General features: G+C 35.7%; 1 protein-coding gene across 2 annotated transcripts; it reads right to left on the bottom strand.

Moving 5' to 3' along the window:
* Positions 1 to 14,961: 14,961 nt before the first annotated feature.
* Positions 14,962 to 119,846, bottom strand: ALCAM (activated leukocyte cell adhesion molecule). 2 transcript variants are annotated; one of them, XM_081327511.1, is made up of 15 exons: positions 119,429 to 119,846; positions 51,706 to 51,806; positions 49,051 to 49,270; positions 45,010 to 45,074; positions 42,455 to 42,542; positions 39,021 to 39,203; positions 36,820 to 36,947; positions 36,315 to 36,444; positions 31,977 to 32,089; positions 30,705 to 30,840; positions 30,204 to 30,335; positions 27,963 to 28,091; positions 24,087 to 24,125; positions 21,858 to 21,975; positions 14,962 to 15,078 (listed from the first exon to the last, which is right to left on the bottom strand). In XM_081327511.1, the coding sequence occupies exons 1-15, from the start codon at positions 119,535 to 119,537 to the stop codon at positions 14,991 to 14,993; spliced, it is 1,779 nt and encodes a 592-aa protein (XP_081183637.1). In that variant the 5' UTR covers positions 119,538 to 119,846; the 3' UTR covers positions 14,962 to 14,990. The 2 variants fall into 2 exon arrangements, with proteins under 2 accessions (XP_081183637.1, XP_081183638.1); XM_081327512.1 differs by lacking the exon at positions 24,087 to 24,125.
* Between the last annotated feature and the right edge of the window lie 16,090 nt (positions 119,847 to 135,936).

The raw sequence follows: 135,936 nt of genomic DNA, 5'->3' as shown, positions 1-135,936 counted from the left end.
CACTATTCTGATGTTTGTAGGCATAGATTGAATATTTTTCCCAAGGCCTACATGGATACATTGCCAAGTTGGTAGTCTGCAGTATATTTCGTGACTGGTTTTTTTTTTTTTACAGTTGATGGTTGATCCTAAAGGCAGAAGCTATCTACCAATATCTTCACTATCAACTCTAAGCCTGGTTTTACCTGTTGTCCTTATTTTGGTCTTTATTTAATATCAGTCTCATATTCTCACTAAGTTCCATGACTTTCATTATGATTGCTTGCAGATTCTTCTCATTTTCACAATTTACTCATGCTGCTATACAAACAATCCAGATTCTGCCTACAGATAAACTGCCATGTTATAACTGACATGGTTAGGTTTTGTATAGCAGCATGATCCACTAGACCTTGATATGTCGAACTGCCACACATACATAATTTTATATATTATTAATTTTTATGTTACTTCAGATACCATATTTATGTAAATTTTGTATGTGATATTTATGTAGTTTTAGATACTATCCCATATACAGCCTAGACAGATTAATCCTTTTGGTTCTTAGTTATGGGCGCTAGTCAGTTTTTTTAGATGTATTTTAATTTTAAGACAATTTATTTAATGGTTTGTTAAGATAGATTTATAGATACTTATAGATCACTCGTGGACAGACTTTTATATTGGTCTAAGACTGCAATAAACTGGCTGATTTTAAATATCTCATATAACTTGAATAAAGAGGTATACATCCTTATTTACCTCTTTGCACACAGGAGCCAGTCTTTTTCTCATTTGGGTTGCAGTTATCCTGATCTGAATAAAGGTTTTGCAAGAGGACAAGGATTTCTTGTGGGAATTTTTTACTTTAATTTACCCATGAATATGATTACAATTTACAATTTTGTTTTTTACATGCATTTTTAAAAAATAGTTTTACTTTGCTGCTTGTACTTATATAATCCTTTAAATTCAAGCTGCACTAGAGAACTAAATACAATATTTTTTAAAAGCACTTAACTAAAAAGTATATTGTGTCATATCTTTATTCATGTCTTTGTTTTCTGACTATCTGGAACTCCTTTTTCAAGATAGTATACTTAGAAAATATATTTTCACTTGCCTGCAGAATTTATTCAGAAATTTTGATTTCTTACAATTTTCTTCCTTGACTATTTTTCCTTTTTGATGTTTATTTGAATAGTATTATTTGATTTTGCAGGGTATCCCATGGTTTATTAAGTAGTACCAACTTTTTTGAAAAAAAGTTGCTAAGCATTGTCATTCTGCAAGAATTAACACAAGTAGGATGTTCCATTTATTCTAGCTTGTGATGTTTTTCGATGAATGTTACTACAGCTGGTGGAAATAATTCTCTGTTATGTATTAAAAGGCAATTTCTACCCATAGTAAGAATCTTGGAACTGCACCACTATAGTTATCCAAATTTAATGATAAATAGCATAATTTCTCTGTTGTTAAGGTATTATTATTAAAGTTTTAACAATAACTATTACACTAGGTTACATATTTTTTAGAAATAGATTTTTTTATTACAAACCTATGGTATCTTATGCTATACCTGTATTACCATGCACACACTTATGTCTTCCTCTTCTTTGTTCCTTGAGTTTACATCAAAGTGTTTAGCCATCCTTTAGCCACCTTCAAGTTTACTTCTGTTGCTGCTAGCTGTTATTCTAAACTGCTGCTGAAGCTTGGCAGTTTCTCAGCCTGGGCTGAGGTGGGATGAAAGGGAAAGGTGCTTTACCAGCTGCTGATTGATTTTTAATTCCTCAGCACTGCTGGTTGGTGTGGTGAAACTGCTGAGTTCTGCTTTTCCTTCCAGCTTGTCTGCTGCTAAGTTTCATGAAATTGAAGTCAACTCTTCCTTCACCATTGAGTTAATGGTTGCTCCATTCCCTCCTCTTGAAATGCTTCCTTTCTGCAACTTCCTTTCACAAATCTTTCTCCAACCACATCTACACACCCATACTCCTGTGGCTCCAGCATTTCCCTTTTACTATTAGAATTCAGATGTGGGGCAGTGTTCTTCAGGCTTGCCTCGAAACCTTTCTATGCTGCCTTTCTCCCAAGGGAAAAACTCAAAAGAGAAAGAACACATGCTGGCCACTGCAAAGCTTTCCTTCCACAGCTGGCCATTCCAATAGACTTTGAGCTGTACTATTCTGATGAGAGACTCATGCTTATTTCAGTCAACTTTCTGTAGATAAAATCTTCTGATATACAGTATGTCAATGACTTATGTAAAACCTATGTACGTTTTTCATTTATAACGCATACTAAACTAGGGATAATTTACTCAAATAGAAGCGGAATATTCTTGGATAGATTAATAACTTAATAGGAAGTGAACTAGTATTTTTATCACCCGAGTATAAACTTTACTCTTGATCTATCATAAACAATTATCTGAAGAAAAAATAGTTTCTCCCTGGTTAAAATATAAATTTTTAAGCCCTTGCAATGCAGGATACTTATATTCTTAAGGAACTCTTAAGTTTGGAAAATGTGGATAACTAGTGTAATAAGGGAGATGGATTGTAATGTACGTTTGTTTTATAACAAATTAGAGTTATGTGTACATCATACTTAACAATGATAAAATGGCTAGATTTGCTCAGGAAAAAGTAAACCATGGTTTATAATTCGCAATGGCTATGTTCCATCAATAACAAATGCTGACTCTGTAAACAGCTTAGAGAGGGCTGTAAAGCACTGTGAAGCAATATATAAGTCTGAGTGCTATTGCTATTGTTATTATGGCTTAGCTTGAAATGTGAATCATTAGGATGATAGGTGGCTGATTGGAATCAAAGCAGCTGGGGAAAAGGGGCATTCAAAACAATAATTAACAGCCAAGCTTTTAGCCTGGCTCATTTTGGCCACTCCTAAGCCTCAAAATCAAGTTGGATTTACTGTATATTTGGGATTTATACATTATGCACCTGTAACTTGGATGTGGAACTAGTCCAGAACCATAAAAAAGCTAAGTCAGATAGTTAGTTGTGAATAGTTTTAAAGTTGTAGGGATATATTTCCTATTTTTAATGTGAAAAACCTTTAAAAGGTGTTTCTGAAGGGTTTTTTTTTTGAGCCTGCTGGATCAATCTGTCAATATGTGCACTTTATGATCACAGGTTTTTTAAAAAACCACAATAAGTAAATGATTTCACCTGCTCAGTCCCTTGAGCCTCTAGTTCATGGGTGTCAAACTCACCACGTCATGTGATATGTTCTGACGTATCGTGACTCTTTTTGCATTGCCGGCAATGGGGTGGGTGCGGCTTTGATATGATGAAACCGGCCCACGGGCCGGCAGTTTGACACCCCTGTAGTTCTTCTCATAAGTTTCTGAATGTTTTAACAAAAAACAGTATTTTAATCTTCAAGTAACTTATCACACTTTCTCCAGGGTAATGTATTAAGTTGTTAAGGAAAATATTAGCTGTATTTTCTGCATAAAGTAACTGCAGAAGATTCATATTTGCAATTCTGGGAGGATGAAAATTTGGTTCTGAAAGTTCCTTAGCCAGTGAGTTTATGCATAGATTAACAGGAATCTTGAAAAGAAGGCATACCTTCTTAAAAAGAAGGCATACAACTCCCCTACATACAGGAATTAGCTTATATATTCAAGATGGACAGTATTTAATATTTTATTGTTATGTATATATAGGGGTGTGGGTCTATACATATGTTGTATATAGTATGTTTTAGGTGTGTGTCATGTATGTGTTTCACTTTGAGAGTGGGCAACTAAATTTCATTTTTGATGTGTGCCGTTGTGCCTACAGTAAAAGGACAATAAAGATTTGTCTTGTCTTGTCTTGTCTTATCTTAGTAGTAATCCCTGTGGATTACAACACATTCTGGTCCTGGAGTCTTTATATAGATTCTAGATAAGAAACAATAATTTCCACTCAATTCTGAGATTCTTGCATTTTATTCATAGGCCTTGAAATAAAATTAAATGCTGATTTAAAGCCTCATAAAGGGAGGTCTAGATATTTCCCTATACTTTTCCATAAACCACATAAATATGGACCACATAAAATAAGAGCATGATCCAGATTAGACCAAGTGGGCCTAAATTCCACTTGTTTGCAATAAGGATAGTTACCTTTACCAACCATTCTTGCAATTTTCATTCTAAATGGCATGAATAAAGCTTGCTGGTGATGCTGATCAAACTAATAAGTTGGAAATTGGCGGTTAGCCTTATCTTTTTTTTAAGGATTAGAATGATTAAGTCCACTTACAGGTCTGGAGACAAGAGGTTGTCACAGCCAGAGGCCTTATTAATCTTGAGGATGTAAATAAGGTTTATGACTTCAGACACTGGAACTGGTGGCCAGTATGGAATGATCTCATTATTTGAGTGTGGAATCAAAGCTTCCTCTAGGAGAGACTGATATAAAGTTTTAAATAAGCTATCCAGACTCCTGTACTTATCGGAGTTGACCTATGATATAAATTATCATTGACACTCTTAACACTGTGCATCGGAATGGAGTGGAATTTTTCTTTGGGCTTACAGAATGAGAAAACTGCTTTAGGCTGATGGATCATTTTAATCAAAATTAGGCCGATGATAACCCCCCATATTTCAGGTATTCCCAAGGAACAGTACTATTTGATTCTTTCACAAGGTAACTCTAGGACACAGCCTTTCCAGGCTGTACTTCTATAAATTTTATTGATAAAGCAGAAAATGAAATGTTTATGTCAGTTGTCACGATTGAACTCCTTTCCCTCATGAGGAGTAAATATAGAAGGCTTCATATAGTTTGCATGCTTAGGCTATATTGTCTATGCCACCTGTTTTAAATATAATCTCGTACTTCTTAGTTTGCAATTGTTTTCATGTTATTGATCCACTGGAGGAATGAAACTGGCAGCTCAATTTCCTTTCAATATTCCCCAGTGACATAATTAATATTGGTTCTCTCTCTGTGTCTCTTTCTCTCTCTCCCTCCATGCTGCTTTAATGCCATCAGTACTGCCAGATAGTGTATGTTGTTCCACCTGCTTTTCCTCATTCTGTCTCCAATAATTGGTAGCTTTTATCCATGTGCATTTTGCATTTAATGTATCCTCACAATGAGCCTAATTGTCTGTGCCAATCACTTTGTATTTTTAATAGAAAGGCCCAGACTCTCTAATTAACAGCCTTGACCATTAAATTGAAAAAAGCAAAACAAGTTAGCAGTACGTTTAAAACAAGATAAATGATTTGGTGTGGGAAGGAAGGAATGGAACAAGAGGCTTACTCAATAATGGTTTTAAAAATTCTAAATATATTAAGACCAACAGGGAAATACTTTTCAGAATCTTATATATGCAACAAAATGATGGGTAAGTACTTCTCATACAAAGAAGCAAATTTCTTGAATTTTCTTTTCTTCTGAAAGGAAGCTATAATTTTTTTTAAAATATTGATCTGCAGATTCAGTTCAAATGCCTTTCAAGTCATAACTCAAATCAAATTATATAACAGAATTGGATGCAATATATTTTTTTGCACAGGGACTGATTGCAAATCAATTCAGAAATCCAAAATGGATAAATTTTCTGAAATGGTTAAACTGTTGAACTGGATAGATTTCCCTGAACTGATTTTGCAAAAATGAATTTTGCCAGATTCCTATTAAACTAGGAGTTTGCAAATAGATTTCAGAAATGTGGGTTAAAACAAAAGTTGATAAATGAAGGCCACAGTTCAACCCAGCTTAGTTTAGCAGTTTATAATTAAAAATAAAACAAAATAATTGAACACTATAGAACAAGAACATCAATATTAAATAGAATAGAAAAAAATCAGGTAGAATACATGGTTATGCATGTATGTAGATGTGTGTATATCATGCACGTATGCACCCATGTATTAGCATTAATAAGCCAGATGGTACAATATTTTTCATTCAATTATTTATATTCATGATATAATTGTTATCTATGCCAATCTTTATAGTTTGAGCTGCTTTCTTTGCTAGGACCTAAGCAGGACAACTTATTTCCGGAAACCAACTTTCATTTAGAGGACACTTTCTTTGGAAAACATTGTCTCTCGCGTACAAGAAGCCTTATGTAAGAGAAGTCTCAAAAATGTGGTAAAGCCATTTAACTCTTAAGTGAGGCATCAATCCATCTGTTTGGGAAATTGCACAAGAGAAGATACCACACTTTAATTTTTCTGCGGGTGAGGATGCCTTTGAGTCATTCTTGATATTAACCTGACACAACCAATTCCTGCAGTTTTCTTGGCAAGATTTCAGAAATTGTTTGCCATTGCTTTCTTCCTAGGCTGAGAGAGAATGACTGATGCAAAGTGAACTACCTGGCTTCATGCTAAAGACTAGAACAGAAGCCATTTGTACAATTTTGTGTACTCTTTTAAGCTGTCCCTCTTTCTATTATTCCCTCTGCCGCCCAGTCATTGGATACAAAATGGGCGGCAAATAAATGTTATAGATAGATAGATAGATAGATAGATAGATAGATAGATAGATAGATAGATAGATAGATAGATAGATAGATAGATAGATGATAGACAGAATATTTTAGTTCTACTCTGTTCAGACATTCTTGTGCATCTGCACTGATTTCTGTTAGTTTTTTTTTCCTCATTCACAATAAGCTGTGGATTTTTTTTTATTCAGAGTTTGCAACTGTACTTTTATTATGCATTTTAAAGATGTCTCTGGCATTTTGAGCAACTTTTCCCATTAATTTCCTGTGAATTTCTTTGGGCATAGAAACCTACATATTGTAACATTGCTCTAAGTTTAATTAAAAAAAAACTCTTCTGAACTCAATGACGTGCATTCAATTGCAAGTTTCTCATACTTACACTTTATTGATTTAGCTTCCTTATTGCTCAGTATCAAGTTAAGGATAGCTTGTGCCTTTCACCACTCTGAAGGAGAAATTACCATCCTGAGAAGTAAGCATTTGTCTTCCAGCAGATGTCAGCGTAATTAAAGTCGCTCATCACTGCTGCTTCCTGCATCCTGAGTGATTTGCAGTTTCCTTTGGAATATATGACCCACATCTTTTCCTTGGTTGAGTGAATGATAGCAAACACAACCAATAGAATTGTTTTTATTCATATATATATATATATATATATATATATATATATATATATATATATATATATATATATATATATATATATATATATATATATATATATATATATATATATATATATATATATATATATATATATATATATATATATATATATATATATATATATATATATATATATATATATATATATATATATATATATATATATATATATATATATATATATATATTCATCAGTTTTCTGTTACATCTATTACATTCCTATATTAAAAGTTGAAGGTAATTTTATTTCCATACTAAACATTAGTACATATAAAACAAATGACAATGCATTTATTTGCTAGTAGTCCTTATGACTGAAGTGTAATAGTTACCATTATAATATCATTATCACATCTTTCCACTATCTGGGGTCCATTGCACTTTTTGTCACCAATCCCCAAAAGATGCAATTTAATGCCATTCTGATTAAGTTCACCTGAAAAATCTACTGTTCACCTGAAAATATCTTGGGACTTCTAGAAATATTGCTTTTGATTATTATAAATGGGATTCTGCTCTCCTTAAAACAATTCTATGACAAGGATATTTTCCTAGATTTGTGGCAGCAGAATTCTGCTTGAACATAAAAAAGCCTCAGTCAGGTTTTAATTGGTGTGAGAATTAAGGCCCTACCAGGAAGAAGGCTTGATAACAGTGACCGTGCCCTTATCAACAGCAATGTGCCCAATCTGGAGCTCCCTTTGATTATGACTAAGATAAAGCTAGTCAGGGATACAGTATCTAGACTGCTGATGGATAGAACTTATTGTAGTAAGAAGTAGTTGGTACTTGGATATCACCTATAAAGCACCACTCAGTGGCACAGGTACATATTAGCAACTGCCTTTTTCACACTGAATGTTCTCTGAGATTGTCTAAAGAGGGGACCACATACATTCTTGTCCTTTCAAGAGATGAAAATGGGCCATAAGACAATCTTCTTAGTGGTCAATTCTCATGTTTTAAAAAGCATTGTTTTCATTGGCTCACCTGGCTCCTTCTCACTTCTGGACTTCTGAAAGAGTTAGACTAACAAAGTTGGAAGGGACCTTGTAGGTCATGTAGTCCAACCTCCTGCTCAAGCAGCAGACCCTATACCATTTCTGACAAGTGGCTGCCCAGTCTTTTCTTGAAAACCTCGAGTGACATCTTATAAAGGCTGTTCCATTGGTAGATGGTTCTCACTGCCAGAAAAGTTTTCCTTATTTCTAGGTTAAATCTCTCTTTGATCACTTTCCATCCATTGTTCCTTGTCTAGCCTTTGGTGCTTTGAAAAATGGTTCTCAATATGCTTCTTTTTCATGGTCATTAAATTGGTATTGGCTGAAGGTTTGGGATTTGACTGTATGTTATTTGAAAGACTAGAATTTTGGCCTATAAAAACCCTATTTTTGTATTGTGGTTCGTCACACAGTCAGCCAAACGTTCAGACTAGATTTGGTATTTTTATCCACCTATCGAGTCCTTCCCAAGGACTTGGGATAGGCAGATGTTGTTGATGGTTTTATCACAGGATGTAAGCTGTTCCAAGTAAAGCTGCCTTTTGCAATTGACTGATAGTGATTTTGTCAATGCCAATCATGTTCAAGTGATGCTCCAAATGTTTTGGGATTGTACCCAAAGGTGCTTATTATTATTGGAAGTATCTTTGCTTTCGTTTGCCTCAGAAATTCTACTTCTATTTGCAGGTTTTTTTGTGTTTTATTATTTTTTCTTGTACTTTTCTATTCTGTTAATTCCAGTACTGCCTCCACTATCAGACTTTTTTTCCTTTTTATTTTTACAGTTGTTAAATTTGGGGTTTTATGTGGCAGATCCTTGTCTGTTTGAATTCTAATGTTCTAAAGCACATTAACTTCTTGATTTTCTATTACGGTACGTTGTCTATTTTATGGTCCCATCAGTTCTTGCTTTGAAGCAAATAGTATTTCTTGCAGATATTCCAACTCATAATTTGCTAATTTGTTATACCAGTTTTGTAGTCCGCCTGTGCAATCTTCTTGCAGCAGCTAACTAGGTGTTTCACTATTTCTTCAGCTTCTTTGCAGAGATAGCATTTTCTCTTTGGTACTGTATTATCAATTCTGGTTTTACAGTATATGCATTTGTTCTTAAGGTTTGGTCTTATGCAACCAGATTTAGTCCCTCTGTCTCTTTCTTCAACTTTCCTGATATTATTACCTACGGCCTATGGAAAAAATTAGTTGGCCATCAGACTAATATCTTTCCGCACAGGTGTTCCTATGATAGAATTATTTAATCCACTGACTAGTTTCTACATGTTTAGCTATATATATTTAACTTTTTAAGAGCTCTTAGCAGCTATGGCAACTATCATTCTGCCAGCTTTTCAAAACAATCCTTCCTGTCAAATTGGTTTTTTCCTAACTGGTCCAGAGCCAATCCAGTAAAACATTAGCTCCCACAAAATACTGGTAAAATCAATCATATTTAAGGGCAAGGCTTGGGACTGTTGGACAAGCACTCTAGTGACAGGGGATTTATTCAAATTTTCTCTAGAAAAATGTGGAGAAGCTATCCTTCTCTTTGATACCCTTTTCCTTGTTAGTACTTTCCAAATGGAAAAGGCAATATCTTAAAATCCCCAAGACAAAGAAAAGTCATATTAAGTACTGAATAGCCTAAAATCATATCAGGGTGATTGAAATTTAATCAGTAGCTGGGTTAGTAAAGGTTATTTATTTTCTATTGCTTGCAATAGTAAAGTTTCTATTCTTGCCTGTTTTGCAAACAATGCCACACATTTTTTTTAAAAAACTATGAGCAAATAAGAGGAATGTTCCATTAAACTTTTAAAATTGAAAGTTACAGGACTTGTTTTTGTGAAGTACTTAAATAGATTTAAACTTTTCTAGATGGAAAATATTCAACATTTTCTCTTCCAGGGGAATTATGTTTTGCCAAACCTTATCCTTATTCATAATTTTGGAAATAGTGAAATTACTCCTGTAAGACAATTGATATTTCTTGCTAATTTAATGGGAAAAAGAAAGAAAATGACAAGACTAGATGGGAATTAGAATAGTAGAATGTTAATATTTCACACCGAAACAAAGTTCTGGCTTAAATTTAGAATTTTATCCTGCTATATTTATTTTTAATGATTATTAGCCAAAGATGCAACACACATGGAAGTAATTTTGAATTTAAAGAATGGTCTAAAATGAATCACTTTTTCTGTCACTGAAATATTAAATTAACAAGCATTTTCAATAAAATGTGATGTCGTTTCCTTTGATATTGAAATAATAAGCACGCACAAATGGCTGATCCATGTTCATAATCATGAATGTTAATTTTATCTTAATATTATTGGAGAATACCGTTTTGAATAAAGATGCTGGATAAAAAAAATCAAACTGTAAATTTCTTCAGGGATTAATAATGAAAGAGCAGAATAAAAATAAAACAGAACAAATACCTCACAGGTGTTTCATTTGGCACATGTCAAAATACCTTTAAAAAGCTGAAGATTCATGCCACCACAATGTCCGAAAATTTATTTTATACACAAATAATATCTTTGAACTGAAATGTCACACCGGATTGAGAAAACATACTTCATTTTTATTGTCTTTCAGGCATTAATGGCAACAATTAATTTGTACTGTAGATTCCTGTAACATGTTTAGCATGAATTCTGAACAGTAGAGCAGGCACCCCACCCCCCCAAAAAAATAACAGTGGTAAGTAAGTAGACTTTAGAAATGTGAGCGTTTTAGTCCTTTCTCATGGTGACACTGGATGCAGAATTTTAAGCACTTTTTTTCTTTCAGTTTCAAGCATGGTCAAGCAGTCGTGTGAATAATTTTATTTTTTTATTAATAGAGCAAAGAGATTTCCTTTCCTAAATGGGAATACCTTCGTATTTATTTTTATATTTCATATTATCCAAGGCCACTTTAAATCTTTTTTCCCCTTTCCTGTATTTATAACAGTTGATTTTTTTCTTAAAGGTAGTGATGACTTCACATCAGAACAAATTATATATAATCTTTTTTGCATGTGTTCACATTTTATTTTGGAAAACAGGTGCTTAAAAATTTTAGAATCATTGTAAACAAATTCTAAAAAAGGAAAAGGAGAAAAAGAAAAAGATAATCACAGTATTTACATAGATTTCATAAATGGCTTAGCCATACAGAACACAAGACTTTGGTTTTATCCCCCTTTTAACTTTGGTTTAACATTTATCAAGATTTGTTGTTACATTGCCAAATAAAGTCTTACCCAATGCAGAGAGGACTTTTTACAGGATTCTTCTGTAATATTTTTATACACTTATTGAATTTCTAAAACATTTCATGTATTTAATTCATGGCAATACATTATAGGAAGGTTTTATTTAAGATATTAGTCACTACTGCCCAAACATTTAACATTTTACAAATTCACAAAAGTTTTTTCCCCCCTCTCCTATGTGGAAAAATGCATTTCCTAATGTCCATCTCCATTTCTCTCCTAAGCAACTTCCCAATAAGCTAGAGACTCAGCCTTTTCCCCAGAATCATAAATCGGTAAACCAAACCATATGCTTATTCTAATCCTATCTTCTTGCTGATTAAAAAAAAGTTATTATATCCTCCCAAATGCTAGTTTTCTGCTAAAAGAGGAAACATTGCTAAACACTATTTCTCCTGATCTATCCAAATGTTTCTTTTTATGCTAACTTTCTAAAAAAATTCTCAAGCATAAAACAGGTCTACAAAGTTACAGTCTTGAATGTAACTAAAGATACATAGATTTCATTTTATTGTTACAATTTCTGTACTTTTGATAAATTATGTACCAGTTAAAAACACTAAAATCATCTCAAGGTGCAATATCTGTAGTGTTGTTAACAAAAACACACACATACACACAAAAATATATATATTCTATTTTGTGGAAAAATGCAGCTTAAGTATGACCACTTAAAAAAAGAAAGAAAAAACCTCCAATTATTTGTTTCCTTTTTGAAATTTTTTAAAAAAACAAAGGTAATTTTAAGGCAGTGGATAACAAAAAAAAAATCTGAACTAATTTTTAATTCCAGTCATTCATACTATATATCATGTAATTGGAAAAAAAACCACAATTGTTTTTCAGAATGCTATCAATAAAAAGATTTTCCTGTCTAAAAAAGACTTCATAATACACATTGGTATACACAATAACATGAATCTTGAATAATACCTGATTACCCTTTGACAATTATGTACATGTTATTAATAGTTTAGCAGATTTTTATTATATTATAAAGTGGTTAGTTTGATTTTTTCTATTTTTCCCTTACAGATTTTTTAAATATTTTTTTTTCTTACAATGATTTTTGAAAAACAGAAAAAACTTTCATTTTTCCATAAGGCAATTTTATAAATTAAATACTCACTGTGCAAAGTAGATTTACTGATAGCAGTCAGAATTAGAAATGTACCTCTTTAAAGGGTGCAAAAAGATTGAAAATAAAAACATTACACTATACATCAGATTACGAGCAACTCCCAGAACAAAGCCTTACAGTGTATAAAAATAGCTACGTAAAAAATTTACATAAAGGCAAACCAAAAGTAATCTTCAGTGCAGACATTTACAAAAAATAATATATATATATTCAAACTGAACACAATTTTGACCTATTATTACAGCTGTTGCCAAAATTAGTTTTGCTGAAATTTTGTAAGCTTAAGAAAAAGTGGATATATAATTTCTGAAAACTTGAAACAATGATCTGTCTAATACTTGAACCATGAAAAGCTGTCACATCTTCTTACATATCTTAAACATAATCCATGTTCATGCTTCTGTTGGTCTATGTTTATTTTCTAAAAACAGAACAAAGACAGTAAATAAAGATCTGATATAAATGTGGCATAAAGGGCACAGAAGGATATGGTTGAAATTTTATTTTCTAATGTAACTAGCAATTGGTTAAAGAAAATTGCTCCATGACTGTTCATTTCTGTAATACTAGAAAGTTCTTGCTGATATATTGTTTAAATTGAATGGTGTAAGAAAAAGTAGGGAGCAAACATAAGCAACTGAATATTGACAGCGGCATGGAAATTAACAGGAAAAGCAATATACTACATATCAGACCTTGCTTCCAGAAAGTGATGATAGTTTCCAGAAATAGTTTAACACTGCTCCCCAATTACACTGCTTTTAAGAATTTTTGAAAAATTAGTTGAGAACATTCATACTGAACTATCTCAACTTGTACATTGCTTTGTGCTTATAATGCAGATAAACTTTTTTTCTGAAGTTTAGTGAGGGAAACAGAAGACTGTGAGGAATTGTTTTCCAATATTTGAAGCTCTGTCTTTTAGAAGATGAAGCAGAATAATTAAGAACTTCCAGAAGTCAGTACAAGAAAATATAGATTTACGTTACAAGATTGTGATGTGACATCAAGGAAAAAAAATCCCTCATGATCATGTGATCGCAATTCAGGTTCTGGCAACCTGCTCACGTTTATGACTGGTTGTAGCATCCGCAGTCACACGATCACAATTTTCTAGCTTTTTTGCTGATTTCTGGCAAAAAAACATCCATTGGGAAAGTTGGATTCCATTAACAGCTACACGATTGGCTTAACAACCATGTGATGGTGATTAGCTTAATGACTGCTATAAAACTTGTCATTAGAGTGGGTCTGACTCGATTTGCAATGACTTACGATGGAAATTCCTGTCCCAATTGTGGTTGTAAGTCAAGGACGATCTGTATATACCATCAAGTTGGTATCAATTTTTCATAACAACACAGACAGATTTTTCTCCAGGAGGATCTGTTTCCAACCTACTTCTTCAGGAAATCTAATTGACAGCATGATATAAATCCTGATAAACAGGTAAGTTTCCAGGACATTTGGACTCATTCTGTATGTAGATACACTATTTAAGCATAAATACTGGCCAAATAATTGTGCATTTCTAAAACAGGGAGACCTCTTCTCTTCCCTAGTAGAACCATGTAAAATTTTAATTAATATTTTACCTACCTAAAAATTATAAGCCATGTTACACAAGTCACAATGTGAGGGCAGAAAATGTAACTGACTGTGCATCAATGGTGGCATCCAGACTGTAATCCATAAAATCAATAAAACTTTCACAGTGAACCTTGAAGTTTTTATGATCACACGTATGATTTCAGAAATCAACCTTTTCTTTGAAACGGCACAAAATTAAAATATCGGAATGAACCAAATTGTTGATCTAGTCTTTCTCACTGCCTGCATAGATGCTTAATACTTCCTCCTGATGGTATACTTCAGACCTGGAATGAACTGAATCAACCGCTTGCGTGGAGTTCCTGGTCCATTCAGTGAGTATAAATCAAAAGTACTTTTATTGTGACAGCTACAGTAACAAAACCTTGCTAGCCTCTCTTACTTTATTCCCTCTCTTACTTTATTTTCATGTGAAATAGAGACAGGCTTGTCTGAGACATTTTCTCAAATTAGTTTCTTGGCCTGGCTGACACCCTGCTTAACCAACTGTTGCCATGATAGTAACTTTTCCTGCTTTTCTTCAAGGCTTCTCCCTATGCTCTCTACGAGATTGTCCAAGACAGCACTGGTTCAGTTGGCTATAAACTGCAACTTATAGCACATTTTAGAGCATATTTTTTATCCTAAACATTGAAAATACCAGCAAACTATTGCTGCTGAAGGCGCTTTAAATTTTAAATGGCTAAACTTGCATTTCTCTTGATATGAATACATATAAGAAATTCCTTATTCCCTAATTTAACTATTGCAAGGATTAAATTAAATTTAGAGGAGATAATATATTATAAAATTGTTAAACATACCTGGAATGGCAACCAAATAATTTGGTATTTCAAGCTTCCAATTTATGATTGTTTTCTTCTAACTTTTTATTTTCCTCTATATTTCCAAGATCTTTATCTACATGTTTTGAAGCTGATCTGAAATAGAAATAAAAATATTAATGTCTCATCTTGTTATTATTTTATCAAGTTACTGGATAGATGCACATCATTTTGTCTTATGCAACGTAAGATTCCTCTACTACCAACACAGGAATCTGATTTTATTGGCATATGAAAGGCTATAAAATAGTGAATCCTGGAATAATGTATACACAGTAACAATATTCAAATTCCATTTTGCTGTCATTTATAAACATATACATTAACTCTTTTAGCTGGAGGAACTATTAGCAGGATTTGTGTTTCCTTCAAATAATATGCATATTGACACTGAAATACTAAACACACATTTTTATCATTAAAATACTGCATTTATATGGATTGAGATAATACCTGCTTTGCTGAAATCTAAACTGAAGGAAAATTAAAATGATATATCTTTCTAACTGGGTCCTCCTTCTCTGTGAAAAACTGATTTGGCAGGATTTCAATTAATTATGAACAAGTTCTAGAAAATAAAAATAAAACTGTTGCTTATTTCACTCCTAGTGGTTTATAATTTTGATACTGGTTTTTCTCTCAAACATGTTTGATCTCATCCTAATACTTATATTTTCTTTTCTAAAACTACACTTAGGATAAAAATGCAAATTTATTTACTGGGTAGAATTTACTCATGCTATTTTTAGAAAATATATTTTGTAATGTTACACATGCTGTTTTTGCAACTAGTCACGGGAAGGACTGGCCTAATTTGTACAGGCTTCCAGGTATCTCTTGAACCTAATGTTTATAAATGCATATCCACAGAAAACCCCTAGATATTCAAGAGAGGTAATGTCAGCAGTCCGACTAGAGAACCCAACAAAAGGAATGATCAAGGTAATTAAGTCCCAGCAGGCGCCACTTTACTGAGTACAGCATCTCAGAACTGAAGAACCAAAACCAATTCTGAGATTTCCCGTGCAAAAGCTTGCTTAGTTAAACACTGGATTCCCTCTCCCCTCCCACCAGGTGTTTACATTGTCCAATAGTAATATTTCTTTTTGTTTGTTCTCCATCGAACTCCTGCAGCAGTAATCTTGGCAAGGTGCAGGCTCTCGTGGTCCATGAATGGCTTCTGGGCATTCCATTGCCTCCCCCCACTTCCTTTGGCAAAATGATGAAGCTAACAGGCATTGTAGCAAGTCAATCTTGACAGGTAAAGCAAAAGGGAAGCATGACTAATTTAAACCAAGACATTCATTTTTATTTATAAATTCATGTTTCAGTTGGCTGGGGGTTTGGGTAATTCAATACATTTTAAAGCTTTTATTACATAGAGAAAACTTTCACAATCTACTAAGATGAGAGGCATCTATATCAATGTGATCATTGATCACATATCAATATCAATTTTAAACAGTTTGGCTTCAGATATAAATGGCCAAACCCATATAGGTGCTACAAATGAATTCCCTTTGGGGGTCCTATAGCTATCACCTCTTCTAAAGAAAAGATGAGTGAGCTGATGTCTATGCTCAATATGGATTTTGAGCAAAAGGTATCAAGAAAGTTCAAGTGCAAAGTGCAGAGAAACAAGAGTGCAGAAATCCTGTAAAGGCATATTGTTGGAATAGGTTTCTTGGATTAGAAAACTGCTGCAGATATTTTAGAAAAAGAAATTGAACTCATAAATAATATGAAGGCATATAACAGAAACCATGTTATAATACTAATAAAGTTGGAAGGGAAATTGGAAGTCATCTAGTCCAACCCCTGCTCAGGCAAGAAACGCTATACCATTTCAGACAAATGGCTGTCCAGTCTCTTCTTAAAAATTTCCAGTGTTGAAGCATTCACAACTTCTGGAGGCAGTTTGTTCCACTGATTACTTGTTCTGACTGTCAGGAAATTTCTCCTTAGTTCTAAGTTGCTTCGCTCTTTGATTAGTTTCCATCCATGGCTTCTTGTCCTGCCTTCAGGTGCTTTGGAGAATAGATTGACTCCCTCTTCTTTGTGGTGTCCCCTGAGATATTGGAACACTACTATCATGTCACCCCTCACCCTTCTCTTCATTAAACTAGACATACCCAATTCCAGCAGCCGTTCCTTATATATTTTAGCCTCTAGACCTCTAATCATCTTTGTTGCTCTTCTCTGTACTCTTTCCAGAGTCTCAACATCTTTTTTACATCGTGGTGACCAAAACTGGATGTATTCCAAGTGTGGCCTTACCAAGGCATTATAAAGTGGTATTAACACTTCACGTGATCTTGATTCTATCCCTCTGTTAATGCAGCCTAGCACTGTGTTGGCATTTTTGGCAGCTGCAGCACACTGCTGGATCATATTTAAGTGATTGTCCTCTAGGACTCCAAAATCCCTCTCACAGTTACTACTATTGAGCAAAGTACCACCTATATTATACCTGTGCATTTGGTTTTTCTTGCCTAAATGTAGAACCTTACTTTTTTCCCCATTGAATTTCATCTTGTTAGATAGTTATTTATAGTTATAGCTATAAATAATATGTAACATAAAAAATTAGGTCATAGCTATAGGTAAAAAACTTGGTGTGTTTTGGATACCATACCAGTATTTGGATACACACACACACACACACACACACACACACACACACACACAGTAAGTCTCTAATTAGATCCCAGTTATTTTTGTGAAATACTTTTGTTCTTAGTGGAAAATATAGGACATTCTGATGAATAACTATAAATCTAAAATCACCTTTAACAATGCTACATGTTAAAGTCTTGCCAAAGGTGGTGGTGGGGATTATATTAAAACAGAACAGACCCAAAATACACATAGAGTAATAACTTTCTGGCCTGCTTTCATCACAGACGTGATGTGAATAACTGATCAGAAGTGCCTGAGAAGGATGATTGATAAGAATACCAAAATTAATGAGTGGGTTATGCATTAGAGAAGATTTTAAAAATACAAAGTACTTCCACTTCCTGGGCAGCTGTTTCTATTGAATCTTATTTTGCTAAATATGTTGTCACTGTTTTCATCAAAGCAGCAACAATTATTTTATTATGGTATACAATCATGCTCAAAATAGGTTACTTGTAATAATCTTTTAAGTGATTAGGTTTATTCTAAAATGATAGCAACATTCAGTTCCATCATAATCTCTGTTAATTTCAATATCAGCTTTAAATAAACTGATGATAAGCCAATTGGCCCTCTTTATAAATTAATGTGAACTACTGACAACACATTCATATTATTATTGTAGGTAATAAAACAAGTTCAGCACTAGGTATGGAAATCCAGCAAAGAAATAATAAAGGACAATTTTCAGACTGATTTTTTTTGACTGATTATTTTGATACATTTAAAGAAATAAATTTTAAAAATGAAAAAGGAAATAGACTGCATGGATAGCAATAGAAGTAATAGCTAAATAAAAGCAGTGTATGGACTGGTTATCGTGATATAAAAACATAAAATTAATCCTAGGCCTCTGTATGTAGTAAAAGTGCCAAACCAAATTTTTAAGCAAGACAGAAAGCATTTAAAGCATTTAAAGCCTACGTCCTATCTGATAGTGAGATAATAATAACTTCTATACAATGTACCATTAAAATATGCTTGATGTCTTAGTATTGCTTTTCTCATCCTTTTTAAGATATCAGCCAATGAAAATGAACGGAAATGAAAATGTGATATGACATGTTTATTTGTGTGTGTGTGTGTGTGTGTTGTACACTATTACAGTATTAGAACAAATGCAATATGATATGTTTTAAATTATAGTGTTAGTTAATTGTTAATTAAATTTCAAAGGTATTTCAAACTCTCTTTACGTAAAAGAAATACATATAGTCAGGGCTTTTTTTCTCATAGAACGCTCAGAACGGAGTTCCGGCACCTTTTTTGAATGGAACCTTGTAGGGTAGGCAAGACAGGTTGTATGACACGTGTGAGTTCCGGCACCTGTTTCTTTTACAAAAAAAGGACTGCATATAGTTAGTTTTGCCTGAATAGGTGGTAACTCTGAAGAATACCTAAATTTCTAGAACTGCAGCTGTTATATAACTTTTTTTAGCTGGTCTACTTGACTGCTACTGATAGAATAGCAGAAGAAATTAGGAAGGCATTTTAAGAACGGAAAAGGCCACAACACAAGGCTACTTATTTAGTTTAGTTTTGGAAAGCAACTTCATTCACTGTAATTAAACTAATTCAGTCCTTGTTCAAGCAGTTTCCAGAAATAGAATTGAACCCAGAAATGAACAGCTGGTCTTCTCTATAAAGTTGTGCTGTGATTTTGGCCATGGGAATAGCATGTAATCACATAGCACAGGGCTTTCTACACAGCAGACAACTTTCATGTATGCATGAAGGGTTATTAAAAGACCTGAAACTTTGCATTATGAGATTTATATCAGCAGCCTTTTTATGGCTGTTGGTTCCCCAATCTAGTTCTAAGAATCACTATCAGCGGATAGAAATAAAGTCAAAAGCTATCAAGAATATGATTTTCCTGCCTTCTCACTTGACATACAGTGAGTAAGCATGTCAACTCCCACATTTAAAGGAGTCCCAGTTTACTTCAACTCATAAGGAATAACTGTGGAAAGTAACTTCCAGGCTAATGGGTTCTGCAAAGCAAAAGCAAAAACAAACCCCATTCCACTCAACTTTTCCGAGGAAAACTTGATAGGACATGTCCAAAGCCAAGAGATGTCCAAAGCCAAAGGCATAATAAAGTATACAAAAGAGTAACTTTTATTTTGTTTTCTTACTAATAAACGAATCAAGTCTTGTTTATTTCAAGCATACTACCATGTCCCTGAATAGCAAGCAGTTATGCTATTTTAAACATTAATTGAATACTAATTTGCAGTAAATAACACTACTTTTTAAATATCAACATTAAACTGACAAAAAGCTTACTTTACAAATAAGCAAACAGATGGACTATATTTTGAATTTTTAAAGAATCGTGATACAACAGATAGTTAAGAAATCATGCTAATATGTAACGTCAAACCTCAGTTGTATAAAACACTATTTTATATATAAATTAATTTTTGCAAACAAAGGAAAATGCATAAACTACACCAAAGGTCTTTTTTTCATACCTTGAACATTTTAGCATTTCATAAAAGGATGATTTTGTGAGCTACACATAGAACTTCATGTCCTCTGAGCCTCAGTTAAAATGAATTAAGGAATCCACCAACAACACACATTGCAGTTAACTTCAGGCCATGGGGAATATTTACTGATAACTATTACTCTGACAATATGATGCCTTGTTTTGTCTTATTAAAGGTCCAAATGAACTAATTACAGTTACAGCATGTCCACTGCAATTACCTAGGGAGAGACTGTAATTAACATGAGTGAAAAGTAATACCTATGGTGATTATTTCTATCTAACAAGTGCTTCTTAAGACAACACAGTATTTGCTTATTTTTAAACAATTTTGTGGTTAGTTACAACATTCAAACTTATGAATCCTATTAGCTAACCATCTAATAAGTGGCTAGGGAAAGGACTAGTCCCATAATAATATTCTTCTATTTTTAGGTGACAAGTAGATAAGTCCTTGCAATAGTCCCATTCTCAATACACTGAATTGAGCCTACTTTTTTTTCTTTTGTACTCTCATCATAAACGAGGTGGATTAAAAATTACAAAGAGGCAATTTGTTTATAGATTAAGTGAAACGCAGTTTTGGAAAAAAAATGCTGCAGTTTTTGAACTATTTACATAAAGTTGTATGTGCTTACGTGAAGGGCTTTCCTGCTAAATGATCAGGGTCTAATTTCTAGCATTCTGATATTTTTCTGTGGCTAGCTGATATTTTAACTGTGGCTAGCCTCTTCAGAGGCAAAATGATCTGCTCCATAGCATACAGAAATCCTTAACTTACAACTGGTGGTTTTATGTTTTTTCAAAATTATGATGGCTTTGGAATAAGTATTGTGAAATGTCACTTGACCCCCTGTGGTCATGTGACTGTATTACGGTTGCTTGGCAACTGACTCACATTTACAACTGGTTGTAGAAACCCATGATCATGTGGCCAAAAAAAAAGTCAATTCAAAAGATTGGGTTCACTTACCAACTGTGCTATTATTTAATGACATGATTTGCTTATTGACTGCTATAAAAATGTCAGAAAAAATGGATTCAGTCACATGGGTACCTCAACTAATGATCACAATGAGTGGATATTAGGTTGAGGAGAACTTGTCAGCAGCTCTGATCAGTCGTTGATTGGGCTCTTGTGTTTGTGATTAAGTAATCTAGCTTCTGACTGACATACCTGTCTAAAATGCAGTGGATGTGTTAAATCACTGTTGATAAAAGTGGATTTATGTCATCCATAGATGACTGAATAATTATTGGGATTTACTTAATTGATTTGTAAATTATTTTTACAATCTGTATCTATATCTCTATTTCCATCTATCTTTTGTTGGATTTAAAATCACTGCTTCTTCACATGCCAGTGACAACTTCCAGTGAAATGTCATGATATCAGAGAACTGGCCCATAGCCATTTAGCCTAGAATGCTCATCACCTTTTAATTGACACCAGCTGTGAAAGCCTACACCAATATATCTTTTGTGCTGTCTCGTTATTTATTTCTGCACTTGATACATTCATACATTTTTAAAAACCTGCAAACTGCCATAGAATTACTTCGAATAAAGGACAAGAAAAATATTTTAGACAAATAAACACAAAAACATACTTTGCCTATTTTTAAAAAATGCTAGAAAGCAGATCTGATGAGGTAACATATTTTATTTCCATAAAATATTAAGAATGTTAGTGAAGACTCACTTTGATTTCTTCATGCATAGCCAGTAAGCAACACCTGCAACCATTGCTGCTAGAAGAAGACCAACCACGATTCCCACTATCAATTTTGCCTGATCATTAATATTTTCCCTATTATCATCTAAAACAAAAGAAGAAAGGGATGATGGAGTGCTTTGAAGAAATAAAATATGGAACACACACTATAGATTATAACATCCAAAAAGAATTTTTAAATTTAAAAGCTTATTTAAATGCAGCAACAAAAAATACCATTATGAGAGCATACATATTTTACAGTATAAAATTATCTTGGCTGCAATCCTTAAACCATTTGCCGTATCAAAATTTTGCTGTTGTCCTTTTTTCACAAGGATGGCACAGATTTTACAAATGAGATTTTTGCAGTCTGAGAACTGTCTGAAAAAAATCTACCTTTGAAGCATTAGAAATAGGCAGAGCAATCCTATGCCCAATCAAGTTTTGCTAAATGAGATAAGCAATTTATCTCCAACTGTCAGCATGGAAGGAAGGAATACATTTAGTTTAACTATTTTCCTATTGTTTGAAGCCTGGGGGTGGGGGTGAGGTATGGTTCTTTTTTAGCTTAATCCTTCTTGCTTCACTCCTAGCAGAACTTTACAAGTTTCCTCTAAAGCAATAAAGGCAAACCTCTTAGAGACTGAATGCCCCAAAACTGCCTCCTCCGCCCAACTGCTCTGCCAGCCCCGCCCCCTGCCCCTGCCTGCCCCCTGCCTCCATGGCCCACTGCAGCACCATGGCAGCCACACCCTCCGCCTGCGCCCCGCAGCATCATTTGCATGCAACGGGGTGCAAGGGCAGAGTCTTGTCCCCGCTGCTCGGCTGCCATGTCCTCTGCATGGGCCATGCCTGGAGGCAATGCTCCTTCCGGGGGGGGGGGCTGCTGGTGAGGTGGCCATGGTGGGGAAGTAGGGCTGGGGCAATGGCACACGTGCCCAGAGAGGGCTCTGACTGCCGCCTCTGGCACATGTGCCATAGGTTTGCCACCACTGCTCTAAAGGCTTTTTGAGCTTCAGATTTTTTAGTTCTGGGTGGAAAAGAAAAGGAAAAACAGAATCACACAAACTGCCAAATATTTTCTATTTTACATTAAATCTCAATGCAGATTTAGCATTATTGCTTCTCATAGAGGCTTCTTCTGTGCACACACTTTCATTGAGTATAAATGCTGTTGGATACTGTTTAAAAACTGTTCTTGGTTATCTAGTCAATTTGATCAGTTGCCATAAGTGCACCCATCAAATAGATTATTTTTGACAGTGCCAGAACACTTGAGCCATTATACTGGGTGAGAAACTAATATAAATGGTTTCTGTACTTTTTCCTGCAAAATAAAAAAATGGTTCTTTGTTAAGTCTATATAATAAAGTATACAAAGATAGATAGATAGGTAGATAGACAGACAGACAGAGAGACAGACAGACAGACGACAGATAGATAGATAGATAGATAGATAGATAGATAGATAGATAGATAGATAAGGTACTACAGAATTAGGAGATAAATAACGAAAGTAAATGATTTAAGGATTACAGCCTTCTTTGTTAAATATCATATATTAAATACTGTTAAATATTAAATACAGTGGTACCTCTGTACTCATTGTTAATTGGATCTGGGAGGCACAATAAGTACCAGAAATGAGAACCAAACTATTTTTTCTCATATAGAATAATGTAGGGAGTCACAGGCAGTCAACATCAACACATTCTAGCTTGTATGTTGAGTACCAAACAAATGATAACTACCGGGGACAATATTTTCATGTCAAAATGTGTTGAGCATTAAATTTGATGAGTTTCAAAGGAGTACCAGGGTACCACTGTATTACATACTCATTTTAATTCCATATGAAGAGCAGTGTAAATTTGTCAAAAATAGATTTTTTTCTCAAAAAATGCAACTTTTTCTTACTATCCTTGTGTGCTTAGGTTAGCTTTAGATTTAGCCAAATGTTGACTTTTCTGAAATCAGTTAAGACCTTGGACATTATTACTGTTTCTAATGAAAATTGCATGATGGTGTTTGAGTTAAACTTTTATTTTACATAGTGATGTATTAGTACTATTTTGACTGCATAGCAGTAAAACCTAGCATTTAACATTATTTCTATTTAATTTTCCTTTTTAGAACTCTACCCTTAATCCAGAAAAATAAGTATAACAGTTTTGAATTAATAGTATTAAATGTGGAATATTTTTATGTTCTTACCACTTTTTTCTTCTGGTTCATCAGATTCTGGAATACTTACTGAAACAAAGGAACAACAACAAAATAAAGCTGCTGATATCTAAGTCACCTTCAAAATTTCCACCTTTAAAGATATTTAATAATCTATATTTCAGCTGAGCCCAAAATATTCTTAATGCAGCATCAGCCTCAAAACAAAATGATTAATCTTATTTTTAAGGCAGCAATCTTTATTTTGTATCTATAATGCATCATGTGAAAATGCTTTATTCTAAAAAATGACAAGTTTAATCTTGCAAATGCCTAGTCAGAAGAAGTATTTATGTGTTGTTTTGTCCTGCATTCTGACTTTTTGTCACTTTATTACTGTAGACAGAGAGCTGATTAAACTTTAGCACCATTGAATGAATTTAGAAGTCAACCTTTGATCAACTCTTCTGGAGACCCTTACACAGAATGAGAAGAGCCATCAAACAATTTATAGGAATTGCCCTAGATAGCCTCACTGAAAATCCCATAGTATAGACTACAAAACTTAGAATAATATAATTTATACATTTCAGGAATGTGGTAAATGGTACAAAAGTGTTCTATATATAGAAGTAAATCTTTATAGTATAAGCTTATTCTTTGAATGGTTAATATTTTGTCTAACTACATAATTGTCTATTGTTCACGAACTATGCACTTATTTGTTATGTTGGTCTTCACATGTTCTTCTGGAGACAGCACATTAATCATAATTCAAAATTGGAACATAAGAAACAGATAATTCAACAGCATTAATTCCTGTTATAATTTATTCATATGAGTATGCAGTTGTGTGTTAAAGACAACTATTGATTAGTTAGTATGTTATAATTAGTGACAATGATTATAATTCCTCTTGTCATGACCATATTGAGTTCATATATAATGCACGTTCATCCATTAGTTTCTACAAAGTTTACTTTACATACTTATGGCAAGAAATTGTGCACCATTGGTGATTTCTGAAGGAAAAGGACTGGTTAAAAAGAATGACTCAAAGTGTATTGATAATATGAAATTTTCATCTGAGTGCCACTACAGAACCTATTTTAGAACCGCTGCTAAATTGCATATTCAGTAATAACTGATTTTCCATTAGTACTATGCTGACGAGAAGAAAAATGAGAAACTCAAAAAGACTACATGCACTGAATAAGTGTGTTGACTATCATTAATGTCTCTCAACTTCGACAGCACCCTAAATTATATTTAAAAAATGAAAACAGAAGTTTCTCAATGTATTCTATTATAACCATTAATTATGGAGACATAATTTAGTCCAGGTCTGAGGTAGCATTGTTTAATTTAAAATTGGTAACCTGTTTGTTTGTTTATTTATTTATTTATTTATTTATTTATTTATTTATTTATTTATTTATTTATTTATTTTATTTGTATACCGCCCTTCTCCCGAAGGACTCAGGGCGGTGAACAGGGCAATACATATTAAAAAACAAGATACAAAAATTAAAAACGATTAAACAAATGCCCATAAGTTAAAACACATTAATATAGATTAAAACAGATTAATAAAACCCAACCCCATCCCATCAGGCCAGGCCAGCTTGTTCAAAAAGGTAGGTTTTGAGATCGTGCCGGAAGGAGCAGAGGTCAGGCGCCATCCGGAGCTCGACTGGAAGATGGTTCCATAAATCCGGCGCGCCCACAGAGAACACCCTCCCCCTGGGGGCCACCAGTCGACATTCTTTGACCGGTGGCACCCTGAGGAGGCCCTCTCTGTGGGAGCGTACTGGGCGGAGGGAAGTTGACGCCGGCCGCAGGTGCTCCCCAAGGTATTCCGGACCCATGCCATGTAGGGCTTTGTAGGTCATTACCAACACCTTGAATCTCACCCGGAAGACAACTGGAAGCCAATGCAGCTCGCGGAGCAGAGGTGTAACATGGGAGTGTCGGGAAACTCCCAACACAACTCTCGCGGCTGCATTCTGTACCAGTTGGAGCCTCCGAGTGGTCTTCAAGGGTAGCCCCATGTAGAGAGCGCTGCAGTAGTCCAGACGAGAGGTCACAAGGGCGTGAGTGACCGTACGTAAGGCATCCCGGTCTAGATAGGGCCGCAACTGGCGCACCAGGCGAACCTGGGCGAAGGCCCCCCTAGTCACAGCTACTATATGGTCTTCTAGAGAAAGCTGTGAATCTAGGAGGACTCCCAAGTTGCGAGCCCTATCTACGCTGGGTAATAACTCACCCCCCATAGAGAGAGATGGGATATCCTGAATATCCCGAGATGCCGGTACGCACAGCCACTCGGTCTTGTCAGGGTTGAGTTGAAGCCTGTTCCTCCCCATCCAGACCCGAACCGTCTCCAGGCAGCGGGACATCACGTCGAGGGCATCACTGGGGTGGTTTGGGGTCGAAATGAAAAGCTGGGTATCATCAGCATACTGATGATACCCAACTCCAAAACCACGAATGATCTCACCCAGCGGTTTCATATAGATGTTGAACAGGAGAGGCGAGAGGACCAACCCCTGAGGGACTCCACAAGTGAGAGTCCTCGAGGTCGACCTCTGCCCCTCTGCCAACACCGACTGCAAGCATCCCAGGAGATAGGAGGAGAACCACTGAAGGACCGTGCCTCCCACTCCCAATCCCCTGAGACGCCGCAGCAAGATACCATGGTTGATGGTATCGAAAGCCGCTGAGAGGTCTAATAGGACTAGGACAGAGGAATATCCCCTGTCCCGAGCCCTCCAGAGATCATTCACCAGAGCGACCAATGCCGTCTCCGTGCTGTACCCGGGCCTGAAGCCCAATTGGTACGGGTCTAGATAATCCACTTCATCCAGAACCAGAGGGAGCTGATGCGCCACCACACTCTCAACAACCTTCGCAAGAAAGCGAAGGTTGGAGACCGGATGAAAGTTATTTAACACAGCTGGGTCCAGGGCAGGCTTCTTGAGGAGAGGTCTCACCACCACCTCCTTCAGGGTGGCGAGAAAACTACCCTCACTCAAAGAGGCAGATATAACTGCCTGGAACCAGCCTCGTGTCCCCTCCCGGGCTGCATAAACCAGCCAGGAAGGGCACGGGTCCAATAAACATGTGGTGGAGCTCAGCCTCCCCATAATCCTGTCCACTTCCTCCGGAGTTACAGGATCGAACTCCTCCCAGATCACATTGACAAGATCACCCGTGTCCTGATTGTCTGACTCTGCCCAGTCGGAGTCCAAATCGGTCCGAATCCGAGCGATTTTATCCAACAGATGTTGTCACCTTAATAATAGTCTACCATAGCAGCAAGTCTCAATAAATTCAGTGGACTGTATTTCTTGGTTAATTACACTAGTATATTTATTGAACAACCAAGGGGAAGAATATGTCCATACAGATGGAAGAAAAACTTTGCCCTCTCTTTTACCCTGTTACTATGATGCAAGCAAGGTCTGGATTAAATGGTTCCTCTGCCTTTAGATATCAACCCACCTATAGGATTGCTCTTTTAAAAAGAAAACAGGTAGTTCTCAGATTACAAGAATTTTTTTCAAAAGAATGATAACAAGAATGAAATATATAAAACCAAGAAATGATGAACTCTTATTATGGGATCAGATAGTATGAAGACTAATCAGCTAGCAGTGTGTAAGTACAATCAAATTCATTTGCTTTTCTGCAGATAACAAATATCAAAAATTACCACAAATCTAAGAAATAAAATGCTAATATACATGTCTTTTGTTAATGGGAGGACAATGAAGTAACTCATAAACAAAATTCTAACATGGAGCCACCTACATGTGAGCAAGAATACTAAGAATTGTTATGTAAGGGTAAATGAATAATGAAATAAAATCACCTTTGGACTTTTCTTCATATTTCTTCATTAATATATTAAAAATTAATACTTACTAGCAGATACATTCAAAGATGTGACAGCTCTTTCTAGTAGATTTTCAGCAATGCAGGTTAATGTAATATTTTCTTCAGGAGCAATTTTGATTTTACTAATAAATTTTCCATTGATATATTTAGTCTCTTCTGTCTGGAAATAAGTTTTCAAAACAGTTATTTCAAAGTAGGAAGAATCTGTAGGGGCAGGTTTGTATGTGTGCAGGCCTATTCACTCTCTTTGGCTAACTATATTGATGACATACATGCATGAACCTGTGTACATACCATAGTAATCTGATTTAAGTCTTATCCTGTAAATTTATTTTCTTCTGTTTGTTTGTTTATTTATTTATTTTGCCATTTATTTATTTTGCCACCTGTCTTTATAAGGCAACTCTGATAATAAGTAAATGCATCACTCATATCTACTGCTGTAGTCTCCAGATCAATTTTCTATGCTACTAAGATGGAATTTTTTTTTGCTTGTTTTTACACCTTTGATTACTGGCAATTACATTGACTGATCCAGGCATTTTTTTCTTAGCAATACTTTGGAAGTGATTTGCCATTGCCTTTTTCCTAGGATGGGAGGGAGTGATTGACCCAAAGTCACTAAGTTGATTTCATGCCAAAGACATGACTAGAACTCAATTCTGTAATTTCTAGCCTGATATCTTAGTCACCAACTCTCTTATTATTGGTTATTTATATATATTAATAAAAACCTTAATTTGCAAATATTATGATCCAGTTAAGTGCATGCTATGCACGTATGTGTGTATATAAAGTAAATTTATCCTATAAGAAAACCAGTACAGTTTTGGAGTTTGATTTTATATTAGTATAACAATATTATATACACTAGGAACTGTTGAAAACCTGTTCCTTACACTTGACTATGAGTATGATTGTACTTTGTTACATTATTTTTATATTATTTGTTTGATTTATTTTTTGTTTTTTTAAATTTTTTATGTATACCACACAAATTATGATGGTTTGCTTTGTAAATTAAAATTTAACTAAATACATAATTAACTATTATTTGAAATTGTACTTGAAACAGAGTACTTACTATACCTTCATTTTCTTTTATACTTTTTATGTGCATTATGGATTATACATTATCAATATACAATTTACTGAATTGTAAATTGCTTCAATAAGTTGTACATTGATAATGTACAGATCATAGTGCATATAAAAAGCCAAAGAATTAATGGACAACAACAACAAAAAAACCTTCATCCCAGTAAACAGCAACCCAATACAGAAACTAGATAACCTGATCAAGAGAATTATTAAAGTCCTAACTAAGAATGGTGAAATCAGAAAAGAAAAACAATGGTGGATAAAAAGCAGTGTACCTGTCGTCCCATACGCCTTTGCCCCCAAACTGCATCATTACCAGGGATCTCAACATACAACATAGCTAAAGAACTTACAAAAAAGCTTGAGCAACTCAGAAAGGAGAGAAAATATTCTATTTTTTATTACTGTCTTCATTCGTGAGAAAATATTCTATCAATTCTCCAATAGTGACTCCAAAAAATCAAAGATTTAATATTAGAATAAGATGAGATTATGATTTCAGTTGATATCACAGCACCTTTTTACAGCCAGAGGCCCAGAACTAGCAAAATAATCCATAGTACTATACAGCACACCCAACCAAACCAAATACATTAAGATCCAAACCTCAATCTCTGCTTCACTACCTACTTGTAGTTTGATGGACAAATATACCAACAAATCAGAGAAACACCCATGAGATCACCATTCTCAGAAAGCAGAGACTCTAATGCAGCCTCTAGAAACTATAGAACTCCCACACATAAAATCAAAAGTATGGATCAGGTATGTAGAACAACTAGATGAAATAATCAACAGCATTTTCAAGGAATAAAATTCAGGAGATAAGAAAATATCAACACACTACCCTTCCTGTACTGTATATCCTCATCAGCAGAGGAAATGCACCAAATTAGAAACAGAAGCCCATTGAAAAACCACTCACATTTACTAAATGTTCCATTACCAAAGTAGTAACCCAACCTGTCACAAGAGCTGCCGTGTAAGAACATTATTTAGATGAGCACAAACTCACTACAGCAATCCAGAATACCAGAAAAAGGCAGCAGACCATCTTTTGTTATTTAGTCTGATAATGAAACAACCAAGTTCAGAAGGCAGTAAGAAGTTCACAGTACTGTATCTGTTACTGTTGAAATAAACATACAAAAATAGTGAGAAAATTACTTGCTTTATTTATGACACCTCCACTGCTAGTCCACTGTACTGCAGGTTTGGGAAATCCTTCTACATGACAGGCTATAGTTTTATAAGATCCATCTGTGCTGGTTCTCTTTGACATTTTGATCTGAGGCTTTCCTTAAAATGCAAAACAATTTTTTAAATTGTTTATTTATTGCTACATTCATATTGCTGAATCACCATGGGATTCAAGACCAATTAAAATACATTAAACAGTACAAATTTGAAACCACTTAATCTTATTCAAGCCCATATTTTTCATGTCCCGTATATGTGTGTGTATGTGTGTATGTACACACATACACAGAGAGAGACATGAAGCTGAACCATAAAAATACTTTTATTTCTTAAAAGCTAGACAAACACTTTTAATTTTATTTCTATTTGTAGTGTTAGATTTAAGTATTTTATAGTTGGTGAGCATTTCATAATTATGTAGCAACATACAAACTAGACACAATATAGAATAGTAAGAATCTACATTACCTTGTACTATCAGTGTCAGAATTTGACTTTTCTTTAAGCCTTCAACTTCTTGTAAAGTTGTTTCACAGATGTAATTTCCTGCATCTTGGTACTGCAAACTTGAAAAAGAAGGACTTGACCGCATTCTGTTATTATCCTATTAAAAAAAAAGCCCATATCCTTTTTTTTTCTTCAAGGAAAAAAAAAATCAAAATTCTTCAACTCAATTAGTTTGAACTAAGCACTTTGGAGAGCACTAGCAAACAATTTTTACTGATTCTCCAATTATACTGTATTTAATACTAAATAAAAAAAATCTACTTACATTATCTGCACTAAACCCCGTTTTTTATGTTTTAAAAAATGGTTACAGTACATCTTGACCCTTATTATTATATTTATCAATAAAAATATTTATATCCACTTCTCAATTTGTCATGGGAACTTTCCACAAGTTATGCAATGCAATCCCCTCTTCTAAATTAAAGCAGACCTTGTAATTTCCTTCCATAAATTTGAAGCCAACGGGCTAACTAGTCTCTGCTTAGAAGTGTCCAGGAAAGAGAAGCCCACCAGCTCTTGTAGTAATTAGTTTTGGCCTGAACAAAATGTCTTAGATTTACTTCAGTGAAGAAGTGCACAATACAGATACAACTTCATTTTTCTCCTCAAAGTGAAGAGGCAATTGCATATATGCTTCAACTTGGCATTTTTTAAATTCTTCCAAATAACTCTTACATGGACTGTGCTTTGGATCCAACACAAATTTTTGAGAGGACTACTCAGCATTCTTCAGAATTTACCAGAAGAGGTTCCTGTGCAAGGGTTATGCTAGCTAAGGAGTAGCTAAGCAAACAGAAACAACACACTTGTTTTGTTTCACTGCTTAAAATGAAAGGACCATATTGCTTCATGAAGCAACTTTATGGGAGATTATCACTCAAATCTTCAGAAAAGTAAAACAGCTGTTTGAGGATTTGACAGTTTTAACTGCTTCTGGGTCAAGCAGTTCTAATAGTTAGAAAGCTTTTTCCAAGTTTAAATTAAACTTTAACAATGCATTAAATGCAGGTAGTATTTTGCCCATGTTTAATAATTTCCTCCTTCTGCATATTAAACATTACAATTTAGGAAACAATTTTGGAAAAGTTCTAATATCTGTACACAATATTTAGAGGGCTGCATTTGGTCTTTGGCCTTAGACTGTGCACCCATTTAGGTTCTGATGAACTTTAAGGATCATCATTCCAGATATAGTAATGTATTAAGAACAGCCAAGTTAAAAATACTTACCTTCAGCCAGAACACAGTAGCATTTTTACTGGAAGAAATTGTGCAAGATACAGGTAATGCTTCTCCAATCTGTTTAATAACTTCTCCACTGGGAGTAAGTGACAAATCCAAATCTATGTTGAAGAAATTCAGGATTGTTATTCATGTTCATAAACATTGCTTACTGTGGTTTAAAAAAGCAAAAAAGAAGAAGGAGAAGAAGGAGAAGGAGAAGAAAAAGAAGAATTGTTTGGTAATTTCAGTTATAGCTGCAACAATTAGACAATTACTTTTCACAAAAGGACTGAAAATAAACTTCTGAAGAAGAAATATTTGCATGTACAGTACTATATGTGTGTATGTACTGCATGCGTGTTTGTAAGAGTGAATAGATAGCATAAAATGGAACACTTCATTTTTTGCTTTAAAAAGATTTTCCGGTAAAGAAAAATATGAAAATGAGAAAATGGTAAGTACTCTATCTGTATATTTTTTTTTCTTTAAAGAAACAGTATTTAGAAGAGAAGAGGCATTTCAATACAACTACTTCTTTCATCAGTCTTGCTTCCATGATACATTCTAGCACCAGCAGTAAACCAGCTTCGGAATTAATCGAAAAAATCCAAAAGTTATAATTCATTCACCAAGCACCTCCAGCACCATCAAATTGACTTTGTTTGTTGTTAAAACATTGTTGTTAAAACATTTAGCACTGACACACTATGTAAATTTTAGTTCACATGGCACATATTTGTTTTTCCTATCTTAGCTTATCTTTTCTGACCACCCAATATTCATTATTGTTGTTGCAAAAAAACTGATAAATTAGCCATCCACAGATAAACAGACATAGACAATATCTACATACTATACAAAAGAGAAATCAACAAGCCAAAATGGGAACAAAAATACCAAACCACTTTCCCATCAGCAACCAGCACTCAGAGGAGCATAGATTAACTCCAACATTAACATGGGGTCAACAATCAAGTAAATAGCCCAATCAAGGAACTGCCAAATAAGCCAAGAGTAAATAAAGCCACCAAAGAACATCTTAGGTCAGGGGTCTTCAAACTTGGCCCTTTAATGACTTGTGGACTTCAACTCCCAGAATTCCTCAGCCAGCAGAGCTGGCTGAGGAATTCTGGGAGTTGAAGTCCACAAGTCATAAAAGGGCCAAGTTTGAAGACCCCTGTCTTAGGCCACTGCCACCAACAATCAGAGGGAAAGCCAGTAGAAAATAAACTGAGAGCAAATCACACTCCATACTAGCACTGATGATACTAGTTTGGGTAATGAAACATCTGCAAGAAAACAATCAAGCTCAGAGAGCACCAAGGACCCCTCATTTCAAAAAAAAATGTTAGTTCCATATGGGTGAACAGATAAAAAGTCTTTGGCTTTGTAAATCATTTGTACCATAACAAAAATGGTGCAAGGTCTGAAAGCAAAACAGGAGAGACTGCAGGAAATCAATAAAGGGAAAGGGGGGGCTTGACTGAAACCTGTAACTATATTAAGGGTGTGAAGGTTCTAGAAGGCAGTATTTTCAGTATAAAACAAAAATCAAGAACATGGGGGCATAACCTCAACTGACAGGATGGAAGTTCAAAAGTAATGTTAGAAAGTATTACTTCCCAGAAAGAGTAGTGGAAGCTTGGAAACAATTCCAGTGAAGAAAATGGGTCAATAATCAGTAATATATGTTTATTTCCAACAAAAAACAAACAAATAATAAAATAAAAAACATGTTTTCTTGAATCCTTATTACATTTTTCACCTTTATCTTATACAAGAAAATGAAATTGTATAATGGCATACTCTTCTGCCCAGTGTGCTAAATGCTAAGTATTTACCATCAATGCTAATACATGACAAGATTTTCCCCATTTTCAGATTTGAAAATAAAGACAAATGCTTTGATACATTCTTCAGTGCTATGTTGATTTCTTACTTTCTATATTTTTTTCAGTGATTTAAAAATTATATACTATAGTTTTTTGAAAATTTTAAAGTTATTTCTAGATTATTAATCATCAATATACTCAAAGTTGCTATATTTAAAAACCACCACATTTTAATTTATTAACACTCAAATCAATTTTCTATCAATTTAGACTCCTCCTGCATTGATACCTATCTACAGACATGGAAGCATAAGTAAAATAAATATATAAAGTGGTTAAACTTATTTATCAGTGTTTTTAAAACTAGAAAGAAGAGTCAGGCTATTGTATGTCAATTCAAAATTTATTGTTAAACTCTTGAAATGTATTTTGACTTGATAGAATTACATGTGAGAATGTGAAGAACTGAGCAGAGGTTTTCTAGGAGCCTCTTCTCTCATATAAAAGCCTTCTGCCACCTACCCCAAAACAAAGATTACTGGGGAAGGGGTGACACCTTGAGGAAGGGGGTAATAGTAAGAGCCTACCCCAAGGCTCTATTCTAACCCAGTATTCTTCAACATCTTCATCAATGATTTGGATGAGGAGATAGATGGGGAACTCATCAAATTTGCAGATGACACCAAGCTGGCAGGAATAACCAACACTCTAGAAGATAGGCTTAAGATACAGAAGGATCTTGACAGACTTGAACATTAGGCACGATCTAATAATATGAAATTCAATGGTGAAAAAAGTAAGGTTCTACATTTAGGCAAGAAAAACCAAATGCAGAGGTACAGTATAGGTGGTACCTCACTCAATAGTAGTAATTGTGAGAGGAATCCTGGAGTCCTAGTGGACAGTCATTTAAATATGAGCCAGCAGTGTGCTGCAGCTGCCAAAAAAAAGGCAACACAGTGGTAGGCTGCATTAACAGAGGGACAGAAGCAAGATCACATGAAGTGTTAATACCACTTTATAATGCCTTGGTAAGGCAACACTTGGAATATTGCATCCAGTTTTGGTCACCATGATGTAAAAAAGACGTTGAAACTAAGTTTGTCTTTTTAGTTACTTTTTAATACATTACACAATTTCATTTACCTTTTATCTTCATCTTCTTAATCATACATAACAGCTTGAGATTTTCACTTATTTTCCTATGATAAATCTACTTCCAAATTAATATCAATTTCATGTAAAACAGAGTTGCAGTTCTGAATTAAGTGGTACCACAATAAGCAGAAATCTATGTCTGTGTCTGTGTGACAGACATATAGATGGGGCCCAGAGACTGCATATAGCCCCTTGATCAAAGTCTCAAAATGCAAAATGATAACTTTTGATAGGACAGAAGAAAATTATTAAAATATGACCAAACAGTCACAACATTAAACATTTCATATATATTGTCCTGTTAGGGTTTTCCTGTTCCACCCATTATTTTTGGAGTGTGACCAAAAGCCATTTGTAAATCCTGGCCAGGAAAACATACAAAACATATGTGGTAAGTATAAAGAAGCAGTTACGAAGATATTTATTTATTTATTGTATTTTAAAACCTCTATTAAGAATGTTCCTAGTTTGATACAAGGATGTACATACTAAAAACGGGTTTTTTCCCCTTCAAAAACACACTATTATTGGTGAGCATACTGACAGATTTATTAACCAATCAACTAAATCCTATGATTAAGCAACTAAAATGTCTATCTGAGAGAAAAACCTACGGGTATATCAGCTCAAGCAGAAATAAATTTCTGCCACATTCTCATTCCACTCTAGATGAAGTGAAGAAGTGAGAGTTTTTGTGTGCTTTATGAAGAATTATTTCCTATAAACCCCAAACCCTCACTACAATTTTTGATAGTGTATTTTATCCTATTATAAAGGAATGCAAGTAGGAGAAATAGGATTATATTCATAAGCAAGGGCACCTAACATGCAGAAACACTAAAATGCAGGAAAATAATAACTGAGGGCACTCCATTTCAATGGACTATCCTAACCATACATCTTGTGTGACATACAAATGTAGTCTCTAATCTTCTAGAATCTCTCTCTCTCTCTCTCTCTCTCTCTTCCTCTCCTTACTTCCCCAATAACAAGAGCACCATATTATAACTGTGGAATAATACGATATTCTCTTTCTTTATGCTTTAAGCAGTCCAAATGTTAAAGATAAGAAAATAAGAAAATATTTATATTCCACATGAAATCTGAATATCAGTTAAAAACAAAATCAGAATATTAGAGGCAAAAAGAGAAAAGCAAAGAGATGAATGGAAAAAAAATCATACCTCTGAACTTTTGAAATAAATCAGATATGATTTTTTTTTTAAAAAAACTTATACTAACTGACAGAAACATCCATGTATAATTTAATCAAGAGACAAAAAGTGGCAAAAGCCTTGGCATATATTACAAAATGATGTACGACTACAAGAAAGAATGAAAGAAAATTACTTACAATGTACTGTAACCGTTGTGGAATCCATCAAACTTTCATCAGTCAGAGAACATCTGTATTTGCCTGTTGCATTTCTTCTTACATCAGTCAACACATGAAAACTGGAACTTCGAATTGGTCCCGGCTCTCCCTTTTAAAAAATGTTAAATAAAAGTTTGCAATACAGTAAAATAAGGTTTTCTGTATAGCTTCTACAGAAGTTTACTTATGTTTTCAGGGGTTGCTTTTTTTACTATTGTTTCTTGCTTCAGTCTTCTTGATAAATTTTATGTAAACTTGATGATATCACATAGTGAAATAGTGTATACTGTTGTAGTGTACACATTTTAAAAATAAAACTGAATAAAATTTAGAAGAAAAAACAAACAAAAATAAATAACCGGGAAGGTAGGAATGGAAAGATGTGAGACTGATTAACAGAATAGTGTGAGAAAGAGATCCTCCTGTCTAAAGCAAATTGCGTCTTTCCCAAATTTAAGAGGTTTTACAGATAAGCAATACTTACCGGGATGAAAAATAAGAACTCCTGAGGTGGAGGATTACCATTTCCTGAACATTTTAGGGTAATATTATCACCTTCCTTAATTGTTTTTGTGTGTGAAAGAATCTCAATCTGAACCTTTTCAGTGGGATCTGTAAAGCAACATAAATTGGTTAATAATCTGACTTTCGCAAATACGTAAGATAGGTAAAATAAACATGTATGAAGCCAGGGCAGTGATGCTCTATGAATCAAGAACTTTATGCCAAATAAAAGTGCTGGGGCTAGCCTGAGGTTGTCTGGACAAAATATCGGGCTGTCTTAGCTGGCAAATTACCAGTGTGGCAATCTTGATTCAGAGCTTCTACTCTTCCTCTCCAAATGGTGCTCTCAAGACTTATGTCACCTTCCCATTTAGTAACTGCATAATCAGCATATAAAAATAGCACTTAGACTTATATACCATTCCATAGTGCTGTAGAGCACTCTCTGAGTCAGCATATTGCCTCCAACAATCTCAGTCCTCATTTTACCAACTTCAGAAGGATGGAAGGCTGAGTCAGTCTAGAGCCAGTCAGGACTGAATTCCTGACTGTGGGCAGAGCTAGCCTGCAATACTGCATTCTAACCACTGGCCATCACTGCTCATATATGTGAAACATCACTGTAAAAAAGGGGTCTCCAAACTTGGTAACTTCAATATTTGTATCTCTGTAGATTCTCAATCATCCAGGTCATGGTTGTCCCAAAGATGCTTTTCAAAAGGCAACTGGACTTTCTTGTTTTTTTGTCTCTTGAAGACGTTTTGCTCCTCATCCAAGAAGCTTCTTCACTTCTTCAACTTCCAGAATTCTTTAGCCAGCATGGTTTGCTGAGGAATTCTGGGGGTTGCAGTTCACAAGTTTTAAAGTTGGCTGCAGTTCAGAATTTTGGAATGAAAGACTTAAATAGACTCCCTCTCTCTCTCTCTCTCTCTCTCTCTCTCTCTCTCTCTCTCTCTCTCTCTCTCTCTCTCTTTCTCTGTGTGTGTGTGTGTGTGTGTGTGTGTGCGCGCGCGTGCGTGTGCACATGCCTTTGAGTAAGTGTTTACTCCTGGCCACTGCTTAGACATGTTCCTGAGTTTTCTTGACAAAATTTTTAGAAGTGGTTTGTCATTGCCTCCTGCCTAGGGAGGATAGAAATGACTAGACCAAGATTACCGAACTTGGCTTCATACCTAAGGCAGGGTTAGTACTCACAGTCTTTCTAATGGGTGTCTTAACCATTAGATTAAAGACACTGAAGCTAAAATTTATTTTATTTTATTTTTATTTTTATTCCATTTATATCCCGCCCTTCTCTGAAGACTCAGGGCGGCTTACAAGCTTAGCAGTAGCCTTCATTCTATGTATATGCCTGCTTATTAGGGCTTTCACACACACCCCAAGCGGCATTATTACAAAGTCAGCTTATTGCCCCCAACAATCTGGGTCCTCATTTTACCTACCTCGGAAGGATGGAAGGCTGAGTCAACCTTGAGCCTGGTGGGATGCGAACCTGCACTAATTGCAGGCAGCTGGTGTTACTTAAGGAGGCATTAGCCCACTGCTCCACCAAGGCTCTTTTTATATATAAAATAAAAATTACATACATATAAATAAAAACCACAGTGCACCATATTCTGCCTGAAGGTACATCTTCAAAAAAGAAATCAAATAAATCTCATTATAAGTTAGTCTCCTCTTTAAAAAGTTTGTAAATTTATAAGTATTTGGTGGCAACCTGATTTTTCTTTAGTCAGTTGAGAATGTGTTACATAAATGAACAAAACCTAGAATAGGATAAATTATATATATTCTTTGTCTCATGTTTGGCAATCATCATGAACATTGCTGAGAATTTTCAGCACTGCTGTTATATATTCACAGAGTACCCATTTGGGGAAAAGCTACTGAGAGGCTTATAAGAAAATATTCCACTGCATTGTGTAGGTGGTTTTGGCTATAAGTCAAATATTAGAAAGCACAAGTTACAGCAGATTTCACTCTTGCTTCTTAACTTAAAGGAATAAACACCTTTTCTCAAAAGGGAAGGGCAAAACATTGGAAACAACTGCATGTACATGAATATGTTATGCTTGTCTGATTTTTGGAAATGCATCATTTGTGCAAAATCTATGTTAGGAAGTTATTTATCTGACAATAAATGTTTAGTTTTTTAATGCGGTAAACCATTCATGAACTTACAGTAAATGTCAAGGACTGCTGGTTCTGATCGTATTATCTCTGGTCCATTTGGCCCAAAATACGTTACAGTGCAGGTGAACTGTGCACCAGTGTCATCCTTTGTTGGTTTATATTTTAGGGAAGATTTGATGGTATAAAGTCCACTGGCTTTATCTAGATCTGTTTGTTCATCTATGACAACAGCTTTTAAAAGAAAAAGCATGATTTACACAACGTTATTTGCAAACAAACATTGTAAATTCTAGTGATTCTATTTAGGATATCCAAGTGGAAGTAATACTAAGTTTGTGTATGTCTAATCCTAAATTTATTAATTTAAATGGAATAACCAAATAACAATAATAGAGTTGGAGGTCTTCTAGTCCAACCCCTATTCAAGCAGGAAACCCTCTTGTCACCGATGTACACAAGCAGATTGATCCCCTAGGATAAGTTTGCATGCAATTTAATTTGCTCTCCACATTCCATTTCCACTGGAATTTCCATTTCCATTTCCGGCCTCTGAGGAAAACAGAAGGAGTTTCTCTGACTCAATAAGGCAAAGTGACAAGAGATATATGTGGAAGACAGAGACTTCAAACAGTAAATAGAGAAGAAAGTAATAAATTTAAAAGATTTTCTCCCTTTCTCAAACAGAAAACAATGCCTAATATATATTGCAATGAATCTAAATGTGACAGGCTAAATAATTTTGGTTTAAAATCTATTGGTTTTTCCAGACAATGGGTTGGATTCAACGTTTTCAAAGCTGTGCCACTAAAATCAGTGAGATCTGTTAGATTCAATACTGTTGATTTCATGGGGACAAATCTATTTCAAGGTCTATCCTAAACACAGTCAAGTCTGCTTCCAGCCCTTGACTTTAAAAGCAGACTATTAAGCTGCTCACAATGTTGAAGCACTTAGTAGAGCTTCTATAACACATCCAATCCACATCCAAAGAGCTGGTTTCCATGCAAAAAAATAGACAAATAGGCAGCTTTAGTGATTGGTTTGGTAGCTTCCTAGAGAGATTTGTTTGACATAGGTATAGGTCATAAAGGTAGAGGAGCATGTGAACTTTGATATGAGGATAAGACATGTGGGTCACCTCCTTCAGAATGGAATGGCTTTATGACTTCATCCCTGGAGATTAAAGTGTCAGTTACTGTCAGTTATCAGTTATCAAAGTGAAGATGCCTTCCTAAAGGTGAGCTGCTCTTCAGCAGAGCTCCTGGACTTTGGGGAAGGTTTCCTCATTTGGAGCCAATTCTTAGAGAGGTAAGTGAGGATGAGTATTTGGGTTAGATTTAAGGCAGAAGTGAGGCTGAGAGCATTAGGGTAGGGATAAGAGTGAGGGTGAAAGGGTGAGGAATAGGCTGAGAGTGTTGGTAAGGTTGAGAGTCAGTGTCAGGATCAGGGGAAGGGGAGGGGAACAAAGAGGTGGAGTAAGATGGGTAGGAGAGGGGAAGGGGACAGGATAAAGAGGAGAGGGAAGGGAGGGGAGAAGAATGAAGAAGAATGGGCTGATAGGAAATGGGAGGAAATGGGGATAAAACAGGAAGAGAAGGGAGGGGGAAATTATAATGCATTTATTATTTCATCCAGGGAGATAATTACCAGAGCTAAGAAAGAGGGAGGGAGAGGGAAGATGGAGGAGGGGAGGGGAGGGAAAGAGGGATAGAGAAGATGAATGGGTGGAGGACAAAGAGGTACAGTGGGCCAGAGTGGAATAGCAAGGGGGGAGGGGAGATGAGTAGGGGAATGGGGCAGAGAGTAGAAGGGTGAGTAGGAGTGAATGGAGGAGAATACTGTAATATTTTCATGATTTCATCCGTGCAGATTATCAGAGGTAGTGAGCGAGCAGGGGAGAGGGAGGGTGAGGGAAATAGATAGGAAAGGGGCAGAGTCAGTAGGGGAGGGGAATAGGTAGGCGGAATGGGACAAGTAAGTGGAGGGGAAAAGAGGAGAAGGCAGAGGTGAGGCAGGGATAGAAGAACTGAGGGGGAAGGCAAGGGCAATGGGATGTGGAGGTGGACAGGGAGGGGCAAGGGAGTGTGGCAGTGACGAGCAAGGGTATGTGCAGGGGAATTTGGAGGAGAGAGATGTAGAAAAGGAAATAGTAGCAGGGGCAAGGGCAGGGAAATAGAATTAGAAAAGAATTAAGAAGTAAATGAATAGAAGAGAAGAGAAGAGAAGAGAAGAGAAGAGAAGAGAAGAGAAGAGAAGAGAAGAGAAGAGAAGAGAAGTTAGAATTACAGTAAAATAAATGTAGAATTGAATTATTTATTTTATTTATTATTTTATTGCATTTATATACCGCCCTTTCCCTGAGGAATTAGATTACAAGAGAATTAAAACAAAAAAATAAGAAATTAGAATTAGAATAGAATGGAATCAGAATAGAATAAATGTAGAATTGAAACAGATTAGAAGAGAATTGGAATAGAATAGAATAAGAATTAGACTACAATTAGAATAGTTTTAGAATTAGAACAGAACCGAATTAAAAGTAGAAACAGAATTACAATTTGAAAGAATTACAATTCAAACAGAATTAGAGTAGAACTAGAACAGAATTAGAATGTGAATAGAATTAGAATAGAAATAGAATATAATTAGAACAAGAAAAGAATTAGAATTAGAATATTATAGATTTAGAATAGAATTAGAACAGAATTAGAATTGGAATAGAACATAATTAGATTAAAATAGATCTAGAATAAGAATAGAATTATAGCTAGAATAGCATTAGAATATTAGAATTATAGAATTTGAATTTGAACAGAATTATAATATAAAAGAATTAGAAAGCATAAAACAGAATTAAAATTAAAAGAATAAGAATTAGAATAGAATTATGTATTAGAATTTGAACAGAATTAGAATAGAATATAACAGAATTAGAAAGAATAGAACAGAATTAGAATCAGAATCACATTAGAAAAGAATTAGAATTGGAACTATAGAATAAATAAAAGAATGTATAAACAACATATAGTTGTTTCAGGATCAATTTGAGTTTTACACTGCACTTGTTTTTTATACTGCTTTGTTTATGAATGCATGGTGCAATAAAAGTATGGCTTATCAGCTGGCTCATCACAAGAATTTGAAGCTGGTTTGGACTGAGAGGGAGTGATTGGCCCCAAATCAGCCTGTTAGTTTTGGGCCTAAGGAGGCCTAAAACAAAAGTGTTCTCATCCAGCACTTGATAATTACATCATACTGGCTCCTAGATAACACTGTTAAAGAACTACTTTAAATTGTTGTCAATAATTATTATTTTAAAAAATTTATAAAAATACAATAAAATCCAACCATCATTGTTTACTATGTTAATTGCAGCATTGTTAACAAAGCTAATGATTTCCATGCTTAAAATAACCTACTTTAAACTGATTGGTGAAGATAAACAAACATGCATGCAATAACATCTAGATACAAAATCCTACCTTCTTCAGCCTGTTGCAAAATAGCTCCATTCTTAAACCATGTTATGTTTCCTGCAGGATAACCATCTCTTGTAATACATTCCCCAAGCTAAGAATTCAAATACATAATTTGGTTATGGATTTCAGCTTACTGGACATTGCATATTCTTTAGTTCATAATAGATAGTCTTCACTTAACCAAGTTTGTTGAGTGACTGTTCAAAGTTATGATAGCACTGAACTATTGATAGGCACATCAAGTCCTTGAAATTATGACCATGGAGCACCTCCAAGGCCATGTGATCAAAATTAGAGTGACCACCTGCATTTACAACAGAAGGATATGCTTCAACTTCTCATCCACCTATCTCTTCATCTATATCCTGTGTTCTGCTGCTCTTGCCACCAAGGGCCAGTCCAGGTCCATCTCAGCAGCAGCAGAAAAAAAAGATATCAAAGATATATTTGTGGCAGGGTGACAAACTAAGGATGATGGGTTGGCAGGAGCAGCAAAGTACAAAGTGCTGGGGATAGCAGAGACCAGGACATTTAGGACAGTGAAGCAGGGGGATCCAGGTGGAACATAAAGGCGGAGATGGGTGAGTGCAGTAGGCAGGTGTGGGGAATATTTTAAAGCAGAGTGAACATGGAAGGGCAGGAGAAGTGGGAGGTCCTAGCATAATAACTGCAACCAGGACTGCCGAAATTGTCATCCCTAAAAGATGTGGTCATGTCATTTTTCATCTAACAACTACATCACTCAATAGTGGAAATTCTGGTCCCAGTTAGGTCATCAAGTAAGGACTACCTGTATACTTACAAAGTTATTATTCCCAACACATCTATTTCTGTATACGATTATAAAAGAAGCTTTCCTCACAAGAAGGGATTGTAGTAATTGTGCTGCAAATGATGTGCTTTTCTTGCAGTTACAATTCCAATATACTAATATGAGATTCACACTAAATTGCTCTGCTGTGCCTTATACAGTATATGGGATGTCTGAAGACTTTCCTGTTACATTTTTGTCTTGCAAGTCTTCATTTCATTAAGCTTTTAAATCAATTGTTGTATATCCCAGATCTTATACAATAGACAGATCACATATACATATAAATCAAGGGCAGGAATTTGAATTCCAACTCCAATTCACTCTAAATAGCATGATTAATCATTAGAGATTATGAGAACGTCAACATCTGGAGGACCACATTTTTCTCAGTCCTCACATCCTCTCTATTTATTATTTAGCCTTAGTGTAGCTACAAGAACATGGATATACTATGAAAGAAATATAAGAAATTAAAGAACGTTAGATACAAGGATAAATTATTTGAAATAATCAAATAAATGTAGATATCATTGGCTATAAAGAAAATCCTGCATGAAATTAAAAAATAAATACGTAAGATATCTATTAAACCATAATACAGGTTGCCCTTGACTTATAACCACAATTGGGACTTGAATTTTGGTCATTAAGTGATGCAGTCATTAAGCGATACATCTATATGACTAGATCCAATTATATGTTCCCTTTTACTGTAGTTGATAGGCAAATCACCTGCATGGTCGTTAAGTAAATCACATAGTTGTTAAGCAAGTGCTGCTTCCCCAATTGACTTTCCTTCTTGGAAGCTGGCTGGTAGGTAGCAAATTTCTACCACAAGTAACTGCAACATTGTAAATAAGAGCCAGTTGCCAAAATTGTGATCATGTGACTGTGTGATGATTGTAACTTTGAGGATAGGTCATAGGTCACTTTTTCCAATGCCTCCTGTAAACTTGAACTGCCATTAAATGAATGGCCATAGATTGAGGACTACCTACTATTATACCTAGGAAGGGAAGGTGGTGATAGCACAACTGTTTTCTATGTATAAATTCCGCAAATAAAGCTATGGAATCTTTATAAAGGTTTCGATTGCAAAATGTAGCAAATAATTCCACTTGAAATGTTTTCCTAATAAAATATATTTGAGCATCCTCCTTACAGGCAAGAGCTATCTTAGGTTTAGCAGCAAATTATTCCATAAATAGGTTTCACTATGCAGAAAACTGCATTTATGTACAATCTGTAAAATGTAGCCAATTTGTGTAGAATGCAGTCTGCCTTTAAAGCCTTTTTTATTTTATTTTATTTTATTTTATTTTATTTAAATGCTTCTTTTTTATGGTTGTATTGTTTTCTGTTTGCTGGCTGATGTGATATGTAGCATGAGAGGATCTAATGCTAGTGCTTTTCTGTTTAAGTCCTAACATAATCCTTGCCTTTAACACACTAAATTCTTTTTTAAAAAATCCCAGCAAAATAAGACAGTTGTCAAGTTCTGTGAGGCTGGCAAACACAAGAAACAAGGACAACCTAGATTTCTGTAACAGAGTTCTGAAAGCCCATGGAATCAATTCCCCCACTGAACGTATACCTAGTATAATTAACGTGGAGTTGCTCTGAATCTCCATCCCCTTTTGTGGACTGAAGTATCCCTTTTGCCATGGTCCCTTTTCTATTCTGTTTTCCAAGACATAACAGATCAGCTTAAAGGTATTTAACAGGGGGGAAAAAGCTCACTTACCAGTTTTAGCTCTTCTGTTTCTAGAAATTCTGCTTGATTTACAATTTCAGGCTGTGATGGCTGCTCTGTTTTTTTGTTTTTAGTGAAAGAAAATGATAAAGACTTGGGTTATATTTCAACTTTCAAATACTTGGGACTGAATCACATATAGACAGTCCTCAATGAATGATTGCCTGTCACCATACAAAGTTACTACAGCACTGAGAAAGTAATTTTACAGTCCTTCCTTGCACTTACTATGATCACAGCATTCCTGAACTCCTGTAATGGAGATTGAGCGCTTCTCAACAAGTGAGCATTTACAGCCTTTGAAGTGTCCCACAGTCATTGCCGTTTGCACACTTCACAGCTGGCTTCCAACAAGTACAATCAATGGAGAAGCCAGCAATAAAATCACAAATCACACTCACATGATATCTGAATTAATGACTTCAGATGATTTCTTAATAACATCACAGAAGTAAGGTCATTAAGTTAGTTGCAGCCATGCAATATCTGGCTTATCAATAAATCACTTAGTGACAGAGTTGCCAGGCCCAATTATAGTAATTAAATGAGGACTCAACATGGATGGAATCAAATCAGGTGAGAACTTGAAAACTGAAAACTTGATTGTAATAGAATTATATTTTGATATTATTTATACAAAGAACTCAAATCTAAGAATTCTTTATCTAAGAATCTAAGAATTTTTTATTGGCTACGTATGGTTGGACACCCAAGGAATTTGCCTCTAGTGCATAAGCTCTCAGTGTACACACAAGTAATAATGATAATCATGATCATATACAACATGAAAATACATTCATCATAAATCATGAAATACAACACTTCATCATAAATCATAAGATGCAACACTTAGTCATAGAGTACTAGCTAAGCAAACAACATAAATCATACTAGGATACTAAAGAAAACCCAATATAAATTGTAAGATACAAGCAGCAAAGTTATAGACATAAGGATAGGTAATAGGAAAGATGAATATCATAGTAATACATCTTTACTAAATATTTTGACAGTGTTGTAGGAATTAGTTCTTAAGCAGAGTGACAGCATGGGGGAAAAACTGTCCTTGCGTCTAGTTGTTCTGGTGTGCAATGCCATATAGCGTTGTCTTGATGGAAGACATTGAAATACTTTATGTCCAGGATGTGAGGGGTCTGTAGATATTTTCTTAGTTCTATAGTATACAGGTCCGCAATGGAAGGCAGGCTGGTAGCAATTGTTTTTTCTGCAGTTCTAACTATACACTGAAGCCTACATCTGTCTTGTTTGGTTGCAGATCCAAACCAGACAGTTATAGAGGTGCAAATGACAGACTTAATAATTCCTTTGTAGAATTGTATTAGGAGCTCCTTGGGCAGTCTGAGTTTTCTGAGTTGGCGCAGGAAAAACATTCTTTGTTGTGCTTTTTTGATGACATTTTTGATGTTAAGTGTCCATTTTAAATCTTTAGATATTATAGAACCTAGAAAGTTGAAGGTCTCTACTGTTGATACTATATGTCTAGTATTATAAGTGGTTGTAGAATAGTAGGGTTTTTTCCTAAAGTCTACTATCATTTCTACACTTTTGAGTGTGTTCAGTTCAAGATTGTTTCGGCTGCACAAGGTTAGTTGTTCAACCTTCTGTCTGTATGCCGATTTGTTGTTGTCTGGAATGAAGCCAATCACTGTTGTATCATTTGCAAACTTCAATACTTTAACAGAGGCATATTTTGAGATGCAGTCATTGTATATAGAGAGAAGAGAAGTGGAGAATGCACACAGCCCTGTGCGGGCCCTGTGCTAATTGTACAGGTATTTGATGTGATTTTGCCTAGCTTCACTTGCTGCTTCCTGTCTGTTAGAAAGCTTACAGGTGTGGTCAGGCGTGGCTAGCTGATTTAGTTTACCGAGAAGAAAATCTGGAATGATGGTATTAAATGCCAAGCAGAAATTTACAAAAAGGACTCTTGCATAGGTCTTTGAAGATTCAAGATGTTGTAGAATGTAGTGCAGAGCCTTATTAACAGCATCCTCTGCTGATCTATTTGCTCAGTAGGCAAACTGCAAGGGGTCTAACAGCAGATCCATGATGGTTTTCAGGTGGGCCAGCACTAACTTTTCAAAGATTTTCATAACTACAGATACCAAATAATTGTAACAACACTGATGGATCTAAGCCATCTGTTACTAACCAGAAAAAAGTATAAGTTGTTAATATCAATAAATATGTTGACTCAGTTGATAGCTAAGAGAAAAAGCAAATTCAGTTCTAGAAATCATCAAGAAATGACTTAAAATTAAATTGTCAACATTAAAATGCATTTATACAAACCTAGTTAGATGTAATTCTAGTAATTCTAAATTCTCATAGAATTGAGCTAATGCACAATTCTAATTACCACATTTCTAAAAAGATATAATAGATCTAAAGAAGGTATAGAAAGGGTAACAAAAATTATCTGAATACTCAAATGACATATTTATAAGAAAAAGCTACAAGGTTTAGTCATTTTAGGCTTGGAAGAAAGATAATGAGAGCATGAGAGGAGGGGTGTGGTGGTATGATTAAGGTAGTTTATGAATTTGTGCAAAACACCAAAATAAGCTTTTCTCTTTTTCTGACAATACTAGGCCCACAGACCATCCAAAGAAACTGACTGGAAGGAGATTTTGAACAGAGAAAGGAAATTCTTCTGCATGCAGAACATTATTAACCTCTGAAATTCGTTACCACAAGAAATGATGATATCCACTGACTTGGATGACATTAAAGCGGCATTGGATAAATTAATGGAGGATAGCTTTATCACTCTCTTAAACAGTCAGTGTTATCTCTGATTAGGGGCAGCATGTCTACAATACTAGTTGAAAGAAAATAATAAGAGACAATGTTCCATTTCGTGGTTGTGAAAAGCCTAGAGTCATCTGTTTGGCAAATTTTGAGAAAAGTGCTCAATTAAAACTGGTAGGACTATTTTTATATTCTCATGGTAAATTAACCACACAAAAACTAAAAATAGGTTGGAGATTAATGGAACAATTATAACACTACATCTATTCTCTCTCCCATTAAATTGACAGTTAAGATTTATTCTTTATAAAGATTTCTCCCAGTCATCCTCCCCAACTTGCTTCATAGATCAGAGATTGTAGTTTTTCAATGCTATGCTAAAAAAGAAGAAGCACTCTTTCTTACCACCCAGCATATAAATAGAGCAAACAATTTATGAAGCTATTATTGTTCCACCTTAGTTCTTAGGGAAAAACTTTCTTGAAGAGTATAAAACAATATACTGCTCTTTTATGCATGTGTGAAGTTATGTATTATAGTGCATAAGATGTGGACAAATATTTGCATTTATTCTAATTTTGAGTTTTAGATATTTACAAGTGTTTTTAAACTTGTAAAAATTCCATAACTAAGTTTCATGTTGAGAGAATAAAAACTTTAAATTTGTTCTGGCAGATATGCTGAATCTTTTCAAACTATTGCTCAAAAAGTGAATGCTTAATGAGGAACTCTTATGTTGGAAAAGTGATTGGTTGCAGTTTGTGTACTTTTCTCCTCAGATCTCTTAAGTTTTAATTACTGAATTTTTAGAACATTGGCAACTTTAAGATACACGGACTTTAACTCCCAGAATCTTAAAATTGCCATTGTATTAGACCATCTTTTCCCAGGTTGATGTTCTCCAGATGAAAAGTACTAAAACTTTCAGAGTTGCAACTGACCATTTTTTCAGGGAGTGTTCAGCCCCTTAACTTTACTTTAGGAGGCACCATTTTGGACAAACGTGGCAACCACAGGAAAAATGTTCCATAAAGTGAGAAACAGAATTACAGTTCAACAATATCACAGGCTAGAACAAAGTAGCTGGGTCAAAAATTCAATTTGATTTAAAATTAAGTTAAATACAAGCACCAGGATTATTTTCCATGTAATATGTCACAGGACAATTTACAATTCGTTGGCAATTTTTAAACAGAACTCTTGAAAGCATTCAATGGCCTTTACGTCATCCTTTTGTTAGATGAATTAAGCGGTACTTACTGAACACTTTGACGAGCGTAGCCTGTTCAAATACATCGTCTTCAGTTACAAGCATGCATACAAATTTCTTTTCATCTCCAATTCTTGCATTATAAATGGACAGGGTATAATTTTCAGAAAGACTTATTCGGTCTTTGTATTCTGGTACATTGTCATATTGCGCACTTGGCTTTTTTGCAGATCGCAGTGCAATGGATTCTGAAGCCTTGTTTGCAATTTCCTAGAAGGGGGAAAATATGTATTTATCAAATTTATACTGCTGCTTATCTCACACAAAGTCTCTCTCTCTCTCTCTCTCTGTTTTATGTCACTTCAATAATTCAGAGCTCTTCATATATAATACTTATTTTATATTTACACAATACACATTATGAACAATTAAAATACATTCGGTTTTTTAAGGCTTTTGAATCTAATTGTTTATTTAAATATATTACAACCCAGGTAAATTACTGAAAGTAGATTTTAAAGATTTGGCCTTTGGGGAACCAGTTTTTTTCAACCTGATTACAGGCCAATTTCCAGATTTCTCAGCAATAGCCCACCCTGGCTTAGATTTTGTGGACTAACTTTGCAAATTACAAAGCTTATGAGTTTGTGAGGCATTGACAATAAAGCATGTCATTCAAAATATTTTTTAAAAAAACTTTAGAGCACAATAAATCAATAGTTCTTAAACAGTCTGACACTTTTAACCTTTTCCCCAGTCTTGAATAATATCTACTCTGGTATGTTGTGCCTGATTATTTCTCATTGCAGAACAGGGTTCTAGAAAAGAGAAATGTTCTCAGTTCCTATTTAAAACTCTGAGTTTACTTTTCCTGCTCTAGAAGAAAATAATTTCTAGTTTTCACTGTTTCAGCATTCCTATGTGGAAGTATGTTAGCAAATTACAAGTAGAATAAAACTCAGTCTATCTATGTGGGTAAGTGAGGGCATGTGCTCACCTTCTTTGTGTATACATTTACACTGTTTAGGTAAGTCAGGTTGGAAATTATATTTCAGCAAAAGGTTTGGGGGAAAAGCAGAGATATATGAGAATTTAATCACAGATTAACTCTGCAGTATTATCTCCACAGAATAAGTCTATATGCCAAGTTGGATCACCAGAACTAGGCACATTTCCAGAGATTAATTACATACTAAATATGATATTACCTGCAGCATCAAAGGCAAATTGCTGCTCAGTATGTGTTAGGAAAATATAAGTGAAGAAAATTAATGAACTCAGATTTTTCTTGTGGCTCCCACAAATATTTTATTCAGCACTACTGTAAGAAAATATTTGATTCAACAGATTGGATCACATGCAGCAAGAATTCACTAGGAAATACCCAGTTATTAAGAAATTAAAATCACTAAGCATCTGGAGAAGCCTTTAATAAACTGAGATGTACTGAACTAATTTATCTTGAGAATCTCAGGCTGAAAAAGACCTCTCTGGAATAAACACCTTGGTTTATTTCTACTGTAGTAAAGCCTGTAGAGATGATTGTACTACTGAATTTGTGCTATTCCATCTTTTCTCTTGCTTTGTATAGTTGTCAGTATTGTTAAAATAGCTGAAAAAAGTACTAAGGAGAAATATTCAAAGCTTGTAAAAACCCGAGTTTTGCAGAAGAACAAGTAACGTTTAAAGTGAAAAAAGGAAGTTTAGTTGTCATTATTCTTCCTCCCTGAAACAATTCAATCAGAACTGTTATATTCAATAACTTATAATTTGGCATATTTCCATTCTGCAAACAAAAGACCATTAGGTGGTGGTTGCAATAGAAAACTCTCTGTGCCTATGGAAGATATGTACATGCACCTTCAGATAGAAGAGTCCTGAAGAAGGCTGAAGAATTGATTGGAATACTCAAAAGAAGTTTGCTTCAGGTCACCTTTGTCAGTATATTTATCTCTTGGCATTCCAGCACTTTCTTGTACTATTGAGTAAAAGTGGAGCTTTTTTCCCAAGCCTCTGTGCAGTGCAGATAGGCTTGCTACATCAACTTAGATAAACACACACTCACGCTGAGTAATTCACCTCAGAATATTTCCTTGCCAAAACGAAACAAAAGCCTAATACAGAAAAAAAAAATCACAACACTTAGAAAGCCTTTCTTTCTTTGTTACAAACTATAGCTGGATTATTGGTTGTTGTTAGAATGGGCTATTTATTATGTAGTGGTTTCAATATGCTATGAGAAGAGGGAGCAACTGCAACAATTTTTAGTAGCATTCTGCTGGACCTGTATTTGGTCTCCTTTATGCAGGCAGTGCACTTTCAGACACATTATGACACACAACTATTGATTCTATGAACTTGCTTCATGTTGCTATAGTGAGCATGAAAAACTGTATGTATGAAACAAATGTGAGCATAATAAAAACATAGCAATAGGCTTTTTACCACAGTAAAACACTTTATCTTAACTATGCAATTGGTTTCAAAATGAGCGAACAAATTATTATAGTTCTTTTATCCTAATGAACGCTAAGAGAAGTGGCATATTGCTAATAAGCTTCTGCATAAAAATACCAAAAGACTTATTTATACCACACATTTAACACAAAATTTTAAAAGCTGCTTTTGAATAATACGTTCATTAGTTCCACAAAATTCCCTCTACATCGCAATAATGGAAATAATTTAACATAATTTATACTTACATATTTCCATTTTGCAAACAAAAGACCGTTGGGAACTTCTAAATGGCAAGGCAAAACAATGGTATCTCCATATACTGTGTTTACCGCATATAATCCAAGTCCTGTTAAAAACAGTAAGAAAAAACTTTTAATCGGATATTGGAATTTTCTAAGTCTTAACTAAAACAAAACAGATTTGCAAAATTCACTAAATAATTGGTTAAAAAATTACTTCACATTAAATATGTGTTTTTAATTCATCACCATTCCAAATGAAGCTGTGAGACAAGGTTGTCAAAAACTCTGTGACAGCAATTTTAGAACAACACAATTCCACACTTGTGGAATATCCAACATAAGTCTATAATTTGCAGTATTTGCATAATTATATATTCATAGACATTTCATGATTTGCCCTTTCTTTTTCCACCTCAGTAAACAAGCATCCCTTCGTAGCCACTGCAGAGCACTATATCTAGCTGTATGACATGCTGTGGTAGTGCGCAATTCTTTTGTATTAGTCAATGGAACAATAGATTGTTCTAAAGCAGAGTTCCCCAACTTTTCTGGCTTTGTGGACCGGTGGAGGGTGAGAGGGGATGGTTCCCTGCGTGTGGCTGGCAAGTGTGCGTGCACAGCTCCATTTGCATGGCGATGGGCACGTTTGCGCACTTGCTCACCATTTGTGCAGCTGGGTTGCAAACAGCTCATGGCCCACTAGTGGGCCATGGCTGAGAAGTTGGGGACTCCTCTTCTAAAGTATTATTACTCTATATTATTTGTAAATTAAACAATTTCCAAAGATGAGAAAAAGTAGAACACAAGATAAAGTATTTGGTTATATGGATACTTTATCTCAGCATGATGGCTACAGTTCAATGTGACAATTTCCATAATTTTCAGATCATGTAAAAATACTTGTGAATAAGACCAAATTTTGTAGATGATTAAGAAGAATAATTATGTAGATAGGCTACAAAGTACAATAAATATTAGCATAGTGCCGCAGTAATTCCATAGTCTGGAAGTGTCTTTCTATAACAGGTAGCCTTTGAATGTCTTTCATTATTATGCTAATGGTTGTACAATGGATCTGGAAGCAATGGCCTGGGAAGGCTGGTTAGAAGTACATGAAGGCCCTAGTAAATCATTTAGTAACAGCATTTTTTTCCAAATGTACAAGCCTATTTGGTGCATTTCTGTTTTTTATGTACAATTAGCTTGTTGTATTTGATCTTCCTTTTCCTTTGCTTGGAGCTTTTTGCTATACTGCAAACATCCTTTCTCACCCTTTCTTTCCTGAAACATCATGTACTGTATGTCTCAGATCAGTTTTGAACTGCAATAAAGATGTGCTGCTAATAGTGGAGACTGAAATGCCAAAGCTGGAATATTACGGAAGATACAGTTGGATTGTTTAGTCTAGAAACTGAAATGAAGCAAGAGATTGACTATCACTTTTTGCCAATCCAATTATTTTTTCATCAGTAACAGTATTCCATCAACCAAAATAATTCCAATACGCAGTGCTTTATTTCTAAAAAAAAAAAAGGTGCCAGAACTCAGAGGTGCTGTCACTGGGAGCGACGCCGGTGTCTTGCTATGGTGTCGCCACCCATCCTTTGCACCCCCGCCCCTGTGGCTCAGAGCCACATGCCACGGGGATTCCCCTCCCCACAGCCACCATGGGGATTCCCCTCCCCGCAGTTGTCACACCGCGGCCCATGCTGAGCCCCCACCCTGAGCTGCTCCGAATCCCGACCCAGAGCTGTGTTCCTCGTGGCAGTGGTCTCCGGTGCCAAACAGCCTCTTTCCAACCACATCCAGAAAAATTTGTAACAAACATTGGAATTCTCAAGGCCATGTTTGGTATTTCCCAGCAATCTGTTACTGGAAGAAAAAAGCAATCCCTGCTGCATTACTGATCCCAGAGAAGCATTTGCATGTATGCAGGTATCCTTAAGGTGCCATAATGATGGATGAAAAATATTGGTTGCAAAGTTGGCATTTCTGGATGTAATAAAGATATTTTGGACTTATTTTTGTTTCTTTGCATGTTTGATATTTTTAAAAAGGCATATGCTACTGACTACACGCACATATCTAACATCTTTTGCTAGGATAGATGACCACTGCTTGTCCAGAATGTGAAAAGTGAAAGATTGTGACTAAACAAAATTTTAATGTACAGATAATACCACAAGAACTTATTTTAGCCTTTTTAATAAATGTTCTTATTGATGTTAAGCTCACCATGGAAAACATATATTGTTATGTATATACTAGGTTAATTATTTAAAGACTGAAGTGAAACATAACTAGATTCTAAATAATCTATTTTTGAAAACACACAACAGTCCAAACAGTAAAAGTAAAGTCCAAATTAAGAATATTTCATTCTTAAGAATTGTTTCATTTAAAGTGGTTTAGTTGTAATAGATGGTTTAGATTCAAAATAGTTTTCAAGAGTGTACAAAAGATACTATTTTTTTCTAGAATCAGCTAAATTAGACATATTATATTGAGAAAAATGTTTCTCATTTCTTTCCTGTTACCTTCATTGATTTCATTGCAGAGATGTTAACATAGGAAATAGATTATTTTGTTATCTAATTTTACCTTCCAAAAGACAGAAGCAGATGAAAAATGTGAGGTTCTTTCCTGTTGGCTTTTTTGAATTAGCTGTTTTAGATTCTGAAAGTTTAGTTCCTAAAGAAGTAACCTTGTAAATAATTTTAATGTCCTCTTCTAAGTGCAGGGTAGGCAATCTTGGCTCTTTTATGACTCAAGGACTTCAACTCCCAGAATTCCTGAGCCAGCATGGCTCAGCTTGAAAACCTCTCTCTTTCCCCTCAGTGTGGCTGGCTCAGGATTACTGGGAGTTGAAGTCCACGAGTCATAAAAAAGAGCCAAGATTGTCTACTCCTAAAGCCAATAGAGGGAGTTTTTTTGTTTTTTGTTTGTAAAAAAAAAGGTGCTGGAACACCGTTCTGAGCATTCTATGAGAAAAAAAGCCCTGCCAATACGCATGAGCATCATCAGATTGAATACACAGAAATATAGTATAGGTACTTGATGGATCATCTCATTCTACTGGAATTGGCCCTTCTATTCCTTGAAGGCAGAGAAGGCATGCTGTGGACCCTGTTGGCCTGAGTACTCCCAGTGATGGGGTCTTCTCTGCTGTTGTGTCTGCCCTGTGGAACGTCTTATCTCCTGGAGTGAGGTTGGCTCCAACCCTCCTGACCTTCCATAAGAGCCTAAGACCAGTTGGCTGGTGCTGCAATGAGGAAGCATCACAGTGGAGGTGGTTGATTGATTAACAACAGATGTCACCTCCTCCCAGTCTGCTCCCACCATTCCCATCTTTTACTTGGGCTGCTGTATTTGGAAGTGTGCAGTATTTTATTTATGCTTTTACAGTTTTTATTTTTTATAGTTGTAAGCTGCCCAGAGTTACCCTGAGGTAAGATGGGTGGCAGTTAAATTAAATTAAATTACCCACAATGCAGATTGAAAATGATAATACAGCCTGGCTCTAGGTTGGAAAAGGAATCAATGGCTACATACTCTATCATTATTTATTATTTATTCAACTTATATGATAAATATACTGTATATTGAAGGATTTAAAGAAGATGAGTATGGTTTTAATATTAGAGGAAGAAACATCAGTGACCTGATCTACTCTGATAATACTACAGTGGTACCTTGGTTCTCAAATGCTTCAAAACCCATTGAATTTGGTATTCAATGCATTTTGATATGAAAATGTTTTCCTGGTAGTCGTTGCTTCTTTGATACTGAACACACTGTGATAGGAAGTGGGAGTCAACTGCAGAGAATGGACAGGAAGTCAGCCATGTTGGGGAAGTCACTGACATAGGAAAAGGAAGTCCTTCCCAGTCAAAACAAAGGGTTACAGGTAAGTCACGTGGTTTGGTATTTGTCATTTTTAGTATTTATTGTGTCTTCTGGAAACAATAAGATTACCAAGGTACCACAGTACTTCAACACCAGGAAAAGCAACTGATCTTCATAGGCATGAAAGTCAACGATCACAAAAATGAAACTAAGATTAAATATAAAGACCAAACTAATAACAAGTATAGCCACCAGTCTTAGAATTGACAATGAAGATACAGAACTGATAGTAATAGCAATAGCACTTAGACTTATATACTGCTTCATAGTGATTTAGAGCCCTCTCTAAATGATTTACAGAGTCAGCATATTTCCCCCAACAATCTGGGTCCCCATTTTATTGACCTTGGAAGGATGGAAAGCTGAATCAACCTTGAGTCAGTCAGGATCAAACTGCTAGCAGAGTTAGCCTGCAATATTGCATTCTAACTATTGTGCCACCATGGCTCCAAAGTGATGGATAATTTCTGCCATTTAGGATCAATTATCAATATTAAGGAATTAGTAATCAGGAAATAAACCACATACTAGCACTTAAAAGAGTAGCAAAAACCTTGGAAAAGATATTCAGGTACTAGGCTATGTTTGTACTTTCTAAGATCAGAATTATGCAATTTTCCTGTGATACTCTATTCAAGTAAAAGTTGGACTCTAAAATAGAACAGGGTGTTTACAATTTTGATTTTGGTGTGGCAGAAGATTCCTGAGAATACCATGGAATATAATAAATGGATGATAAAACAAATCATTCCAGACTTCTCTGGAGGGAGGGAAATGTAGAAAAAAGAGAAACACATAAATGAAACTGCAACATGGATGAACTGAATTACAGTGCATCTCTGGAAAAACCTTAAGGACCAGATGGGGGTGAGATCAGCCTGAAGAAAAACCATTTATATTGTTTCTAAAAATTGACAGGACTTGATGACACATAATCATCAAGCATCTTAGATCATTAAAAGGCCTAAGACTAGAGCAGGCATGTCAAACTCGCAATGTCACATGACATCGCACAACATATTGCAACTTTTCCCCCATTGATGGCAATGGGGTGGGCACGGTTTCAGCATGATGCATCCGGCCTGTGGGCCGGCAGTTTGACATGCCTGGACTAGAGCTGTGCTTGGCTATTATTTGTGTTGTAAATAATTTATTCTATTTAACCTTTTAATATTTTTTGTGGAAAATGTAAATGATAGAGGATCATATTATCCAAAGATACCACAGTAGAAAAAAACTACAGTGTACTACAAATTAAGATTTGCTATTATACTTTAAATAAATATGAACTAAGAACAGTTTTTTTTGTAAGAACTTTCCCCATTTCCATCACTTTTTTAAATTTTGTGGTTTGCATACATTATTCCAAAACCAAAATAAGAAATGTGAAATATATTTGGCTTATAACTTGTCCACCATTATCAGTTTCACTGAATAATCATTATTTTTTCTACAAAAGAAAGAACAAACATGTAAAGGTAATGTTGACAGGTATGTTGACAATTAAGCACAAAATTTCCACTGCTAAGCCAGACAGTTGAGTGCATTTTGCCCTGTTTTACTTGCCACAATTGTTAAGTGAATCACTATAGTTGTTAAATCAGCAACAAAGTTACTAATTACTACTAAGTGAATCTGGCTCACCCACTGATTTTGCTTGTCATAAGGTTGCAAAAGGTGATCACATGACCCCAGGGACATTGTAACTGTCATAATACATGCCAGTTGCTAAGCATCCCAATTTTAATCATGTGATCACAGGGACGCTCCAATGACTGTAAAATGGTCGTAAGTCACTTTTTCCAATGCCATTATAACTTCAAACACTCACTAAATAAATGGTTGTAAGTTAATCACTACCTATACTCACGTATTATAAGGTATTATAAAACATGGGTTCCTGGGATGGTAAAAACAGAAAAATCTACTACAGAATAATTACACCAATACAGAGAAGAAATGCAATCTTTTTGATGTATTTAGCAGCTATGAGTAACATTTTTCTTCTTCAAAATATTTAGTTCATCTCTATATTATCTATGAACAAACATTTGATAGAAAATAGTACAAAAGCTAAAAAATGTTACAGTATAAACCTGCATTTTACCCTCATTAGCACATCCTAAAGCAATTGATCACTTCTATCTAGCAGATGAACAGTGATGCACTCATCTATAATAATTTTGCTTCATTCTCTAAATTAAATTTGGTCAATCCTATCTAGAAGGTGAAAACAGCTATTTTATCATTTAATGAATATAGCAGTCTGACCGCTAGATGGTGCTAAGGAAATATAAACTTTTTTGATGGCTTAACATAGGTGCTAACTTTTATAGAATAATGAGAAATATAAATTCACAAAGAAACCCACCCATAATCCAAACACCTATAAACTAGACCGTGAAAGAATGAAAAGCCACCTTTTATTTGAAATCTATGAGCTGTGTCAGAACACGGAAGAAATCTGACATTTTTCACTAGGATGAATTGAGACCACAGACAGAACTTATTTTTGCACCTGATAAGAAGGAGGGCAAGTATTTGCTTTTCTGCTAAAGTACACTAAGTGTCATTATAAAAGAATGTTCCTGTGTGAGTTTCATTGTTGATCTTTTCTCTTTACTTTAAAACAATGCATTTAACCCCTCCAAGTTGCTATAGTAACAAATGCATAGTATCAGTCAACACATAACTTTGGCAGTGTAAATAGAATTGCTGGGTTGGGTGGATGGTGGAATCTAGGGCTGACAACATGCAGTCTACAACATCATTCACAAAAATAAGTTTCCTTTGGATTTTTGCTATGCATATAAACATAATAAAATATGGCAGAGCAAAAGTGCATCCAAGTAAAGTAAATAGTTTGCAAATATTTGATAGTCTCCTTACATTAAATATATCCATTATGTTAAGATACCCAAAATAAATATATCAAAATAAAAAATAGCGACCTGTGGCTCTTTAAAAAGTAGTTTTAAATTAAACTTTGCTAAACTATCCATGGTACTCTAAGATGTGTCCATGTAAAAAGTCCTTTTTTGTTTAAAAAAGTAAGATAATATAAAATAAACACTTTAGAATTAAAAAAAGAAAGCTTAATACTTCTTTAAAAGACCCAAATATGACATCATTAATGCGACTTTTCAAAAGGTCCAGTATTTTTATTTTTTTATTTTTTTTTATTCCATTTATATCCCGCCCTTCTCCAAAGACTCAGGGCAGCTTACAAGCTTAGCAGTAATATATCACACATATCTCACATGTGAATCAATCTATCTATCTATCTATCTATCTATCTATCTATCTATCTATCTATCTATCTATCTAATCTCCTCCCCACTACCTGTAAGTCAACATGAAATAAAACAACATATCAGTGATGCTGGACTCCATAATTCCCCAAGCAACAATCTGAAACAATAAAAACCTAATTACAGAAATAATTCCCACTAGCATTTTAACATCAATGGTATCAGGTCATATGCAAATCATATAATATATATAAATGTAACTACAACTATACATAGTTTACTGAATAACTCTTCAGATCATTTAAGATATACCCAATAAAGACATTGTAATCATCCCCAGATAAAAATGCCTTCAGAAAAACATCAGGTTGAGAGAAGCTGTTGTAGATGCTACTCTTTGGAAATGAATGCCATAAAATGTTAAATGACAAGTACAATACATTACATTAGGAGTCTTTATTATTCTTAACGCAACTAACCTGAATTAAGTATGAAAAAGAAAAATATAACATTATGCTGTTAAAAACCCACAATTCACAGGAAGCTATTAACAGAACTTACAGAAAAAGTATAAATAGTCCATCACAGTTGTGGCCCACTCCTACACAAACAAACATTTGTTACTTTGTTTCATTACTGAGTGAGAAAAATGTTGAAATATTATTGTGAAGACATAACCTAAGGAAAGTAGATCAGTTGCATAATGATTTAACATGTTTACTTGGAATACCTTACAATCTTTTAAAGTTAATATTATTAAACAACATCTGCCTATCCCAGGTTCAAAATGTGGTCTAGGTTTATACCTTCTGACTTCTACTGGTGGCTATTTATCAATGTACCTATCTCTAGATGTGCTGTGGCTACTTCTAAGAATTCTTATCTATGGATATTATAAGTATTCAACAATTTTATTTTCCCCCTTACCTTTACAGGCTGTTGAACTGTAACCCTGTGTAAAGAAACAGGCTTATTTAAAGAGCTTAGCTGGCTGCTCGCCCAGCTATGGACTGTGGAGGAAACCTAAAAATGGTCATCTCTTAGAGCCACCCGTTAGTCACCTTATATTGAGCTGGCTTTCTTGCTGGCTGGCATTGTAGTATTTTCAACTGGTTGCTGCATCCTGAATTATTGCAGAGACTCATAGTTTTTGACTGGGAAAGGAAAGCTGGCTGCTGGAATTTCTGGAGAAGTTGTCGGGGACACTGAGCTCTGTCCCTCTTCTCAGCTTTTGGCTGCTGGGCACTTGATTTCTGTACCGCTTTCCCCATGCCACCGATTACACAATGCACCAAGTTGTTTTTGCCACGGTGTTTCCAGCTCCTTCACTTGTAACCTTCTTTTTTCTTGCTCTTCAACATAACCGCAATTTTCCCCTCTCAACATGTCCTCACAGAAGCCCTGAAGGTAACAACCTCTTACAGTTGGAAACTAGATTTCTCACACTGTCTTAAAATCTGATGGGGGTGGGGTGGGAGGAGAGGGAAAAGGGAAGTATTTTCATGACATCTGTGAAGCTGTCTCTCCACCTTTATTTTAATTTTTGATATTTAAAAAAGGTAAAGGTTCCCCTGCACATGCGTGCTAGTTGTTTCCAACTCTAGGGGCCGGTGCTCATCTCCGTTTCAAAGCCAAAGAGCCAGCGCTTGTCCGAGGACATCTCCGTGGTCATGTGGCCGGCATGACTAGACACCAAAGGCGCACGGAACGCTGTTACCTTCCCACAGTAGTGGTCCCTATTTTTCTACTTGCATTTTTACGTGCTTTCGAACTGCTAGGTTGGCAGAAGCTGGGACGAGTAACAGGCGCTCACTCTGTTATGCAGCACTTAGGATTCGACCCGCCAAACTGCCGACCTTCTGATCGACAAGCTCAGCGTCCTAACCCACTGAGCCACCAAAATAGCAAGTTCTAGGGCAACTTTTCTTCCTTTTTCCTTGCCTGCTGATTTGCCTTCCTGCATGGATTTTTTTTCACCAATCATTCTATGAAGTGCTGACGACAGGACAGGGAACATTTTTACATAGGTTGCATACCTACTTGATCAAATGATCATTTTTTAAAATAAAAATTTTAGCCCAAAACACATTTCTTAATTTTATGGTAGTTTTTAGCATTGTTATATTACATTTCAAACTCTATAGAACAATAATTCAGTATAGACAACAGCTTTCTGGATCAGTTCTTATACGTGTGCTCCAATACTTTAGATGTTTAGTATTAAATATATTTAAATAGTTTTCTGGCAGCAACATATTCTCTTGAGGAGAAATTAAGGTAAATAAACTAATATAGTTGTCTGGACCTAATATAGCATTACAATGACTACTTTGAAAAGCTTTTATTGTACAAGTCAACATCCATACAGTAATGCATATTGTACCTCATTCAAGTTGTGTTTGCATGTGTGTCTAAAAATGTGTGTGTGAGAGAGACATACAAAAGTGGCATTTGCTAAAATGAGCTGTGTAAAAATATGACTTGTCTAATAAAAGCTTTCAAAATGTTTTTGAATAAAAAATATCAAAACATTTACATCTCAGGGTTTCTTCAAAAATATTTTAAACATATCAGTACTATTTCATTTGTGGATATTAACCAAACCAGAAACTATTTCTTCCTCTGAAGCATAAGTAGTTTGCTATTTTTAACTGAAAATTGTATATTTTTTCTTTTTTAACTGTAATCTCTTCTTCCTATTGAATTATGAGTACCATGCATATGAACAGTCATATTAAAAATAAATTAACCAATGTTTTTGCATATTAACTTATCTAAAACATCTACTTACTAATAGTGCAACATTACTATTGTTTTAATCAGAATGTTCACATACATACGTTCACATTCTTCAGAACTAATTAAGCTGAGGAAAAGGCTGTCTTGCTTACTTGTTATAGATATTTTGTTCTTCGGTACTGATACATACTGCTGTGAACAGAAACAGGAAATCTTTCTCTTATTTTCCCATCTGAAACCCCAGGAACTTTGTATACAGATGTATGTCTACATATATACACTTGGTATATGTATCTGGTTATCTACAGTATATGGGAAAAAGTAATTCTTGAAAGAATAATAATGGTATCCTGCTCTGGAATAGATCAAAGGTTATACGAATGTGTGAAAATGTCTTTTGTGCATGTGACCGGAGAAATGTGCACATCTTGATTGTTACAGGTTCTTTTCGGCATATCCAAATCAGTGGGCTCCAAAACTCAAGAGAGCCAAAACAACCACATACGCCCTTGGGCAACACATACACACAAAAAAACATGTTCATCTTCAAAACATGTTTTCTGTCCTTAAAAATCTTCCTATCCTTGAAGCCATTTTCTCCACAAATCTAACCCCCCAACAAAAAAAAAACAAAAATCCCTGCATCATTGTTTGAGGTAGTCATCACAATGATATAGTTTATCTTCTCTTAAGCTCTTTGGTGAGAAAGATATAGATGCTATATTGAACACATTCCCAGCTACAAGTTGTATAACATTTAATCAAATATCTGGTTATGTACAACTGAGGAATCCCAGTACAGGTTAAAACATCTAGTATAATCCTCATAAGTAAAGAGAAAGGTACACTTTTGTACCTGCCTTGGTTATGAGATGATCCTGGTATTAATTTAATGGCTATCTTTTCAGCAGTTGTATAGCCTTCTCGCTTTAGACATTTCAATTAAATTCCAAGTGATTTATATAGAAAGATACTGTAACTAAGTATACAGTAATCGAGTGATATATAACAGGAAAAAAAATCAACAGTCACCTTTTCCTTGTAAAATAATAAACTTTAATGAACATAACCAACTACAACACCATTAACACACATTTCAACCTTTACAAGAATTATGGAGACTAGCAGAAGAAATATTCTTTACACAACAGAAACTTTTGGCCAACTTTTGGAACATTCTACTGAATAAGATATTAACTTCTCATAGCAATTTGTGATTTTATGTGGACCAAGCAATTCTTTAGATGAATCAAGCAATACTACCCCGAAGAGCCAGTCTGGTATGATGCTTAAGGCATCAAGCACCTTGAGTTCTAGGAAGTACAGATTGTCATGGAGAAAATCTATCTACATAGTTGTTAAGAGCTGACACCAACTGGATGGCACATAATCAGTCAAGAGGAAGTTTCCAGCCATACCTCTTTGCACAGTATAATGGGTTATTTATTCTTGTCCCAACTGAAAAAATGACTTTTTATTTAATAAAGATCAAGGTTACCAACTTTTGCAGAGGAGGGTTATAAACTTGATAAAATATGCTTTCATAAAAATAGGGTATAATGTTAAATTACAATCCTGGAGACTGAGTGTCAATGACATAAAATGCATGGTGTATCTTTTAAGAGGTATAAGATGGAAGCGTAAGTTTTTTAATTTTTATAATTTTTTTATCAAATTTGTATAGCCTATCTCACCAGAAGTGTAGGATATAAGAGCAGTATACAAAAATCAAATAAATCAAATAATTATAAAAATATAGACAATAATTACTAACAATTTTAAAAATCATTAAAATTAGAATATACAAACCACAAACTCAGAGGGGTATAGCAATTACATTTTGTTGTTGTTAGTTGCGAAGTCGTGTCTGACCCATTGCGACCCCATGGACAATGTTCCTCCAGGCCTTCCTGTCCTCTACCATCTTCTGGAGTCCATTTAGGCTCACCCGTACTGCTTCAGTGACTCCATCCAGCCACCTCATTCTCTGTCGTCCCCTTCTTCTCTTGCCCTCAACCTTTCCCAGCATTAGGCTCTTCTCCAGTGAGTCCTTCCTTGTGACTAGGTGGCCAAAGTATTTGAGTTTCAACTTCAGGATCTGGCCTTCCAAAGAGCAGTCAGGGTTGATCTCCTCTAGGACTGACTGGTTTGATCGCCTTGCAGTCCAAGGGACTCGCAATTACATATCAACCACAATTGAGTCATTTTTTAAATTTACCTACAACCTTCCGGGTGACATAACCATGTTTTGAGGGTCTTCCTGAAAATTAACCTAACCTAATTTCAGGTGGAAAATGTACCATAAGGCAGATACCACAGCACAGAACGTCTGGGGCCCATCAATCTAGGTTCCTTACAGATGGAACCCATAGTATGCCCTCTCTGCCAGAACTAATGGGATGGGCTGATGTAATCAAGAGAGACCCTCAAATAACAGCAATAGCAATAGAAGTAGTACTTAGACATATACCATTTAATACTGCTTTACAACACTAAGTGGTTTACAGAGTTGGCATATTATTCCCAACATTTTACTGTCCTTGGAAGGATGGAAGTCTGAGTCAACCTTGAGCCACTCAGGATCAATCTCTTGGCATTGGGCAGAGTTAGCCTGCAATAATGCAGTCTAACCACTGTGCCACCATGGCTCAGATAACTTTGTCCCATGCCGTGAGGGGTTTTAAAAGTTAAAACCACCATCTTGAATTGGATCTGGAAACAAACTTCTCTACCAAATGACTCCTAATTTCCTTGTTTAGATGAAACATTGCATGCACATCTACATATTTATTTATTTTTCATAATTATAGAGATCCAAGATGGCACAGTGATTAAGATGCTGGAATGAATGGTGAGACCCTGGTTATGAAATCAGGTAAGTGACCATGAGACAGGCACTCTCTCTCTCAACACTCATCTATGCCAGTTTTGCAATAAGGTGGTTGATTTTTTTTTAAAAAATGACTTTTTTGGTGTAAACCACAAGATGTTAAGATACAGGAAAACATATTTGGTACAAAAGATTCCAGTACTTATCAACAAGAGGCAGAATCAGGCTCAAAGCTATATAAATAGATTTTAGTGCATATGGTTATATACATTTTCCTTACTGGGAAAGAAAAAGTGGAAGAAGTGACTGGGAAGGGTGTGTGTGTAGAGTAATAGGAGGAGGAGGAGACATCCCAGAAGAAAGTGAAGACAAACAATTTCTAATACCTTTGCTAAGAAAAGTGCATGGATGTGTCCATGTTGTCAGCAGGAGGTAAAGTGAGCTTGCCTTTTTATCATAAACATCATAAGTGAATTTTCTATGACAATTGCTATTATTATTTCAGAACCCCTGCCAGCTTCTTCACATTAGCAGCATAGAAATCAATTTGATTTGCTACTAGACTGCTGATGTTTCCAACCAATTGCAATATCATTACTGTAAGGAAATTCTGTAAGAGAAAAAAGAAAACAGAATAGTTGCTGAAATGAAGTGTATGATTTTCTTAGAGTTGGAAAATAATAGCTTTTTGGTCACCCAGAGGCACAAAGCTTATTTTATTTCATTTTCTTCTATTATCAACCAATTATTAAACTGATGTGGCCTTTGTCAAGATGCAAGAGCCTCAAGCTGAATATTAAATTAGGAAGTAAAAGATGAAAATTAAAAATCTCTAGAGAAATTAGAAAATTGCCTCAAGGGTAGAGGGCACTATGTAACTGCTTAAAAGAAATTTTAAAAATGTTGTCAGAGATCAGAAAAAAAATAGAAGAAAGTAGAAATGTCTAATTTCATAGCATGCCAAATTGCTATGATGGCAGAAAGATATTGTTTCTGATTCTCTTCTATGTTTACTTTTTCAGCAGAATCCAACATTTCTTCTATATTTAAAATCACTTATCTTAAAATAAGACATTTGTAGCACAACTATGTCATTGCTGAGAATTAAACTGATTTGAAAGAGGCAGTAGCAGCAGGAAAATCACACACCTATTTTGGGACAGTGAATTTCTAGAAATATAACTAGATATTTGTCATTGTACTGTTAATCTAAATTCAATAATTGAAACTAAGTCACCTCTGTATTTTTCTTTTACTGCTTTAAACTGCTAAGTCTTTTTAAAATATCTGTCTTTTTGAAATCACACTTCCTTTATTTAGGTTGGTCATAAAAATATATATTTTAAGTACAACCTGATTTCTAATTAATAACAGCCAAATTCTAGTTAATGTCATGATGGCAAAGCTGAATCAAAATAAATTAGACAGCTTTCATACCTAAGCGACCATCTCCTGCTTTCTAGTCCAGCACCTTAGCCACTCCACAAAACTGGCTTTGCAGTTTGTTGCTTCGTGAATGTTATTATATTTTTAATCATCACTAAGGATATTCAGAGGTGGAGGCAAGCAGGGCAAATGACAAAACCCCCATTACAATATCACAGCACAAATCGCATGAGTTATGAACTTGTGGGCATGCATCAGAACACAAGTATGAAAAGCCAAGGTTTGCATCCTGAAATCACAATGCACCACATTTCCTTGGTTCCACATCTTCTGTCAGTTTGTACAGGAAATCTGGGACTCCTTTTAAAACCAGAACTTACTCTAGTAATACAATTATTAGCTATAATGTAAAAACAATGAAAAGTCAGATATAAGTATTTAAAAAAACCTTACTAATATTAATGAAATCTTGCCAGGCAAAATTGTCTCAAACTGTAATACAGAGAAAATTCAAATGCCACAAAGGCCATTAAAAAGAAAAGGAGGTTTTAAATCAATCTGATCCTTAAATTACTGTGGATATTTTGAAAATGAATCAGATACATTCTAAAAATGAAGAGATTTGATTTATTCAAAGAATTCACTAGGTGTTTTGATGAATGGTAAATATACCGTAAATGTTTTCTGCTACATTGTTAGGATGCAATTATATTATCATTATAACAAAATAATCAAATCTTCTGAAAAAGTGATAGTTTTCCCCCCCCAGAAGACTGAAAAAGCTGGATTGTTTAAAAGGGGTGGTCAAGTTGGATCAAATCTAATCTGCACCTATTCCGATAGATAGATAGATAGATAGATAGATAGATAGATAGATAGATAGATAGATAGATAGATAGATAGATAGATAGATAGATAGATAGACAGACAGACAATAGATAGATAGATAGATAGATAGATAGATAGATAGATAGATAGATAGATAGATAGATAGATAGATAGATAGATAGATAGATAGATGACAGACAGACAGACCATAAGAATGGAAGAATTCCATCAAAGAGATAATTGCAGGTAGATGGGTCCTGCCATGAGCTTTGACAAAGTACACAAAAGATACTATAATGCATAATTAGAATCATCACCAGGTCTTAGTTGCTTAGAGACAAAACCTATCATTTCACTAAAAGTAAAATATTACAGGTAAAAGAAAAAGAAAGGGACTGGTTTTAAAGTACAATGCTGTGAGTCAGATTTGAATCCTTTTGATTTATGCTAGACAAATTACTGGCTCTTCCCTCTGAGTTCTTTTTTATAATTAAGCAACTCCTCACTGATCTATGGAGCTGGCGAGGCAAGATTTTTGCTTCTTGAATGGCAATGAGCTGAAATATACATTATAAGGAAGAAAAATCAACCTTCTAACTGTTATTACTGCATAACAATTAGAAGTAAACCAAAAGGGTTAGGGTCAAAAGCAACAAAAAGCAAAAAGCCTCAGTCAAAAGGAACAAAACAATAACCAAGATAACACAGTCTGCAATTTTGCCTGATACATTAGATATTAAGCTTGGATCATTAAAAAAAATCCTTTATTTTGAAACTGTGTGGGTAGTGGGTGGACATTGCTAAGGAAGGCCAAGAGAAATAAGTTGGATCACCCATTTTTTCTAGTCCTAGGCATGCAGAATAATGACAGAATGTTAGGGGATATGTTAAACAGTACTTTAGAAAATATTGTGGATGTTTGGCAACAGTAGAATGTTGTAAACCATCAGCTTCAAGTGCCACATGGAAAGGAATTATCTAGTTGGACTAGCAGCAATGCCTACAGCTTACTTATGTTAATGAAGTACAATGGTGCTGGGATTGTTTCCCCCCCTTTTGCCTCAATCTTGTGAAGACTAAGGTAACAGCATAACATACACATAACAGGTCTTTAATTTTCTGATACACTAACTAAAATGCTAACAAGCCTATGTACATGACCTGAAAAGTACGCTTAATTTGATTGAACTGAATTAATCTCAAGATAAATTGATAACTACCATCCCACCAGCAAATGGCCAACTCTTAAATAGATTTAACAGGTGGCAAAACCTGATAGATTTCAGAAGCACAATGATCAGTGGTGATTACTAGTAACAGAACAAACCGTAGATTACACTGAGCAACTGACAACTTAGAATGAAGTATTGACAAACCATTACCATACTATTGCAATAAAATGATACAGAGGTCTTAGAAATTACTACAAGGTAAGTTCAACTCAGACACTATTGAATTGCTAAGGATATAAGCATACCTACTTATGTCTTAAATATTCCTTCACATCATGGTATAATGAAACTGTATTTCATTTCAATAATAACACTATGGTGCCCTCATTAACACAGCTTTTACTATCCATATTGACACGTGATGTCCCTTTGAAGATTTCAGAATGGATCAGCTGCAATAAATGCACATCTATAGCTTGAATTTCATTGCTTTTACAAAAATATGATACTCTTCCTTCCTGTATTATAAAGCATTAAATGATATTAATGTGCAATTGCCAGAGTAAATGAAGAGGGTACATCTTGTGAAGTATTATCTTGACTTAGTTCATTTACCAAGCATTTTTTTCAATCTAATAATTTATAACAGATGTGCCAGACAGTAGAAAAGATAAGTAGGTGCCAAATTATATAGGTGTCATGAAGAATTTTCTAAAAAGTGGAGATGCTAGAGAGTCACTCACTAGGAAGGAGCTGCTGTCATATGGTGAATTGTATGTATACCGCTCCTTCACCCTGGGAAATAAATCATGATACCCCAGCACTAAATGTATTTACAGGAATATATTGAACTAGACTCATCAGACATCTTTATGTGTCTGAGAAGTGGGCTTCTAGAGGGCAGAATGAAACAGCTTCTTTGTTCAATAAGTAACATCCAAATCAGGAGAAACAATTAAGCTATCATGTTGCCAGTCATCTCCGAATAATAATGTATTTCAGGATCATTATCTTTTTATTGACTTTACTATAATTCATTTATTTACTTCATTTGTCACTTTGGGATTCCACCTAAATCCAAAGCCTCTTCTGTGATATGCAAAATTAATCAAAACATCAATAGAACAAGAAACATAAAATATTTTAAATCTACATCATAACATCATGACATGATAAATGACAAAGAAAAATAAATAAAAATCAAACAAAAATGAAACTGAAGATGAAAGTACAAAGAATAGAACAGATCTGCATTTGAAATCTCATTCCATAGACATTTTTGATTCATTATTTTCACAGTATTCAGTTGCATGTTTGATGCAACTGGATTTTTTGAATGGTGTGTTACATTTCTGAACATTCCTCCCAAAGGCTTCACTAACAAGATTAGATTGTACAAGATTAAAATGCACCCATTCATTTTATGCCTTTGTAAGGAGATATAAATACACAATAAGACATATAAATGTTTGATGTCTAAAGGGGCATATATTGTCCCATTTATTTTCTTTCTCAGTTATGGGAAATGTGCTTATTGATAACCAGATATTGTTTATCCTTAGGCAAATCCTGAATCTGAGTTTTGAGTTGAAATGAAACATCTGTTCTAAATTGTGTTAATTTTTTAAGGGCCTAAAAGAAGTGCTACCAAGCATACATGTCAAGACATTACTGATCATTTTAAGAGAGCCACTACATCTTTGAAAACAAATATTATCAATTGTCATGTAATATAACTTAGACATTCTACAAAGCTCAATACTCCAATTTACCTAAAAATCCCATAGCATTTTTGTATAGACAATATACAATAAAAGTAATTTCATCATTAAGGAAAAACACTGTTTTTAATACCAAGACTGAAAGTCTAATTTTAATTTACTGTTGTCCACATAGCTTCACCTATTTGGTATTTAAATTCATCATAACTTACATAAGATTCATTTTATAACATCTGTCTACTCTTATAAACAAAGATATTTTAAGAATACTTTATTTACAAATTTTAAATGTAGACAGAATAATTAATGTCCTTTAGCAAAATGAAACCTCTTAGTTAAGTCTGTAGTCATGAAAGATGTTGTGTATAATTGAGAATATATGGAAAATTGTATAATCCAAACTTATTCATAAACTCATCTTTGCAAAGATTATTGCTAATTATTTTTATATTGCAGGAGTTTAGGTATTTACAAGTATTAGGCATACAACAGTATATAGGATGGATATAGGTAGTCCTCAATTTATAATCACAATTGGGACTGGAATTTCCATCACTAATTTATGTGGTTTGCAAGATGAAATGTCACGTGACCACATTGCTTTGCAACTACGATCCCAGGACTATCTATTGCCATTGTTAAACAAGAATCACGGTTTGTTAAGCAAGTACCCACCCCAATCCAAGCCATTCCAGGCTTGGTCCTTCCCAATCCTGAGCTTCAGTAAGGTAAGGGACTGCCTTCCCCCACCTGCCAATTCCCCCCTCATCTCTGCCCTTTTGGCCACACTGACTCTGCCCTCAGTAATACCCTCAGGTAACCAAATCGAATCAGTTCCTCACATTGCAATATTATTCTGTTTATTACTCAATTCAAATGATAATTAGTCCAAGAGAAAAAACATTGTTACATATTTAAATGAAATAAATAAAGGCATTTAACCAAATACATTACTATCTATAATACAGTGGTACCTACATATGGAATGAACTTTTTAATACAAATATTATGAATAGAAATGGAAAAACCTGGAAAAATATTGCTGGAAATGGTGCTTGTTGATTTAGATTCGAAGATAGTAAAATTCAGTGCAACTTTACTGAGCATAAAGAAAATGCTGCAAATACAATATATTGACACACAATTGGAATTCAAAAAAATAACTCTTTTTTATTTTGATTGTGAATGTATCTTGACAAATTTTATTATTTAGATGGAGCTATAGTAAATGGCATCATGTTGGCTTCCCTAATTTATAATCTGAAACATAGTTGGGGGAGTGAGAAGCTCTCTGCATGTTGCTGAATTACAATCCCAAGAGACCTAAGCAACATGGTACGTTGAAACTTATTCTTCTGTGACTAGAGGACCATAATTTCCCCAAGTTGGTCTTAATTATTTATTAGTAACATTCAGAAGCATTAAATTCAACTTTGGCAATTCTAATGTAGGGAGGAAATAGAACCAAAGATGAAATTACAATGAAATGTTGATATAATAAAAAGTAACATAATGAGGCATGTGATGAACAAGCAACATGATGTTGGAGAAGGCAATGAAAATTAAAATATTCCATGCAAAACAATAGTACATTCTATCCTCTATTACCCTCATGTATTTTTATTGCATAATGAAAGAAGCTATATTACAGAATTTCAAACTGACATCCATTGCACAATGGAAGTTTCTTTCTGAAGTACCCCCCCAAAAAAGTACTGAAGTACTTTTGGGCAGGACAGGAAAGGGGTAGAAAAAGAAGTATTCATTTTAATCTGTATGAGATACTGCCAGCTCCCCCCAAAGTGGGGAAAAATCTAATAAATAAAAATTACTCAACTCTTAATGATTTAATGGACACATTAACACAGCATTATTAACATCAATAGCAATTGCTTATATTGTTGAATGCTGGGAATTCCCCCCCCACACTTCTTAGTTTAGCTCACAATCCTGAGATTTTGTACTAGTCTTTTCCCTAAATGGTCCCTATACTCACAAACTCTGCCCCTTCTTTGCTTTACAATTTTATTTAAAGCCTTGTAGCTTGGGCAAAGTTATTTGGGTTGAGCAATTAATACAACTATTGGATAGATAACATACTGAAAAATAATTTTAATAGCACACCAAAGTAGCAATAATCATATAGTAGCTGTTTTTGTGCATTTGATTATCAACATTCAAACTGTTAATTTTAACCTATAAAACCCTATATTGCTTGACACTGAATTACTTATAAGAACACCTTTTCTGCATACAAAGTGCCCATTTCTCCTCCCTCCTCTGAGTTTAGATTGATATCTTCATTGATAGTTTGTTGGAAGCTGTGAAAAAAATAGTTATGGGGATTACACTTATTTTTCTTTTATCTTTTGATTCACTTTTATGTTTTATTCTTTTTTGTAAACTATCAGGAGTCATATTTGTTGAATGAGTATATTAAATATATAAATGACAACACTTTTTCATTTGGAATAGTTTGTCCTAGTAATATTAAGATGAATTTTTTTTCTTCAATTTAAAAATAATATGTTAGTAAAATCCAGATAAATATATTAAAAAGAAACTCCAAATTTTCTTAGATGAGGTCTGTACAAAATACTGCATGACTTAAGTATTTTGTTCTACCTATAAATAAATTGCAAATTCATATGATTTTCATATTTTTTTACTTGTAACAGAAGATGATTCATATTCAAGTCTGGTGCTATTTAGTTAGCCCAGATATATTGGGTGAGAGACCTCTACATATACTTAAGTGTTCAAAAGGGAAGAGCTCAGCTTTAAATATGACATATTATGTAAAATTATTTGACACATATAAATATTGTATCACATATAAATATTCCAGATTTCCGTGTCAATGGTCAGTCAACTGTATTAAAATCCCTTTGAAAACCTCTTTTTATTCCATAGTTCTATACTGCATATTGTAATATAATATCAGAAGTAATCCAAAAATGAGCTTGTACAAAATCTTATAGGAGTATTTCTACAGTGCAAATATCTATGTTTCATGTAATATTATTCTGCTCAGAAATAGCTTATCCATGAAAAAAATGCCTTTTTATAGTGGAAGGAAAAGTTAAAAGGCCATCAATAATGAAATAAATATTCTGATTTTAAGCATCTGACAAGATGGTTCTGTATCTAATTTATTGCCAGTGGAATTTACTCAAAAAAAGTTTCAATAAGTATGTTGCACCCTAAATGATGTCACTCTCATTTTAGTATAATCTGAACCTTATCTGGAACACCAAAGTTTATAAAGCTATTTTTTGAAGTCTTAGTCTAGGCTACTATGACATTATCTTAAAACCTTTTGCACAATTTATTATGTAATAAAAAAATCTGAATTTGGGAACACTGGACTTTAATACCACTAAAGAGAGTGTTTATGACACTTACTATGCTATTTATTTATTTTTTAATCAAAGACTCAGACATGTAAAAACAGATGCAGTTTATAAGTTTTATTATTCACTTTCTAAAACGAAAAGTCTGGTCAATCACACACCATGTGTAGCTGGTAAAATTCTAGCTGGCCAGGTTAAGTGTGTGTTCCAAAGGAATTAAGATAAGTGTGTGTGAACCTCATTCAACACAGATTACTCCAAATGACTATTTTTTCAACACACTTTTATAATGACCAACAAGACTTGACTTGAGCACGCTTCACATACAGTACCTATTGCTACCTTTCCACTGGACTGCTGTCACCTTCTCCAATTTATGGGAGAACCATCTTTCATTTTTAAGAATATTACCTTGTTATGTCTTCTGACTGATTATTCTCTACAACTGAAAAATTCCCAAATATATATTTTGGCTTTTATAACTTTCAGTGGGTCTTATATATTCTCTTTTTCCTACATCACCACTTCTTAAATACATAAAAAAGCTATTTCCCACTAGATTATATAATAATAACAACAAATCTCCCTATTCCTGGTCCTTAGGAATGATTTGATATATGGATAAAAATGTCAAATCCAGACTAAACATCTGGCATAACTGTTTTATTCTCCTATATATGAAAGCCATTGCAGTAAACAAAGCTCTGATCCAAGACATCATCCTAAAACAGGATGCATAACAATATTAAAAAACCCCATGGAACTGGTAGTTCAATTAAATTGTATAACATATGTTAATATTTTGAAATATTTGGATTTGGGGGAAGAGATTTTCAACTGAGTAACTGAAGAAGGGTTTGAAAGTGAGGAAATTCTTTACTCAAAAGATGTGCTCCCTTTGACAAAATAAAAGATATTTTTGTTGTAGATCAAGGTGAAATAGCTTTGCCATATCAATGCAAATAATCTTTCCTTGTTAAAGAGCTACTGAACTTGCAGAGTTAAAGATAAGTACTTTTAGGCACAAGAACTTTTCTATCGTGATCATCTGATATATAAGTAATAGGTAAGTGGAAAACTAATTTAGTGCAATAATTTCTTTCCATAAGGTCTTGAAGCTTCAGTATTTACAGACTGATAGTGTTAAACTCTGCAGCATAATACAATTCACTTGGATAGATAGCCTTTGGCTACTATCCCAAAGTGTAAAGTGTTCAAAAGTAAGTAGATAATCCATCAGAGTTAGCACAGAAGCAATTTTGTTTCATTTCTTTTCCAGACCTATAAATCCAAGAAGAATTTTGTATCTAGTGTTATTAAATTAGATGTGATTCTCCTACAATCATATTATTAGAATGAAATTTACACACTTAAACATAGTTCAGTAAATATTTGACATTATAAAACAAAAGAATATAAGCACATTTAATTGTTGATCAGTGTTTTTTTAAAAATAATTTCTCTTAATTTAATCAATGTTATTTTTGTAAAAAATATCAAGAGTTTTTCCAAAAAAAGCATATAAATTTACAGAACAAAATCAGAAAACATATCTCATCACAAAACATCTCAGTCTCCCTATGATACTGATAATTTCAATGATTTCCAATTTCTAGTTTTCTTCGGCTTTGGCCACCATTGTGTGACTACAGAAAATTAGTAGTTTGATTAAACTTTTCATCAAGAAAGAAAACAATGTGGGAACTGAGGAAAGAATAAACATAGTTAATCCAATGTGGCTGAATGATTCATCAAGTGGTACATCAAGTGAAACTAAGAGATTAATTATTTACATAATATTTATTTATTTATTTATTTACTTGCTTACTTATTTACTTACTTACTTGTTGTATGGCATATCATACATGGACTAGCAATATTCACTAGCAATATAAATTAGTATTTCATAATGTAACCATTTTTGCATATTTTTCTATACATTTCTCCTTAGATACATTTTATATACCGTATTTTTCAGACCATAAGACGCACCTGACCATAAGACGCACCCAGTTTTTAGAGCAGGAAAACAAGAAAAAAATATTCTGAACCAAATAGTACCGGTATACTAAAATATTTATTATAATAAAGCAAAATACGGTAATGTTCAACAGCATAAACTCAACAGTGGTGTTAAGAACCATCATCATTTCCATTAACAAATGAGGAAAGACTTAGAGGCTCAAGCACTTTTAAAGTTTTCTGGAAACCCTAAAAACTCATCATCACTAGTGTCAGAATTTATGAAGCTCTGTTGCTCACAATATCCCTTTCTTCGCTATCTTCATATATGATATTATCTTCAGTTCCATTTAAGGCATTGCTAATGCCACATTTTTTGAATGATCGTGCAACGATTTCCTCCTTCACTGACTGCCATGATGTTTTAACCCATTCACAAACTTGAGTGATAGTGGGCCTCTTTATTCGTCCAGTAGGAGTCAGATCATGATTCCCAGCAACCATCCATTTGTTCCACTCTTCTCTCATAAAGACTTTAAATGGTTTGTTGATTGAAACGTCGAGAGGTTGCACATGGCTGGTAAGACCCCCAGGAATTACAGCTAGATGAGTCTTCACCTCTTTAAATCTGTTTTTTGTTGTTTCACTAATATGTGCTCTGAACTGGTCAAGCACTAATAAAGCAGATTTTTTCAGAAGTCCTCCAGGACGTTTGCACCACACTTTTTCAATCCATACTTTCATTCCATTTTCATCCATCCATCCTTTTTCATGAACATGCACAACAACTCCTTGTGGAATAACATCTTTTGGAAAGGTTTTCCTTTTGAAAATTAGCATTGGTGGTAATTTGGTGCCCTCAGCACAGCAGGACAACATAGCAGTGTAATGTGTTTTCTCATGTCCTGAGGTTTTCACGGTTATTGTTTTGGCACCTTTGAGGTCAACCGTCTTATTAGATGGCACATCAAAGGTTAGCGGGACTTCATCCATATTCACAATCTGGTCCATTGGAAAATCATATTTTTTCCTAGCATCAATTACAAATCTATGAAAAGACAGAATCTTTGATTCATATTTTTGTGGCATTTTTTGTGCAATTCTAGTTTTGGTGCACATAGAAAGGCCGCTTCTCCTCATAAATCTGTAGCACCATGATGGTGAGCCAGTAAAATCCTTAATGCCTTTCTCTACAGCAATGCGTTTGGCTTCATAGATGATCATTTTTGTAGAAACTGAGAAGCCCATATTCCAGTGACGTGTGATCCATTCTTTCATGTCCACTTCTAACTGTGGCCATTTTTCAGCGTGCCCATGAAAAGTGTGCTTACCGGTAATTTTATCAAGTTTTTGCAGCTGATCCTCCTGTTTTCTCCACTCTCTTATCATTTTTTCAGTTGGAGGTGGCCCAAAATGTCTCTCCGCTGCTCTGTTTCCATGTTCTTTTGCATATTTTACTACCTCCACTTTAAATGAAATTTTATATGCTAATCTTTTCATCTTTGACATTTTGTACCGTTAGAGAAATGGTGTTTTTCTGAGGAAAATAGAGTAGTAAAGAACTGTCAGTTCTTATGAGAGACATATCACCACACACATCAGTACTGTAATTTGACTCATACCGCTTGGTATTACTATTAAAGGGCACCAACCAACCTGACAGGCAGGGCTTTGCATGGCAGGAGAGACTACTGTATGTGTGTCTCTCCTGCCATGAAAAAGCTCCTTGCCTGCTTGTCAGGGCACTGTGCTGCATCACATAGTTCCGGCTGGGATGTTACCTGGTACCGTACCTAGCTGCCTCCTGTCTCAACGTTCTAATCCTGTCAGTCTGTCAGTGTCACACACATACATGCAGGAGAGGCGTGCGCTGTGCCGATCATGTGACCTGACTGACTGACATTGAGACTCCAGGAGGTGGGACTTCCCCCGAACACACAGCAATCCACAGCATGCGAATGGCAGTGGACAGTAAGCGGGTCAGAAGCAGCAAGGAAAAGCTAATTACAACATTTCATGCAAGTTATATACTCCCCCCCCCCACAAACATTAAGCTGCAGATCATAAGGGCATCATTTGCACACTGACATTCTGGCATGCATGTTTCCATTTTGACATGGTTACAGACAACTATGCCTGATGTTCAAAGGCTGGCACAGATGCACACTACGGTAAATGAAAGAGAAACACAGGTTTTTCTTCCTCTTTGTGAGTTGTCATTTCAGACGTGGTAAGGTCAGGTTCCCGCAACGGAGGAATGCTTCAAAGGCAGGCAATACTGAGAAGAAAGAAAGAAAGAAAGAAAGAAAGAAAGAAAGAAAGAAAGAAAGAAAGAAAGAAAGAAAGAAAGAAAGAAAGAAAAGAGTGAAAGAAAGAAAGAAGAAAGAAAAAACGAAAGAAAGAAAAAGAAAGAAGGAAGGAAGGAAGGAAGGAAGGAAGGAAGGAAGGAAGGACAGAAGGTAGAAAGAAAGAGTGAGAGAAAGAAAGAAAAGAAAGAGAGTGAGAGAACAAAAGAAGGAAAAAAGGAAGGAAGGAAGGAAGGAAGGAAGAAAAAGGAAGGAAGGAAGGAAGGAAGGAAGGAAGATAGAAAGAAAGAAAGAGAGAAAGAGAGAAAGAAAGAGAAAGAAGACAGAAAGAAAGAAAGAGTGAGAGAAAGGAAGGAAGAAAGAGAGTGAGAGAAAGAAAGAAAGAAGAAAGAAAAAAAGAAAGAAAGAAAAAGAAAGAAGGAAGGAAGGAAGAAAGAAGGAAAGACACCTGCATGCATAGAGAACATCACAGGACTGGTGGCCAGTGCAGCAGCAAATTTACCGGTAGTCTGTGTTTTGCTTATAACAATGGGCTCTGCAGCGGTGGTCAAAAAAGTCAAGATGGAGGACACCCCTTAATACATGGGGATATAAAAAAAGGCCAGGTCTCCATAAGGTGCAGCTGGAAAGATGGCAGTGGACGCGATCCGTCCACTGCCCCTCCTGCTCTTTTCTGCTGGGAGCCCACAAACATGTGAATTACCAGTAGCTCTCCTCGAATGCCCACTTGCCCCGCGGCACGAGAACCCTCACAATTCTTTCTCTATGCGCCCCGCCCTCGCCATGTCCCCCACTGTCACATGGTGGCCCTGCCACTCAGGAACCTGCATTTCTATTGGCTGGTTGGCAGCTCAGCGTGCCGGCTTCCCCAGCCCCACCCTCCACCCCGTGGGTTGCGTGTCTCGGTGTATGTGTATACGCAGCAGGGCTGCGTTGAGAGCCAAGGGAGGAGGAGAGATGAGGAATGTGGGGGGGGCCTGGTTCGAATGGGAAGCGCTCTATTTAGCCAAGGGGCTTCTCTATTCTTGATCGATCGAAATGTCCTGAAGAAAAACTATTCTTCCTTACACAAAGATGTTCAGAGAACTGTCTTAACAACCGGGAAATAGTTTGTAGGAGGGGCTGGTTGATCAGTACCTTGCAAACAAATGGAGGAGGAGGAGAAGGAGAAGAAGGCAGCTGGGCGGGCTGGGCATGTGCGCCTGCTCCGCTTTGCAGTTGTCCCGGGGAAGGGAGGCCACGGACAGTAAGCGGGCACATGGGACCCCAAACAAATGTTCTGGAGTACCACACCTTCGGACCATAAGACACACCCTCATTCCCCCCCACTTTTTGGGGGGGAAAAGTGCATCTTATGGTCCGAAAAATATGTATTTTTTCCCTAATCATTTTTTACATTTATTTTTGCAATTGTCTGCAAAGTTCAAAAACATGAGAAACCTGAAATACAAATGCATTCTGGTTCACAAATTGGAAAGAATTAACTATGCAAATCTAATTAAGTTTAAATTAAATGGAAATAAAATATATTAATAAAATATATAAAATATATTAATATGCAAAAAGAAACTCATCTATTGACTCTTAAACAATTAATGAAGGAATGATTTAACATCAAATTTATCAACATCTGTATATATCAGTATTGTCTCTATTCCCACTGTGCATTCCTGGCTTCTCTTCCTGAATTTTGCTATCCAAAGGTTTATTGCCTTGCTTATCTCTTTTTCTAATTAAAAAAAAAGAAAATAAAAATCACTCCCTTGCTTATCTCTTTTTCTAATTAAAAAAAAAGAAAATAAAAATCACTCTTAGATAGGTGACTTCTATTGCTCTAAGTTGCCATATTACCAATCTAATAGCTTTCTTCTGATAAATATTCTTTTGGTTAAAAGTTATTTGCAAAATAAAAGTTTCTTCCTCCCAGGAGAATCTAGGCAGCAACACAGAGAGCACAGGAAACAGCACTGCAGGGAGATCATGCTGAATAAGAAAACAAATCTGAAAGTAACAGACAAAAAGGAGAGGAAAAATCAGAAATGGTATTTCTTAAAAAAAAAACAGTTGGGGAAGAAGACTAAAAAGCATTAGGGAGAAGGGGAGAGAGAAGAAAATAAGTTATCTCTAATGTAAAAAAAGACAGTTATTTTTGATATTTTGTGATATGCTGTGCCTTTCACAATAGTTAATTATTAATAGGATTCAGGATATTTTTTTCAAATTTTCAAATGTGTTGCAGCTATACATCCTCCATGTCAGAAAGCCTTAGACTCATATGATATCTAAATAAGATATGACTATTATCCAGCATGTCATTATTTGGCCAAAGCCAAAAAGCACTAATTTAAGCTTGATTGTAAACAACGTGTTTGGAACTGGGTAAGAATATCGATTCTCTTTTTTCTACTTGATAATTGATTTCCTAGAAAAAAAAACAAGAAGCAAAAATCCTCTGAAAGTGAGAAAGAGGGGGACTCTTGCCCCACCCTCCCACAGGAGGAAGCGGCGAATTAAACTTTTATGGGGGACAGAAATATATTGAAATGAAATGAATATAAGACTTAAATCTGGATAAGTTTGAAATTAGTGGAATTTGTTAATCTTTTCAAAAGATTATTGATGGAAACAGAAGAAAGTAATTGCTTGTTTTGAAAACAAACTGGTGCTGAAATCTAGTGGTGGATGAAAGTTGCTCTAATACAGGAATTGGTAGAAAATCCTGAAAAAAAGTTAACTTGTTTTTGTTACCTTCAGTGTCTTAGCTAAACAGAGAACAGCTGCAACAAAGAAAATAAAAGATTTTGAGCTATCTACAACGTGAGAACTATAAACCTTAGAGAGAAAAAAATGACCTTTCTGGATTATAAATACTTATTGAACTGTGACTCTAAAGCTGTTTGCAGAGAAAGGAAAACTTTGATTTTTGGCTATCATGGAACATCAGAGATCTGCAGAAAGAAAATATCAAGAAAAAAATTCTTTCCATGAGGAAATATGTGCTATGTTGCAACTAATTCAAATGACAATGCTTTCAAACCATGAGGAAATTAAAAACTTTGAAAATATAAATGAACACATCTTCTTAACCTTACAATAAAAAACTCTCAGAAAATAAAAATAGAGAGTGATCAGATAAAGCAGACAACTGAACATAAACCAGAGGAAAGAGATTTAAAGATGGAACCCAAGAATGGAAGAAATTATGATATAACCCAGGCTGAGAAAAACTTGCAGGAAATATCTGACATGGAAAAGATAACCTACACTTCAAGATTGCAAAATAAGTCTGAGGACAAGAAAAAAGATTCGACAAAATGGATTATAGAGCTGTCAGGAGAACTACAAGAACTTGAGAGACAAAAATGATAAGAGAAATTAAGAGAGAGAGAAAGAAAAAGATTTTCAATGAATACAAAGGGGTGAAACCCTCCCACCAAACATCTTATTGGATTTGTCTCTTGTACTTACTACAACATCTACAAGATTATTTATTTATTTTATTTATTTATTTTATTTAGTTATATTTATATACCGCCCTATTCCCTGAGGACTCAGGGCGGTTTACAGGGAATTAAAAATCCAAAATACAAAAATTAAGAACCAAATTAAAAAATATTAAATTAACCCTGTAGTCAGTTAAAAAGAACCCCAAATTAAAAATTCCTCCTCAGTCTGGGCCCGAGAGCTCGAAGAGCCAGGTCTTCAGGCCCCGGCGGAATGATCGAAGGTCGGGGGCAGTTCTCAGCTCCACCGGCAGCTGGTTCCAGAGGGCAGGCGCTCCCACCGAGAAGGCCCTATCCCTGGGTGTCACCCGCCGGCAGTCTCTTACCGGCGGGACCCTGAGCAGACCCTCCCTGTGGGAGCGCACTGGGCGAAGGGCATTTGATGCCGGCAGCAGGTGTTCCCTCAGATATCCCGGACCCAGGCCATGTAGGGCTTTATAGGTGATAACCAGCACCTTGAATTTCACCCGGAGGGCAACCGGAAGCCAATGCAGCTCACGGAGTAGAGGTGTTACATGGGAGTATCGGGAAACCCCCATTACAACTCGCGCGGCCGCATTCTGCACCAGTTGAAGCCTCCGAGTGGTCTTCAAGGGCAGCCCCATGTAGAGAGCGTTACAGTAGTCCAAACGGGAGGTCACAAGCGCATGAGTAACTGTGCGTAGGGCGTCTCGGTCCAGATAGGGACGCAACTGGCGCACCAGGCGAACCTGGGCAAAAGCCCCCCTGGTCACGGCTCCTATATGGTCTTCGAAATTGAGCCGTGAATCCAGGAGGACGCCCAAGTTGCGAGCCCTATCGACGGGGGGTAACACCTCACCCCCCATCATTAAGGATGGAATAACTTGGTTAACCCGAGATGCCGATATGCACAGCCACTCAGTCTTGGCGGGATTGAGACGAAGCCTGTTTCTCCCCATCCAGACCTGAACCGCCTCCAGGCACCGGGACATCACGGAGAGGGCATCACTGGGTTGGTTCGGGGTGGAAAGAAAAAGTTGGGTATCATCAGCGTACTGATGATACCCCACCCCAAAACCACGAATGATCTCGCCCAGCGGCTTCATATAGATGTTGAACAGGAGAGGCGAGAGAACCGACCCCTGAGGGACTCCACAAATGAGAGACCTCGGGGCGGATCTCTGCCCTCCTGTCAACACCGACTGCGAGCGGCCCTGGAGGTAGGAGGAGAACCACCGTAAAACGGTGCCTCCCACTCCCAGCCCCCTGAGACGCCGCAGTAAGATACCATGGTCGATGGTATCGAACGCCGCTGAGAGATCTAATAGGACCAGGACAGAGGAGCAACCCCTGTCCCTAGCCCTCCAGAGATCATTCACCAGCGCGACCAATGCCGTCGCGCTGGTGAATGGGAAGACTTTTTGGTCCAGCAGAGTATACAGATAAGGAAAGATACAGATTATTTGGCAAAAAAGAGGCTAAAGTTAGAATTAAGAAATTAGATGATGGGATTTTTCAGGTGGAATATCTAAAGATTAAACACATATTTGAATATGGTTTAAAAAATTAAAAAAAATCTGGATATAAATGTATTCTAGTTTAAGAGGGATGGGCCCTCTACGTAACACAGTATTTTTTATGATGTAAAAAATATAAAAATGTTGGGATGGTTTGTATGAGGGAAATGTTTTAGATACTTAAGTGTAATTGATCTTGAGATCAATTATCAGTTGATAAAAATGTTCTGAATAGATTCAAAAGATTAGATGATTGGATTTATTAGATGGAATATTTAAAGATTAAACATTTGTTTGAATATGGTTAAAAAGAAGAAAAATTCTGGATATAAATGTATCTTAGCTTAAGAGGGACATGTTTCTCAAGTAGTATACTATTTCCTTCTTTTTTCTTCCCTTTTTCTGTTGCTTTTTTTGAGATATGAGAAATGTAAAATTGTTGGGATGGCTTGTATGAGGAAAAAGATGTAAATATTTAAGTGTAATTAACTCTGAGAAAATCGTAATTGGTAAGTATGTTTTAAATATGGGGAAAACAAATCTAAATAAAAACTCTGAAAACAGGATCTATGAGGAGGTAATTAAGATGATCAATTAGAAAAAAAGCTTTATATTGATGTGGTTGTTAAATACTAGAAAAATGTTTATATTCAATTGTTATCTATCAAAATACTAAGAAATGTACTAATTCATGGTTGGTAAATGAGAATATTATTGGAAGAAGAGAAAAATCAAAGAAAGCTACTATGTGGATTATGGAATTATAGAAATTAACTGTTATTGTTTTAAAATATAAACCCAGACAACACACTGTTTACCAAATATTAAGGTGAATATGTTAAAAAATCAATAAAATATTTTTTTAAAAAAAGAAAATAAAATAGCATTAAAAACTGAGGAGGACAGACATCAAAGCAAAACTAGTAAAGACTAACTTCGCAGATGCCATTCTAGAGATAATTACCTGCATAAAGCAAAGATTAAAAGTTTTTTTCTTTCTTTCTCACTATGATAATATTTCTATGAAGTACCTCTCAACTGAATGTTTGCGAAGACTGTAATCTTAACCTTCGTGAAGCACCTGAAGCAATGATTGACTTCAGCTTCCAAAGGGAGAAGTTACTATTGTAGCATGACTGAAGAAGGCCCTCTCAATTGCTAACAAAGAATTAAAGGGAGACTGATATGCATTTCAAACTTATTTGTTTTCATCAGTCAGCCATACCCTTCTGTGATTCGAACCTGGGCTGATTGCAATCTAAAATTTACACAAATATGAGCTGTCACTGTTGTGACTACTGCCTGTGGATGGCCTTCGGTTAGGCCAAAACAGGAAATAAAGATTTGTCCCATGTTTGGGGCCTAGCAAGGTAATCTAAATAGTTAAGCATTTAATATATATATATATATATATATATATATATATATATATATATATATATATATATATATATATATATATATATATATATATATATATATACACACACACACACACACACACACACACATATATATATATATATATACATACACACACACACACACACACACACACACACATATATATATATATATATATATATATATATATATATATATATATATACACACACATATATATATATATACACACACACACATATATATATTTACACACACTGAGACTGATATGTGACTCATTGTGTAAGTCCTGTTTTCTGGTTTTACATCTATTCCAAAGGAATCTGATCTCAACAAAAAGTTATTCTGAATATGATGATCTTCAGTAGAGTTGATGGTTGGCCCCAGAGGTCATAGGTAGTTTTCCTCATATTTTTACTGGCTAGATATCCAGAAAGGCAGATGATATATCTCTCTCTGATGTACGTGGCATGGTGTAGGCACTTTCTGCTTATGTTCTTTGTGACGAAAGAGCTGATATAGTGCCACATCATATAACACACAGCTGCTAGTGTAGTAGTTCACTAGCTGCTATTGTCTAATCTTTATTTTTATACATAAAAATATTTAGGCAAGAAAAAAGCTTGAAAATATTGTAATTGTATAGCTATAATGATTTTTCTCCCTTGGAATGACTGGGCAATTACTGAGCTCTTGCAAAGAATGAACTCTACCTGGTATGTCTGATTGACTCATTGCATCATTTCCAACTTCCATTTCTATTCTAGAGTGCTGGTGAATTCATTCAAAATATCTGCATTTTATTGATACATTAAGAGTTGTTTGAAAAATATAGTGCTCATTACAGTAAAAATAATTCTATTCAGAACTGTTTGAGGAGTAATTGCAAAAGCTATCTGTGCATTATTGTTTTGATCTATGCTTAATTTGTGTGTCTCAAATTAATCATGTAAATTTTGCTCAATTAATATGAAAGCAGCTACACTAAGCATATTTATGACTAGATCCAATGTTGATCTATGGCTATGTTGATGCCATATTCTGATTTATAAGACCTTGTGTAATTAAAACATTTGTGTCTATATGGCCATGTGCTCAAGGCCATGGTTTTTTTATTCACAGAATCCAATATTTCTAATTAACCACTTGGATTTTGTCTGACTCAACAGGGAGCTGGAAATTAAAATATAACTTTGATCTCAGAGAATATAAAAACAGAATGGATCTCGTAGGGTTTGACATCAAGTCCACATGCACATTAATTCATATATTTAGTAGTGTAAGAGTAGTTCATTTTCAATTTCAATTATCCCAATGATAAATAGCATTTTCCCCTTTGTTTTATAGAATATTCCTTAAATGTAGAGTGCTACAACTCCTATAATCTCCCACCACTTGGCTTTATTTACAGCTTACAATTATCACTGGGAGATTTTTATAATGTTGTATTTTACACACTTGACCAAATGGTATTAACCCCAAAGTACTGAATCTGTACTATAATAGATCTGTCCTTGTGGGGTTCTACAGCAATATTTATTCTTTCCCTGTCTCTGTCAGTCCTTTGTGAAAAAACAGATATGGAAGGGATTCCAGAATGCTCTTTACAATTTGAAGTAAAGCAGAATAACAAAACACCGAAAGCCTGTTCTTTCTGTCCTATCTCAGAGTAAACAAAATTGAAGTAGTGTTGCTTTGAATTTCTTTCTCATGCTTTCCACTTTCTCAGGACTCTGTAATCTTTTAGGAAAATTCCCCCCTAAGAGTTTGCTCATACTTCTCATTCCTGATACCAAGTCTTCAAACTCTCTCACACAAACACTGGGTATTATATTATGCTGTACTATATTTGAAAATCTCTGTGAATAATTCTCAGGTAAAACAGCAGCAACCTAACAATGTGCTCCTTTGTTAAAGCTACATGAGCATATATATATTTTTGATAGAAAGCATAGGGTATGCCGCAATTTCACTTTTTCCTTTATTCCTTCAAACTTAGTCACTTATTCAGGTTTGAGTTTCTCTTGTTCTTTGTTGATTTCAATGGCACAAAAAGAACAATTTGTTGCAGCATACAGTCAAACTGAATCAAGGAAGCATACAGAATAAAATGTTTTAGAGATTTGTTATTAAAGAGTAACACATACCTCCCTGCAAGAAGAAACATGAAGATTCTGATACTTTGGCACAATTATGCCTGATACAGCATTTTAGTAAAACACACTGTACGTTTTAGAGAAAAAAATGCCAAATTTAAAAATTAAACTAAATGGGTTGATATTTGTTGATCTCTTTGTTACCTTTTGAAATGTTCCCTTCCTTTAAAGGCTATCTAGTGTAAATAGATATTTGAAAGTATTTTAAAAACTATTTAAGTGAGTATGTAAATACCTGTTGGGTGTAGGGCAGTGGTAGCGAACCTATGGCATGCATGCTGGAGGCAGCACTCAGAGCCCTCTTTGTGGGCACGTGTACCATGCCCCAGAGATGGCAGCCCTCCCTCTTCAACCAGCTGCCCGAGGTCCCATATGGCCAGATGCATCCTAGCATGGCTGGTTTCCCTCCCCCCCCATCTCATCCCTCCTGGCTTCGCATGCTCTCCTTTTCCCGGAACGACCCACTGCATCACCTCCTCAGCTGTCGGCCAGCTGTCCAGCTCAGAGGCAGCTGCTCTGAACTGCTGGCGGCGGGCTGCGGAGCCCCAGAGTACGCTGGTTGAGGAGCTGGCAGGCTGTGGCTGCTGATGGACACCATCAGCCCCCATGCACTTGCTGGCCTGTGTGCAGGGGCCGATGGTGTCAGGCAGCAGCTGCCCTGGCCCCTGCCTCACCGCCCCACCTGCCAGAGACCCCCTGGATCTCCCCCAACCCTGCCCGGCCCCCACAGCCATCCCTCTCCACAAGCAACATTGAGGTGACCATGCCCACTTTGGCCACACCAACCTAGTCTGTCATGACCACCACAGCCATGACCACCCAGTGGACCACATCCCACCCGGCACCTGGAAATAAATAAGTGGGTTTGGGGTTGCAGTTTGGGCACTTGGTCTCTAAAAGGTTCGCCATCACTGGTGTAGGGGTTAAGGTACTAGGCAAAAGAACAGGAGTTGGTGAGTTCTAGCCTCCCTTCAGTCGGCAGCTGGTGACTTTAGGTCTCTCTCTTTCTCTCTCTCTCCCACTTCACAAAATTATTATGGGGAAAATAGGGGGCAGGAACATTAATCTACACAAACACACACACACACACACCTTTTTCAGATGAAAGAAAAATATTCATGAAAAACAAGTGGAAACCAATTAACTGGTACTTAGTTCTGAGATTTAATAAAATCTTGTGGTCTATAGTGCAAGTGTTTTCCTGCTGAATTCATACTATGATATCATATGCAGAATACAGAAATATATTCAAAAAATATGTCAAATAAAGTTTGAGTCTGAATCCTCATCTACCTTTTGGGTGATTTAGGCATTCTATCAACTATACATTGCTATTAATGAAGAAGCTTATTTAGAGCAGGAGAAACAAAACCAATCCATAATTAAAAGTAACTACCTACTAATTAATCTTGCTTACAGAATAGCACAACATAAACAAACTACCCCTCAGTAAATGTGAAACTAACCTAGCAAAACTCAAGATATTTGAAGAATTGATGGTTAACAATATGTGTAATATTCCTATTCCAAGTCCAAGTTCTATTTTTATGATTTGGAAACTCATTGAGTAATAGAAAGAATAAGCTAGGGATAAATGGTCAGAAGAACTTGCCTTAGAGCTGAGTTTTTTAACAGATTCATAAGTGATATTTAGGATAGTTGAAATAAAAAGGGGCAATAAAAACTCAAAAGTATGTTTCTGAAACTAAAGTTGTTTACTTACCTACTGTACTTACATTTTTTACAGCTGCCTAATTCTGGTGGACCTTGGAATGTATAACCTCCAAATCAGTAAAAAATATTTAAAAATTTAAAGCAACATAGCCTGACTTAAAATAATCATAACAGTAACAAGAAACACAAATGACTTCCCAAAAAACATAAACATCTGCCCATAAATGGTAAATTCAACTTATTTAAATAAGCGTGACACAACATAAACAGTGTCAATAGAGGCAAACAGGGTCTGTAAATGGGAACAGCAATTTCCCTGTCAATGGAAGCATATTTGGATAGTATTTCAGGTTAACAGGGGGTGAAAGCTCTTCATTTTTCCAGCATCTATTTTCTTCATAGAAAAGAAGAACAAATAGGATTTTTCATGTAAATGCTAGTTTTCTAGTAAAAAAGAAGCATTTTAAATGGTGAACATTAGCTGTTTAATAGAGTGATATGATTATCAAATGCTAGAACACTGTCAGTGAAAGCAAATTCAGTCAGGCTTCAATTTTCTCTGCAAAATAATGGTACATTTTCCCCCTAATAGTCTTTTAGAAGCCTTTTTAATGCAAAAACCAGCTCATTACAGTTTTGTTACTAGTTCCCACAGCTATTACCATTGCTAAGAAAAGGGCATAATTTCTTATATGTACTTGCAACAGGCTGTCTGAAAAGTGGTTTTTATAGTAATAATTATTTGGTGCCCTTACATAAAGATTCCTTTAAGTGCACATGAAATGAAAATTAGCACAATTCTTTCCAAAAAATTCAAAAAACTGCATTTTTAAATTTTTTGCTAGGTTAACCTACGAAGAGTAGAAGACACTTTTCATAAACAGATTGTTGTTTTTTAATCTAGTCAATCTGCAGTTACATTCCGGAAACAATGTATTTAGAAAATTTTTCTTCAAAATACCCAGAATGTATTTTGCAAAGAGAAAAAGCAAAAAGGAGGAAATGGGACAGTTATGCTGGTAAAATGCGCAGCAAAAAGCTTCTAATAAGCTAAGCAATGCACTTATAATACTCTATACAAAAAAAATGTCCCACTAAGTAAAGTAGCAATTTTCAGTATCTCATGGATATTTCTCTCATTTCTTTATTCTCTAATGTTGATTTCCCAAAAATTGTTAGACTTCAGTATCATTGGGTGGTTGGAGAATCACAGTGGCTGACAGCTGATGCATATAAATGCTACCAGTGGCACAAGTTTGTATAACAAAGCATGTTCAATTACTTCCCAAATAAAACCCCTCTGACTATGTCTTTAAGACACATGCCTTTTTTTCTTAAGTTTTCAAACAGGACTTTGAAGATCTGACATCTTTCTCTAAGTGTAATGTACCTAAAATTCCCAGCAACCCTCACCACTGGCCATGTTTCCTATAGATATTTGTGCTTCATTTGCTTGTGTCTATTTTTTCTCCTAAGGACCAAGGCAAAGCATACAAGTTTGTTTTGTACCAAGCACTGTTATTAAAAGACGCTATCTAAACAATCACAGTCTAGCTACAAATACTAATACTCTTAATAATCTGTCTTTTGAATACATAAAACTTACACTTTGGATTATGCTTGAAAACAAAAGAAATTAAGGCAACAACATTGTATCAGCCACTTCTTTTCACGATCACATTATGATTTGTACTGGCTATTTTTTAACTGCAATTTGAAATATTGGTATTAACCTTGAAGCCTTAAATGGCCTAAACCAAGTTACCTAAAAAGGATTTATATAATTTGAAAAACTGACTAGACTTTAAATCAGCATCAGAAAAATAACACAAATGATTCCACATGCCGACTTAACAATATGTTGAGAAATGTAACCTTTTTATTTCTTAAGCCTTTTTCATTTTTCAGAAACTGTTAGTAGAGTATTAATTTGGTTTGATTATTACAGCTGTCTTACTATATGTTGTATCTTAGCAAAATATGATAATATGTATTTTATGTATTAGACGATAGTTCTCAGGTTTTCCAGCCATGTTCTAGACCCATACCAACTGAGAATTTTATAAATTGTAATCAGATACATTGTCAACTTAGAGAAAAAAGGTCATGTGATGAAGGTTTTCACAATATTTTCCTTGGTTAAAGAAATTAATAATAAGCATCATGTGATTTAATTCCAAAACGTATTTACTTTGGATTAACTTTGAATGAAGTCTTGAGCATGTGTATTAAATCAAATACATTTCCATTTCTGTCATGGGTCTACAAGTGTAACGATAGATTTCTCCTTTATAATACCTGTACTATGAAGCCAGTATTCTCTCTCTTGCTAGAGTCACTTCTCATTTTGATCACTCTAGTCTCCTCACTATCTTCCCGGTTTCTTATCTTTTCAATCAAATCAAAATTTCTTAGTGAAACAATGCTTTTTTTTCTTTTCTTTTTTTTCATTTTAGCTTTGTTATTTTACATTTGAAGATTCCATACTGGCTCTTCTTTGTATTGTACATCACTTTGAAATTTCTTTTTCTTTTTCTAAAAAATCTTTGAACAAACCATCCTGATCATTACCATGTCTCTTTCAACATTATTTTATTTTTCTGCTGTAACTATAGCTTTTCTCATCTCACTTTCTTGAGCAGTATTTCTCATTCATGGAAGTGGCTCCTTCATATTCCATTCATATATCGTTTTTACAACATATACAATCCACATACATAGTTCGATGACACTCAAGTACCGTAGTTTGATTTGCAGAATTTTATTAAAAGTGAGATTGCAGTCAATGCAAAAAAGGGCTACATAATTAATATAAACTAAGATATAAATGCAACATAAAATCAAGCACAAGACCAGCTAAAAGTGCCAAAAACAGAATCATGGTGAGCAGGTGCCTACAAAATTGAATGACGTCACTGGAAATTTCTTTATGAACTGAATTCCAAACTAAGTGCATCAAATGTGAAATATATTTAATTGAAAGCTACACACAAAACAAATGGCACAGGCATATAGAGAAAACTTCAACTGCAAATTATAAATAGTGGGAAGACTTAAAAAAAGCCATCCTAAAGTTTCATAATCACATAATATCTAAAAAATTTAAAACTACCTTGAATCCTGCTGAAATATATATATACTAAGCAAGTGTATTCTGAATGCTTAACAAACATTTAACACATATCTTCCTTGCTTCTCAGCTAAGAGAGAGAGAGAGAGAGAGAGAGAGAGAGAGAGAGAGAGAGAGAGAGCTGCTTAAGACGCAGTCGGCCCAGGTTCGAATCTCAGAAGGGTATGGCTGACTGATGAGAAAAAATAAGTTTGAAATGATCATATCAGTCTCCCTTTATTCTTTGTTAGCAAGCCAAAAAATTTACACAAATATGAGCTGCCACTGCTGTGGCTACTGCCTGTAGATGGCCTTGGGCTAGGCTGAAACAGGATTTGTCCCGTGTCTGGGACTAAGCAAGTGTATTCTGAATGCTTAACAAACATTTAACACATATCTTCCTTGCTTCTCAGCTAACACAGAGAGAGAGAGAAAGCCTGTGGCCTAGGGGTTAAAACAACTGCTTAAGACACAGTCGGCCCAGGTTCGAATCTCAGAAGGGTATGGCTGACGTGCCATATATAAATTGTGATAGTTCCATGAATGGTAGGCAGAAGTCAGTTCTAGATTTGAAGTGTAGGTAATTGTTGCCTGAAATTACTTAATTAGATGCTTCAATTTTGGTTTCTTTAAAAATATTCCAGCAGTAGCTATAGCTCTTATAAGAACTTTCCAATAATACATTTGATTTCATCTTAGGTGATTTAATCAGTTAATGATGTATTGCATAAAGGAGACATCTGAATCTTTACCCGATTCAAAAAGACCCAGCAGAAAGAACAGCAAAAGGGACAACACCAGGAAGCCATAGGTCAATAACATGCTTCCATACAGTGTTTAAATTACTCACAAGCATCACAGTGGACAACATCCAAGATTATTTAGAAGAAAATAATATACTTTCAATAAAAGAGAGAGCCAGCTTGGTTAGTGATTAAGGCATTAGGCTAGAAAACAAGAGACCATGAGCTGAAGTCCCACCTTGGCCATGAAAGCTAGCTGGCTGACGTTGGGCCATTCATTCTCTCTCAGCCCAACCAAATTCAAATGGGGATTATGGAGAAAATAGGAGGAGGAAGATGTGTTGGACATCTTTGCCGCCTTGAATTATTGGTAAAAATAATAAAGGTGGAGTAAAATAAATAAATAAGAATAAAAAGAAAATAAAAGGAAAAGTAGAGGTACAAAAGATCAACTTCTGACTTCCGGTTTTTGTATCTGCAGCATATGGCGGCACGAGAGCAGACCTCCCCTCCCCACGGCTAGTTTCTTCCTGCTTGGGGGACCCTATATGGGTCCGTAGTTGCCCCAGAGAGGTGACTGTGAAGGAGGTGCACCCTGTCAATCATGGAGCTATTGCAATCACTTCGTTTGATCTGGGAAAAGTTCTCCGAACCCGACAGAAGAAAGGCTAGTGTGAGATCAGTGTCTAGTCCAAGCTGCTTGCAGCTGAAGTCCCATAGCACGAAATTAAACATCGGTGAACAGCATGCTTGGAATTGGTGAGAGTACTGATCTTCTTTCTTCTATCTACTATTTAAATCCTTGAAAAGATCCCCAAAGCAAGAAAACCTCCAGAAGTGAAGGGAGGGGACTATATCCCCATTCCCTTACAGATGGAAGAGGTGAATTAACATAAAAGGTTGAAAAAGTTATATTAAATTTGATTTAAAATATTTCAGTCTGGACAAATCTAGCAACTAAAAAACTGTCAAGATTATACCCTAAAAAAATTCTGATGGAATTATAAAAATATATAACAAAAATAACTTTTTGATGGAAAGAAAAATTGAAAAAAGAAATAATTGCTGACATCTAGTGGAGAATCAAAGAATAGAACACTAACAATAAGGGCTCAGAAATTGGCAGAATGCCCAGAAACAAAGAAAAAGTTGTTCCTTTGAGTTGCAAATAACTTTGAAGACAGTTGGGAACAAAGGAAGAGCCAGCTATAAGATTAAAAAGAGTTTGAAAGAAAAAACAACAACCCTGGACTGTTGCTTAAACGTAAGAACTGTTTATGGAATAAAAAAAACTTTGGCTTTTTGGCTAATCCTTTAGAGGAGAATTTGCTGGAAGGATTGAAATCCAAACCAATACTATAAGAACTTCTAGCACAGATATCACAATGGAATTTGGCTGAGACAAAAGTGCAACAGTTGCAATAAACTGGAGTAAAATCACAAAGAGTAATGGCATTGAAATGCCAAAGGGTGAAATCAGATACTATCAGGATAAAGCCTTACAAAATTTGGACCTTTCAAACTGGATAATATCAAGATGAACAAGTTTAAAATATGATTAATAAAGAATAATAAAGAATACATCCAAAGAGTGAGAAAAATGCTAAGGATAATGGTGAAAACACAATCAAAGTCATCAATACATGGGCCATAGATGTGATGTGGTGCATCCCTGGAATTATTAACTGGACACAAACTGGCCTCACAGTTCAGACTGAAAAACAGAAAGCTAATTACTATTCAGTTTCATTATATCTGTTTAGTGACATTGATAGGTTATTCCTGCCTTGCATAAATGAAGACAGAGGTTTATTTCAAGTCAAACTGTTGAAGAAGAAAAGCATGCATTGACTAAAAGACAACCAAGAACAACCATTGATGCACATTGAAACAAAACATTAATATAGGTAGTCCTCAACTTACAACAAACAGTTCATTCACTGACTGTTCAAAATTACATCGGAACTGAAAAAAGGGACTTATGACCATTTTCCACACTTACGACCATTGCAGGATTCCCATGTGATCAAAATTCAGATGTTTGGCAACTGACTCATACTTATGACAGTTGCAGTATCCTAGGGTCATGTGATCACCCTTTGCGAACTTCTGACAAGAGAAGTCAATGGGGAAGCCAGATTTACCAAAGAACTGAGTTACTAACTTAACAAGTGCAGTGATTCACTTAACAATTGTGGGGGGAAAAAAGATTGTAAAATGAGGAAAAGCTCACTTAACGAAGGTCTCACTTAGCAACGTAAATTTTGGGCTCAGTTGTGGTTGTAAGTGAAGGACTACATGCAATTGATGTGGCAATACCAGAGTACAGTAGAAGACAAAAAATCGAAAAGGTCACTAGGTATCAAGATCTGAAAATTGAAATATTATGGTATAAACTGGCTGTAATAGTTCCAGTGATTACCAGCACACAGGATACCATATCAAAAAAATTTGGATGGCACTTAGAAAATCTGTACATTGACAGAATTTTTATCTGTTAATTGGAAAAGGCCACACCACTTGTATCTGCACATATGCTACACCAATACATTAAAGGTAAAGGTAAAGGTTCCCCCGCACATGCGTGCTAGTCGTTTCCGACTCTAGGGGCCGGTGCTCATCTCCGTTTCATAGCCGAAGAGCCAGCGTTTGTCCGAGGACGTCTCCGTGGTCATGTGGCCGGCATGACTAGACGCCAAAGGCGCACGGAACGCTGTTACCTTCCCACCGGAGTGGTCCCTATTTTTCTACTTGCATTTTTACGTGCTTTCGAACTGCTAGGTGGGCAGAAGCTGGGACGAGTAACAGGCGCTCACTCTGTTACGCGGCACTCGGGATTCGACCCGCCAAACTGCCGACCTTCTGATCGACAAGCTCAGCGTCCTAACCCACTGAGCCACCGCGTCCCTTTACACACCAATACATTACGACATCCCAAATTCTTGGGAAGATCTTGATACATATGAAGACTAACATAAGCTAAAAAAAATGGCAGCTGTGACTTCAAATTGTTGTGAACATATAATAATAATAAAAATACTTATGGAAAATTTAATCCATTGTTATACCAATCATAATTGAAGTCCTTGAGGTGACACCTAATGGAGCTTCAATATCTGGAAATATTGAATTTATAAGACATGAACATACTAATTTTACACAAAAAAGCCCAAAAACAGTCCTACACTGCTTATAACAGGCTATATATTCTTAGATGCTCTCTTAATTCTTAGGTCCTTGATTGGGACCTGACTGTCTTAGACTGTGAATCCAATTGCAGATTACCCACATTTGATAATAACAATCCCCAGTGAGGAACCACCTTGACTTCAAATAAGGCATTACCTTGAGATGATTGGGGAACTTGTGTGCTCTGATGAACTATGTCCTAGGTTCAATCATTTTGGATAGGTCTCATGAAAACTTCTTGATCATATGGGACTTCACTCTTTATATATAGCTCTATTCTTCTTTGTTGCTAGTAAAGTTATGCTTAAAATCCTACAAGCTAGACTCCAGCAGTATGTGGATCGAGAACTACCAGAAGTACAGGCAGGATTTCGAAGAGGCAGAGGAACTAGAGATCAAATTGCCAACATACGCTGGATCATGGAGAAAGCTAGAGAGTTCCAGAAAAACATCTACTTCTGCTTCATTGACTATGCTAAAGCCTTTGATTGTGTGGATCATAACAAACTGTGGCAAGTTCTTAAAGAGATGGGCATACCAGACCATCTTATTTGTCTCTTGAGAAACCTATATGTGGGCCAAGAAGCAACAGTGAGAACTGGACACGGAACCACTGATTGGTTCAAAATTGGGAAAGGAGTCCGGCAAGGCTGTATACTGTCGCCCTGCCTATTTAACTTATATGCAGAGAACATCATGAGAAAGGCAGGGCTAGATGAATCCAAAGCTGGAATTAAGATTGCCGGAAGAAGTATCAACAACCTAAGATATGCAGATGATACCACTCTAATGGCAGAAAGTGAAGAAGAACTAAACAGCCTCTTGTTACGGGTGAAGAAGGAAAGTGCAAAAGTTGGGTTGAAACTTAACATTAAGAAAACCAAGATCATGACATCCGGCCCTCTCAATTCCTGGCAAATAGATGGGGAAGAAATGGAGGTAGTGACAGATTTTATTTTCCTGGGCTCCAAGATCACTGCAGTTGGGGACTGTAGCCAAGAAATTAAAAGACGCTTGCTCCTAGGGAGGAAAGCCATGGCAAATCTAGACAGCACACTAAAAAGCAGAGACATCACCCTGTCAACAACAGTGCGTATAGTCAAGGCTATGGTCTTCCCAGTTGCAATGTATGGCAGTGAAAGTTGGACCATAAGAAAGGCTGAGCGCCAAAGAATTGAAGCCTTTGAACTATGGTGCTGGAGAAGACTCCTGCGAGTCCCTTGGACTGCAAGGCGATCAAACCGGTCAGTCCTAGAAGAGATCAACCCTGACTGCTCTTTAGAAGGCCAGATCCTGAAGCTAAAACTCAAATACTTTGGCCACCTAATGAGAAGGAAGGACTCACTGGAGAAGAGTCTAATGCTGGGAAAGATTGAGGGCAATAGAAGAAGGGGCCGACAGAGAATGAGGTGGCTGGATGGAGTCACTGAAGCAGTAGGCGTGAGCTTAAATGGACTCCAGAAGATGGTAGAGGACAGGAAGGCCTGGAGGAACATTGTCCATAGGGTCGTGATGAGTCGGACACAACTTCGTAGCTAACAACAACAACAATTCTTCTTTGTAAGATGTTAAGCAATCAGTAAATCTGTTTGATAATCTGCACAAAACTCTCTCTTTACTATATAGCCCGACAAAATCTGTCTCTTTCTCTTGAAAATGTAAAAGCACATTAATATTGCAGAAACCAATATGACTAAACAATCTGAATCAATTTCATCAAAATATGTTTTCTGTTCTTTAAGTGGAAAAAAACCTTTCAAATCAATATGATTCATCACAAGAGGAAAAAATAGTTTTGACACTAAGGCATGCAAGAAAGGTTGTGCTAATCATTTTATTTTATAAGCCTTGTATGTTTGTTTTGTTAATTATAAATGCTATAAAGTGGGGGGGAACAACCAATAAGCCTTGATTTCGGTCAATATTTTACTTACCATATACACTGCATGACAAATATTTTTAAGCAAGTTTAAAGTAACTGATACTATCACAAATGTTAGATGAAGCAGATAAGTTACTTTTCTACAATCAATTTAGCATACTTAATTACAACAAAGAACAAATGTGTCCAAATGAGAAAAAAATGCAACTGTAAGTAAGTGTTTAAAGTATAGCTAGTTCACTTTTATTATAAAACACCTCATTAAGTTATTCATACGATTTAGTTTTCTACAGTGCGAATTCAAAGCAAATCACCCAAGCAAAAGCATCAAGGTTCTTTTAACCTTACTCTGCATACTGCTGGTTTCTTATAGAGCAGTTACAATATTTTAAAAATTGGAGAAGAGATGAAAAAAATCAAGGATTATCTTCATAACAAATTTATCACTATTTACTATTATAGGTGAAAAAATCCAAACAACTATATTATTTAATAATTGAGTGTCCTTTGTTATAAGGTTAACTTAAGGTGTGTTGCATTTCTAATTGAAAGCTCCCAATTCCTTTGTGGGATCACTTCCTGCTGTAGCCAGTAGATCATACCTTACACAGAATTGACCATGTTTATTTGAAGAATAAAATTAAGACAAAAATAATTTAATATCATGTCTGAAACATGCTAAACAGTCCTTAAACTTTTTTTTACAGGTAATTCTTGACTTACAACCATAGTTGGGATCAGAATTTAAGTGGCTATGTGAAGCAGATGTTAAGTGAGTCCTTAAGTAAGTGTACCCAATTTTACAACCATTTTTAACCACTTCATTACGCAAATCACCACAGTTCTTAAGTAAATCACGCAGTCATTAAATGAATCTTGCTTCCCCAATTATTTGTCAGAAGATGGCTGGGAAGTCTCAAATCGTGATCACATGATCACAAGATGCTACAATTGTAAATGTGAACCAACTGCCAAGTGCTCGAATTGCGATCATGTAACCATAATAATTGTGTGATGGTCATAATTTTGAGGATGGTCATAAATGACTTTTTCTGAGGCATTTGTACCCTTGAACTGCCATTAAACAATCATAAGTTGAGGACTACTGGTTGAAAGAGTAAGCCAAACACAATGTAATCTTTTAAAAAGGTAGAACATTCTTATGCGTGGCATATAATCACACTCCTTAGAAAGCTCATCTCCATTCTTTTGTCAGCCAAGATATAGACAACTAACCGTCCCCGTGCTTTTCTTTATGTTCTAAACTTTTCTAAAGAGCAAGGAACAGTATTTGTCTTCTCAAATGCCCCATGATGTTGTAACTTGCCTGAAACTGTCCTAGTGTGGTTCTGTCTATTACATATTAAAACAAACCACCTCTGATGACTATCTTATACTTCCAACCCATCAGCTCTGGTATGATAGGTCCTAACTGCTCAGTCTTACACTTATTACAATTCAAAAAAAAGTCCTGACTAGATTTACAGACTGAATGAAAGTTTAATTCATTCTAAGTCATATCTAGTGTCACAGCAAATGGCAGAGTCTAGAGAGGGGTACCCTTGAGTGATCCTCTTAGCTAAGTGGTGAAGTAACCATGGCTACAGCTTCTGGTTGACAATTCATGTGTTAGAAGGCCTTTTCTTTGCTGAACAAAGTAAATCCTTGAGACTGTACAGTAAGAACTTCATACAGTAAGAACTGACAGAGTGCCTAGTTTAATCTCCTCCCCGCTCCCAAATAAATGGTATTTTCACACCCACCTCTATTCCAGTTATTGTACCTGAAGATATTCATAAGGCATTTTCTTAAATCTTGTTCTTTGTAGCACCATTTTTTCCCCTTCATAACATTATACTTGGCAGGGAAGAGGATGCCATGCATATTTTACATAGCAATTACAACTTAACAAGAGAGAACCATTCTAGCTTTTTTAAAATTGAAAGAAGAAAATTGCATGAAGCCAAGGTGAAACTGACAACTACTGGCGATGGTTAACACTTCATTTTTGAGCAATGATACGGGCAAAAAAGTGAGCAGCAAGTGGACTTATTTAATCAGCAATATTCTGCTTGCTTGCAGAATATTGCTGATTAAATAAGTCCACTTGCTGCTGACTTTTCTGCCCATATCATTGCTCAAAAATGAAGTAACCATCACCAGTAGTTGTCAGTTTCACTTTAGCTATATAGGTGTAATAACTAAAATATACATCACTCCATAGTAGATAAGAACCTACTCTGTGATGACTAACCTACTTTTCATAAATATTTATTTAGAAATAGCTATCTATTTCACATACGTGATTTTGAGATTAAAACACATAAGCCCCTCACACCCAGTTATAACATAACCCAGACAAAAAAAAAACTCAGGAAAAAAAGAAACCCCCCCCATAAAAATAACAGAATTCATTTACCTACCTGCCCCAAAGCCTGGAGAAATATAAATGTCATGAGTGGTTTATTTAGAAACATGGCAGTAATTTTAACATTTATTCCCATAAATCATAACCTGTACATATTCTTTCTGCAGTCACAGGTTACATATTATTAAAATATGCAAGAATTCAGACCCAAGAACTGCAATTAAACATAAGACCAGGAAAACAATCTTTACCTTAACTGACACTACTCTGAAAATGTGTTTTCTCCTTTCCAGAATCTTACTATTTATATATACCTAACCTGAAAGAGGGACGCAGTGGCTCAGTGGGTTAGGACACTGAGCTTGTCGATCAGAAGGTCGGCAGTTTGGCGGGTTGAATCCCGAGTGCCGCGTAACAGAGTGAGCGCCTGTTACTCGTCCTAGCTTCTGCCAACCTAGCAGTTCGAAAGCACGTAAAAATGCAAGTAGAAAAATACAGTAGGGACCACTACGGTGGGAAGGTAACAGCGTTCTGTGCGCCTTTGGCGTCTAGTCATGCTGGCCACATGACCACGGAGACGTCCTCGGACAAACGCTGGCTCTTCGGCTTTGAAACGGAGATGAGCACCGGCCCCTAGAGTTGGAAACGACTAGCACGCATGTGCGGGGGAAACCTTTACCTTTAGCTTTAACCTGAAAGAAGTAAGTTGGCAGTTATTAACCAACAAACTTAGGACTTTCTTCCATAAGCGTTAATGTTTAATAACTTTAAAAAGTAGATGATCAACTTTCGAAATTCTATTTCAGTAGCAACACTGTTGTTAATCATCTGTTACTGTTGCTTTAATACAGAACCAAACTAATAATTATATAACTTGGTGAAATTAATAACTTTGCAATAATTTATTATGCTTAATTGAAAATCAATGTTCAATTTATAATGCAATATTCTCCCCTGTTTATATTATGAAGTCTTCAAGAACATTGCATTTTGGTTTTTAATGACATAAACTACTATTGTATACTTTTAATTTAAAACAATTATTTCCCACCTTTGTTCTCAACATTCGCAAGGAGACTTCCAATTAAAAAATGAATGCAAAACTCTTGACTGAATCTAACTTAATAAATTTGCAGGAAACAATAAAAGAATGCAGGAAACAATAAAATATGACCACCTGTCAAAGAACTGTAACAATAACAAAAAGAAATAAAATGTGCAAGTAAAGGATTACAACTAGTATTAATCATTCTTGGAACTGTCCATGATTTAGTATATCCTGCCATTTAAGTTAGCATAAAGATGAACTTAATTATAATAGATTGGTTAACAAATCATGGATTCATAAATAGAGTTCTGTGTGAACGCAAGACCAGTATGGCTCAGTTGAATCCATTTCATTAAATAAGTATGGATACCAGTTTAAACTGATCAAGATATGATCCCAGCATATATTCCTGAAAAGACCATTCTAGAACTGATCATCATAATCAGCCGGGACCTAAAAACCTGGCTCTTTGAGCTATCTGGTCTGGACTGAGGGGTTTAATGTTTTTAAATTGTGATTTAATTTTTGTGGCTAGACTTAATTTAATTTATTTTAATTTTATATTGGATTGTTTTTAAATTTTGCCTTGTAAACCACACTGAGTCCTTTGGGAATAGGGCGGTATATAAACCGAATAAATAAATAAATAATAAAAAAGTCTTTATTGCCATTCATCAAGCTTTTAAATGTAGCAATAGCAATAGCACACTTACATACTGCTTCACAAAGCTTTACAGTCCTGTCTGAATGACTTACAGTGTCAGCATGTTGGCCCCCAACAATCTGGATCCTCATTTAATCGACTTCAGAAACATGGAAGGATGAATCAACCTTGAGCCAATAACAGCAAATAAAGATTTACTAAGAGAAATTTAACAGCCACACAAATATAAAGACAGGTAATCCTTGAGGGTCATATAGCAATCCTATTCCATAAAAAAGGTTTTATGTTTGTTTGCTGTTTAAACAATTCATGGCTTGTTATTGTGACTCCGGGTGACAGGATAAATTAAAACCAAAAAGAGAAAATCAAATTAATTAAGAAAGGAATTACAACAACAATCAGTTTATCATATGCTAGAGATCCAAGCAAACTCTTCACCTTGCAATAACGAAGCAAACAAAAGAAAGACAAACCAAACAACTACCATGTAGTCAAGTGCTCATTAAAGGCTCACACTATACCACTAAATCCTGAAACTGGCATAACTCCTTGCTCCAAAAAGCTGTCACCTCCCCCAACTACTCAAATAAACAGAAATATTTCAATTTAGCCTTTTCCTAATGAACATTCAATAATGCACACTTAGACATTTAAGATCAAATGCATACAGTAAGCTAACGGTTCCAATACACAGACTGAGAACACTAAAAAGAAATGACAATACATATTAGAAACAAATTATAACAGACCTAATGCCTGAAATAAATTCTCAAATATTTCATGGCACTTCTCATCTTTTTAAAACCATTCTTCTATTCTTGTCAGCCCTTCTGCAATTCTTCATCATTTTCTAAAAAATAATACCAACATACATTTATGAGTAAATAGCATAATTTAACTGAATTTAAAATAATTGCAGTCTTGTAACATCTTTATAACTTCCCATTTATCTCTTTATTGCAATCAATGTGCATTTCTTTACTTTGTACTAAGATTTTATAGCTATAGTGCACTTTCTGCAGAAATGCTATTGCTGATGGGCTATAGCAAGGGTCCCCAACACCCAGTCCATAGACCAGCACCAGGCCGCGGCATGCCAGAAACCAGGCCATGTAAACAAGCAAAGCCCCATCCACGGGATGCAGGCAGCACACAAAACCACGCCCCCTCCATTCCATGGAAAAACCTCTCTCCACGGAACTGGTCCCTGATGCCCAAAAGATTGGGGACCTCTGGGCTATAGTTCAGTTACAGTCACTTATTTGTATCCAAAAATATCTTTATTCTGAAGTGCAGCATCTTCAGTTATAGTCATGTAGCAATAATAAAAGCTATTTCTTTTCTTAGATAATGAAATTAAACTGGGCTAGACATTCTGTTACCAATCTGTTTAAGATTTATATTGGTACTGTATATTCACAGTACATGGAAATAATATTGTGCTGAAGTCAAACACATTTTTATCCAGACTGTATATTCATTATCAGTAAAAATGTTTACATAATATCAGTAAAATGAGAACCCATATTGTTGGGGGTAATATGATGACATTGTAAACCTCTAGAAACTGCTGTAAAGTACTATGGAGCAGTATATAAGTCTAAGTGCTATTGCTATCTGATTGTGAAGTTGTTAAAGAGCACCAAAGGAAGACTTCTGATTACGATTAGTAACAGCTATCTAATGTCCTCCTTATGCTTAAAACCTATTTTAAATTAACTGAAAAAATAACCCTTTCCTTATGACACATTATGTCCCATGAATAAAGAGCATTTACTATTTTATTTTCTTTCCCAGAAATTTTTCCTTCAATGAATGCTTTATTTCAACGTGGTCTCTCATACCCCTATTTATTTTTCTGTCCCTTTACCACACCAGACAAAATGCAAATGGAAGCATGTCATGACACTGCAGGAAATTATGCAGCCTCTCTTTACATCTGCTTTATTGTCATAAAAAGGAATTGTGGAAATAGTTATGCCTGAGTTAACAATGCCAATCAGCTCCATGGATTTCAGTAGAAGTAAAGACTTGCTTTTATACTAATTTGTCTCCCATTTTGGATAAAGAAACATGATCTTAGAGCAGATGATACTATGGGATCTCTAGAAACCCTAGGAAGCTGTGTCTTAGAGGTGACTGTGTTTCTCTTTACATGCCATTGATTCTATGGTTTCATAATTCAACAGTCTAATAATCTAAGGATGTAAGGCTGATATCTTTCAAGATTTCAATACAAGCACAGCACACTAGGACTTTTCTGGTCCTGATTTCCTTTGCCTTACTAATTTTACTAATTATACTTCTTTTAAAGTATAATTGGTGCATGCTATACAGTATTTAGAAAGATCAACTAACTTTTAGCATGCTCGCAAGTAGGCAGTTTGTTCAAGGGAAACAAGAAAACCTAAAGCAACAGAACTAAAATAGCTGTAATCAGACCACTTGGTTGCTAAGTAAAATTTTAATTCAGTGTAGCCCTTGAATCCTATATTAAGTACAGTAACATTTTTAAAAGCATAGAATAGAACACAGCAGAACAGATTTAACTGGGCACAGTGCTGCCTGAAACATTGTAAGATAAAATGAAGGGTTTTTTTAAAAAAAAACAAAACAAAACACTTTTTTCAGTACACGACAATTATTCCTTTAAAAATATGTGCTACACAGTTTTCTCAGCATAGCAGTTCACCACATCAATCACAAAACAGTTTCCCAAAACAAAATTTAACTGGCTTTAAATTATCTTTAAAATATGAAAGAGAAATCTAGTGTAATTTTACATTTTCCATCTTCACTAACAATGCAAACTGTTTTCAAAACAGACAGGACAAGGCAATCTAAATCTCACAGTTTTCCTATCTTTATAACCTCTCCAAATAGCACAATTATTGATTGTTAAACAATCAAGCATTGCCATTTATTTCTCAGACCCTGAAAGGACTAGGAAAGCTGACTTTCATTAAAAATAAAAAGGGACTCATTTGGAAAAAGGAGCAGAAATTTCCTGGCAATTACATATCCATACTTTCTCAAAAGGTCTGGAGATAGTTGAGAAAAATATCTTTTTCTATCTTTTTATTAGTATTTCTATTAATTATACATTTTGAAGAAAATATACAAACAAACTAATGAAAAGTACACAAAATATGGTAAAATGTAAATCCTGGAGCAGTTAGAATGTAGAAAGATCAGTACAGTCTGAGGGAATACGTGGTTTAAAAAGTTTAATAAAATGTTAAAGGTAAAATTAGAATTCAACTTTTAAAATGTATTTCATTCTGGCATGATTCACTTTTTGGAATTATCATGTTTAGAAGATTGCCACCAGTTATGGAAGAATCATCTGACCTGTTTACTACTTTTCCAGAACTATTTGGAATACAATCTATTCATTTTACCTTCTTCTTTTTTCTGATAAAATAATGTGTGCATATACTGTAGATACTGAGATATAATGAGTAAGAGTTTAAGATTTCAGCAAAATCAAACAATGTTGAAAATATTTCCTCACATCCATCAAAAGTGTCATCCCACAAACTCAGCCCACTCATTTCTCACTACCAAGTCCCCATGGAGTCAAGTGGCATTCTCTCTAGTTTTGTCAGTGGGAGAACAAGACTAACAACAACAAAAAAGCTGGATTTTGGAATTTTATTTGACTGTTTTTGCTTACCATTGGGATTTCACCCCAAAATATCAACCCAAACTGGTCACTTATAGTGAAGGGTGTAATGAAGGGGAATGTTAAGGCACCATGACAACTAGAGAAAGCAGATAATCTTCAGGAATCAGGACATAGTCATGTTTCTTTTCCCAGTGGGAAATTATATATTTATCACAACATCAAAATAAGTATTATAATGTTGTGTTTTTTTCCTAGAACATGAAGCAAACTTTGTGAAATTGGTTGGTACAGCTTCGCAAGACCATCAGAAGATCTATTTCTTGAAAGGACACACAAGAGCAGGTACTAATAAAGTGTCTGAAGCTTTGTTCAATCTCCAAAAGTTACTAAGAGGCTAGTAGGAAAAATTCTAAGCATATAGGCAGCAGTTGTATTAGTCTATTTCATATACCGGTATTCAATTTAAAGTGCATTTATATTCAAATAAAACAAAAAATTACTATTTGATAGCTCACATATCTTGTTTGCATCTTCTTTTGGGACTATGACCCATAGATCACTTGAAAGTTAAATGTACTCTTGGCCTGAAAAAAGCTGTGAACTGCTGAGGCAAAAGGATAAGACATTTTACAAGCTGCTTCTCTACACTGCTTAATAGTTAATCCAGAATATTTAATTATAGTCTGTGGATAAGCCACAATGGCTTAATTTGCATATTTGTATACAGACTGTGTGATGAAAAAATTGTAAAGCACATTACAATTACCCTCTGGTGTGCAAGATACCAGATATGGGATTCCATCTCATATAAATATTTGTCCAAATGCTCATATCTTAAAAGAGTAAGATATCAGCATTCTAGCAAATGCTCATAAGGAGATGAATTGCAACAGAGTTTCAGAAGAAAAAGAACAATGAATCTGAATAGCAATATAATTGAATTAGATTACAAACTGTAGCCAGAAAAATCAACCAACAAATACAGAAACAAACATCACAGACTCCAATAGCTATGCATTTTAATTAAATATATGCTGATCTCAAAACTAATAAAGATAAGTATCTATAAAGACATGTCTTTCACAAAAGTCTCATTAAAAACTGCCACCAAACCACAAATCTGTGTTGAGGGATTTCTTTGTATTTTAATTAAACATAAAACAACTGTGATGAGATAATCGTAGCAATTTGTACAAACTCATTTTCTACCTTTTAGTTATGTTCTCAGCCAAAAACTGTTAATTGCATATTCCTAGCTGAGTTGTTTAAAATACATCCTTCTTCTCTTTGCATATTATGTTCTTGTTCATGTACAAAAGTATCCGAAGGAAATAAACCCTAAATTTTCAGCTACTGTACTAAATATCCTATCATGAACTTTGAAGCAAATACCACAGTCTAGGAAGAAAGAGATCAATTTTAGAGTAAGTGTCCTGAAAGATAAAATATGCTCCAGTAAGGAATCAATTGTCAAATTAAAAAGAGACGTGAAACTGGAACAGCACAACTCCTGTGATGGAAAAGTTATGGTTTTTCTAACACAGATTCATTTTGATAAATAATTGCAACACTAGGTAACAATTACCAGCCTTGGCAATTCAAACTATAGCAGGTACTGTCTGGTGATTTTGTTAGAAACAAGTTTCTGTTCTTAAAGCTGAGGATATAGACATAATATTTGCACATTGTGACCAATTACTAATTTATTACAATCATGTCTCAGATGGCATATTACACTTTGCAGGATGGGGATGTTTGACTGGAGGCAGGAGCTAAATTCTCCTTACACCATACAGTGGTTTTAGCTTAATTAAAGAAGGCCATCATGAAATAATTTCTAAAGAAAAAAAATGAATACAGCTGAAAATCTGTTGCCTACAACTGTTTTCAGGACATGATCATGAACATAGGCTAAAGATGAAATGGATTTTTAAAATCATTTCTCTTAGAATTCATATTTTTGTCCTAGAAAGTACCTTGAACACACTGTGAGATGATTTGTGCTATGATGCTGCTTGATACATCTGGATATCTCAACAGCCTTCAATATCATCAACTGAACTATTATTCTCGAATGATATATCCAGGCTGTCTGAGCTGAAGTGGCTTTGTGATACTTCTGTTTGTACCTCAATGGACATTTTTCAGAAACCAGTGCTGATGTCTATATGGCAATAGTGACACTGAATAATTTATTAATCATTCACATAAAATCTACAGCAAATTTGTTAATCATTCATACGGAAGACACAGCAAGAACAAGAAACATTTAGAGCAAGCATTAGGGAGCTCATCTACTGTTAGCATAAGGTTAGCATATTATTCTCCTGAGTATTGTATTCCCGAAGAGGCAGATATATAACAATAGCTAAAAAAAACCCACTGTGACTTAAACAGGACAGTGATCAAAATCTTAAGTGCAAAAGGTTGGTTTGAGTTTTGACATACAGACAGAAGATATCAGGTACTTCAGAAAAACAGGAAAGTTAATCATTGAAGACTATCTCTCCAACTGCCTGCTACAGAAATTATAAGTGCTCAGTACCAAGGGAGGTTTAGTTATCAATTAAATTTATCAAGAAATTTATCAATTAAAATGGAACAATGATTCTACATTAAGTATTATTATATTGCGTAGAATTATATTCCATATTTTATTTAGGAGAGTTTAGCAAAGCCTGATCCAGCCTCTGGGAGTAACTTGGCATTTATCTAAAGTAAGGTGGATCTCAAAAAGAAGCTCAAACCTAAATTTTCAGTGCAATATCTGATATCTACAGTAAAAAAGTTGCCGATAATATGTTTGGACAAAGTTATACATTTATCATAACCCCTCCTACACCCTAATAAATACAGTTGTGGAAGAAATATAAAACATAAAACTGCACATGTAGACTATCAGTTTATATGAATTAAACAGAAAGCAAAAACCAGGCTTAAACTGCAATTGCTAAAATGGTGTAGTTTATTTGCATAAGCATATATTGACAGCATTTTCATGACAAATGACAAAATAAATTGGGAAAAACCTTCTGTCTGAAACTTGCTGGGGCCTCTCTCCTGGAAAGACAACTATGAATTACATTCAGTTCTGCTCCTACAAAATGTTTCTTTGTTTAGTTATTTATTTAACATGTTCCTACAGTGTTGCAATCAAAAGCTACTCACATAGGAAAAATATATAATATAAAGCCCGTTATAACAATCAATCACAATAGTGCCTCAAAAAATAGAAATAAGGTAAAAAATGGTAATGTCATATTAAACCAGAAGTCTCCAAGAGGAAGCTCAGTCTTCAAGGACTTGCAAAAAACCAGCAGAGTGAACCACCCTGATCTCCAAAAGAAACGTGCTGCACACCAAGCTGGCAGGAATAGCCAACACTCCAGAAAACAGGCTTAAGATACAGGAGGGTCTTGACAAGACTTGAACACTGGGCGCTATCAAACAAATGGTGAAAAAAGTAAGCTTCTACATCTAGGCAAGAAAAACCAAATGTACAGGTATAGTATAGGTGGCACCTTGCTTAATAGTAGCAACTGTGAGAGGGATCTTGGAGTCCTAGTGGAAAATCATTTAAATATGAGCCAGCAGTGTGCTGTAGCTGTCAAAAAAGGCCAACACAGTGCTAGGCTGCATTAACAGAGGGATAGAACCAAGATCACGTGAAGTGGTAATACCAATTTACAATGCCTTGGTAAGTCCACACTTGGAATACTGCATCCAGTTTTGTTCACCACGATGTAAAAAAGATGTTGAGACTCTAGAAAGAGTACAGAGAAGAACAACAAAGATGATTTAGGGGACTGGAGGCTAAAACATATAGGGAACGGTTGCTGGAATTGGGTACATCTACTTTAATGAAGAGAAGGGCGAGGGGTGACATGATAGCAGTTTTCCAATATCCCAGGGGCTGCACATAGAAGAGGGGGTCAAGCTATTCTCCAAAGCACCTGAAGGCAGGACAAGAAGCAACGGATGGAAACTAACCAAAGAGAGAAGCAACCTAGAAGTAAGGAGAAATTTCCTGACAGTTAGAACAATTAATCGATGGAATAACCTGCCTCCAGAAGTGGTGAATGCTCCAACACTATATGTTTTTAAGAAGAGACTGGACAGACATTTGTCTGAAATGGTATAGGGTTTCCTGCCTAAGCAGGGGGTTGGACTAGATGACCTGCAAGGTCCCTTCCAACTTTTTTTATTATTGTTATTGTTATTGTTGTTGTTGTTGTCAGTCAGAGCTGCAACCGAAAGGTAGCACTTCCCTGCCTTAGCCCACCCCCGCCCCAAATCTCCTGAAAGTGTGATGTGCTCAGTTTCGCTTGACACAATGGTACTTAAACGTATGTGAACTCATTTCTATTTTTAACATCCATAAATATGACCTAAAGCATGATCTGTTCTCCCCACACAAGTCCAAAAACTAGATGAACAATGCAGTTTAAAAAATGAGTCAAAAATTTTATACTTGTTAATTAATTTATTGTGGAAAATATCCAAAGCTAGATATTATTACCTCTATCAGGCAACATTTTGTAGCTAATACTAATGGGCTAGAAATACTTATTTTTAGTATGTGATAAAAAGATTATTTTTACTTAAGGAGAAATAATATATGTAATCTGCCCATAGTTAAAATAACTGCAACAGACACTCAATATAGCAGTGGACTTGGGGTTTAATGGACAGAATCTGCTGAAGCCCCAGGATTGCTACAACTGGCAGTGCCTAGTTCCCAATTTGCTGCTCACCTCTGCCCATATCTGTGCTTCCTTTGGGTTCTGGAAGAGCCCAGTGCATCTGGCTGGGTGACTGTTCTGGCTCCAGTGTTCTTAGCTTCTGATCCTTAGCCTTTTTTGGCTGGGGCCCATATTTAGCATCACCATTTGTGGCTGTCAGGCTCAAATGCCTGTAACTTGTTAAGCATCTTGCTTTTTTCAGCTCATTTCCTTCTTTCTTACCTCCCTGCCTTCATACCTACCTACCTACCTGTGAGCTTTTAAGCTCAAAAGTCCCCTTCAACATTTGAAACTCAGATTAGTGAAACCCCTCCCCCCAACTGTCCATTATATTTAAGTTTTAATCTTTCTTTTTATCTTTCTTTTAAAAAAATTTATACAAAGCAAAGGGGAATGTAGTAGTAACAACTCAAATAGTTTATATGGAATCTGGATACAGTTTTACGTCAGCTAGATGAAAATATATCACAGCACCTATATGTATAATTTAAAATCTTATTTTCAATCCTACAAACATTATTGTAAATATTTTCCTAGTTCTATGTACAATCTGAATGTAAACCTATCATTATTTATTTAACTTTAAATTTAATGTATTTATAAATAATGGAAAGCAAATTATAGCTTAGAAATCTAACTTCCACATCTTAATATATCATATTCTTCACAGCATAAGGCCATTATTTTCAGTTCCTGAAATATAATTATGAACACCCTCCTTGAATAGATAATATTGTAACCCTATGAGCTTTCAAAGGGACGCGGTGGCTCAGTGGGTTAGGACGCTGAGCTTGTCGATCAGAAGGTCGGCAGTTTGGCGGGTCGAATCCCGAGTGCCGCGTAGCAGAGTGAGCGCCTGTTACTCGTCCCAGCTTCTGCCAACCTAGCAGTTCGAAAGCACGTAAAAATGCAAGTAGAAAAATAGGGACCACTCCGGTGGGAAGGTAACAGTGTTCCGTGCGCCTTTGGCGTCTAGTCATGCCGGCCACATGACCACGGAGACGTCCTCGGACAAGCGCTGGCTCTTCGGCTTTGAAACGGAGATGAGCACCGGCCCCTAGAGTCGGAAACGACTAGCATGCATGTGCGGGGGAACCTTTACCTTACCTTTTATGAGCTTTCAAGATCTAAAAGTAGCATATTTATGTTTAGCTATATCAAAACCTTCAATTCACATTGAAGCTCTTCAAGTGTTTCACTGAAATAACTTGCATTGTCTACATTATCCATTTTTAATATTGGAACTACAGTATACTTCTTTAATATTAGTATGATTGTACAAGCAATTAATTATTAACAGTATTAATTATTAAGACTACAATGAGTATTCACTAATACTTTAGAAATTAATTTAATATTAAATAAGTATTAATAATTTAGTAAGTAATTAAGAGTATTTAATATAATTTATCTATTTAAGAGAGCTAATATTTTCATTGCACTTAAATGGCAAATAAATAAAAAGCATGAATATAATGTCGGGTAAAATATCTTAACTACCCTTTACTGTTCTTCAATTTAAATGTCTGAATAATTGCTAGCTTATAGATTTAATTCTTTTTTTAATTGTAACTAAGCAACAACTCTTATGAAAATCAAAATACACAATAATAATAGTAGTAATAATAAAAATTGATGGATATTGGGTGTAGAGGTACCTAGAGATAGCAAAATAGAAGAGGAAAAACTGGAGAAAATAACAAAATACAAAAACTTGCAGAAGTAGAATGACTGTGGCAAATGAAAGCAAACATAGTAACAACAGTAACAGGTACTTTGGATGCAATCCCAAAATATCTAGAGCACCACTTGACAAAACCAGCAGCAGTCAATTTCAAAAGTAGCTTACTTGGAACAGTTTACATCCTGCCATGATACCTTTGACACTATCAAGCAACATCTGCCTATTCCACTCCAAACATCTAGCTGGCTGTATGACCAATCATAATAAAAATTAGAGTCTTAAAATCTTGGCACATGACACACCAGATTTAACTGTGGGTGGAAAAAAAGAAAAAAAAGGAGGTGTAGATAAATGTGACAATATCTGAGAATAATACATTAGAAGACAGAATATTGAAGAAGTTCATAAAGTATTAAGATCTGAAAAACAAATCTGAAAGATTATGGCATAAACCAACTATGGTGGTTCTTGTGGTTATCAGCATATTGCATGCCATATCAAAAAGAGTTGGATGACCCTTAGAAAATGTGTGCACTGATAAAATTCCTGTCAAAACAAAACACCTTACTGCTCAGATCTGCACATATACTCTGCCAATACATTATAACATCCAAGGTTCTTGGGAAGAACTCAGTAAGTATTAAGTCCAACACTAGCTAGAGAACAGACAGCTGCAATCTCACATTGTTGTATTATATAATAATTTGATTACCTAATATCTGCACATCACAGGTATATCAATCTCACATACAGATTTTTTTTACTTATATAAATTAATTAACGTGAACTAGCATAAACTGCATCCACTTCTACAGTATTTAAAATGGTTGAAACATATCATAGATTTTTGAAATGTTGATGCCCTCCAAGTAGAGGAAGTGTTCCATTGTTAATATTGGCTGTAACATTATATTTTACATTATTGTATCCGAGTGCTAGTGTTTATGATCTTTACAATTCACAAATGCAAATTCTATCCTCTCCATGCTATAATAAAAATGCAGTCAGAGTATACCAGGGCAATGCTTTTTGTAATCAATGGTAAGGAAATTGCATACACATACAGTACTAAGGAGAAGACAGGAAAAAGCTGAACATTTCTGTTATCAGATAATTATATGATAACCATCCAACTGACATATATGACAGTTGACACATATACCATGTGTCAAAAACAGAAGATATTTCTATGAAAATAACAGTTTTCATGCAATATTTATGACTCAAGTCTAAGAATTAAATATAAACCAGTTTGGATTTTGATCCTAAACATATAAATATGGTAAAAATATACCATTACCAAATGAATTTCAGCCTCCAAAGCTGTTTTTAAGATACACTTATTATTTAGTTTTCCAAAAGGACAGTCTTATGCTAATGTTACAGTATTAGGTTGACAATAATATAAATGGTAAAATCACCATGGCAGTCTTTAACATTGTGATTAAATCACAAAGATTTAAATGATATTTGAACTTCAGTCTTCTTATATTTATCCTGATGCAATGTATATACGACTAACTAATGTTTCCTCATTCTTGTGCACATCAAGAAAAAAAACCTGCAGAAAACTTTTGAAGCATTCCTTTATACACAGTGTAGGGAAGTTCTGAATAAAATTTCTTGTTTATACCTGTTCTACTCTGTAAAAATCTAGCATGCCAGATAATGTACCGTAAAATCATAAAATTCTCAAAGGCCAAACCATAGAAAAGCTCGAGTTAAAAGGCTTAATTAAAAATGTTTTCTTACATAAAAATTGGAAAACCACAGACCTCTCCACACATATAGGATGGAACACAAGCAGTTAGGAAAAATATCTTTAAACAATATTAATCTAACCCCCATTAGCTTGTCCACAAGAAGCTCAGTGCAGCATCTTGAATACAATCAGCATTTTCTAATTTCTTCTGTTATAATATTGAAATTTTATCTTTTACTGAAATTAAAAAAATACTTTAATCATGACAGGAAGTTCAGAATCTGCATTATGTTAACATGTTTAACTTGTCTGGCTTTGTTAGAAATCCCTCATTTAAACCAATACTTGCATCATAATCAATACTTGCATCATAATCATAATCCATAGTTTATTTGAGATTGTTGGACAATATGGAACACATTCAGCATTTTAATAATAATGTGCACCCAAACATCAAATGATTTCACCAAGGAGTATAGCTGTTTAACATGGAATACAGCCTAAAAAATTCCACAAGTCAAACAAACTTTTATTTTTGAACTACTATGCCCATAATCTCTTGCCTTTGGCTGGATTCATTAATGCTGATAAGAATTGAAGGCTAAAACATCTGGAGGCAGATCATCTACATCTACACCTGCCATAGCTGACAGTACTGGAGATTACTGAGTGGTCCAGATGGTGAGCTTCATATGGCAAGAATTTAGCCTTGAGCAGTGCAAGCATAAAAGTACTTATCAACAAACATAAACAGTAATCAAAGTCACATGTCTGAAAACAATAACTGGATCTCTATAATACTAGAAAGGGTTTCCCTGAATGCTAAATACATTAGCCTATTATTGTCTAATATAGTACGGTAGTCTGAAGAATAGAGGTATTGTGTAATATGCAATGCAAATATAAGAGCCTTGGTGGAGCAGTGGGCTAATGCCTCCTTAAGTAACACAAGCGGCCTGCAATTAGTGCAGGTTCGAGCCCCACCAGGCTCAAGGTTGACTCAGCCTTCCATCCTTCCGAGGTAGGTAAAATGAGGACCCAGATTGTTGGGGGCAATTAAGCTGACTTTGTAATAATGCCGCTGGGGTGTGTGTGAAAGCCCTAATAAGCAGGCATATACATAGAATGAAGGCTACTGCTAAGCTTGTAAGCCACCCTGAGTCTTCGGAGAAGGGCGGGATATAAATGGAATTAAAATAAATAAAAATAATAATTGCACATTCTTTTGAAGTATGATTATATTCTATATGATTAGATAGTAAAGTGAAGAAGTATTTAATGCAATTAGTATAGAGTACATTATATCCTTAAAAATTCATAAAAATCATGTCATTATCATCAAATTATATGATATAATTTTATTGTATGGTATAATATTATTACATTGTAGTATATTACTGTTGATTTGTTAGTGACATTATATCCACATTTCCTTAAAATAAATGCCTGGTAACTTGTTGGAATTACAGTTATTATATTTCTTAAATCATTAATACTCTCATGTCTAAATTGTGTCTAATACAAACTTCATTAATTAAACTATGAGACATATCTGTACTTTCTTCACCTTTACATTTTCTTAAAAATAACTAAGAATTATGAAGATTGATCAATGCATTGGGAGGTGATTAATTTAGTGAAAATTAGATTAAATAACATCAAAATGAGAACATGCTATAGGATTGAAATCAAGATTAAATCAATAAAGAAGAAATAATTTTGAAGGACAGAATAAAATAAGTATATCATTTTTTGACTAATTGGAGAACAATTTACTTCAGGTGCTTTTAAGTAAAAACACTGGAGGACCATTCCAGACATGAGTTAGTTTCTTTTAATTATAACCTGAAACTTCCTTTCTCTTTTCACTATTTCATCACTTTTAATAAAAATAAGGAGGGGGAAGTATATTTCATATAAATGAAAAAAATACTAAGCCACCAGTTACCGATTCTTTGTAAAAACATTTAATAAGGAAAGAAAGCCAAATGAATCGTAAACTAAGTAGACATCCAACAGAGAACTTCTCCATTAGAATATTGGATTAACAGCTATGAAAATAAGTGTGAATAGGAATTACACATTGCTCAGTTAAAGGACATTTATTAACTAACAGTGTGCACAAAATCTTTATGCAAATCCATCAACCGTCTCTAGGTGGATATGATCCCACTTAACTTACATGTTTCACAGTTTGTTTCTTTTGGAATGAGTATAAAATATCCTGTCATAAAATTTAGAATTTAAGTGGTGAACCCCAGGGACTGGTTGATACAGATTAAATTCACTCATTCAGGAACTCATTCACATTTCTTAGAATAACTCAAATATACAATAAAATGTGAATAAAACATTAGTCTGTCATTGAGAAGTGAAAATTTCTCCTACTCTCAATTTAGCAAAAAGTATATTTTCTAATAATCTTAGAAAATATTTTAAATGAACTGAAGCTAAAAGCTGAGAGTGAGATGTTGTATAGTGTACTGTAATCTCCCTACCAAAGTTTGATATACAATATTGGATCAAAAATTTATAGCAATAATTTACATGGCAATCACTGACTTTCTAGATGTTCCTGAACAACAAAAACCCGCCTAAATGGAGAAAGGCAATCCTATTTGCAAAATGATTATTAAAAAGTACAAAAATCCATTTAGCAGAACAAATATGTAATATGCATATTTCTTGAATTTTGCTATATATATAAGACATATTGATGGTGCCTTCGAGTTAATCATGACTGTTACTGAATGAATAAGTTCATACAGTGTTCATCTTTGAAGGTAGTTTACAATTGCTATTTCCTAGGACTGAGAGAGTTAAAGGTAGGGCTAGAACTCACAAGCTGTAGATAAGTTCCTTTAATTACTACTTTAAACTAGCTTTTCTGTAAAATCATGCCCAAAATAGAACATTTATATTTTACTTTACCTCAACCTGGATGAAAATATGTCACACCTGTATGTATAAGATTATTAACCTCTGAATAAGTAATCAACATGGTTTTTTTTACATAAAGAACTATAACTCTCAACATTCCTAAAACAGTTATATAAATTTAACAAATCAAATATCAACCCAGCACAATAATTGTACAGCCACAGGTTTTCTATCTCTACCTTAAAGGGCTAGATTGATTTACTGACTTTCACACTTCATGTTAATGCTCTTCATTGTTTCTAACTCTCACAATTAAAATAGTGGCCAATATATCTAATCGATTTTATGATAGTGGTACATTATTTACATAGATTTAATATAAATATTATAATTATTTATAATACATTTACATACATATGTAGTCACTTATAAAAATAAGTAAAAGTACTTTTCTTAGAATATTTAGCAACTCATATAATTAAGTACAGAAAAATATTTTAATTTGATGTTAAGAAATGGATATCTTAGTTGTGGGAAGTAAACAAGAACAAACCTTTAAGTAAATAACAATTTAACAAAATAACAATACAGAGAACTATGACAAAAATGTATATATTTAACATTACATGTTTTAACAGCAGCGAGAATTACATTTGTACAGTATTGGAAAAATCAAGAAACATCAACAGAAGAAGACACAATTAGGAAAATCTTGGACTGTGCGGAAATGGATAGGCTTACATTGATAATTAAAGGGAAAGAAGATACAAAATATTTTCAAACATGGGATAATTTTTACAAATGGCTAGGAAAATGGAGTAGAGAGTAGGAATGGAAGTTGTATTATTATTAATGTCAAATATGTGGACCCAGACAACACATTGTTTATTAAGCACTAAAGATTTGTAACTATAAAAATAAAATATCTATTAAAAAAGTAAATAACAATTAAATGGCAAGCCTTACAAAACTAAAAAGCTATGCTAAACTAAACCAAGATCATTAAATCCATCAAAAGGATCTGAGAGATACCCAATACACACAAGCAAGACAGCCTCATGATCCCAGAAAATAACATTAAAAAATCTTCTGCCACTATTACTATACATATTTATTATGTGTAATTACATCTAGTTTCACTAATAGCCTAAAAGTTCATGAGTTTGTACATACAGTACTGTCCTATTCTGAGCAAACTGGTATGAAATTCTACCAGTCAACTATCAGAAAAACATTACATTTGTATTGGTTTCCTCCCTCTGTCCCCTCATTGGGTCAGTCTACTATTTTGACAATTGTAATATGTTCCTGTTATATTTTTCTTCTTTCTGAACTATTCTCTCAGTCATCCCTCCTGTGTCCATTTTAGTAATTATGCCTAGCGGTTTCCAGCTCTGCAGTAGTCTTCAAAGTGTAAGCCTGAGACTGTAAAGCATCAGTATGGGTGCACAGCTTTAACATAAAATTCTTACAATTTGGGTCATTTTTCTAAATCTACAATACTGTATTTCTACAGCCGCTTATGTTTTCATTGGGCTAATCCACCATCATTTCAAAATGCCTTTGCTGGCCAACTGTCATTAACTTAGGCTTCAGTGGCATATACTGTATATGTAACATTAGAAGAAGTGAGGAATTAGTCCCAAAGTTATATTTTTAAAGGGAAAAAATAACTATGCTTTATAGTTATCACAAATAGTCAAGTGTCTATGTGCATCCACATAGCAACAATAGTTCCAGTCCGCTGATAAAGCCCACTGACTTCAATCAACTTACTTTCTAGTAATAGTATCTATCTCAGACAATTCCGTCCCTTGAAAATTCTCTTTTGAAGCAAAAACAACTATTAAGGATTTCTACCTTGTTTAAGGAAGAAATTCAAAGCAGAAAACCCTTTTACTCTTTACACTCACAGTAAATGGTTTTGAGATGACACAAAAGTAATTAAGCTAAGGTTGCCACTTTTAACAACCTTAGTTCTTTTATTATTTATTATTTTTATTTATTTATTTATTTACCTTTTTATTTATTTATTTATTTATTTACCTTTTTATTTTGGGACTACACAATCTACCCTATCCTATATTGCAGCACTTTTTTCACTAAGTAAATCCCACTGTCTTCAGTGGGGCTTATTCTCTAGCAACCATCAATTAAATTGCATTCTTAATCAAACCCCTGAATTCAGGCTTTCCTGATCTTTTCATGTTGCACTGCAATTAGTTTTCTTAAAAATGCAACCCAGCTGCTGCTTAAAAACACAATAATTTAACTGAAGCACTGTCCAATTTTATTGCAAGAAAATTCAGCTTCATTAACTGAAATTAGGAAATTAAGATTTGTACTAATCAAAACACCACCAGTTGGAATGAATGTGCCTAAATATACACATACTTAAAGTTACTTTCTGTATCCCCAGTAAAAAGCTGGCCTTTATACAGTTAATAAGGGGGTTCTCCAAATGTGAAAACATTAAAATCCACTACTAAGGTTCTGTATTCATTCAAAGGTTGACACACAAAGCTGCTCTCTTCAAGTAATACAAAATGTCACCACAGGCTGACGCTCTTTCTACAAGAATAATGAGAGGCTGCACAGTGTAGGAAGAGTACAGTTTGCTTCTCTTGTTCTAGTACTGGCTAATATATAAATAGATTCAGACAGAAAACTGGTAACAGAACTGTGCAGGCTAGTTCAGTAGTCCCATTCACCTTATTCCTGAAAAGCTTAAGAAATCATAGGAATCAAGCCAAAATGTCAGTGGAAAATCACACACATGAGGAATTCTACCAGGTTTGAGTAAACTTGCCTCAAAATGGAGCTGATTAATGCAAAAACCATGCTTTTAGAATTGGAAGAGCCAATATCCTAATTGATCTTCCATCACTAAGAAGGATATGCCAGGTGGATCTCACACGACTTTGTCTGCAAGCCAAGAACTGACAATCTTTCAATATTACAATCTGTCATTCGTAAAGACTCAGTATCAGTAACAGGACTATATAGTTTTGTCCCCAAAATTCTGAAAACAGGACAAGGATGCATTGGATAGCATCCATGAATGTGATGTGTACATGTATATACAACACAGGCAGAGAAGTGAAATCCATAAAGAACTATACAGGTGCAGAATAGAAATAGCAGTTCCAGTCTAGGGAGCCATTTACTGACCTGTTATCTAAGTATACAGTAATTTTATCTAGAGGACTTCCTGCAACGATATTTAATGCTTTGAAATCAGTCTGACAGGACCTGCAAATCTAATCTGAACTTTCAACTAGTCTTTGGTTTGAATGATCGTTCACTCAATCCTACCTCCACAGCCTATTTTTTTTTTCTGCTACAGACATAGTACTTGTGGTCCTTTGAGCTGAAGGACATGGTTTTTGGCGTTTTCTATGTGTGTATGTGTGCAGAGCAGATGAGGTCACCTTGTTCTGCTCTCTCTTGCACAACAAGTAAGGCAACTTTTGAAAGGAGCAGAAGAAACCCACCAAAGATAAAGGCTGTTGTTCTCTACCTGACAAATCTTGCTGAGCTGCCCAGAGAACTACAAGGGAGCTGGCAGGCACATTTTGTTTGCTTTCATAACAAAACCCAAGCAAATAAGGAAAATAAATATTATTATTTTTTATCATTTGTACAACGCAAGAAAAAAAGGACTAACAATCCTTACATCTGAATTTAAAATAGGGCAGTCCCACCTATCAAAAGCTCAATGTTTAATGGCTCATGAGGTCAGAAATAAAGCTGGCCAAGATCAACAGGCTTCTCCCAAATGAATATACCAGAGTGGAACCTTAAACATGATTTAGCCAGAAAGTGGGGGGGGGGGGGAAACCCGAAGAGGAAATATTAATTTTAAAAGAGAGAGAATAATTTTCGAAGGTTCCTTGACTAGGATGCATCGGATGCACTCAGGATGGCGGTCTCCACTTTTCTACAAAAGTCTCAATGAGTTTAATAAGTAAGGGACTGCAGTCATGCGTACGTGCTGCAGCACGCCTGGAAACAGGGGGATCGTAATCTATCCACACGCGTATGGATAGTCGATTCTGATCAATCTGCTTCCCACTTCCCTTCGCCCCGCACAAGATGTAAGGCGCTCGATTTCTAAACCACACCAACGCCAGGTTCGTCCGGAGCAGGAAGCCGGTTTTCGAAGAAAAACCACGCCGATTAAACGACAGAATCCAGAACCAGTCGGAGCGCGACGCAGACCCACCTGCAGCCGCCATCCGGCCCGACCTCCCTAAAGTTCCAGGCAGTCAAGAAAGAGCAAAAGAAAGCGGAGGGCGAAGAGGCCGAGAAGCCGGAACCCTAACAGCTTTCCTCCCGCCGTCAACACGTCCCCCACGGCGCGCCTTTTTTCCCCCGGCCGGGCGCAAGTTGAGCTCCGCTCCAAATCACTGACTTACCTGGCCGCAGGGAAAGGGCGGAAAGCAGCAAACCCAGGAGAAAGAAGAGCGGCGTTTGCCTCTGCGGCCGACAAGGAAAGCAGGAGGCGACGGCAGAGGGCATCTCCATCCCGCCTCCCCGCCGGGCGAACGGCGACTTCGGCCGCTGCTCCTCCCGAAGGAAGAAACGAAGGACGAGGGCGCGGGCTTTTCCAGAGAGCGGCCGCGGCGGCTTCTTCTCCGAAAAGGAACCACAGCAGGTCCGCAACTTTCCAACAAACGAAGTCCAATTGCAGGGTGTGTGTGTGTGTGTGTGTGTGTGTGTCGGGGGAGGGAGCAGAAGTTGGGAGGATCGGGGAACCGGCCGCTAACAGCTTCTGCGACCGAGGAGGAACGAGCGACCAACCGAGCGAGCGAGGCGCCAACCACAACCGCTCCGGAGCAGGTGGCTCTTTCCTCTGGCAGCCTAGCGGCGCTCCAAGACCGAAAGCTGAAAGAAAGAGGTGGGGCCAGCCAGGGAGGACACGCCCCTGCACTCAGTCAAAGCGCCCGCTCCTTTGCCAAAATCCGTTTCCGAGTCTTCCGCCGAAGCTCTCTAAATAGCCAGCGAGCGAAGAGCGCGGCTAGCGGGCAGAGAAAGGAGGACGACGCGGTTTGGCTGTATAGCGGGGGGGGGGGGGGTCAGGGCGCATCGAAACTAAGGGGGCAGCAGAAAATGCGGAATGGAAGGCGAGACGCGTCTTGTGATCGGTTGACGGGGTGGAATGAAAAAGCCTGGGAAAGATTGGGCAGAGAAGTAACCAAAGGCAGCGTAGGGTCGCCGGGTTTGAGCAGCGGCGGGCGGGGGGGGGGGGGAGGCGATAGCAGCAGGTCTGGCGAAATTCCTAGGGCATCTTTCCCTGCAATCCTATGCGTGTTTATGGCAGTAAGTCCCACTGTTGGCAAGGGAGCTTACTCCCAGGGAAGTGCAAAGGATGCAATCAATCCTGGATGACAGTAAGTCCCACTGTTTGCAAGGGAGCTTACTCCCAGGGAAGTGCAAAGGATGCAATCCTGGATGGCAGTAAGTCCCACTGTTTGCAAGGGAGCTTACTCCCAGGGAAGTGCAAAGGATGCAGTCCTGGATGCTCCGAACCGGGATCCGGCTGAAGGGCGCCTTATTCTGGAAAAAAGAACGAGGTGGGGGAAAAAAAGGGAACTTTGATCATCCCCGGGATGGAAATCGCGCCTTGGATTGTTGATTCCTAGAAAGAATCCGCGGCTCCTGCTCTTAGCAGAGATTGAGGCCAGAACGCGCCGAGACTGGAATCTCTTGTCAGAAACGTGCGATGCGGGCGGAACGCAGCATTTGCTACCTCGAAGTAAGCTCCAGCTCGCCGGAAATTCCAATGGAAAAGAGCCGCAGCTGTAATCCTAGGCGCCTCCAGTTGAGGATAGTGATGCAAAGATCGTTGTGACTAGGTTCCCAGGGATAGGTCTCAACGAGACTTTTTAAGCAAACGTGTACAAAAAGATACGCAGTAAAGACAAGGATTCTCTTCGTTGTTTGGGCCAATGCAAGTGCTTTTCGGGACTTCGTCCCAAAGGACTACAATAACTTTATGGTGAATAGTGTTTTAAGTTGTTTAAACTCTTAAGTAGATATTTCCCCAGGAGATTCTGTGGAAATCTCAGATGTTCTCAGATTCTGCCAAAGGCTTGGTTAAATCGGCAGGTGATAGATGGAAGGGTGAATTGGATCTGATCAGTTAGGAAAAAAACTGCTGCATTCTTATCTCAGCACTGCCAACCCCTTGATTTTCAAAAAATATAATTGTCCTGTTTATCTTAAGCTAAACAGAGAAAATGGTTCAAAGGAATCCTATGTGCCTTTCTGGGATTGCTTTCATCTTCCTTTACCCATTACTTCAAAGGGGCTTTCAAAAAATAAATAAATCTCTATGACTAGTTTTCCCTAGTGCATTTAAACTTGCATATGCAGAAAAATAGTTATATTAATAATTATTGCATACTAATTTACAAATAGACTTTTCTCTGCCTTTTTTGTAATTACGGGAAGATTTCCAAAAGATATTTATGAACCTGAAGGGCAAATCACCAAGTTATTCAAATCATTTTTTAATTTGTATCAAACAAGGCTGAGTTCTTTTATACACACACACACACTCAGGCTTGTTTGATACAAATTAAAAAATGATTAATATATACCATATGTATAGTATCTATATTAATATATACCATATTTTTAGAGTAAAAAATACCTAGAACAGAAATAGATTAAAAACAAACTGGGCTCCCCCAAAGCATCATATATATTAAAATTATATAATTTCCCTTGCTGCCTGTCTTTTCCATGTAATTAATAATATAGATGTGAAATTGCTCACTCTGGGGTTTAAATAGTAGATTTGTCTTTACCCAGTTATGTATTGGTTTAGCACTCTAGTGCAATTAGTCCATTGAAAATGCTGACTGCTGAAATTTTGGAGCTGAGATGCATAAAACAGTTCCTTTAGAACAGGGGTATCAAACTCGCAACGTCACGTGACGTGTTGCAACGTATCGTGACTTTTTTGCCATTGCCGGCAATGGGGTGGGTACAGTTTTGTAAGGATGCACCATCTGGCCCATGGGCCAGCAGTTTGGGAAATAAATTGAAATAAAAAAATTCTTTCCCATTTTTATCCCGTTTTTATTTTTTATTTTTTTATTTTTTTAATTCCATTTATATCCCGTCCTTCTCCGAAGACTCAGGGCGGCTTACAAGCTTAGCAGTAGCCTTCATTCTATGTATATGCCTGCTTATTAGGGCTTTCGCACACACCCCAAGCGGCATTATTACAAAGTCAGCTTAATTGCCCCCAACAATCTGGGTCCTCATTTTACCTACCTCGGAAGGATGGAAGGCTGAGTCAACCTTGAGCCTGGTGGGATGCGAACCTGCACTAATTGCAGGCAGCTGGTGTTACTTAAGGAGGCATTAGCCCACTGCTCCACCAAGGCTCATCACTTGAATCACAATTTTCTGTTTGAATATCTATTTCTAAGAAAGAAAGGCAAGTTGGCCAAGTAATTGGGTACAAGGATAGACGTACGTCTGAGCTTCAAATAACCTTTCATATTTTCCCCCATTTATTTCACAGAAGACATTGAAGGCAATCTGGAACGCTCCTCCCCCACTAATTGAAAAGCATACCTGTACACAGAGAGAGAGAGACCATATAACCATTAAGCTTTACAAAATCATGATTAAAATGTGGTTCAATTCCAGATGGCCACTTTGAGGGTCTTCAGTTATCTTTTCTATGTATGCATGTTCGGAAAGCACTTCTTGGAAATAGATTGGCAAAAGGAAATAGTTGCCTTTGATGCTTCAGTTGAGAGCGTCAGTGCAGATACCTTGCTTTTTCAGGATAACTTGAATCAAATTGCTCCTTTACACCAATTTTAGATTTGCTTTGTACAGACATAATTCCCAGATTTAAAAGCATATGCAGAAAAAAGAATGTTCCTGCTGTGCATGCATGCACCAGCACAGACAAAGGAAACAGATTTTATAAACAAGCTAACACATGCCACAATATAAAGATACTTTTTCCCCAATCTATCTTATTTTTTTCCTGATCAAACCAACCTACTGTGTTAAAACACTTTTATACTTTCTACCAATGCTTATTGTTTCCTTAGGATACCTTTTAGACTTTCAAGATATTGCCTCCAATCCCCCCCCTCCCTCCCTCCTCCTTCTCTCTCTCAATCTCTCTCTGATAAAGAGTGATTTCAAATAAAAGCCTGTTCCAAGCAGCTAGATATGTTTTGATAAAATTACCATTGGAATTCTTGAAAATGAAAATGAGGCTGGGGCTTTGTTTTGCAACATGCTGGTCTCTGTGTTGGAAAAAAGAATAACAATTTATACTCCATCAAATTAGGGAGAGATGCGGAATTTGGTTGCAATCAAGAGAGATCTGCAGATTCACTGCAGTCTACGGGCACTAGTGAATATTGGAGAGGGAATAGGAATCAGAGAATGTAAGGAGCTGTGATAGACTAATTATTGTGCACCTTTGCCCTATTATTTTCAACTGATGTTTCTATGTCCCATGCCTCCTGCAGGGCAATGAATACATTTAACCTTCATTTAGCTGAGTGAAGTTTCTGGATTTTCTTTAAAAATCCTCATGTATTTTTTTGCATGTTTCAAAACAATTGCTTTAATAATTTTTCTATTTACTTAATTTACTTGACAGGGATCTAGCAAACCTACTGTATGTAAGAAGGAAAAGCCTTCTTACATGGTAGGAGTGGTATCATTAAGAATAAAGTTAGCCTGGAAGAAGAGACTCATAAAGTTATTTGGCTTTTGTGAATAAAAATAGAGAAATTTCAAGAGAACATGATGGAAAATCCCCAGTAGAAGTTGTCTGTTTCGGTTCTTAGACAGCATATTGTGTCCTGGAGACAGAAAAGAACAAAGGAATCATTAATACATCAATCCTGAAGTGTCCTCTGGGCTTGTGAAAACTTCTAGCACTTGTCTGTAGGTGGCCCCATTTTTCTACCCAGCTGATAAATGGACCAATCATGTCCACTATTAGAATAGATAAACAGGAAATTAAGCAACAACATCAAACTTCCCTGTATTAAAGGTAGCAGAGTCTGCTCTATGGGAGCAAAAAGATGATTTGCTATAATGCTTTCAGGTTCAGACAGGTTAGAAGTGATAATTGTTTTGAGGAAATCTTAAGGCTTTACTGCTCACTGCATGATTTGCAAGATAACCTGAACCAATACCATAAATGTAACATATTTTCTTGATAAATGCTCTTTTCACATACTAATTTCCAAAACACATTCAGTTTTCAGGCTTGCATCTCATTCTCAGAAATCAGTTATAAAATAATGAATGAAAGGTGTGGAAAGAGAAAGGAACAATTTTCAGGATTATGGAAACTTACTATATTTCTATTCTTTCTTTCTTCCTTTCTTTCTTTCTTCCTTCCTTTCTTTCTTTCTTTCTTTCTTTCTTTCTTTCTTTCTTTCTTTCTTTCTTTCTTTCTTTCTTTCTTTCTTTCTTTCTTTCTTTCTTTCTTTCTTTCTTTCTTTCTTTCTTTCTTTCTTTCTTTCTTTCTTTCTTTCTTTCTTTCTTTCGCCGCCCATCTCAGCCAAGTGATTCTGGACAGCTTATCATACTACTAAGACTACTTAACAGCTAAAGCAATTAAACATCCAAACAATAAATACATTCATCAGGTTATACCGGTAGTTAAACATCTAACAGTAAAGCCCAAAAAAGCGGTCCTTAACATATTAGAAGCCCTAGGCCCAGGTACAAAGCCATGTTTTTAGGGGGGAAATGCAGTATAATGACAATGCTAATGAAATCAAATGGTTTTCTCTTGGCTTTTTTAAGCATCTCAAGAGACAAGGAGCCACAATACAATTATAGGCCATAGGAAAGGACATTATAGGACATATTAATTCCAAAGCCCATTTTGTGCAGGAACCATTTTGGACATGCAACCTCTGTCTGGAGACCTTCAATAAAGAACTCTCCAGCTCACATAGCAACCTTTTCCATTGGCTGACAGCTATTATAGTATCAACCATAATACTATTTCTCTAGCTATGAGGTTCTACATTTAGGCAAGAAAAACCAAATGCACAGGTATAGTATAGGTGGTAGCTTGCTCAATAGTAGCAACTGTGAGAGGGATCTTGGAGTCCTAGTGGACAATCACTTCAATATGAGCCGGCAGTGTGCTGCAGCTGTCAAAAAAGCCAACACAGTGCTAGGGATAGAATCAAGATCACATGAAGTGTTAATGCCAGTTTACAATGACTTGGTAAGGCCACACTTGGAATCTGCATCCAGTTTTGGTCACCATGGTGTAAAAAGGATGTTGAGACACTAGAAAGAGTACAGAGAAGAGCAACAAAGATGATTAGGGGACTGGAGGCTAAAACATAGTAGTAGCAGTAGCAGCCCTCCACAATAGTTTCAGTTTCTTATGTGGCCTCTTGGGAAAATTAATTGCCCCCCTCTGGTATTGACACAGTATACTCTGTGTGGGCACATCTAGTTATTTGAAATATTTGCTGATGGTTCATGTTTCATTGTCCCTTTGGGGTCATTGGATTCTACTGCATTCTAGCATAACTAAATTTTCTTTAAAAGTTATTCCTTATCTTGATCCACATTTGGAACAAACTACTAGGATTACATTTGGAAACAGATAATTAAAAGTACTAAATGCTTCTTTTCAGGGGTCACTGTGAAATTGATTTAAAATGTAAAGGCTTATTTAATTTGAATGCATAAAGATGAATAATAATTTCCCCTTTTCTTATTATCATAATTATTTGTAATATATATTTCATGGTTTTTTGTTATGTACTTAGTTAAAAACACTTAAAATAAAAGATCAAACATTTCCTGAAAATGGTTTGATGTATTTTAGCTTAACATGGTAGAATCCAACTACTGTATTTTTGAAAATTTATGGCATATTGTGCAACTCCACCCAGATCATCAAAAGAAACCAAATTAGCTAAATGTGAACATTCTGTTTGTGAAAAAGAATAGGTAATGGACATGAAAATTCTGTTATACCCTGCAGAAAATTGGATTTATGCCATATCCATCCATTTATGCTGTGTGTAGATGGCCAGGCTGAGCCCAAGGGAGGAGTCAAACATGTCATCAGTCATAAGTCCCTGCGCGCCCATAAGAGAGCTAAGTTCAGCCTTAGCCTTTCTTAAATCCCACTAATTTCCCTTAACCATTAATAGCTCAGATTCTTGTAGAAAGCTTAAGCTTGCAATAAATCTTTATACTCATTTGAACTGCCCGAATCTCCTGATTTTCCCTGGTGCTTGACACTGTGGTTATTTATTTGTATTTATATGCTACCCAGCTCCCATGATTTACATAAAAACATATATCAGCCAGAACAAAATAAAAAAAGAAGCAATAAACATAGTAAGAAAATGAAATTGTCTTCAGCCCATACAACCAACTTTGACAGTAAGAACAAAACCAGGCTGATGAAGGATAAAATCTCACATAAAACAAATCATCCCAAAAAAAATGATTTAAACAAAGCACTCTTAAAACCTCTGCAGGAGGTTAAATAGGTGTTAAGTACCATTCAGAAAGACTGCCTTCTCTAACTCATATCTCTGAGACTAGGATTAGAAACAGCATTTGAAAAGTATTGTAGAGTAAGAACAGATGTATATTCTCACCATATCTGGCAAACAGGAGCAACATTTCCTCTACAACAAGAAGGTGTTTGAAAGACTATCAAAGGAATCAAAAAAGCCCTATCTGAATCCCTACGACTTTAGATAGCATAATGGCTTCTTATATAAAGATAGTCTTCAATCTAGGACTATGCATTCAGTGACCATTCAAAGTCAGGATAGTTGAACCAATGTTTGTTTTATGACCACTCAGAATTTTGATGTTCTAGCACCATTGTGGTCAGTTGATTGTGATCTTGGCAATTGGCAATTAGTTCACACTTAGGACTGGTTGCACCACCACATGATCATGTGATCAACATTTGCAATTCTCTGGCTTCCCAAGAAAGTCAATGGAGTTGCCAGCAGACTTAGCATCCATATGTTGTGTAATCTTTCCCATCTGTGCACTAACCCAAGTTCTTCTGCACTTGTGTCACCCTGGCTGCACATGTACCCCTTTGCACTCTTTTACATCCCCCTAACCACACTATACCTCATACTGTATACCTTGTAGCCTTTTGCACCCTCATATACCTTCTCACTCTCTCCTTCAGCCTGTTGCAGCCTCACACTGCCCCCAATCTGCACCATGCCCTTCTCACATTCCTTCACAACCTTGCACATCCCCATACATCTCAATCCTTCCCTGCTAGTATGGGATGTGCAACTTCCTGCTGAATTCTCCACTGACTTTTGTTGTGGAAAGTGAGTAGGAAGTTGCCTCACGATATGACTGTAGGATTTGGTCAACAACGCCAAACAAGAATGCAGAAATTGCTGTTGCTAAGCAATGTGGTTGCGTTTTACAACATCGCTAAGTTGCTATTATAAGCCAAGAACTAAATGTAAAGAACCATCTGTTTTCTATTATTCCTGCTCAGTTTTCATGATTGAGCAGAGTTGGCATGCTCCAAGTCCCACCTATTAGAGAGTTTATCTTGATGGGAACTAAGAAGAAGGCCTACTTTGTTGCAACACTTGTCCATTGGAATACTGTCTCCCCTGAGATACGTCTCAGGCCCATCCTGAACATGTTCAAAAGAGCTTTGTAAACTAGCTCTCTCTCAAGCCTTGAATTAGAATGGAGGGCAGGGGGAGGCCAGCAATATTGTCCTTTAATGGTTGCTTTTCTTCTCACATTTGGATCGTAAGATTGCTTTTAGTATAAGCTACTTGGAGTTATTGTAAATTTGGACAGCCTTACAAGTTTATAAAATAAATAACAAATTTACTCAGTGATAAGTAACTCAGATGTCTACTTTCTAAGATTATATAAAATTCTGTCAAGTGAGCTGTGAAAAGTTAGCTTTCTTGATTGTCAGTTTTTAATGGGTGCTTGACACACCCTTTTGAACTCTTACAGCAGACATGTCAAACACAAGGCCCGGGGGCCAGATTCGGCCCGCAAAGTGGTTTCATGTGGCCCGCGAAGCCATCCTGGAAACAGTGAGGGAACGGCCCCCACTGCCTTGGCCCTGGCCCAGAGACCCTCCTTCTGCCAGAGACCCTCAGATCTGTCCCACTCCTGCCCAGGCACCTATAGGCACCCTTGATGCGAACGATGTAGAGCTGGCCATGCCCACCCAGTAGGCCATACACACTCTAGTCACGCCCACCCAGTAGGCCACGCCCACCCTGGCCATACCCACCCGGCCCCTTGAGGGCAACCACAATGCTGATGTGGCCCTCAATGAAATTGAGTTTGACACCTCTGTCTTACAGGTTGGGCCCTGATAATCCACCAAGGACTATATAAGTTAAAACCAGCACCTAGCCTCAGAAATCTATTGGTAACATGATCACAAAATACATGATTCTTTGCAATAACTGCTCTCATCTGCAAGCACACCCTGGCCATCACATTTTGTATTGTAGTTTCCTGGTTAGTCTTCAAAGGCAGGTCCATAGTTCTTGTGGTAGTACAGATATGATTTCATTATGTCAAATTAAAATTAGTTTTCCTAAAATGACTAATTTGATTTTTAGTTCAAACTGGGCCTGAATCAGTTTATGTTAAGGACAAACTCAGATAAACATTGTTCTGAATAATAATTAGATATCTTGTAGTGCCTGATGAGATACAAGGAATATGAATATAGCTAAATAGTTATACAGTTATATCTATTCCTCCTCCTTTTATTACAAATAGTTTTACCAGAGATACTTCCTTGCAGAAAAATTCCTGAACACTGTAGTCTGGAGTTGCTAAGAAAATATCTGCCCTGGCTAAGGTTCATTCAGTGAATATTATTTAAGTGTTGACATACATAGATTACATTGCAGATACAGTATGTCATTTTTTTTGTAGTATGAAGACCCAAATAATGTTTTATCTTGAAATGACAGGTGTAATGGGAGGATGAATGCTACCCTGAATTTTGGAAGAAAGGCAAGATATAAATTTAAGAACCATGAATTCTGCAGGATATAAGTCTAACAATCCTAAATAGTAAAAATAAATTCCTTACTATTACATCTACCAGAAAGTTTATCTTGAATTGAATTGAATTAGCAGCCTTCAAAGAGAAAAAGTCTATTTTAATTTGATTTGACCAAAGTGTCATATTCTAGATGAATCTAAGATGAACTTTCCTTTGTAAAAGCAGATGAATTATAGAAAAATATCATTCCTTTCAAGTAAATGCAATGTGCATATATTGCCAGAATTATGTAGTACAGATTTGTATACTCAGTTTCCTATACCTATTTTATTTTAATAGTGAGATTATGGCTATGATTTTAATTTTCATTTATTGACATGTATAATAGCTATTAACTGTAACTTTATATGAAGTTCAGCTATTAACTACAAGGCGATCAGTGTTCACTATAGAATTTGCTAAAATAATACCATCATTAAAATGCTGTTTTTTTAATTAGGATATGGATGAATATATAAAATTTTGACCCAGCACATCTCATCTGTTAATTAGCAAAGAAGTGAGAAGAAGATCAAGTAAATTAACCAAAAAGATTCAAAAACTGGTGATTAAGGAAAAGTTGAGAGACACAGGGGTGTAAAACTGCCGGCCCCTGGGCCAGACGCGTCATCTGGAAGCTGCGCCCACCCCATTGCCGGGAATGGCAAAACTGTCCTGATATTTTGCGCGACGTCACATGACGTCACCAGTTTGACATGTCTGGACTAAGATATACAATACAATGAATAACCACAAAGGCTATACTCTGTACAAACTCTGTTGTTACATAACACTATGAATCACAGTCTATGATGTCGCAAAACTGAGTCTTGGATATGGAAACACTACATAATTGATACAGTTTAAGACCAGAAAAGAAAATATGTGTTAACAAAAGCTACTATTTGGACGAAGCTAAGGTGCAACTGTTTCTATTTAAATATGACTACCTGAGTAATCAACCAGAAAAGCAATGTTAAATAGATCCATGATGTCATAGAACATTATAGAACATAGAACATTATAAGAAAACAGCTGGAAAACAGACTAATCAGAAAAATAAAAGTGAGTGGCCATGTCAGAAATAATGCATATCCATATTTATTTAGACTTCTTGTACAATCCCTAAGGATAGAAAAATAGTAATATTACCACCTCATTACTGTATAAATATTCCTGAGCTGCTTGTGCAGTTAGGAGAACTGAGGCCAAAAGAAAATGGGTAATAATTATCTGGCTACTCTGCAAATTATTATCCATCCTCTATTAGATTGTATTTTCATTGACTTGGCAAAATTAATCAGTGCACTGTGCACAGGATCCAAAGCAAATTGGGTATTGCAAGTATTAATTATAAATGCTCAAACTTAAATTGGATGATATTCAAAATCCTCAGAGGAAGCTTTTTAAGTTCTACTCAGAATGATTAATTTAAGCTGCGTGGTTTAGAAGTTTCAGAAACATCCAAGTACTGCAGGATGAGCTAATGGCAACATTAGCCAAATAAAATCCTCAGTTCAGTGAATGTTGAAGAATGATATACTGTATATATTAGCCAAACTTTATGTATTATATATGTACATATAATTATTCAGAGAAATAGGCAACCTGGAGTGAAAGTGAGTGACCAAACAATGTGAAACATGTTAAATTTAACATGTTAACTTTTAACAGAATTCAGATGTTTTAGACAAACTAACTCTACTTCCCTCCCCCCAAATTTCCCATTTTTAAATTTTTTAAATCTACTCTCTAAATATAATGTAAATAGATTTTAATGACAAAGAAATAAAGTAAGCAAAATTTCCCAGTATGGTAATGTAAATTGTTTCTAAATGCTGTTTTTCACTGAAGCTACTGTATAAGAGGGTGAGAAACTTGGTTTCCAATAAAGCTCCCGCAGAGAAAAGGGGAAGATCTAACAATATTTCTCATTTAGAAGTCAGTAGTATTTACCCAGTATATTGTTAACTGATTTAAAATAATTTCAATTTATTCATGTGGCACATTGTGCTTTTTTAGTTTACTCATTGTTGCATTGATAAAGTTAAATTAGGCTATTGAAGCCATGCATTCGTTTATCTTTTGATTATTTATAGTAATTTAACTTTGACACTAAACTTTAAGTATATATTTCTAACTCAAACACATGAAGGTAATTTGGGAGGAAGTTACTGTATTTTTGTGAACTTTATGCGTAAATCATTTAGTTTGATCAAATTTGAATACGCAAATATAATGAGCATTGAGTAGATAGTCAAAATCATATGTGTCAAGTTTCCAAGCTTGTCTTTTAGCTGTTATTCCACATGTATAGTTAATATTGCAATAGTTAACTACAATAGCTGAAATGTTTTTTTAAAAGAAACATAAATGCTGAGAAATAAAGAAGAAAATTCCTGGTAATCACGCAAACATAAACAGAAATAATCAAAGAAATTTGACCTGAAAATCCTCTCCATTGCTCTTTGGTGAAAAGGCTAATTAAAAACACATATCATCAGTCCATTACTGCAGATAAAAATAAATTATTCTAAAATATTCTACCATTTTAAGAGTTTTATGATATATGTAAAATGGTATTTTGCAAGTTATATCAATTGTCATGACACTAGAACTAAATTGAAACATCTTATTTAGAATAAATTGAGTGAAATTGAGAACAGTAATTTTAATCTGCAGATCCATTTTTACAGTGGTGATGTATACTTAGGGGTATGTTAGAAATGTGCTATATTTGTTGCCAGCAGAATGCAATGAAAAGCAATAATGATCCATAAGCTCATAGCTATAGTAACTTTCTTGTGTTGCACCGCAAAAATAAAAGCATACAAAATGTATATTTCTAAATACACATATATCAAACTTAATGGCATAAACTTAATGCTATGATTTATTATATTTAGCTGTGGGTGATCCATACTTTTATTATAGATGATCCATAAAACATAAATTTAAAAAAAATCCTAATTTACTAAGATATGGTGTCAGCAGCAAGAATCAATCTAACAGAACAGTGGAAAAAATAAAAATTGCCATCAATACAGGATTGGGAAAATGGAAGAATGTGCTACATTCCAATAAAAATTCAGGCAGAAATTAATTTTAGACAAACTAACACACATAGAATATATATTTTTAAGAAAAATAAAAGTGTTTTAAATAATGACAATACTTGCACTGGACACATGTGCCACCTTACCATCAATGGCAAAAATAGTGAAAACTGAAAAAATCAAGATGCCCTATGGAAATTGTAATGTATTGGGCTTGATTGTAACACCACGTGGTAAGCTGGAGCTAGATAATGGCTCCCAGCACCTCAGACACCCCATCTCCAGTGCTGCTATTGGCTGCCCCTAGGCAGCAATAGGTTGCTTTAAACCTATTGGCTGCTGCCTAGGGGCCAGGCTATAAATTGCTGTAGCTGCAGCCCAGTTCTCCTGTTCAGATCTTGCAAGCAAATAAACATGATCATTGCTGAACTCACTCGCCTCATCTCCATTCCTGTGCAACAAACCCAGTACACAATACTGGCGATGAAGATGGGATACCTGCTTCTCCGTCGGAGCTGAGAGGCAGTGCATGTCTGGTGGGAAAAGCAATCCCCCCCCTACGGTTGGCTAACAAGCCATGCTAGTGACCATGGACTCAGAGGACCAGTCCCTGAGCAACAGAGAGGCAGGATTTGAAGATGCAGAAGCCAACTGTGAAGACCAGCAGAATGCCCAAGGTCAGAAGGCTGCGCAAATTTGACATGAAGAAACCAGAAGGATGGCCCTTGTATCTGTCCCAGGTCGAAAACTTTGGGTGAAATCCAGAACTGGGCAACGGGTAATGAATGATGAACAAATTCTATGATCAAATCCTTTTTATTAAGTAATTTAGGGATTCTACCTTAATCATTTTCAGTGACATTGGTGGTTCTTTGCCCCATAAACTAAGAATCTCACACTTGCACAACTGATTCCTGAAAATCCATCCTATACAGTATGTGCCTAATTTGGGACAGCTTTCTTGATAATTAAACCCCTTTGTAATTTGCCACACAGTCTACACAAGCTGAAGGAAAGCAGCCAAAAAGTAGATAAAGCTTTAGTGTTTTCTGTCACTGTTATTTTGGCTTTGGCACAGTGCAGAATTCAGCTAATTTTGAACAGCAGTTCCTTAGAGCAGTTAATAGAATGAAGATCCTTTAGATGCAATCAAATAAGAACAAGCGGGCTAAGTAATGCTGGAAAAGAAGTACTGCTCAAGCCAGCCATTAGCATGCAAGAGTAGCAGCAGGAATTTAATAGTGCATGCTTTAAATTGGTATGCTGGGCAATTATGACAGAACTTCTCTCAATTCCTTGTTTTTATCTTGTTTATCAGAAACCTTGATACTTTTTTTTGACACAGATAGATGTTATTCATTAGCTTGGAAAAAGGTGTCAGCAGGAAATCTATGGGGCGTTTTTATCTAACTATATGCAAGACCGTGCAAATAAATCTACCAGTTATGTTTTTGTATAGTAATAAACAGAATAACAGAGTTGGAAGCGACCTTTAGGTCTTCTAGTGCTAGTCCAACCCCCTGCTCAGGCAGGAAACCCTATTTCATTTCAGACAAATGGTTGCCCAATCTCTTCTTAAAAACTTACAGTGTTGTAACACCCACAAGTTCTAGTGAACACTGGTTAATTGTTCTCATTGTTAGGAAATTTCTCCTGAATTATAGGTTGCTTCTCTCCTTGATTAGTTGCTTCTTGTCTTGTCTTCAGGTGCTTTGGATAACAGTTTGATTCCTTCTTTGTGGCAACCCCTTAGATATTGGAATGCTGCTATCATGTCTTCATCACCTCTGTTGGAATGCCTGGCTTGTATTATGCTACATCACAACGTCCAAATTAGTAACTTTGGTGACAGAGTGCTTTGCTTCACTGTACCTTCCCACTGGCTTCTCCTAGCTGGGCCCAGCAAACTTCTTTTGACAGATCAGGCTATGCTGCCCTGCCATACTTGTTACATGCATCCCAAAGGTGTATTATTGCCCTGTTCCTGAATCTCAGGCCATCAGCAGGAAGAAGATGCTGAAGATCAACTGATGGCAGCAGTAGTAGTAGGCAGCATTGGTAGGCAGCACAGTATAGAGAGGCCAAACGGGCAGAGATAGGGAGCTAGGCAAAGGAGTTTTAAATGCTTGGACTCAAAAGTGCTGGTGGGCTGTTAAGTGCTCTAATTTTGATCACATGACTATGGGGATGTTGCAACAGCTGAAACTTCAAGGGCCAATTATAATTACCATTTGTTTAGTGCTACTGTAACTTCAGTCAACGAATGGTCATTTACCAAGGAGTACCTGTACTGTAGTCCTATTCAAACTATTGCAGAGAATTCAGCAAGTGGGTAGAGAAAATATAATAAATAGAATATGATCATACTTGCAGAATTTTTATACAGAACTAAAGTTATGTGGTCTTAGATTAATTCTAATGAAAATGGGTGCTTTTGATGATTAGGAAAACACACCAATTAAGTATACCAATTAATGTTCTCACAAAGCACATAGGTAATAACCTTACTTTAAGGCTATAGTGGAGCTTCATATACAGTATGTTGTTACTGGACTGTTAGAGACTGAAGATTTTTTAAAAGGAGATTCCTGGAAGAATCCAACAGGTTTTCTGTTTGTTTCTTCTAATAATTTATTTTTTTTATTTTGAGATCTGTTATCAACAGTTGTAATTATTAAGAAAGTCTGAAAATACTTCGGTGAATTTTAACATTTTCTTGTAAAGGAATGAGTCAATATGGATACACTGGAATATATTTATGGATAATGAATCAGTCAGTGGTGGGATTCAGCCAGTTTGTACCAGTTCGGCAGAACTGGTAGTTAATTTTTTGTTGCCCAGGCCCAGAATGGACTTCTGGAAGCGGCATCCCCACAGAGAACCAGTTGTTCACATATTTGAATCCCATCACTGAAATCAGTCTCTTTTCAAGCTTGCGTTCATGAAGAAGTTGTCAGTCACATTTCTGTATGAATCTTCAGTTACTCTTCTTTAACTGAAAATCAGTGTAGATTTATACTTCTAAACATATTGTAGTATTGCAAAAGTAAATGTTAACTGAAGGCAAACTGTGGCAAAGATGATGAAGCTGGTGAGTCGAGTAGTTTATTGGAACCTCTCCAGATAAAGAGAGGACAGGGGATCACTTTCTAATCACTTTCAGAAATTGCTCATTGTGTCAACTTTAGAATGAGCATGGCTGCAGCCATTTTTTCCTTCTCATTTCTTGTTGACACATAGCATGGAGGGAGTGGGGGTTGCCAGGTGTTGTGCTAGACAAAACAGACTTTCTTTCTCTGACTTTCTCTCATGGGAGCCAAGGTCATCAGCTGCTCCTGAGACTGCGGGCTGGGTGTTTCATGACAAGCCTGCCAACAAGCTGTAGGGGGAAAAGTAGTTGTTTACATAGCCTAAGGCAGGGGTCAGCAACCTGAAACAGTGAAAGAGCCACTCAGAACCGGTTCCCTCACAAAAGGAAAAACTGGGAGCCGCAAAAAATGCGTGTGCATGCGTGTACATGCGTGCATGGGCAGAACAGGGTTTGACTGAAGAGTGGAGACAAGGCGAGATATGCACCTACCCTGCATATTTGAATTGATTGGTTGAACTTTTTTAGTCCCACTTTTTTTTTTGGACTGCACATGGCAGAGGACTGGGAGCCGCAGGAGACGGCTGAAAGAGCCGCATGTGGCTCCGGAGCCGCGGGTTGCAGACCTGTGGCCTAAGGGGTGGGATTTTTTAAACTTTGTATTGGGGAATTTTTATGCATTTCTTCAGGCTTGGTTTCACTTTTGAAGTGCCGATA

The sequence above is a fragment of the Vipera berus genome (assembly GCF_964194415.1).
Source record: "Vipera berus genome assembly, chromosome: 4".
In the NCBI taxonomy this organism is placed as follows: Eukaryota; Metazoa; Chordata; class Lepidosauria; order Squamata; family Viperidae; genus Vipera; species Vipera berus.
This window is presented reverse-complemented; position numbering and strand designations above follow the sequence as displayed.

Coding starts and splice junctions, on each gene's coding strand:
- ALCAM (XM_081327511.1), bottom strand. CDS start 119,537: ATGGAGATGCCCTCTGCCGTCGCCTCCTGCTTTCCTTGTCGGCCGCAG. Junction 36,948..39,020: donor AGCAGTCCTTGACATTTACT/GTAAGTTCATGA, acceptor GTTGCTTTACAG/ATCCCACTGAAAAGGTTCAG. Junction 28,092..30,203: donor AGGTGTCATAAATAAAGCAA/GTAATTTTCTCA, acceptor ATTTCCAGACAG/AAGAGACTAAATATATCAAT.